Raw genomic sequence first — 112,636 nt, forward strand, 5'->3', positions numbered from 1 at the left:
GGTCTGTCTAGTGGGACTTTAGACTTTTCTCACATCTTACAGAAAGAACAAAAAGGTGAACCTAAGTCAACTACACTGAGACAAAGAAAAGCATTGAACATATATTTCAAATGATAATACTGCTAAACACAACAAACTATATGATTTCTTCAGATATGATTGACGAATCAGATCAATCACCCATTTAAGATCCATGAATGATGAAATTGTAAAACCTTTGAAACCGAGACCGCCGCCCGCAGCCAAACATAATTATTGTTCTTAAATGTTAATAACTTTTGAACCTCTAATCCAAATTTGTGTTTTAAAAAGTCCCGTAAAGAGGAGATTCTCTGCTTTTCAGTGGTATAGTTTGTCTCAGTTGGACATTCAGAGGCTCCGTTGTGAACGTGATTGTCATGTTTTGATCAGCATTGATTCGTCAAAGAAACCCATGCGGTTTGTCCCTCTGAGTCGAACAGGAACAATTGTTGATGCTTGTTGATTCGTTACTGTCACGGATAGATGAGGCAGACAGAGAATCCACATGCACGCACAACTTTAATAGAGAAAAGACAAAACACTGATAATCCAAACTAGAACACCATGGAGATAGTCCACACAGGAAAACAGGAACTTCCTGGAAACAAACAGGAACACATACAATAATCCATTCAACGACTAACAAAACACAACTGAAAAACCCAGCTAAATACACAGAGAAATAAGGGATAATTAACTGAAGGTGTGTTCAATGACGGCATTTATGGCATTAAAAAACAACACAGAGAAAAGGAAATCAAACCATACAGGAAGTGAGGCTAGAAGCACTGGTAACTGAAAACACATTTTTATTTTTACCATTTTGGTTTTCTAGATAACCCCCTTGTTTGAGTTAAAAGATAAAATGTATTTTCTTTTTTGTGTGAAATGGCTCTTGAACTAGAAATGGGTTTGAATATTTTTTTATTGGTTATGTGTGCAATATTACTTTATTCAGTGTGATGTTTGACAATGTTCAGTTTATGTTTTGAAAATTAGTTGTTTTAATTAAATGAGTTTAATAGTCAAAATCTCTCAGTTTGTTTCAGTTTTAAGGTGCTTTATTCTCTCTCTCTCTCTCTCTCTCTCTCTCTCTCTCTGATCTACCACAGTCTCTAAATGACTAAGCTACTCTCACAAAACGTTCATGTCTGAAGAGACTTTTTTTGACACTCTCACGGGAGGATATCATGCACCCTCTTAAAATGGATGGAATAACTGGACTTTTTCATTCTGTGATTTTGTTAATTGCTTTTGGTAAGTTGACTTGTTTAAGACAATCTTGTTACCTTTATTTTTTTTAAATGGATGCTTGGTTTAACCTGTTATTTGTATTTCATTAGACATATTGTTTTCTGTCCTATTATAAACTCTTATTTTGTGGTATATTAGTGTGATTAAAAATAGCTTGTGTTTTAGATTGCACTTAAATCTAATCAAATTCTATCGTCCAGTAAAGAACAGGTGTTTGTTCCTTATCAGTTTATAACATTTCCCATCTAAAAGTAGGCGCGTTATTTAATTTTTTCCAACATTTCTTATTTCCAAATTCAGAGTTTTTAAAAAAAACAAACATTAATCTTATAACATTATTAATGCAACTGTAATTGCAGTGCAAATGCATAAATAAATACTACATCTAAATGTCACTTCATACAGCTTCTGTGCAGTGCTAAGATTAATTTTGTTTACACTTATTTTATTTGCTTGGTAACTAGAGCCAGTTATATATTCTCATTAATGAAGTATTCAGAGGAAAATCTGGTCTGTTTTCATTTACATCTATGTATTTATAAAAGTTTGGTTCATTTTGTAGATTTGAATTATAAATGAACACAATATTGCATGGTATCTTGGTATCATGATACTTCAGCTGGTATAGTATCGTAAGACATTTTTATGGCATAACTTAGTATACAATACTGTATTACTGCCAGAGGGGAACCAGGGCCCTCCAGGTGTCACGGTTGCAGTCCAACACGAATGACAAATTCCCTGTGCAGTGCCAGCAGTTTGGGGGGCCAGGGTGAAGCCGGCAGTTTGGGGGGCCAGGGTGAAGCCGGCAGTTCAGGGGGCCAGGGTGGAGCCGGCAGTTCGGGGGGCCAGGGTGGAGCCGGCAGTTCGGGGGGCCAGGGTGGAGCCAGCAGTTCAGGTTGTCCAGAGTTTTATGTCATCAATCAATGTCACGTTTGTTCACAGTGAGCTGCATTACACGCGGGATTGACATGGTGGTTACAACGAAAACTCTAACGCTAAGTTTAGTCATGGCTTGTCTTGAAAAGTGCAGGACTGTGAGTCAAATCTTCAAATCTTCCAGCTTTAGATGTTGATTTGATTTCAGATGCTTTCTTAAAGCACCCTTCAGACTGCTAACAGCAACATTAAAGTATCTGAATGTTGAGCCGCAGCTCATTGGCCACTGATGCAACAGCAACCAATCAGCTGTCAATGTAGATAATGATGTGATCGCCACCAAATGAGTTAAGGACCTATCAGCCTGTTCCAGCTAGAGTTTCATACCAGAACTACATATTTATTCCCATTTTCCTGTTTCTAATGTAGCCTAGAGGTTCCATAAGGAAATTCTTACATAAAGATCCAAATATCCTTTTTAATAGTATACATGCATGCACAGCCACATGAATGATTATTCTTATTTCATTTTTATATAAAGTACCTATTGAGACAGCATGACATTTTCATGTATAGTGTTCATACCTAGTAAGCAGTTCTTGAAAGTTTCATGGCAGTTTCTGCAGGTTTCCAGTTTATGTAAGCTCATTTCCACAACAGATAAAAGAAATAAAAAAAGGTATATTTCAAAAACAGAGATATATACAGAGGTATTGCTGTATTTCCTTTCTACATGCTCTATATGTGAGAAATCTTGTCTTTTTCTCTCAGTGGCGTTCAGCGAGGGCCGTGTGGTGAAGGTGCCGCTCAGTCCTCTGGTGCATGTCGAGGGACAGGCCGTCTCCATCCGCTGCAGTGTGTCCGACTACCATGGGCCCCGGGACCAGGATTTCGAGTGGTCCATGATCCATTCCGGTGATAAATTGCTCCCTCTCGTCTCCACCTTTGACAGTACCTTCATGGACCCCACAGTGAGGGACCGGGTCAACAGCAGGGACATCAGCTATAAGAAGCTGGGCGATAATTCAGTGGAGCTCAGGTTCAAGAAGGTGCGAGCGACAGACAGCGGTGTGTATCGCTGCAGCACCCCGAGCACAGACTCCGTCATCAGCGGGAACTACCACGCCGATGTGGAGCTCAAAGGTGAGTCAAGATTTAATTACAGTTAAATACAATAATTTAATTAATTGAAATAAATAAACAATAAATAAAATAATCACACTTTTATTTAAAGTAACACAAAAATTGGACAGAAAATAGGCCTATATTAAAATAATATTAAATATCAATATATTAACATCAATATATCAATATATATTCTTCATTCAGTTCTATGAAACATAAACAGATTCAACAGCTTTATTTTTTGGCCAATTATCAAAATAAAGTAGTCCTACAAAGCTATTATTATCAGAGCATGTGAGCAGATAGCAGGGAGTGGATCAGTGAACGATTTATGCTATCTGCTCACATGCTCTGATAATAATAGCTTTGTAGGACTACTTTATTTTGATAATTGGTCAAAAAATAAACACTTGTTGCACGTTAATGTTTTTCTTTTTTGGGGAAATGTACAGAGAAAAAAAATGTTTGTAACCCTCGCACACCTTTTTATTTTATTCCTTTGATTTGTCATCTCATTCGTTTCTTTGCTAGATTTTCTCATGTCTGCTCATGCTAGTTAACATTAGTCACTCCCTGTTTTATATAATGTTTTTTTTTCTCACAAATGTATGACTTTTAGAAGTGCAATTTGATTACCATATGCAGTTTTATTAAAGTTGAATTAGCTAACCTTCTATGCAATTTTTACTCTTCAAAGTGTACACTTGCAGGTGTTGATTATAATTAATTGACTGATAGCCCCATAAATAACAAAGAAGATAAACAATATTTAATAAGTATATAATTATCTAACATAAGACTAATTAAAAAATAACCACAAAACAAAACATGCTAAATGGGGGATATCTATATCTAGCATAAAAAAAATAATTGTCAGAATGTCATCTCTCAGTTGCTGAATGTCGCGCAACAACATTGTTACAGCCCTGTTGCGCAATTGTACGTTGTTACAACATTGCGAGCACTTGCCATAGTAGAAATGCAACGTTCCACAACGTAAATGTGTTTGCTGGGTACTCACCAAGGTTATTTTCGTGAACGAAAACTGAAACTAAGACTAAAACTATTGGTCAAAAAACATTTTCATAAACTGAAATAAAATAGAAATTTCAACATAAATGAAAAACTGAAACACTTACTGAGAAACTAACTGAAACAAAACAATAATTAGCAAAAATATATAATCGTTTTCGTAATTAATAAGCTGTCATCCTCTACCAGAAAATCACTTTTTTCCATTCCACTGCACTTTATTTTTCAGTGTATGTTTCACTGGAGTCTCGCGTCTTCTGCAGCATCAAGTGCATGACATGATGCTCTAAAAATGCAGCACTCAAAGGGTAACTAAACCCTAAAACAATTTTTTTAGTTAATGATCTGTAAGACTGGGGCTTTATTAATGCTGTTCATTGATTCAAGTAATGATGTGACATTTTTTCACACTTTTGACATTTGTGTTTAAAGTGTTTTAATTCTAGTGCTGCCCTCTTCAGGTTGAACGGTGGCTACTGCAGTTGAATTTTTTTTTATTGAAAGTTGTGGTAGGGGCTCTGCCTACTTTTCCCTATATGGGGAGGCTGCAGACCTGGGGCCTCATGTATCAATCTTGCGTACGTACAAAAACTTTGCGTACGCCAGCTTTCACGTTCACGGTCGTATGTACTAACAGTGAAATTAACGCGAGAATGTGCGTTCCTCCACGCCAATTTCATGTCTGGCGTACGTACATTTCTCATTGTTTTTGTCCGTTGGCGACTCTTACAGGCAATGAAGTGAAGTTGCAAACATTACACAACGAATTGTTCTACAAGTCTATCGCACCACCAACCGTGGGAAGCATTGCTATTAATTTGCAATTTATAAAATAATTGACATATATTGTCACACGAGCCTTATGGGAATATTCTATCAATTATGCAATTAAATAAGAACATATAAAAGCATATGCAAATTGATACAACCCTTAGTCTATGGAAATGACAGCTTTGGTTTAATGTCCACCTTTATATCAGACCATTTCTTTTTAAGGTTAATTGGGGTAGGCTGTGTACAGTTGAGACACCTTAAATAACTTGCGTTCGCAGCAAGCACAAGTTGTGATTTTTGCTGTGCACGTGCGTATTAGTGTCCTCTTTGATCGTGGGAAATTTGAACAACGGACGTGTCCCCGATCCGAAGATATCGGGAAAAGATATGACGTCCACTTCAAAATGCACTCTCCACAATGAATAGCTTATTATCCTTATGTGACTGTTAAACGTAACTGGTATCACCACAAACGTTATTCTGTGCCCTAAAAACTGGCATATTTCATGGTATTGTGTCATGCAAGGTAATTGCAAAATCTAGAGAAATGTGCGAGGTGGCCAGCGGGGGATAGTTGAGACACATATCTACTGTACCCCCGATAGAGCTCTATTAGGAAACACATTGTTTAGTTGTTCAGTGTTATGATAACAGGTTAAACGTCGTAATAAGCCAGCATAGGACGCAAATGAAAATAAAATTTGATATTTGTGATATTTAAACTGTATTATTATTAAATATTGTTACATATCTTGTTCCTGCTTTATACATTTTAATCAGTGCTAATTTAAATAAAATGAATGAATATAAATGGATGAATAAACAAAAATGTTGCCCAATTGTTATTTTCTTTATTTGTCTTTATTTTTTATATTTTACAATGAATGGTTGGTTACCTTCACATCATTAGAAATGGGTGTCTCAACTGTACCATGCACTGTCTCAACTGTACCACATATTGGCAAAGTTGAGACAAAAAGCACCTTATTTTTATGAGCTGATTGTGGAAAATATAAACTACTTGTGGGTATTATTGATAGATAATATCTTAGTCTACAAGCTAATGTAATGTCATGTGACGTGCCATGTGGAAATTCACTTCTTTTCAATGTCTATTTTTGTGTGAAAAATCAAAACGCAAAAAGTGTCTCAACTGTACTCAGTCTACTCTACAGTGCGACTTTCAGATCCCACCGCATTGACAGCATCAGCCAAACTCTCCCACTCATATTTTTTCCTTTTGTTATTAATTGCGGAGGACAAAGTTCCAAAAAAAAAAAAAATTGTTTTCCGTTTCTACCTCCGATAGTAACACCTCCAATTCACTTTCTGTAAAGTTTCGTTTCTTGCCGCTATTTTCTTACTGCTTTCTTTTGCCAAAGTGGACTCATTACCATATTTAAATTAGTTTAATTAAGGGAGGAGACTGGGTGGGGCGTTGTGCTCGTGCATGTGCGCTCAATTTTACGTTAACTGGGATGTACAAAGAGAATATGCGTGGGATCCTTCGTACGCAGAGATTCATACATCTGGGTTTTTTTGTGCGTACGCACATTTACAGCTTTGTCTGTACGCAATGTTTTAGTATGAATTCAACGCAAGTCTTTATACATGAGGCCCCTGGGGCCTCATTTATAACCGTTGCGTACGCACAAAACAGGCCCTGAAAGAGGCGTACGCCACTTCCGACGCATAAGTTGTGATTTATAAAAACAAACTTGACGGGAAAAGTTGCGCACCTGCACGCAAACTCTGACCCATGCGTACGAACGTTTTGGAGATGGAGCAATTTGGCGACACCGATGGTGAGCTGGAGTTAAGCGTCTTTTTGTTCACTTTTAGACTGAAAATCTAAATAAAAAATACAAGATAATACAAATATAATTTCACTCACCAAGCCTGTAACTTGAAGCAAATATCCATCCGTTCTTAAATGTCCGCGCCAGCGAGCGGGTTGGGCCGTTTAGTGAAACTGACGCAAATAACAGTTTAAATAAATAAAAAAATGATTTAAACTATGTTTTACTTCTGATATAAACATTTAGATTAAATATGCCATTCAAATTAATGGAGAACACTTAAACATGAAATCATTACTGAGAAGTTACAACATTTTTTATATTCGAATTCAATCAGTAGAAATATTTGTTGTGGATGCGATGCTTTTGAACACTTTTCCTGTGGCGTGCTGTGTTTTAATGTTTTAACCACAGAGATAATTGCTTATCAAGATAATACAAGATTGTCTGAGAAAATAGTTTAGTGCAAATAATGCCCAAGGCCTATCTGTTTCCAAAAATATAAATCAATTAAAAATACTATTCGGCCAGTGGAAAAGATGAAATGTATTTTACACTATTTGATTTATGTATTCAAAAACAAGACAAGGATAGGCAAGTACATGATTTTTATTAATGTAATGTGTCTTGTACCATTAAACGTTATCACGTGGATGAATGATCATATGCAAATGATATGCAGATGAGGATATGCATAGTAAAACTAGGCGTTGTAAGCTCCATATATGGTTATTTCGGGGTGGAGACGCATGTGCACACAATCTTCCGCTGACTGGGATTTATAAAGTGAATTCTGCGCAGGTTCTGGCGTATGAACGGTTTTATAAGTCTGAATATTTTTTTGCGTACGTCATTTTTGGCTTTCGGGCGCACGTACACTTTTAGTAAGGTTCCTACGCACAGTTTTATAAATGAGACCCCTGGAGCCGATAGATCTACGCCCCAAGCAGTTTTACGCCCCTGCTGTTCCTGATGCGTCCAGTAGGGGGATATACTGCGAAATAACACCATTAAATCGACGCTCAAAACTTACACATTAATAACTGTCCCGTTCATAGACTTTGCCCGGTTTTGTGTTTTTTGTCCATTTTAATATAAACGTTTTAGTATAAATCTGCACTATGGATTAAAATATCTAGAGATATTAAGTTGGGCTTCACTCTCTTCACTCAGCCTACAGATGACTGTTTGTTTTATTCAGCCTACAGAAGACTATTTGTTTTTGTGAATTAAAAAAAATAACACACATAGTTGGATCAGATGACAAGTAATGATATATGACCTACTGTAAAATAGTTAATTGAATATTGAATATTCACTGTATGTTTTTATACAGGAGACTGAATGAAATATGTTGTTGTGAATTTATATAAAGTTACAATTAGATATTAACCATATTTAGCCCATTAGACATACAGCACCGTGTAATCATATGGATTCTCGATTAAATATCTGCTGTACTATTTACTATTAGTCATCATACAACTACAAAACAGTGTCCTACATAGCATTTTATGAAGACAAACACAATTTATCCCTTTTCTAAAATTCCAAGGGCCATTTATAAGAAAGAGACAATATTGCTGTTCACAAAAACATTATTTATCAACACCATTTATGAATTATGATGACTCCCCTATGGCTTGCCACTCTTCTTTAACTGTTTTTCTATCCTCCTGTCAAAGTGCTTCTGCTCACTGATAAAATAAATAAATAATAAACATTAAAAAAAATGTAAAAAGGACATCCATGGTAAATTTGATCTTGTCAAATTCACAAGCAGCAGGACTCACTGTTACATTTTGTATAAAATTCCTGAATCCTTAATTTTTTATCACAGTTGCTTTGGTACATTTCATCATTATTCATTATATCAATTAATTTTTTCCTTCATTAGTGAAATTCTAAATACACCTCCGCAATTCATCAATTCAGGACACATTTACAAAATAAAGTGTAATAGAAATGTATTGAAAACATGCTTAACAGTTTATGACAACTAGTCAACCATTTTGCATTTAATGACTTATGCAAGGAACTAATGCCTAGATGTTTTGAGGAGTATGACAATTCAACAGAGAAATAGTATAATAGGCCTATATTTTGATCAACATGACATAAAGAGTTGATAATGTAGGAAACAGCAGACAGTTGTACATTATCAATTGCATGAATGTACCGAAGCATTTGCAATTTGTATAAAATGAGAAATTGCTTTTATGATGTGCACAAGTGCAAGATGATGTGATTTCAGGTGTGATCTGAGAAATGCACCAAAGCAACTGAGATAAACTATAAGACTTATTGGAGACCCTGCAGAATCACTGTAGACCCCCTATAAGAGTCACAGGCCACATAAAAGAAAGTGTTACGAGAACACAAACTGCCTTTTTAATTTGAGTTTCATATCTGTGGGTATTTCATAAAAAATAAAAAATTAAACATTTAAAAAATGTAAAAAGGACATCCATGGTGAATTTGATCTTGTCACAGTGTGTGTGGGTGTGCTGCCCAGAATTTATGTCAGGTGAGTGTGGATTGCATCGATTTGCTCCTGATCTTCAAAGTACAACGGCACAGGCACTTTTGGAAAAAGTGTCAAGACACTTTGATTTCTTTTGGCCACTGATGATGAACTGTGCAGAGAAAATTTAAAATGACATTAAAACATGTCCTTGTATGTCTCTGTAAGTCATTTATTTACTAGAGAAGCTATTGGTTTGGAATGCAGTTAAAAAAAGAGATGGGAGTTTATAGTTTATACAAGTTTCGAGAGAGAGAGAGAGAGAGAGAGAGAGAGAGAGAGAGATTTTCATTTCCTTAAGTTATAGCTAAAGCAAACACACACCTTTATGGGATCATGCAAGTTACTTGGTAAAGACAGAGTATGATAAATCCCACATTAAGTGCACACAGCCTACATTTTAGTCCAGATCAGTAGCCTAAGCTATTTTAAGAAAAATGTATATTTAGATATAAATTAGATAGTTAGATCATCTCATAAGAAACAACTCAAACCAGAAAGGAGTAAACAGAGTCTTACCAGAAGAGGCCATCTCACGCAAGATAAAGACAAGCAACAAAAGAAAATTCAAAAGAAAATTAATTTTGAAAGTGAGTAGATAAGACTAGGGGCAGCTAAACTTACACGTGGTTAGCTATAACGTATAAGTTTAAACCAGACAGAACATCAACCTGACCGTCCAGAACTTTTTGTCTCTCGAAATAAATTATAGACTCATTATAGAATTATATAGAAATGAATTGATATCTACCTAGCTCTATCAAGCTAATCGTTTATAAATAATAAATGTTGCATCATTGCTAAACAACAATAACTTTAGCGGATTATTTAAAGGTATTGTAGGTAGGATTTTTATAAAAAACTTATTTTCCAAATTTGTTTAAACTTTATTTATATATCAAAACATAATTAAAATGTAAGTACTCTGAAAAAGAAAGTATAAAAATCGAGTGTCTGTAGACCTCTCACGACTGTTTTAAAGACAGCTCATTATTTCCATTCACTCCACCCCCTCCCTTCTGGGCTCCTTCCAAAGCCACGCCCCCAAAACACATGAACGCGCGACGCCGACCGCTCAGCTGAAGACGCATTATTTACCTGAGACGAGCGGAGAGGAAGGAGCGCAGTGCATGAGCTGTGTCCCAATGTGAAGACTGCATCCTTCGAAGGCTGCGGACTTCAAACGATGCAGCCTATGCGTCCTCCGAACGACACACCATGTAGCCTTCGTAGGATTTCCTAATTGCGCAGCCAGGTGTTCCCGATCACCGCTCCAGGCGCCAAGCAACGGTGCGAGAGTATGCTGCCATCCTGACAATTCATTTGATATAATTGAGTAAACAGCTATGGAGCCAGAATTGGCTATTGTAATTTTTATGTTTTATATTTTACTGGAGGACATGATAAGGATGTTTCAGGTCATGCACTTTGATTCAAATGTTCATTTATATCTTACCTTGATGCGATTTTGTAGGCTAGTGTATTCTTTTTATTATGCACATAAATGGACCATGGTAAATATATTTACACAGGTTTTTAACCCCATTTGAATATAAAACCCAGTTGAATATAAAAAGTCCAGTGCGAATGTTACTCCCGCTCGTCATCGGCAGCTGTCAGTCACTGTTGCTAGGCGACAAGAACAATCCTCTGTAGGCTAGACCGGTCCGAGCGCTTCAGATGCGCCCTTTGAAATGGGACGGAGCTGTAGTTAGCAACAGTTTGTTAATATTGTGACAATAGGCCTACATTTTGTTACTTTAATTTTCAAAATAACCAGTGGTGGTATGTAAGGAACTACATCGTTAATACTCGAAGTGATTTCCCCACACAGGACAGCAACACTACAAAATTATGTTATTTTACAATATGATGCATTGTTTTACATTAAACTACACAAAAGTATATAGTTTAAAAATGTATCAACCTTGAAAATATTCAGAAGTAAAATGCAACATATGCAGTAATATAAAAGCAGAACCATCATAAAAACCCTGACAAGGTTTTTTTCCTCCAGAATTCCTTTACTTTTACTCTTGATACCTTAAGTACATTAGAGTATACAAGATAATTTTGCTTAACTAAGGTTTAAAATATATGACTAGTAGTTTTTCGCCAATGCGGTATTAGTGGTTATTAAAAGTACTTTAGTGTAATAAAGTATCTCAATATTTATTCCATGAGTCAGCCCTGCAAACCTGTTGGTAGACAACTTAGTGGATAGTGAAAATATGCAGTCAAACACTCTGGAGAGCATCCCAGATGATGTCCCACCAGCAGGAGGCCTTACCAGGGTCTCTATTGTGGAGATCCATCCCAGTCCAGCAGCACACCAGGGTCTCCCACTCAGCTGAATAAAAGTCTACATCATTTTTTCTTATTTTATGTACTTTAAATTTAAATGTTTATGTTGATTTTGATATGTTTAACGTATGTTGTAAATAGTTGGGGGAAAAACGTTATAGAAGAATTTGTTTCATGTAGAAATTATGACTGTCATTACCAAAATAATCAATGTCCAGAGCAATGAATTATCTTTTATTTACACATTTAAAGTTGCATACATTTTTTTTTTTCCTTTTAAAAAATAAGTGAAAAAAAAGTTAAACAAGAATACATATATATATATATATACATACATACATATTTCTCAATCATTCTTTCAAGAAGAGAAAACAGCCTGTCCATTCTCTCCTGTGCTCTCCTCGCCTCTGCAGTCCCATGTCTTCTCTAATCAAGTCCAAAAACTCGTCCTCTCTGTCTCGCCTTCATCGTGGTGCTGGTGCGGGTGCTGCTGCCCCTGGCTCCTCCTCTTCTATGTCACACACTGCTGAACTCGGCCCTGGTGTGTCCTCAGGGATTGAGGCAATGAGGGTGCAATGCCTCTGTCCCAACATCTCATCCTTGAGGACAAACCAGGGCCAAGTTTCAGCAGTGAGTTTCCCACTCACACACTCACCCGTCCCAGGACACGTGCAATCCTAAGGCAGAGCAAATTAACCATGGCTTGTTAACAACAACAGCACATACATTCCAGCAAAGATGTGATCTCAACTTTCTTACTTTGTATTTGTAAAATCATATTTATATTCAGAAATCATATTCATGAATTCTCAAATTTGGTTAAAACCTTTGTAGACATAGCTTGCATGACAGCACTACAAAAACACATAAAAGTGAAACCCCATTGCCTTATCTACTGCTTTTCCTATTGTTGTGGGCTTTATAGGGTGAGTGATATTTCTTATTTACACAAGTTAGACAGACTAGTGCAAATATTACAATAAAATGTAATTTATTTATTTTTTTAATTGCAGTTTAATAAATTGAGCTGTCTGCTCCTTGCTCCCTGAAACAATTATTAAACTAATATTAGCACAAGTTTTGCCTCAGACCACCTGACAAATGAAGCCACGCAATGGTGAAGAAGGAGTTAAGGTGAAGTTTATAAGAAAGAAAAACTTGTGGCTTTTAACTCTGGTTTCGCTAGCTATTTGAGTAAATGAAAACATAATACTTACATTTAAATGTGAATTTGCCGTCCACCAGCGAACTCTCGGCCGTCATTTTTTTTTTTTTTTTAAATAAAAATGCTGTCGTCATCGCCGCGCGATGAATTATGGGGTAGGATAGTCCGCTAAGTGTCCATTTATGTATCCTTCCTTTCACGGGGAAACGAAGGGTGCATTTGGCGTCGCTTTAGCCTTCGTCGCGCCGCGATGACGCAACCGGCCTTCGAATACGGCCTTTGGAGGATGCAGAATTGAATTGGGACAGCCTTCATCGCGCCGCGGTGACGCAATCGGCCTTCAAATGCGACCTCCGAAGTGTGCAGCCTTTGAATTGGGACATCCTTCGTCGCGCCGCTGAGACGCATTCCCAGCAAACACATTTACGTTGTGGCAACGTCTCTGGCACGTTGCATTTCTGCTATGGCAACGTTGCTGTCTACGTGCTTGCAACATTGTAACAACGTAGAATTGTAAGACGCGACAGGGCTGTAGCAACGTTGTTGCGTGACATTCAGCAACTGAGAGACGACGTTCTGACAATATTTTTATAAGCTGCTATATCCCCCCATTTAGCATTTTGTTAGATAATGATATACTTTTTATTGTTTATTGTTTATCTATATTATTATTTAATGGTGCTATCAACACCTGCAAGTGTACACTTTGAAGAGTAAAAATGACAGAAGGTTTCGTTAATTCAACTTTATTAAAACTCCATCAAATTGCACTTCCAAAAGTAGGCTAATACATTTGTGAAAAAAAAAACGAAATAAACGAATATACAAATTTATTTTAAGTATAATAAATAAAACATAAAAAGCAAAGGCAGATCAGAACATTTAATGAACAAAACCGGGTCTGTATGGCAGACAGTAGCCGAAAGCCGGACGATATAGAGGAGCAAAGAAACGAATGAGACTAAATAGCGGAAAAATCTAATGAAAAACTAAACAGTGCAAGCGATGCTACATTAATCGCATTAAAAATTAAAGTTGTAGGCTGAGTTTGATAGCTGAGGTAGGCTAAATTAAACGCAATACTCACGTATCCTTGCTCGATGAAGAACAAGACAACGAGCCCAACAGCCAACAGGTGGTTGGGATTCAAAAGTCTGATTTTCCCGCTTCAGGGCAGTGACGAGTACATTATGTAGTCCAGTGGTTGTCCAGACACCCTAGGCACAACCTTAAGCAATGGCCCTGAACGGTGGTTTAATGTCAACATTGTGACAACGCTGTAACAACCTTCACCACACAACGTAGTTATAGCAACCTTTTGGCCATGTTGTTAAAACGTTGTTAGAAGGTCGGGTACGTTGCGCCAACGTTCTGTGTTTGCTGGGTTCGGCCTTCGGAGGATGCAGACTTGACATTAGGCTTGTTTGAGATGCGCCTCGCCTCGCCTGAAATGTATGCGAGAGTAGGCGGCTGCAGTGAGAGGAGGAGTGAAAAAAGCGCAGGCAAGCCGGACAGTTCTCTCTTCTCGCAGTGGATCTGACACCTGTGAGATCAAAGATGGATATCGCGGGATTCACCGGATTCACGCTCGTGCACAGTGTTGCTAATAAACTGAATGGAATTTAAGTTCTGTTGCTTTTATATGAAAATGAATATAATGAACAAGACACCCAAAGTAGCATACTTATTTAATTCCATTCCAAATACATATTTATCAGTCTTTTTTCTTGTGTTTTTTTTCTTTTCTTTTTTTTAAATAAAAATTACATTGCATAACCCATAGAGATCGCACTGAGGTAGTTTGGGAATATTACCACATAAGGTACACATAAATCATGATATCAGAGTTTTAAAATCAAACATTTTAAATAAGAGCAATACATCACGGTTGTTTAAACCAATGAACATCAAGCTGTGTCGTCATACTTTTGATCAGCGCAGTCAGTGGAGAGCAACTGCGCTCGACTGCAGAATCCGACACGTGCGCCTTGCGCTCGCGAGAGATTTTTGACATATGTCAGCATGACATCAGAGCAAGGCGGACCGCACTCGGACACATTTCTAACCGGCATGCATCTCGCGCTGATCACCGGTGATCGGTTCTGCGCAGATTTTGCTCATCTCAAACAAGCCTATTGGGACACAGCTATGGAGTGACATCATGTCAGAATCACAAAAAAATCTAACTTTATCATTATGAATATAAACAAATAAGATGTATTTTAGTACTCACTATCAAGCTAGCATATTGATATTGGTAAAGTTTAAAATATATATTTTTTGATTCGCTAACGAGCTAGTTATCTATAAGGCAAAGCTAAAAACAGGTTGCATGATACACGTTTTTCCATTACCATCAGTTACACTGTGATGAAGATGAATTTCGTGTAAGATTCATAACATATATGGTGTTCTGCATGTAAGAGTTTCCATGATGAAAGCATTGTTGACTCTGATGAGGACTAACGTTACACTCCAGAGACAAGTACCGCATCGTCAGCTCGAGGACAGGTCCGGGGTCGAGGGCGAAGCAGAGGAGGTCGTGCAAGAGGCCGTGCAACTAGAGTCCGAGGATATTGACATGCGTTTTATTCAAAGACTTTTTGTTCATTACCTTTTCTAGTACTGTCTTCCTTTTTTGCCTTGTTTGCCTTCGCTAACTGCATATGCCGGTAATGTGAATTTTTGATTGCTCTTTCTCTGCCATTGTTTTGCTATTCCTAGGTTCCGTGCCTCTTGAATTTCTCAAATCAAACGGGTGCGCGCGCATATGGGCAGATCCTGTGTGGCAAAAGGGTGGTTGCCATGGTTGCGAGAAAGTGACAGTCGCCTAAGCCAATCCTTTGTTTCGTCCTGAATGGAAATAATGAGCTGTGTTTAATACAGATTAAACGGTCTAGAGTCACTCGATTTTTATACTCTTTTTATCAGAGTACTTACATTTTAATCATGCATTGATATATATAAAAAGTTTAAACGAATTTGGAAAAACATTTTTTATAACAATCCTACCTACACTACCTTTAATATACCTCAATTCGTGTCGCTGTACAGTCTCCCCCTACTGGACGCATCAGGAACAGCAGGGGCGTAAAACTGCCAGGGGAGTAGATCTACCGGCTCCAGGGGCCTCATTTATAAATGTTGCTTACGCACAAAACCAGGGGGGCATGGATTTCTATTATTTTGAAGGTACCCCCGGGCGCCGCCATTGGCTAGCGGACCCCCACCTGCTGTTAGCATCCCATTGACTCCCATTCATTTTGGCGTCACTTTGACAGTGAATAACTTCACATCTGAGGCGTTTAAAGACTCCATTCGTCCATTATTTATTTCTAAAGAAACACGAAAATGTATAAAAGGCTTCATTACCTTGTAGCTTATGTTATGGCCCCGTAGAAGCAATTTTTGTAAAAATAGGCTAACAATTGCGTCATAACCACGCGACTCTCTGTCGCACAGTAGGAAATTACCGTATGGACAGGAGGAGACGCTCGCAGGCAATCGGGAGGACATGGAGGCAAAATGACAAAGTAATTAATCAGAATACCTACTAAAAGTTTCTCCTGCTCCTAGCTCATAGACAGCTCCTACTCACACTCTCCATCTCTGCAAGTCTCGGATAGGAATGATTCAGATTTCTCTTGGCACAGCTACTAGAAGACAGACGGTTTGCTCACGTCACATCTACGGCGTCAAGCTCAGTTTGAGTCTGCGCAGTACGCTGGACCCCCAGGAAGTAAGAGTTTCTAATTGGCTTCACTTTGTCTCCGTTGAATCCAATGGGGTCGCTGTGTCCATTTCTTTTACTGTCTATGCACAAAACAGGCCCTGAAAGAGGCGTACGCCACTTCCGACGCATAAGTCGTGATTTATAAAAACAAACTTGACGGGATTGTTGCGCACCTGCACGCAAACTCTGACCCATGCGTACGAACGTTTTGTAGATGGAGCAGTTTGGCGACACCGATGGTGAGCTGGAGTTAAGCGTCTTTTTGTTCACTTTTAGACTGAAAATCTAAAGAAAATTAAACATATACAGAAAGATAATACAAATATAATTTCACTCACCAAGCCCATCACTTGAAGCAAATATCCATCCCTTCTTAAATGTCCGCGCCAGCGAGCGCGTTGGGCCGTTTAGTGAAACTGACGCAAATAACAGTTTAAATAAATAAAATAATGATTTAAACTATGTTTTACTTCTGATATAAACATTTAGATTAAATATGCCATTCAGATTAATGGAGTTAAACACTTAAACATGAAATCATTACTGAGAAGTTACAACATTTGTTGGTAACACTTTATATTACGACCCGCAAACAACTGCGTAAGTAAACCGAAATTACGGAGTACGTTTCTGTAATTATAGTGTACCTCCGTGTAGGTATAAGGGAACAATATGTTAAGTTTTGGGTAATAAAGGGGTACAACCAGATATACAAGCAAATTATTTATAATGTAATTATTTTAAAATTAACAGGCACCTATTCTGTTAATATATTCCAGGCAAAAATTGTAGGTCTGTTGTATATAAAAGTTTTTATCACATTTCTGGCAAAATATGTTCTTGTGCAATGTAGTTACAGGGTAATTTTGACATCTGTGGGTTGTAAATTAAACTTATATATATATATGGCTGCGTGTAAGCACAGTATGATAAAAATTGAATTTATTGGCTTTTCTTACTAAACTACTTATAACGTTAAGCCAAAAAAAATAGTTTCTGCTATGATTTTAATTTAGAACGTACCATGTAGTACTTAGTACTTACCTTATCACATTGTATTGCAATGACACTTAAATGTCAGGGCAAATATACTGTGTAATTAAAACGTTTTGTTTTTTCTTTTTTTTCTTTTTTTCTTAATAAGAGTAGGCTACCTTCGTAATATAAAGTGTTACCCATTTTTTTTATATTCAATCAAATATTTGTTATGGATGCAATTGTTTTTGAACACTTTTCCTGTGGCGTGCTGTGTTTTAATGTTTTAACCCATTTAATCCCACCGGTCACAATAGTGACCGTAAAAAAATGTTTCATTTCTAAGGCTATAAAAATGTTACTGAATGATCTATCAATGCATTTCCAGCAGATATTGAAATAATAAAGGGTCTCAATGAAATATGTGCAGTGTCGCATGTTTACTGTAAATTGTCACATGACCAGAGCTGTTTATTTCCTGTTTGCGCCAAGAGAAAAGGATGGCAGCAAGAAAGCTCCCAAAGAAAAGGGTGGTAAAGTATGTTAACATAAAGATAGGACATAGATTTTTGGTACATATCATGTTTAAGGTGTCTAGTATTGATATATGCATTTGCAATTACTCAACTTTGTTTAATGTGGTCATAGCACTCACAAACATGTCAATGGCAACAATAGTGACCGGTGGGATAACCCATTGTATCTACATACTAATACACATAGGCTAACTGTTCTACCTTACTTTCTACCTAATTTTACACACACACACACACACACACACACACACACACACACACAGACACACAGACACACACACACACACACACGGTCACGTCTGATCTCCACACACACACACACACACACACACACACACACACACACACACACACACACACACAGAAACACACACACCCACCCACACACACACACACACACACAAACACAAACACACACACAAACACACACACACACACACACACATGGTCACGTCTTCTCTGATGTCTGATCTCCACACACACACAGACACACACAGAGAAACACACACAGAAACACACACACACACAAACACACATACACAAACACACACAGACACACACTCAGACATGGTCACGTCTCCTCTGATGTCTGATCTCCCCCCACACACACACTCACACACACACAGACACAAAAAAACACACAAAAAAAACCACACACACACACACGCACAAAAACACACACAAACACACTGCATAGGTCAAATAGACCTATATTAAATCAATACAATGGTTGATACAACACAGTATCCCACCGGTCACAATTGTGACCGATCATAAAACACACTTTTTCACACACTTTTCCATGAAAATTTCAAAAAATTATGACTGATTGTTTCAAAGGGATACTAATGACACATGATTTGGATATTTTTGTGTCTGGGAAAAATTTGGGATTAAATGGGTTAACCACAGAGATAACTGCTTATCATGATAATACCAGATTGTCTGAGAAAATAGTTTCATGCAAATAATGCCCAAGGCCTATCTATTTCCATTAAAAACAGAAATCAATTAAAAATACAATTCGGCCAGTGGAAAAGATTGAGAAAAACTTTCTCTGAAATGTATTTTACACTATTTGATTTATGTGGGCTATTCAAAAACAAGGCAAGGATAGGCAACTACTTGATTTGTATTAATGTAATGTGTCTTGTACCATTAAACGTTATCACGTGGATGAATAATCATATGCAAATGATATGCAGATGAGGATCTGCATAGTAAAACTAGGCGTTGTAAGCTCCATATATGGTTATTTCGGGGAGGAGACGCATGTGCACACAATCTTCCGCTGACTGGATTTATAAAGTGAATTCTGCGCACGTTCTGGCGTATGAACGGTTTTATAAGTAAGGAATAATTTACGACAGGCCGTTGAATTATTAGAAAAATAATGCACATGTGCATTATTTTTCTAATAATTCAACGGCCTGAAGTCAATTATTCCGCTTATACTACAGTTACCACACCTCGAAACATTGTTCAGATTATGTATTTCAAGACGTTTGTAAAGTTTTTGTCATTAAAACGCCTTGTATGTAGGACTAATTTCTTACGCATCTAATCCCATGCCTCCGTTGCTAATTCCAAAACGTCATTTTAGAGTTAGTAACGGAGGTTTGAGCCACTGATAGCAGACTAATGCTGGGACACACGACTAGCTGACACACTCTCTGACTGTTTTCATCGACTGCAGCAGATTTTAAACACAGACTTTGAACACAGACTGAACGCGCTGAACGCGCATTTGGGCATGATCAGTCATAAGTATCAAATTACATTCATAACCGGCCTTAAAGTGTGTCCCCGGCTTTATGCAGTTATTAATGCAGTTATTAGAGAGAGATGTGCAATAATGAGACAGAAAAGCATGTGCGTCAATATTATTATTTATTTATTAATTCAATTCGTTTTAATTAATTCGTTCATTCTTTTTTTTCTTTCATTATTGACAGATGACAGTAGACTAGCCAAATAAATGAAACACAAAGCCCTTTTAACAAGTAGGCCTATCAATAATTATGTATTTGTTATATTATCTGCAATAAAAATCCGTGCTGCAGGACTATCCATTTATTTAGCCTATATTCAGTTTAATTTTCTATTGATTATAGATAGGATAGGACTATATACTTTATATATTAAAATTAAACTGCATGTTTCTATTGATTGTGAAGCTAGACATTGAAAATTGCAGATAAAGCGCATGGGGCTAAATGTTTTTTATCCTATTTTCCGTTATTACGGTTGACTACGCGAAGTGGAACTGTAATGCGGTCAAGACCTGCCTATCGAGACCTAGTGGTTTTCCCCCACTGTGCCCGCATCTTTTTTCCGTTTTTCAGAGAAAAACCGCTTTCTGTGTGAACCAGCCCTAAGAAGCAGAAATGGTCAAATAGGCTTAATATTTCCATCATGTTTCCACCTTATGCAAATACAGCTGTACCTTAATTTCAGTATCACCATCTCTGGTGAAACTAGCCTAAACAAGATAGGCCTACCACACATATTAGACAGGATACCACACTGAGCAGAAGACGGAAAAAACAGATAGCATGTCTATAGCCCAGAAATAGAGTATATTTGAGTAGAAGTATACTAAATGTCTGTTCTGAATAGAACATTTGAAGATGAGTATAACTATGAGTATATGATTTTAAACGATGTAATACAAAAAGCATAAATTAATCTATAGCCTACAAGAATAATATTTGAAAGGATGTTTGAAAGGATTTAAGTAAAAAAATATTCATTCATAGGCTAACCATTGAGATATATATATATATATATATATATATATATATATATATATATATATATATATATCTGTGGTTAGCCTATGAATGAATATTTTTTACTTGCATTTGTTTGGTTCTTTGATCATCCTCAAACAATTATTTTATTTTTATTATTAATTGGTTTTCACAAGAGTTAACTGTAAACTGCAAACATTAAACTTTGCTGAAATTAAATGTCTTTAACTAGAAGTGTTCTGTTCACTCTGCTAATATAATTACTAAAACTAAAACTGAAAATAAATATATAAAAACTAAATAGAAAAGTGTTCACAAACTAAACTAACAAAACCATTAATGAAACCAAATAAAACTAAACTGAAATTTATAGGAAATTTGAAAATTATATTAAAATAAAAACGAATTTAAAAATGCAAAACTATAATAACATTGGTACTCACCATGTTATAGCCCAGTAGGGCTATTGCAATCAGAAACTAGAAGAATGCATTTCCGGAGGAACTGCAAAGTGTGCTTGCTCGGGTGCAGTGCACTAACGTTAGCAGGTAGTGGATGCGAGATGCGAGAAAAAATGCGAGAATGCGAGAAAAAATATGTCAAACTGTCTTTTATTTTTGAATTTAATTCCTCAATCAGCGCTGGACCGGCATTTTCTGTCTTCCGCTGAGCCCTGGCCATAGACAGATCATATGTTTTACGCTGTCAATGCAGTGGTCTGCGTTGCGCTGATCTTATTCACACTATCGAGTGTAGGTGCAACATTCTAACATTGAGTCATAATGAGCTGTTTGTGAAGAAATTATCCGCTTCCAAATTATGTCATTTTAATAACGAAATTGAAACATTTAAAAACAATTAGCTCTTTATGGTGTGCGAGTGATAGAGCGCGGCAGCAACGAACCAACTCAGCTTACAGCGTAACAACATTGAATGTTCAGCCGAACAGCTGTACAGGGCGCCTTATTTTTCATCTCCATAAATATATCTAGTAGTAAAGCTAATGCAAGGGCTAGAAATCTATTAATCTTTTGCTGATACTTCCTTAGCTGTGTCTGAAACCGCTCACTCGTTCACTCATTCACTAATCCCTACATAGTGAATGGCAGTTGAGTGCACTACATCAGCAAAGAATTCGGACGCTGACATAATTATCACGCGCCAGAGAGCTCGGACAATTTGTCATAAACATTACCTACCCATCTTTAATATTTCCTTTTTTTTGGCTGTATGAATTGTATGTAACAATTGTATGTATGTATTTTTCACGTTTATTGCGTTATTTGATTAAAAAAAAAGATAATAAAAACACTTGCTTGTCATATTTATTTACTTTTTACATTTATATGTGAAAATAAAAGAGAACAAAACACTACACAACACGTTTATTCAAATATAGATATAACGGTATATATAAATAAATAACCAGGCGTCTGGTCTTATAAATGATTGTTTTCTAACTCGCGTGCACCGTTGCCATGGTGACATTTTTGTTTATTTTTCATTCGCGCTCTATCGCCTTATGTTGGATTGTGGGAAATAGTGTCTCAGCAAGTGTACATCGTATGTACACTCGAATTCAGAGAGGATTGTGGGTAAAAGTAGTGAAGAATGTAGGGAATGATGTCGTTCACTCAGAATTCGGACACCACTACAAATTGGCCGACACCCTAAATAGTGCACTATATAGTGGATAGGGAGCGATTTCAGACACAGCTCTTGTCACCATGGAGAGCGCAGTTCATGGTTGCATAGCAACGACAGACGCCACAGGAGAACAAGCGCTTGTGGAAAGGAGACAGCGGCGCGCTCGCGCTTTCCACTTGTTTTTACCAAGCGGCAACCTCCCCGTCTCTCTCTTGAAACCAACACGGAAGTGAGTTAAACTGCAATTCATTAACTGGCCGCTTGGCCTGGCTGCAGAAGTGAGTCAAATCTGTATCTCCCCCATGTTAAAATTACCAAATTTACAGCAGAAAAAAACATGTTTACAGCCTGGTTCTCTCTGTGGCTTTGGTCTATACAGCTAATTTTGCCCTTCATAACAACTGTGAGGGGGGTGATTTTTTTTATAACTCATCCGTTTAGTTGATTAATATTTAAATTTAAGGGTGTGGCCACTTGAGTGACAGGTGACACTTCAAAGGCAATATATCTATGGTTTAACGGTTTAACCCATTTGAGAGGCGGCCTAAATCAGACTTTAACCCTTTCATGCATGAATTATGATATCCTCAGTCAGGATTTTTTTCCTATGTGTTTTTATTGCTCTTAGGGCATGAAAAACAAGAATTAATTTTTATTTTATTTTTTTACAAATTTTTCAAAGAGATCTTCAGATGTCCACTTGAGTGGACAGCATGCATTTGGTTTAAACTTAAGATATACTAGATTTAATATAAGACAATAATCAAACACATAAAGTATGTGAATTTAACGAACTAATCAATACAATTATATCAAATCATGTGAAAACTATAAAATATATACAAAAAATATAAATGCAAAATATTGCAAAGGCTTCATACAGCTTCATACAAGTTGCACTTCACGTATCTTTGATATCAGAACATGAGGACGTGATTCCATCAGATTTTTCTACAGTCTGTCAAGGTACAACTGTGGAAACCACTCAGATGCTCCCTCCAGTGCACCAGAGTATGGAGATTTACCCTTATTAGCTGATAATTCTGATTATGTTCAAGATGGACATGCACATTTCTATCATAGCCCTCCTCTGAGAAAACCTAGCGATACGTTTTTTCAATCTCATCTGAAATGATCAGTGTTGAGGGTAACGCATTACAAGTAACATGCATAACGCATTCAGATAACTTTTTTGATGTTTCAAGTAAAGTAATGTGTTACAAGTAACATGCATTACCTAATCAGATTACTTTTTGATCTAACAAGTAATTAACTACAAGTAATGTGCATTACCTAATCAGATTACTTTTTTATGTAACGAGTAAAGAAACGCATTACAAGTAACATGCATTACGTAATCAGATTACTTTGTGATATTATGAGTAAAGAAACGCATTACAATAACGCATATTACATAATCAGATTACTTTTTGATGTTATGAGTAAGGAAACGCATTACAAGTAACATGCATTATGTAATCAGATTACTTTTTGATGTTATGAGCAAAGAAACACATTACAAGTAACATGCATTACGTAATCAGATTACTTTTTGATGTTATGAGTAAAAAAACAAATACAATAACATGCATTATGAAATCAGATTACTTTTTGATCTAACAAATAAAGTAATGCATTACAAGTGTCATACATATGTAATCACATGACTTTTTTCGATGTCAATGAAAATTACTTTCTAATAATACAAGTACATTTATTTACATTAAAAAAGTCACTGCAGATTAAGTTTTTAAGTTTTAAATTTCAAAAACAATATTCACATTATAATTATGAATTGTAGCTGAAATATAGCAGTTGATGCATGACGTCCACTACAGTGGACATGTGATTAATCAGAGTTTTCTCTCAATCTAAAATCAAAACTTGGAAAATTTTACTGTGATATGACTCATTAGATATTGCTTGATGCTGCAATATTTTTTTTACCTACAAGAGTCTCCTAGATTAGAAGGAATGGGTGGATATTCCGGAGCAACTTGGCATGTCTGACTGACCCTTGGCCATCTTGGTTTGGAGGGGGAAAAAATCGAAACACAAAGGCTTGCCACTTGATTGCAATTTATAGGATGATGCACAAGGGTCCAATGAAGAGGCTGATGTGCAACTTTGCCATAAAAACCCGTGCAAATTCAAGAAAATGCATTTTTAATAGCTGTCCACTGTAGTGACCACTATGCGTGAAAGGGTTAAAATGGACTGAATAAGCTCTCTACGAACTTGAGCGATGCCGCGCTGACGGACCATGAAAGAGTGACTGACATGTATGCACATAAATCACTGTCACACACAAACACTCTCGAAGTACATTTACATTTAGTCATTTAGCAGACGCTTTTATCCAAAGCGACTTACAAAGTAGGACTAGATTAAGCGAGTCATCATGAAGAGGCAAAAACAAAAAGCAGCGCAAGAAGTGCTCAAGATACAAAGTTCAGGCATTATTCAGAGTAGCATAAGCCCGATAAGTGAGGTTAAGAGGGAAAGGGGAGGGTTTTTTTGTTGTTTTTTTTTTGGTTTTTTTTATGTGGATAAGTGCTCACGGAAGAGATGGGTTTTCAGATGTTTTTTGAAGGTTGTCAGGGATTCTGCATTCCGGATGAGGGTGGGGAGAGCGTTCCACCAGCATGGAACTGTGAATGAGAATGTTCTGGAAAGTGATTTTGTGGCTTTCTGGGATGAATTAATAGTAATACACAGTCTCACTTGTAGCCATGTATTTTAACTATTATAATATTTCGAAGGGCAAAAACAGGAACTTTTAATTGGCTTTACATCATCAGCTAACTCGATCACGTCGAGCTAGGTGATTTCAGATAGCCAGGCTCATATCTATGGCCAGGCTCCTCAGCTCCACTCACGCACTGTTTGCCTATTTTCTGTTATCCGGGAGTGACGCAAGGCCAAGATGGCGACGGACGGCTCCGCCCACTTTAGGCTTCAAAAATGCTCTTCAGAAACCTACAGGTGACGTCACGGACACTACGTCCATATTTTTTTACAGTCTATGGTTTTTACACATCTAATGTGCGTTCCATTCGACAGGGTCCATACGCAGTGTTCACTGCTCCCCTACTCCCTGAGCACGGTATATCAGTTGAAGTGGACTTCACTGACAATAACTGCTCATTTGAAACGCCCTGCAAATGTCATCAAAGAAAGTCAATGATGGAGTCGCGCAGATTATGATATAACATAAATATATATAGGACTACATTCATATTTTAATTTTTATTATATGATATATTTACAATTATATTGCACTATTTTACAACTACCTAAAATAAAATCACTTTACTTCACAAACTAGCTAAGCTGGCTGCATTCACTGAGGTAAATTATAATCATCAATCATCATGTAATATTCACAACAATAACCGTTAAAAATACTGTCATTTGTATAACAATGGCGAAATGTATGAATACTTACACACATACGTAAACTCCTCCATCGTTAGTTATGACCGTTCTGACTGGTGATGATGACGTGGTGCGCGAAATGACAGTTGGGTGATCATCGCTCTCCACTTCCTGTGAAGTGATGTATCGATGTTCCCTTATTCCCTATGCCGTGCGCAGTGCCCTTCGAACTGAACATGTTCGCTCCCTTCAGATTAGAATCTAACTTAAGATGGCGGAAAACCCTGTGAAGTCCACTTACGGTCAAATGGAACGCACCTCTAGAGCGACGTTGTTGATTGTTTGAGCATGTGACTGCGCGTTTCTCCTTGTTTTCTATTGTTATGCGCAGCATATTTCCCGTGCGCACAAACACAACCACAGACAATGAATTGTTTGTTCGGTTAGCGAAGAAGAGCATGATGTATTTTGTATAAAGTTTTTTTTTTTTTTTTTTTTTTTTTAACTGCTTTGAGAACTGGAAATGCACAATTCATGCATACAAATCTGTATTAATAAATGAAGATGATTAAATTAGACCAATGCAAAAAACGAAATTCATGCCTGCATTTATTAAGACAAACCTAGTAAAAACGAATGCAGTATATGGGTAGTTGACAAATGGGCAAGAAAAAGTACTTTTTTTGGAAAACATAACTTTTTAAGAAAAAATACATATATTTATGGAGTATGAAAACTGCAGTTTCAGAAAATAGTAGTGGTCACTCATTTTGTCAATGACTTCACATATTTCTTTCACGTTTTCACTCAACAGTACTGTAAATGTGTCCTATGGTGTGACATTTAAAAAGTACTAAGAAATTATATTAAATAACATAAAAAAATACTTGAGACAGAATTGTTCACCTTATTAAAACATTATTTTCTTAAAGTGATATTTATTTTACATGAAAGTACTAATTAGAATCATTTTCACCATGGATAGATGAACCTGATAAACTTTTCCCTACGAATGTCAATAAAACTTTTTCGCCAACCTTACAAAACTGTTTGAAATTGTACCTATCTAAGAGGAGATATTATTGTAACTCCCCTAATGCCAAACTTGACTTTTTTTTAAAGATATTTTAAAATAAGTATATTTTTCTGTTGTTTTATGTTTGTCACACCATAGGACAAAACGTCACACTAAAGGACAAAGATAGTCATTGCATAAAAAGAGTCAGAATATATAGTGTTTATTGTAACAATAATAAAGGAGGACATTTGTTTTTTTGTTGAAACTTTATATATTCGTTTTAAAAGCTTCTTAAGGAGGTCTTGTCCTATGGTGTGACATCTATGTCCTATGGTGTGACAGGCCAAAGTGTCACACCAAAGGACATTTCCTGTGACATTTCCTGTCACACCAAAGGACATTTGAGCTTTTGTGGCAGTTAATAACCATGCTAATACTAGCTGAACTGTTATTAGCAATTGGCATGATACATTTGCATAATATTACATAGTCCTGCTGTTAAAAATACAAATTTTAATTAAAAAATTAAATTTAGGAGTGTCACACCAAAGGACAAAAAAAACTTAACAACTTCAGTGGTCTGAAAACATAGTTAAATATTTGAACAATTCTGAGAGAAATACTTGCCATGTGCACTGCTCATGGGCTTCATAGGGGTCTTCAGTCACATGACCTTGAATGGGGTCTTTCAACTAAATTTAGTTGTCCATGATATTGCCCAACTTAATATCAGGTTATTGCATAACACCAAAGGACATTTTTTTCTGTGACAAACTTTATTAAATTCCTACACTTTTAGAAATGTATGTATAGGAAAAGTGATGGCCACTTAGTGAAATAGACACTTGCACAATTATGCCAGGAGTGTTCATTAAGATGTTTAAACATTATTTTCTTTATTTATAAAAGTTAATATTTATGAAATAATGTTGTCTACCGTCACACCATAGGACGATTTTGAGATTTGGCTCAAAGTTGTAAAAAAATGAAAAATAACTCAGGTATTTAAACAACAAATTCATGTAAAACAAGAAAATGTTTAACCATTTATAGTATTCTAAATGATGAACATGTGAAATAAATTATTTTTTATCTTCTGTGACGGTGAAAAAGCCACGTCACGTCAACTACCCATATACACTGACTTGGCAGTTCTGTGAAATGTAATACAACAGTGCCACCTACTGTCTAAATGCATTAACATTAAAAGTGTGAGGTGAAACTCTTGCATAGACATAGGTAAATGGGTTTGTCTATTAGCCTGAAATAATAATAAAAAATAAAAAAATCAGATCTTGTGCTTCCTCACATTGGAGTCCCGAGTTCATGTACAAAGTTTGGTTTCGATACGTGACAGCGTTCCTGAAATATGAACTGCTGATTTCGTTTGGCTGTGACAGGCAAACGCTTCCGAAAATCAATAATCCTTCTAGTAACTTTTGTGAGGCTTGGTCCAAGGATCATGTACGTCCAGTTTCGTGAAGTTCGGACCAAATTTGTGACCTGTGAAACTTTAGTTTCGCTCCCTGTTCAATCCACAATGGCGGACAAACGACATGGACTCGTGATGTCATCTTCGCGAGCAACTTACACCGGTACTGACCGTACGTTTTAAAGTTGGAATGGTGTCTCTGTCTCAAAGGGCCTAGGCGCGAGCTGGCCAAAAATTTTCTCCCGGGAATAATAATAATAATAATAAGAAAACTTAAGAAGAACAATAAGTGTGCTGCTTTCAGCAAGCACACTTAACTAGTCCAGATAAATTTCATGTCGGCATGTTTTTTAAATGGAAGTTGTTGTTCCGGACTTAGGTAAAGTTGGTTTTATATTCGCACATGCGCACTTTTTTGCTTAAAAACTCTCAATAACAAGCGCAATAAAGCACATTTTTGCAAAATAAAAGCAGCTACATGATCTTTAGGACAAAGATGGTGAACTACAACACTCTCCACAATCGATCAAAATGGGCAAATATTGTTTTAATGGCATACAAAATTACGAATGTTCAGTGAATGTCCAATGTGTGTGTTTTTTTTTTCATTGTGTGCAAACAGACAACTACATTTTTGCAAAGTACATATGTACCAGCAAATCTCTCTCACAGCGGCCCTCATTTATCAAAAGTGCGTACACCAAATTTCCAACGTACACCTGGCGTACACCCAAAACCACGGTGACTTTGAGATTTATCAATATGGACGTTGGCGTACGGCACGCTCAAATCCTACGCCAGCTCAGGAGGTGGTGTACGCACGTTTTGAGTTAGTGCGGAAATGCGCAGAAAAACAATTCCTAACACCACAAAACGCACTGACAAACTAAAAGATATGATATATTATGACACACTGTAAAAAAAACAACAGCAGTAATTATAAACTTCAGTGTTTATTTTTGTGCAACATGGACTTAAGTGTTTAATTTGTGTGACTTTACCAAAGCATTTGATTAGTAGGCATATGTATTCCTTCAGTTGCGAGCCTGTGCGCTTTACCTGACGTTTCAAGCCTTGTTTATACTTTCGCCTGGCTCCGCAGCGCGAGTCTCCGCAGACTGCGCGCGCACCTCCCCAAACGACGAGGCGTTTATACTCGACGCGCTCGCCGTTGTAGGCTACTATTCTTTGAAACGATGGTTACACCATCGTTTGCGCACGGACTGGGTTCAGTAATTAAAGGCTTTCAATGACCAAAAAATAATTCAGACTGACAAAATAATAAAAATGACATTCTTCTTCTTTTAAATAATAATAATAATAATACAAATAATAATAATAACGACATTCTTCTTCTAAATAACAATAAGCGTCATTAATAATAAAAATCATAATAATAATAAGAAGAAGAATATTACAAATTGTCATGCAATTATTAATGTGAATGAATGGTACTCCACATCACTATCATCACTATTGTACACCCCAATACATGTGACGTGATACGAAATGAAATGCTAATTGTTTCAAAACACGTGCTGTAAAATAATGCATTGTGTCATTTGCTCATCCACGTTTCTCTTCTTTGCCGTCTTCCGTGTGTCCATGGCGTAAAATGAGGGCGTGGGGGAAGCGGAGACTTGAATATATAGGGGCGTGTTATTCTAATGACGATCGTTTTCAGCCGCGGCATTTATCAAGGGCAGGTATTGCATACACCTGGATTTCAAAGGTACGCACAGCTTCATAAATCAGACGGTGAGAGGAGTGTAAGCATAATCTTACGCCAACATGTACGCCCGTTTCTACACAAGAATGATAAATGAGGGCCATTATGTGTTCTAATGCTATTGATTGTACTTTAGCAACAATAAAAAGTGCATTATAATGATTGTATTTAGGAAACCTGCCTCATTGTACATAATGTACATAAATATATTTCGAATAAAATTACATTAATTCACCAAAGGGATTTTTTACTATCCGAAGGTTGTAGCATGTTCCTAGTGACCAGTCTGACTTACTACAGGTGAGATTTTGATAAAAAGTCCCTTACTGTACGTACAGTTGACAAATATGTTTTTTTTTTAAATTACTGTAATTCACCCTAAGTATTTTTTCATGTTCCAAAGGCTGTAGTGCTTTCCTACGGACCAGACTCACTTACTGCACGTGAAATTTTGACTATAACTCCCTTACTGTACAATAATCAAATATGTTTATGAAAAAATTACTGTAATTCCCCTAAATAATTTTTTCGGGTTCCAAAGGATGTGGTGCTTTCCTAGTGACCAGACTGACTTACTACAGGTGAAATTTTGACAATACCTAATAATACTGTTTTACATAATAATATATACTGTAATTCACTAAAAGGGGTTTTGTTTGTTTAAGGTTGTAGTACATTAATAGGGGCTACATTATTATTAACAGTGACTGAACCTGTACGCATTGGTGCAGCAAATCTGACAGATAATGAACAGCAAGATCATGGAGGCATTCAAGATACTGTACAGTGCACTCTTTTATTTCTATTATCTTTCTAATTGTTCAAGGAATACCACTGGGATTATACATAAAAGTTGTAATTAATTCCTTGTGGTTAGAGTAATATTTCAATTTCACCTCTTCAAAATTTTGCTGTTGTTCTTATATTATCATAAACCCTTTAACTGATTGTTTTGTCAAGTATACTTTTTACTTTACTATATTTTCTTTTAGTGAAGTGACGTAAAAGTTTAAGTGAAACAAACGTGTGTTTGATTAAAAAAAATTCAAATGTTTTCAGTCAGGACTACTGTGGGTAAACAAAAATATTTAAGCAATTGAACATGTTATTTAATATTAATTCACTGCATTATGTAATTGGTTAACACACAACTATAACTGTTAGTGGTTTGTTACATAATTAATCCTTGTCATGTTTACCAATGTGAACAGTGCCAAGATGGTACCCAATGTATGCTGCATTGGACTATCACCAGACAAGCTACCTGAAAAAGATGCCCAATGGTTGTGCTCACTGTGTACCTTAAACAGTGGAACATCATTAAAGAATATCTGATGAAACTTCTGCTTTATTGTCCTTGTTGCAATATGGATTACCACTGTATATCTGTATTTTGGGACTTACAGATAAAGACCCAAGGACCAGATAGGATTTATTAAGACCAGGCGTTAGAAGTGCAGTCAATTTAAAACAAGAGTCAGAATTATAATAAATTAAAGGAAATTTTACTGAAGATAGTTTGCAGTTTCATCAGGCAGAAGTCAGCTTCAAGAATCACAAGGAGTGATTACTCCATCAAAAGTAGGCTGCTTCCCCATACATTTACAAAAATCACAGCAATTATACCCTTCACCAAGGTCTAAGCTTTGTCATTGCTTCAGGTTGAATGATTCTGATTGGCTAATAAATAATCACATTTTATAATCACAACTTAGCTTGCTAACTTAACTAATCTTTTGTGTGCTCATTCTTACACTTAAAGGAGAAGTTCACTTTCAAAAAAACTTTTGCTGATAATTTACTCACCCCCATGTCATCCAAGATGTCCATGTCTTTCTTTCTTCAGTCGCAAAGAAATTAAGGTTTTTGATGAAAACATTCCAGGATTTCCCCCCATGTAATGGATTCTATTGGGACCCAAACGGTAGAAGGTCCAAATGACAGTTTAAGTGCAGCTTCAAAGGGCTTTAAACGATACCAGACGATGAATAAGGGTCTTATCTAGCGAAACGATCGGTCATTTCCAAAATAAATAAAAAAGTTTAAGTTTTATAAGCACAAACGCTCGCCTTGCTCTGTTCTGTGATGCGCGTTGAAGACGTCACGTAATACGCAATTACGTTGAAAAGGTCACGCTTGACGTGTTTACAAATGTGCGGAAGGAGGACCATATACACATTTTCAAATGTATTTGTGTCAGTTTATCGTTTAAAATGCCCATTTCGTGTGCGTATCCTGGGTGTTTTAATATTAAAAAGCCAAAAAGAACATTTTCTTCAGGACAGAAATTTTTCAAGCGTGACCTTTTCAACGTAATTGCGTATTACGTGACGTCACGAACGCGCATCACAGAACAGAGCAAGGCGAACATTTGTGCTTATAAAACTTAAACTTTTTTATTTATTTTGGAAATGACCGATCGTTTCGCTAGATAAGACCCTTATTCATCGTCTGGTATCGTTTAAAGCCCTTTGAAGCTGCACTTAAACTGTCATTTGGACCTTCTACCGTTTGGGTCCCAATAGAATCCATTACATGGGGGGAAATCCTGGAATGTTTTCATCAAAAACCTTAATTTCTTTGCGACTGAAGAAAGAAAGACATGGACATCTTGGATGACATGGGGGTGAGTAAATTATCAGCAAAAGTTTTTTTGAAAGTGAACTTCTCCTTTAAGCCTCTCCTCAGCAGCTTGGTAAGACAGCATCAACTGTGTGGTGCAAGCTGCTAAACCACGTGCCATGAGCCCTGAACCATTCTGGTTGTGGGTTTGAATCCTTTGTGGCACATTCCCAGACCGCAAGAGGTATTGTGGCCTTAAGTGGTGGAAAAGATGCTTCTGTTCCAGACATGGTGTCTATATGTGAATGAACTTGATAAATAACTTGCCAAAATCGCAACTTCCCAGTGGTGCAATGATATGAGTGACAGGTATCTGACCCAGAGATAATGGGTTTGAGCCCCGCGTGGGATGATTTAAAAAAATTGTGTGTAATGTTGTCATGTCGATTCCTTTATTATTCAAAGTTGTACTAATCTTTCTTCCTCTTGGATTAATGTATGTCTTGTTCATTCTATGTTCATTCTCATCTGAACTTCTGTTCATTTTGAGTTCATTTTCACCTATACTTCTGAACCAGCTATTTTTTCTTCAATTTCTGCTGTTTTTACTATTCCTGCTCTTGCTGCTGCTTCAGGGGCTTGGCCCCGTATCGCTGCTTGCAGCTATATTTCCACTTGTTCCTTAACCTGTAACCAAGAATACTAACACACACAGACATTTTCTTCAAGATTGGATTTGGTGAGGAGGAGAGTCTTCTCAAAACATCAAGATAACATGTTTTTTCTCTCAAGGAGAGGATACTTTAAATCTAACTGTAAAGACTTTAACTAATAAATGGTCTCTCAACTATAGGTTTCAATGACTCCTGAGACCATTGCTATCAAGGTAGCCTAGAAAAGCAGATGGATGTAGTGACACCTGTTAAAGAAGTCCATATTTCATCTCTGGAAGCCGGGCTAAATGAGCAAGCACTGTTACTGCATTCCTGGCATGGGCCAGACCCTTCAGTTACACCTCAGATATCAAATACAGACATTTAAAGGATACATGAAATAACATTTTCGATAATCACACTGGTAATTTCCATAACAAAGTAAAATCTCATAAGCCTAGAGAAGTCATTCAACTCATTTGATATTTAGAAGGAAAACTATTGATTAATACCTTGATTATAATCACTCATTAGATATACATTGAAGCAGCAGTGTGTTCCAGAATCCACTTCTTCAGGACTTCATAACAAAAACTTAACTTGAATCATTACAATAAGGGTTTTGCTAATTTATAACGTTGAAAATATGATTAACCTAAAATATATTAATTTTTTAATCAATGAAAGAAATGTGTTGTACAAGGAACAGCAGTTCTAATACCTACTTTTACCTAATACATTTATCAAAGTTAATTGCGTAGAGTGATCACTAGGAACATACTATAACCTCTGGAACATGAAAAAAGGTGAAATTACAATAATTTGTTCATAATAATATGTTTGTACTATACTTACAGTAAGGTAGGTATTGGCAATATTTAACATGTAGTAAGTCAGTCTGATCACTAGGAGAGTACTACAACCATTGGAATATACACTCACCTAAAAGATTATTAGGAACACCATACTAATACTGTGTTTGACCCCCTTTCGCCTTCAGAACTGCCTTAATTCTACGTGGCATTGATTCAACAAGGTGCTGAAAGCATTCTTTAAAAATGTTGGCCCATATTGATAGGATAGCATCTTGCAGTTGATGGAGATTTGTGGGATGCACATCCAGGGCACGAAGCTCCCGTTCCACCACATCCCAAAGATGCTCTATTGGGTTGAGATCTGGTGACTGTGGGGGCCATTTTAGTACAGTGAACTCATTGTCATGTTCAAGAAACCAATTTGAAATGATTTGAGCTTTGTGACATGGTGCATTATCCTGCTGGAAGTAGCCATCAGAGGATGGGTACATGGTGGTCATAAAGGGATGGACATGGTCAGAAACAATGCTCAGGTAGGCCGTGGCATTTAAACGATGCCCAATTGGCACTAAGGGGCCTAAAGTGTGCCAAGAAAACATCCCCCACACCATTACACCACCACCACCAGCCTGCACAGTGGTAACAAGGCATGATGGATCCATGTTCTCATTCTGTTTACGCCAAATTCTCACTCTACCATCTGAATGTCTCAACAGAAATCGAGACTCATCAGACCAGGCAACATTTTTCCAGTCTTCAACTGTCCAATTTTGGTGAGCTCGTGCAAATTGTAGCCTCTTTTTCCTATTTGTAGTGGAGATGAGTGGTACCCGGTGGGGTCTTCTGCTGTTGTAGCCCATCCGCCTCACGGTTGTGCGTGTTGTGGCTTCACAAATGCTTTGCTGCATACCTCGGTTGTAACGAGTGGTTATTTCAGTCAAAGTTGCTCTTCTATCAGCTTGAATCACTCGGCCCATTCTCCTCTGACCTCTAGCATCAACAAGGCATTTTCGCCCACAGGACTGCTGCATACTGGATGTTTTTCCCTTTTCACACCATTCTTTGTAAACCCTAGAAATGGTTGTGCGTGAAAATCCCAGTAACTGAGCAGATTGTGAAATACTCAGACCGGCCCGTCTGGCGCCAACAACCATGCCACGCTCAAAATTGCTTAAATCACCTTTCTTTCCCATTCTGACATTCAGTTTGGAGTTCAGGAGATTGTCTTGACCAGGACCACACCCCTAAATGCATTGAAGCAACTGCCATGTGATTGGTTGATTAGATAATTGCATTAATGAGAAATTGAACAGGTGTTCCTAATAATCCTTTAGGTGAGTGTGTGTGTATATATATATATATATATATATATATATATATATATATATATATATATATATATATATATATATATGGAATATATATTATATAAACACAATATACGTGAATTACAGTTTATTACATAAACATATGTAATAGGCAAGGCAAGGCAAGGCAGGCAAGGCAAGTTTATTTATATAGCACATTTCATACACAGTGGCAATTCAAAGTGCTTTACATAGAAGAAATTAAAATAATAAAAAGAATTAAGATTAATTAAAACAGTTTAGAAAAATAAAAATAAAATACAGTACAGTACAAACAGTCGGACGAACATTGGCACAGTGCTCATTCATTAAATGCATAGCTAAACAGATGTGTTTTGAGTCTGGATTTGAAAGTGACTACTGTAGGAGCACATCTGATCTCCTCTGGAAGCTGGTTCCAGCTGCGGCTGGCATAATAGCTAAAAGCGGACTCGCCATGCTTTGAGTGAACCCTTGGTATTTCTAGCTGATATGATCCTAGTGATCTGAGTGATCTGTTGGGTTTATATTCAGTGAGCATATCTGCAATGTATTGAGGTCCTAGGCCATTGAATGATTTATATACCAGTAATAATACTTTAAAATCAATCCTAAATTTAACTGGGAGCCAGTGTAAAGACCTGAGGACTGGTGTGATGTGCTCATATTTTCTGGTTTTGCTCAGAATCCTGGCGGCAGCGTTCTGTATGAGCTGCAACTGTCTTATGGTCTTTTTGGGAAGGCCAGTGAGGAGTCCATTACAATAATCCACCCTGCTGGTGATGAAAGCATGAACAAGTTTCTCTAAGTCTTGTCTGGAAACAAAGCATCTAATTCTTGCAATATTTTTCAGATGATAGTATGCTGATTTACTTATTGCTTTGACATGACTACTGAAACTAAGGCCTGACTCTAGTGTCACACCAAGATTCCTGACTTGATTTTTAGTTGTTTGACCCCTAGAGTGAAGGTATGCGTTCACCTTGAGAACTTCATCTTTGTTTCCAAATGCAATGACTTCAGTTTTGTCTTTGTTTAACTGAAGAAAGTTTTGACACATCCAACTGTTGACTTCATCGATGCATTGGCACAGGGAGTCAATGGGGCTGTAATCGTTGGGCGATAGGGCTAAGTAGAGCTGTGTGTCGTCTGCATAGCTGTGTTAAGCAATTTGGTTCTTTCTCATTATTTGGCTCATTGGGAGCATATACAGGTTGAACAGGAGTGGCGCAAGAATTGAGCCTTGAGGGACTCCGCATGTCATGGATGTCCACTCAGACTTATGGTCTCCTATACTCACATAATAACCTCTCCCATCTAAGTATGACCTGAACCATTTTAGGACTATCCCAGAAAGCCCCACCCAGTTTTCCAGCCTGTCAATAAGTATGTTATGATCGACAGTGTCGAATGCAGCACTGAGGTCGAGTAGTACCAGCACTGATAATTTGCCTGAATCAGTATTTAAGCGAATATCGTTTATTATCTTTATGAGCGCTGTCTCTGTGCTGTGGTGCAGTCGGAAACCAGATTGAAAATTGTCAAAGTATCCATTCGAGCATAAGAATTTGTTCAGCTGATTGAAGACAACTTTTTCAATGATCTTGCCTATGAAAGGAAGATTTGAGATCGGCCTATAGTTGCTTAATATGGTCTTATCCAGATTGTTCTTTTTCAGGAGGGGCTTGACAACTGCAGTTTTCAGGGAGTTTGGAAAACTCCCAGAGAGAAGTGAGGCATTTACCACTTCTAGAAGATCTGCTTCTAAACTGTTTAACACACTTTTGAAAAACGATGTGGGAAGTGTGTCAAGAGCACAGGTTGATGTTTTAAGGTGCTGTACGGTTTCTTCTAAAATTTTGCCATCAATTTCTTTGAAGTCAGACATAGTAACTACTTTCTCAGGTGGTCTGATCTGTCTGACCCCAGGGCAACTCAAGGATGTGCTGATCACCTTTCTGATATTATTGATTTTCTCAGAGAAGAAAGAAGCAAACTCACTGCACTTGTTGTCTGAGAGCATTTCACTGGGAATCTGGCTGGGGGGGTTTGTCAGTCTCTCTACAGTAGCAAAAAGAGTGCGTGTGTTGTTTAAATTGCTGTTTATAATATTTGAAAAGAAAGTCTGTCTAGCTTTGCCTAGTTCCATATTGAAAGCATGGATGCAGTCTTTGCAGATGTTATAATGGACTACAAGTTTTGTCTTCCGCCACATGCGCTCTGCTTTTCTGCATTGTCTTTTCATATTTTGCACTGCTGTTGAGTTTCTCCAAGGTGCTTTTTGTCTGCCACTCTTCTTCTTCCTGACTTTAACAGGAGCAATATCATCAATTACACTTTTAACTTTTGAGTTAAAAGAATCAAGGAGAAAATCAACAGAGTCTGCAGATATGCTTGGTGTTAAGGATATAGCCTTCATAAATAGTACACTAGTGTTCTCATTTAAGCATCTCTTCTTGACAGACACAGATCTAGCTGCAGTGGCAGGAGAGATCAATATATCAAAGAAAATACAGAAATTATCAGACAGTGCTACATCCTTAATAACAATCGATGAAATGTTTAGACCCTTACTGATAAGTAAATCTAGAGTGTGTCCACGATTGTGTGTGGGTCCATGTATATGCTGAGTCAGATCAAAAGTTTTTAAAACAGTATTGATTTCTTTTGTCATATTGGTTTCTGCATTATCTATGTGGATGTTTAAATCTCCAGCAATGGCAAAACAGTCAAACTCTGATGTAATTGTTGATAACAGTTCTGTAAAGTCCTCAGCAAAGGCTGGAGAGTATTTTGGAGGCCTGTAAATAATGATAAGTAAAATGCGTGGAGCACCTTTTAACACAATACCCAGATATTCGAAAGACAAGTAATTCCCAAATGATATTTGCTTACATTTATAGATATCTTTAAAAAGAGCAGCTAGACCCCCACCTCTCTTAACAGCTCTGCAGACACTCATAAAAGTAAAGTTAGGAGGGGCTGCTTCATTGAGGACTGTTGCACTGCAGCTGTCTTCTAGCCAGGTTTCATTTAGAAGCATAAAATCCAGATTGTTTGTGGTTATTAAGTCGTTGACTAGAAGTGATTTATTTTTAAGTGAGCGGATGTTAAGGAGTGCTAACTTAACAGACTTACTTTTCCCCACATCAATCTTAGTTTGACGTGTAAGAGGCACCAGATTAGTTAGGTTTGCTGTACGGCTATTGAAGGCCTTAGACTTTCTATCTTGTAATAGAACAGAAATAGAGGAAGATACAGGCACACTGGGTTCCCGCTTGTTCTGTAAACATTTGAGAAAGTTACTGTTATCAAAACGGGGACCCGACACATATCACTGAGAGCTGGTATCAGTTGTTTTCGGTTCACCTCGAGCAGATGGAGGAGGGTGTGGGCCCTGGCGTTGTGGCAGAGGCCGAAGAGCTCTCACAGGAGGGGGAGGGCGAGCTGGACCCGCAGGCTTGGGTGGTAGTGGTGCCTGTCTTTTTTTGGTTGGTATCTGGGGACTCGCAGCAAAAGAGTGGGATAGTCTGGTTCCAGCATACACCAGTTCTTCCATTTTCTGAGAGAAGCACAGAAGTGGAGTTGCTGGAGAGAGGGAGAGAGTGTCTGGTGAAAGGGGCTGTTGCTCTGGTGTTATCGGAGGCTGTGATATGGTGTCCTGGCTTCCCTGGCTGTTTTCCAGGAAGTCGTCCTTGGGTGCTGAATCTTCGAGCAGTTCTAATATGTCACAGTCTGTCTGTGGTGAGCTCTGTGGGCAGGGCTCAGCTGAGATTGTGTCCGTGAGCAGAGGTTGTTGTGGCGGAGTGGTGTTATCATGTCCATTTTGCTGTTGTGAAGTGAAGTCCCGTCGTCATTCATACTGTGTCCAGGTGTGTGTGTGCCGTTAAGATAAAGATGTGTAAGATAATAAACACATGTAATAATGTTTATTACATAAATATATTTGATAATTGTACAGTAAGGGAGGTATTGTCAAAATTTCACCTGTAGTAAGTCAGTCTGGTCACTAGGAAAGCACTACAGCCTTTGGAACTTGAAAAAAATACTGTAGGTGAATTACAGTAATTTTTTCAAATTAATATGTGTACTGAACGTACAGTAAGGGATGTATTGGCAAAATCTCACCTGTACTTAGTCAGTCTGGTCACTATAAACATACTAAAAACATTTGGAAGAAGGAAAACCCCTTTTGGTAAATTCTTTCAATTTTTCATAAAAAATATTTGTATACTGTAAATACAGTAAAGGTGATGATACACAGGGCAACTTTTTGTGCAATGTTGACGTCAACGGGCAACCAGATGAGACACAGGGCCCACAACCCATCTAAATTATCCAGATATAAATGTATTGCCCATTTTCAATGTGAAAGTGCCCAAGGAACAATCGCTCGGCAAGATTGCCCATCAACATTGCTCAAAAAGTTGCCCTGTGTATCATCACCTTAAGGGAGGTATTGTCAAAATCTCACCTGTAGTAAGTCAGTCAGGTCACTAGGAACATTCTGCAACCTTTGGAATATCCCTTCTGGAATTATTGTAAGTTTTACATAAAAAATAGGTGTGTACTGTACGGTCCCTAAAGCAGCCTCTGTGAATATGCAGCAAATATCAAACCTAAAATTAATTTTACCCCGCTTGGCAACTTTACTTTTTAGGAAAACTCGACTATGTTCGTGTGACGTAGCGCAGTCCATGTATGTGGTACTGACGGTCCTACATGATCCTACCTGCACCTCACAGTTTCAATAACTTTTCAGTGCAGTGGTTACCCAAGTTAAACACTTGAATGTTATTAAGCACTCTCCAAAGAACACACCACACCATGGAGATTGGCATATTTATTGCATTTAGTTGACTGTAAAATGCAGCAATATATAAACCTCAAAAATCTTATATGGTGGAACAAACAGCTCCAAAACTTGTTAAAAGTGCACTGTTGCTGCAGGACATGAAGTCCGGTGAGTGCGAATGGTACAATAGTCAATGATTAGTGGAGCGTTTCGGCCGTGAGCGACTGAGCAGAGCATGCACACAAAAGCTGAGACAGCGCACACACACAGCGGAACACTGACCAGTCGCTTTGAAGTTGTGCATATTCGGAAGCGGAGCTGGTCGCAAAGTTACAAAACTTGCCACATCGCTGAACATGGAGGGGTGGGGCGGCATATTTACGGCTTATTTTCAGCCTTTGTTCTCTACGGAAGAGGATTAGGGCCAAGCAATAATAAAATAATAAAACCATCTCGAGATTAAAGTCATTATAAAGCGAGATTAAACTCGTTAAATTTCGAGAAAAAAAATAGAAATACAATCTTTAGAATAAACTTCGAGAATAAATTTAACAAGTTTTTTCTTGAAACACAACGACTTTATTCTCGAAATGTAATGAGTTTATTCTCAAGATTGTATTTTGGCTTTTTTCTCGAAATTTAACGAGTTTTTTCTCGAAACACAACTTTATTCTCGATATTTAATGAGTTTATTCTCAAGATTGTATTTCGACTTTTTTTTCTCGAAATTTAACGAGTTTAATTTCGCATTATAATGACTTTAATCTCAAGATGGTTTTATTTTTTTATTATTGCTTGGCCCTAATCCTCTTCCGCAGTTCTCTTTCGGCCAAAAACCTAAAATATTTTTTTTCGGCGGCCGAAATTTTGATGAATCCCTAGAAAAAAATAAACGTAAAAAATATCTATAAACGTTTAAATAAACTTGTTAACTCTTTATTTTGATGGTCCTTTTTGAACATTCTGTTTAAAAATAATTAACTTTTCAACTACATGTCAACTATCTCTCATTAGAGTATTAGTAGATTGTCTGCTTAATCTCTGCTAACTCTTTATTGTGATGCTCCCCAACAGACATTCTACTGACTATAAGTAACTTTGCAACTACATGTCAACTTATTCTAAACCTACCAGTCCACTAATCTACTAGTCCACAGTCTACTAACACTCTAATGAAGGTGCAATGTTACTTATAGTCAACAGAATGTGTTAAAGGGACCATCAAAATAAAGTGAAACCATAAAAACCATAAAACCATTTTTCTTTTCTTTTAAAACCTATTAAAAAATTGTCATGTATAAATTAGGAGGTACATTCACTGTCATGGCGCCAACACTGTTGATTGGTTGAGAAGTGTAGAAGGCAGAAAGGATAAATATATAAAAATAGAAATCTATAATTATATGAAATACAAACACTATTTTATATGTGTGTGTAAAACATTATAAAGTGTTGTGTAGCCTATAATGTACATTATGTATTATGTTTAACATAATCAAATATTACATCTATGGCTAATTCTATTAATTTTCCCCTAATCAATGAAACCATTTAGTATATATATATTTGAACATTTAAAGGGGTGGTATAATGCCCTTTTTACAAGATGTAAAATAAGTCTTTGATGTCCCCACAGTGTGTATGTGAAGTTTTAGCTCAAAATAACCCACAGATATTTTTATATAGCATGTTAAAGTTGTCACGTTTAGAGGGTGAGCAAAAACGCACCGTTCTGTGTCTGTCCCTTTAAATGCAAATTAGTTGCTGCTCCCAGCACAGGGGGCGGGGCTTCAACAGCTCATTCTTAAAGGTCCCATGACATGAAATTTTCACTTTCTGAGGTTTTTTAACATTAATATGAGTTCCCCTAGCCTGTATATAGCCTTTTAATTGGTGTAAATCAAGCTTTTGCTATCTTTCTCTGCCTTTGAGAAAATGGAAGCTCAACCGGGCTGATCTTGAATCTCCTCCTTATGACGTTATAAGGAGAAATGTTACCTCCCCTTTCTCTGCTTTGCCCGCCCAAAGAATATTTTCCGCCCATGAGAAAATGAGCTAGGAAGTAGGAACGCGCGCACGATTTTAGCTTGTCCACGAGAGATATCATGGCTTTTGAGCGCGCAAAGCATAATAATTGCTCAATAATCGGATGTACAAATGAACACCGAAGTGTCAATACAGAGCTTGGCTTGCTGAACGTCTGAAACTAAAGTCTGGATCAGAACCAACTCTCTTTGGTTCAGCTACACACCTCGGACAAGTAAGTCAACTAATGATATAGTGTGTTGCTTTATTTTTATGGTTATCTAGCTTGTTACACGTAGAATGTGGCTGTAACATTAGCTATGCAGTTACTTGCGCTAATGTAAAGGTAGACAGCATCAAGTATGTGTGTGAATACACACACTGTAAGGCGAGTGTTGTACACTTCTTTGTTATTTGGATAACTGTTTTCCTGTTGGTTATATGGCGCGCGCGATATCCGCAATCCGCATTTCAAGATCACAGAGCTTGATGTAATTGTAATAAGATAAATTACAGACGTTACAGATCTCTCATGAAAAGGCAACAGTAGGTTAGCGTTAGCTACATGATAATAACTGTAAACCATCTGAATAAAGTACCGTATCCAGACATAATATTTTAAACTAACCATTCGGAAATGTCCTGCTGGAGCCGCTGAGTTGCAACTTTTTCATCCGTTACTTCTCCATCTGGATCAGATTCTGGGTCAAACTGAAATGCTTGAATGACTGCGTGTCTTCGTGCCATTGCAATATATCCAATGTAAACATGCATGGTACCGTTGCCGCAAGATGGTCATGGGCACACCCACCCTCCACCTTGCGCTGCCTTTCTCCTCCTCATTATCATTTAAGGCTACAGACACCGAAACGGCCTGTGTGAAGGAAGCTCATTCTGGGACTGGCTTGTAGTGGCTACAATTCTGCACCGAGGCTGAATTTTTGGAAAGAGATTTCAGATAAAGTACTAGGGACCACTAAGGCCTATATTAAAGCCTACAAAAAGTAGCATGTCATGGGACCTTTAACAGCTTCAATTACCTCACACAGACATGCACTGAAAATTTTATGTTCAAACCGGAGTCAGACAAAGATGGAGAGACTCAAGAAGATATGACAACATGTATAATGCAACAGGACATTTCTGAATGGTTAGTTGATGAATTTATGTGTCTTATGTGTAGTTATCTTCTAGTCATTGATTAGCATATTCTGTCATGATAATCTATGGGGACAAGTTTATGTAAATTTTAGGGTTAGTGATGTCACTATCCCGGGAAGAATGTTGTGTAGTCTCTACCAGCCGTTTGCTGTAGTCCTTAAAAAGCTTTACATGTTTGCATGTTTCCCCCACACAGTCCATAGTTATGTTAGGTGGATAGTACATGCCAAATTGGCCATAGGTGTGTGTGAGAGTTTGCCCTAGTACTCTGTGTCAGGTTGCTTCTATGAAGGGCATCAGGTGTAACACTAGAAAAATATATATTTAAACATTTCAAAAATACTGTATGCATATATAGATGGATAATACAGAACCACCAGATATGATAAGACAAGACAAAGAAAGGCAAACTGGACTATGTTTAAAACGCCTCGGTTACGACTGTAAATTTGGTTCCCTGAAGAGGAACGAGACGTTGCGATTGACACTGTGGGAACGCACTTTTGCACACGCACACGTGGGATTGCAATTCAGTCCAATGGCATATATGCTGGTGACGTCATTGCAGGAAGCTACAAAGTGCACCCAGACTAAACATTGTCAGCTTCTGATAGGTCGAAGCAAGTCAATCACAGGCACGCCAGAAGTAAGTTCAGTGAACCGAGGTTACAGTCGTAACCGAGGCGTTCCCTTTCAAGGGAACTTGCGTTGCATCAAGATTGACGCTGTGGGAACGTCCATACCAACACCACCATAGTACCAGTGCATGTCTTGTGTGAAATCAGGTGAGCACAACAAAGACAGAATCACCTGGGACCCAGGGGTGTAGCCCCAAAACTAGATTGTAATCCCGACGTTTGTGTGCGTAAAGGAACATCCCACCGCATCACACACCTGCTGTAGGTCCCCTCAGAGGCCGAACCTACACTTCCATAACTCATTTCTCCAGAACTCCCGGAAGTAGAACAATAGGGGAAATCATGTACATATGCAGCACAGCCACGTCTGCAACTCCATATGAGCTCCACCACCTCGGGAAGGAGTATCCCTTCCCAGGGCCTCAGCCCTTGCCTCAACAGGATGTCTGCTCCCTGAATCTGGTGCCCAGGGATGTAGAGTCTGAGCCATCATCACCAGGTGATTAAGTGCCAGGTGAGATGATGACCACTCCACGGAGACCGAGCGACCATCCATGATTGCTCCCCAGTCCGCGAGGGAAGCACCCGTCATAAGCGTTACATGACAACAAGGAGCTCCTAGGGACCCTGGGGAAAAGAACCAAGGCTTCTTCCACATAACTAAGGCACGTAAGCATCGCCAAGTGACCCTGATCATGCGAAAGGGGTTGCTCCTCGGGAAAAACCCTTTGGTCCTGAGCCACCACTGCAAGGGTCTCATGTACAACAGGCCAAAAGGTATCATGTTGGATGCTGCTGCCATTAGATCCAACAGTCTCTGAAACTGTTTCACAGTAAGTGACTGGCCTTTATTCTTTTCATAGCCGACAGGATGCACTATGCATGCTGGTGAGAGGCATGCCTGCATCGACACTGAGTCCCAAACCATGCCTAGAAAAGTGGTCCTCTGTAAAGGAGAAAGCACACTATTTTTGCCGTTTAGATGTAACCCCAACTCTTTCATGTGTGTGAGAATGACATCTCGATGCCGAACCGCCAACTGATGCAACTGAGCCAGAATCAACCAATTGTCAATGTAGTTCATGACACAAATACCCTACACAGCAAATAACACAAAAATACTTGTTACAACTAACATTAAACAAATATATACAGACCTTTTCAGGGGGTGTTTAATAAACTGGTAAACTTTATATCTGAAAAACGACTCAGATGAACTGTAATAAAATGCGTACTCTCCCTTTAATTACTGCCATGACCAATAATGTTAGGCCTATCGCTCCGGAGACTGTAAGCTTGATCACAAACAGTTGGTATAGATCTATCCTCCAGTAACAGTGAGAGTAATGAAGACTGCTATGTTCATTCTTACATCCAACAACAAAACAGCTAAATCGCTTAGGAGACTTTCTTGTCTACACCTGCTCCGGCGCTGAAACAATGGCGGACCGTGTACAGCTCACTCAGGGCGGGTCTATGTGTGGCCTTGTAGTGTAAATATACCTAGTTTCTATTTTGCATTAAAAATGTTCGTGGCCCCTTTAAGAAATCCCCCTCTCTTCTCGCGATACTATTCGCTGGTGCTGGATGCGTGCGCGCGACCAGATGAGTCATTTTTCACTGTTCAAAAGAGCTCCATGTGGTTGTGCGTGCATTGATTGGATTTACTGTGTTATATGATCTTCTTTCTTGGTAAATATTACTCTGACATCTTTAATATGCACAAATAAGTTGTGAAGCGGAGTTGACACAACATTTGATGTGTACATTTGTTTATAGATTTATTTGATGTGCATGTGTGACGAGTGAACCTCGTGGTGATCGGTAAAGGATTGGGTAAGGTTATGTACGTTTCATGATTTATGGGGTAAAAATACTGATGCCATGTTTATTTGATAAATCTGTTAATGAGTTTAAGGTATATTCTGTGATTATACAGTAATACTGTATGGTTTAATGCATATTTTTGATTCTGCATGATTAATATGTGAAACGCGGGTTGTGGCTTTGTTAATGTGCTTTTATTTCTCTTGTACCTCAGCCACTGCTGTATTCCAGTTTGTATTATCGTATTTAAAGGTGAACTAAGTAACTTTTTTTACCTTAACTGAACAGCTTCGGAGTCTTTGGAATGGTTATATTACTTATTTCGGGTTGAATGGTGGTCGTTTCGCACCCCCCTGGTGCCCGTGAGCGGAAAATACGCACTTGCAACTTTGAGCCGGCGGGCCGCCGGCCGCAGCGTCAGGAAGTCTCGCGTGATATCAGGTCTCGCGATGTAAACAATTGCTTTACGGCCAAAAGAAATCTGCTAAAATGCTGTCATTATTGCGCTCCCTCACGCTGTCCGAACCCGAATGAAGAAGACGTTTTAAAGAATGTCCCATCTGCTTTGATGTCGTTGATCTATAGCCTCTGGTGTCTGAGAATCGCCAACGAGTTTTTACAACAGTGTTGTCAAATATCTATTCCGAAGCTGTGGGGGGAGCTCTAGAGAGAAACCTGCGAGCAAAAAGCGAGAATACAGCGAAGAAATCCCGAAGCTACTGAGTGCTGCTTTAAAGGCACACTAGGCAGCTTTCCGTTTTTGTCAAACAGCGACCCCTAGAGTCGCTGTGGAGTACTTGTATTTAACGTTACTGTCGTAAATAGCACTCGCGCAGAGCCGTCTCTGCACTCACGGCCTGATCCCTTCCGCCCTCTATACCGGTACCTGTTCAATAGGATGGAAGCTGTAACGAGTGGAAATAAGGTGTGGCCCCTTTAAGAGCTGCGCGCGCCCTGTTGAACTGTCGTCGGCAGTCTGTGTTGTATCATGTGCACCTCGAACACCCGTATGCGGGTTATTTCAGTTTGATGCTCATTCTTATCCTACTTTTGATTATCAAGTAAAGATGTGGACGTTAGAACGGGTGACAGACAGTTAACGTTACACGAGTTCGACTGGGGAATAAAGTGCAAGTTGTGAGATGCCAATCGCCTCCGTGAGTCTGTCTGGCTCTCGGTAATAACTTCATCTGTGAGCTATCCCTATTTCTCCTCCTGACAGAACGCGTTACAAAGCGTTGGACATCGAACAGGCACAGATAACCTCTGAAGATGTCTACTAGTCCATCAACAAGAACGATATTTACTCGAGTCTGACTCCTTGCTCGGTCAGTCTGCCGTTTCCTTTCTTTCGTCCTCCGACAAAGCTTTCCTAGCTTTGTGTGCAGTGCCATAAAGCAATTTGTTACATCGCGAGACCTGATATCACGCGATACTTCCTGACGCGACCCGCCGGCCCAAAGTTGCAAGGGTGGTTTTTCCGCTCACAGGCGCTCGGGGGATGCGCGACGACCACCATTCAACCCGAAACAAGTCATATAACTATTCCAATGACTCCGAAGCTGTTCGGTTAAGGTAAAAAAGTTACTTAGTGCACCTTTAATTGTAACATATTTTGGTTTGGAGAAATCGATTTAAATCTGACCTGTTGCAGTGCATTACACTGTATCTGAGTTTGATTTGAGTTAAGTATTCTGTGGATTTGGGCATTGATCCACTGGTTAAACTTGAGTTTGTTTGACATTTGATTATATGTCATCTTCAAATTTACTGTAAACTGTTTCCAAAATTTCTTTTTTTTTCTTCATTTTTTTTTAACTACTGAAATCTAATTTTTCCTTGTGAAATCTCAGACTTTTATCTGCCTAATTGTGCTCCCATTGACCGCTGTCACTTATTTTAAACAGCAGTCAGAATAAAACCCCAATTTCAAAAAGCATATGCTTCCGGTGTGTTTCTTCAATTTCACCCAGTTACATATGCTAAAACGGCAGTGTCCGTCAGCTGTGGGAAGGGTCTGTGCAAATTAATGTCACGTTGCCCTGAGTCTGCAAAAAAAAGCACTTGGAATTTTATCATTATAGGGTGGTTGTGTACACACACTGGCAACACACATTTATGTTCAAACACCATGTAAAAGTGAATTTTGCATAATAGGTGCCCTTTAAAAGGTTAATATCATTGTAATATTCCAACATACTTATTTCTGTCAGGACCACTATCGTCAAATACGATTGATAATTAGCATACAGTTTGTTCTGTCAGGACCACTATCGTCAAATACGATTGGCGGTATGGTTCCGTTCTGGGAGAGCAGCAATAACCCCCCTTGGGGTAAACAGAACAGAACCAACAGGAATGTACTGCAGATATCATTAATTCAAGATTTTAAAGTACAACATGATTCGAGAATTTATTCTGATTCAAGGGGAATCAGAATGCCAAATCCTGACTGACGAGAGGTGGAGCTGGGGATGGAGGAGGGTAATTCGCTTCTGAGAAACGCGATAGCTGCTGATAATACTGAAGGAGCTATGTGTATATCAGTAGCTACGTTTACATGGACACAATCGGAATGAAATCAATCCGATTGATGAATCCGAAAAAGGTGTTTACATGAATGATAAATAAAGTAATAGGGTTTATGTGCGCATTTATATGTCACAAATCGGATCTGATGTTTTGACATGCGCACACTGCACGAATATAGAGTTTCCCACTTTTCTCGCATAAATATTCTCCTCTATTGGTTCTTTATTTGTTTTAAAAAGCAGACGTAATATTAATTCGTCTCTGGTCATAATTTAGAGCATATTAACCGTTTTGCTGTGCTGCTTATTGATCATGCAGTAAAAATGCCCCTCCCCGCGGCCAAAACCTACGGTGGCCGAGAGAGCTCAACGCTGCAACTGAAGAAAACACATGCAAATAGAAAAACACCCGCAAATTAAGAAAACATCTTCATCAGTTTCACAACACGTGTGCTCCAAATACTCACAACACAACCAAATACAGAAACGCGCTGCAAATAGAACAGAACACAACGGAAATGTTTCCGGGGAACCCAATAAGTGACGGACCCAGCTGGGACGTGCTTACAGCTGTCTACTTTTATTATTATTTAATTTTTTTTGCAAAACATACAGAGATGACACGTTTATGACATACAACTTTGTATACAATATACAAAATGTATTTACAATATGTTCAATGTCATAAGAATACTAAAAAGAACAATGAGCTGAAGATCATTGATTTATTTTTTAAATAAATAAAAAAAGAGAGAAAAAACATGAGGGAAAGACATTAATCTATACATCAGTTACATTGTACACATTTTGTCATGTTATGTTAAAATAAGTTTCATAAGAAATGTTAGAATGCAGCTAGGGTCCAAATATGAGACGGCAAGTTTTAAAGTTGAGACACTCACACACAGATTTTACTCAAACGCATATTTTACTCAAACGCATATTTTACTCAAACACATATTTTAAAAACTTTGTTGTATAAAATGTATATTTATTTGCAACAGTTATGTTAACAGCAATAATATTATATTTCTGGTAAGAACAGCTATTCAGCTGATGGACACGCGCTGCGTTGTCATGGGAACATCCCAGGTGAAAATAATGAGGAAATTACGTTGTCTTTCGTTGCTCCCTTCATCAACATAATGGCACACAAGTGCCCCGCTCCCTCCAAAGTGCCCAATTCAAGGGCTCTGCCGTCTGCCCTTTTAAGAGAGTCAAGGGCGTAGATTTGGTTTGAACATTGGGGGGGTTGAAGTTTGGATATGCCTCCTGATATTGTGATCATGATATAAATATTGGGGGGGTTGTAATGCATAGATTTAAATATTGGGGGGGGGTTATCTCCCCCCCCATCCCATCCCCATCCCCATCCCCATCCCCCCCTCCATCCCCCCCACAAACTACGCCCCTGAAGAGAGTAGGGCATAGGTAAAGCTCAAGAGCAATAGAGTGCCGAAGTTATGACGTCATTTTGTAGGACAACCCGGAAGTTAGCGGCGCATGGGTTCCCTCGATCGAAAAGCAATGCATTTTCCCTATAGACTTTTGGAAAATCGCAAAAAATAAGATCTGTGTTCAACAAAGAGTTGTGACCCTAACACGTTTTGTCTATCAAGATAATCTTTACAAGCTAATCCAAAATTTATACATTTTGAAGCCTAAATAAAGCCGTCAGATATAAAATGCTAACAGTAGGCTATAAACGGACTAGCCTACAGCACACCAGCACACCATGGTCGCGGATCAACGTCATCATCAAGCTTCCTCAAACTTTATTTAAAAAACACGCTCGCTCATTATGATCTGCGCTGTGTATGAACCTATTTTTACAGTCTATGGTATGAACCTATTTTTACAGTCTATGGTATGAACACTTATCCACTTTTTCATGAGAAATATTGCCCATTCGTTTTTTCAAAAAATGTTAGAAACTAATTTTGTTTAAATGCGTGCCTCTCTGAGATTTTTTTTTATCTTTTGTTAATGTTTTATTTATTCGTTTATTATTTTGTTAGTTTATATAAACCTTAATATTATTTTCTTTGTGATTAAGATTATTATGCCTGATCATTGTGCCCCAAATAAACTTTAAAGATTATCTTTCACTGTATTATGTTTGATTGTATGTTTGCATACCATTTGCTAATTCGCCAGGAAAAAACGCGCTTTCTCAGAAGCACTAACGTTAGCTATGGCCGTATCAATTTCCAGTCCTTTTTCTTAGACGATAGAAAAACCATAGATCGAGGAGAGAACCACTATAAATCTGGACATGAACAGTGCAGCTTAGATTCTGGTTTACTTGCCGGTATTGTAAGGGCCAGCATGAGGGACAAGGTTAATCGAGTCTCGGTAAGTAAAACTAGGGAGAGATAGAGGAGTTATAATAGTGTTCTATGTATTTAAGATAACTATACAAATAATCTCTGAACAAGCATAACACAGTTAAATTCCAAACATTTAATATAATAGTTGTATATAATTATATATGTTGAATTTAAAGAGAATTGTCCAATAGCAAATGCTTATTATAATATATTATAATTAAACCATATATGTTCCCTAAATAAACCACATATACTAATTTTGTTAACATTTTCTATATATTTTTACCTGGTAATCCACAAGCCCCAATGTGAGAGCCAGTGTAGTAAATTTTATCTCACATTCACATTACTGTGAGCTGACTGGAGTGTAGTTACAATAGTATACAAGTAGTATACAATAGTTTAACATTTAATTTGTGTGTCAGACAGGCAACTTACAGTGCATTAAGGCTATACATATCAGCGTGTTCTCTGGGAATTGTCCACGTTTATATAGCGAATTAAATATAGTTAACATTTACTACTAAAATAACAAAGATTAATATCATTGTTACCTAATGCCTTAACTACCGGTAATGCTGTTTACAAATACAATCATATTATTATAAGTGGGTAAAAGCCAAGTTCACAAATATCAGGGTGCAGGACCCACCCTTTCTATAATTATATCCAAACAAGTTACAATAAAAGTCAATAAACCAGGTATTATTTTGAATATTTTAATTAAACACATTTCTCAACGTAACGTTAGCCTTTAATAAAACTGCAGCGGATCTAATCTATTAAACAGTGGCAAAGTAAACAAGCTTTTAGATATTTTAAGAGAAAGACAAAAGGTATTTTAGCTGTTGATTTGGTTATGAAAAACGCTTATTCTTGCTACTGCTAGCCTTTTTTACTCCATCTGGCACGAACCCAGAGTCTCCGATGGGTAACATCTGACGGAAAATGGTCAAACGAGATTTCATTCGATGACTTGTGGTTGCATCTCGGGACAAAACAAAAATAACGTTATGTATATTAACTGAAAGGTAAACTTCTAAGACCGTGAAGCTGAAACGCGGGCTCGTGAGAGATTTCATGTTTGTCATGATGACGTCTAAAGTCCCCGCCAAAGGATGTAGTCCCTTTTAGCAACTTGTTAGCAACCACCGTTTTTAAGACACAATAAAGTTTTAAAAAATCACAAGCAGGTTATAACTGGTGTGTTTTATGTCATAGATCAAAACGTGAAAATATTTAGAGGCTTTGTTTTAACCACAGACCTTATTTCAGGCGATTTAGCAAAAACCCATTCAAAAAACCCATAGACTTTAGGGCGAGGGAACCGGTAGTGCTAAAATGCTAACTCACTTCCGCGTTTTGGCCTACAAAGTGACGTCATAACTTCGGCACTCTATAAGCCAAGCGGGAAGGAAGTCAACCGGAAGTTGAAGCCGGCCGCGTGCCACCATCTTGTAGCAGAACTTCACCTGCTGTTAGCATTCCATTGACTCCCATTCATTTTGGCGTCACTTTGACAGCGAATAACTTTACATCTGAGGCGTTTAAAGACTCCATTTGTCCATTATTTATTTCTAAAGAAACACGACAATGTATAAAATGCTCCATTACCTTGTATCTTACGTTACGGCCCCGTAGAAGCAGTTTTTGTAAAAGTAGGCTAACGATTGTGTCATAACCACGCGTCTCTCTGTCGCACAGTAGAGAGATTACCGTATGGACAGGAGGAGAAGCTCGCGGGCAATCGGGGGGACGTGGAGGCAAAATGACAATATAATTAATCAGAATACCTAGCAAAAGTTTCTCCTGCTCCTAGCTCATAGACAGCTCCTACTCACGCTCTCCGTCTCTGCAAGTTTCGGAAGGGAATGATTCAGATTTCTCTTGGCACAGCTACTAGAAGACAGATGGTTTGCTCACGTGACATCTGCGTCGTCAAGCTCTGTTTGAGTCTGCGCGTCAGGAACGTTTTTCTTTTTTTTTTTTTTTTTTTTTTAACAAAGCAAATACAAACAAATCAGGTACAATGTAAAAGTCTTACTACAACCTGTGCACGTCTTAGAAAACAAATACATAAAAGAACAGGGAGCATATTATAAATGGCAAAAATGGCATTTACATATTCAAAAGAAAATGAATCAAAAGGGCAATTATTCAATAAGATTGTTTATAAAAGAACCCAGTTTCACTGCATTCTTGTTATTAATCAATAATAAAGAGTTATAAAAAAGTTTCAACTCATTCCTCCACTGCGTAAAGTTAGGATTTATCTTGAAAAATCAACATTTATGTATGAAATGTTTACTTAACAAAATGACATTGTTAATACCAAAATCATTGTGATCATTGCGAAAAATACCAAATTTTATATCATTAATTGTTAGATTCATCATCTGAATTCCTTTGGAGATGAACAATTGTTGAAGGTCCTGCCAAAACCTTTGTACAACTTTACACAAACAAAAAAGGTGATCCAAATCTTCGGGTTCATCTTCACAAAAGCTACAGTTTCCTACATCCATTTTAAATCTCTGTTTTAAGAAATCATTAGTTGGATAAATCCTGTTTATAATTTTAAATTGCATTTCTTTTGTTTTTGGTGGGACTGGGAATTTTAAGTATTTACATCTAATCTTTTTTATTATCTCCTTTCCAAAGTCTTTGAGAATATAATCTCTTTTGAGAGAACTTGTTTGGCAGTTAAGTAAACTGTTTCTTATAAATTTGTTGTTACATTTGTAATTCTGAAAATTAATACCATTAATGTAAAGTTGTCTTAAGGTAGGAGTGACTTTTGAATACATTATATCCTGCTTAATCATAGCTACAAGTGATACTGGGAGAGCTTTCACGATCTGTTTAAACTTCTTTTGGGTACAACTAATTTGGAATTTGTCACAGAATTCAACATGTTGTAAAACATTTCCTTCCCCATTCATGAAGTGGGAAATAGCCCAGACACCTTTAGAGAACCATTCTGAAATAAAAAGAGATTTTCTATTTACCAATATATACCTATTATTCCAAATTGGTGTATTGTGTGGTGTGAAGTTATGCTTGAATATTAGTTTCCAATACAGAAGGACCTGTTGGTGGAAGTCTGAAAGTTTTATAGGAAGCTTCTTAAAATCAAAATCACATTTTAAAAGAAAACTAATGCCGCCTACTTTCTCAAAAATCCAATTGGGAATATAAGACCACAATGAATTTTGATTTTGAATATCGTTTTTTAACCATCTAATTTTCAACATACCATTCATACAATCAAAATCTATTGCATTCCCACCTCCATCCTCGTAAGTTCTAATTAAATCCTGCTTGGCTATATAATGACATTTATTCTGCCATATGAAATCAAAATTTATTTTGTTGATAGTTTTAACTATTTGGGGTGTTATTGGAAGGGAGTAAGCTGGATATATTAATCTAGATAAACTGTCCATTTTAGTTAACAATATTCTACCAGAAATGGAAAGATCTCTTTGAAGCCATCTATTTAGAAATGATTTGCAGTTATCAACATTATCTTTTATGTTTCGTTTTTCAGAGATCGTTTTGTCTTAAGTCACCACAATACCCAAGTATTTGACTTCTTTTTTTACCTTTATGTTATATAATGATTGCCTAAATTGGTCTTTTAATGGCAATAATTCACATTTATTTAAATTTAACTGAAGTCCGGAGGCTTTTGAGAAAATATTAATAGCTTGTAATGCTATGGGAATTTGGAACTCATTTTTAAGGAACAAAGTTGTATCGTCAGCCAACTGACTTATAATTATTTGTTTGCCCATCAAATTCAGACCTTCTATCACACTGTTCTTAATTAAAATAGACAGAATTTCTGCCACCATTATAAACAACAGGGGAGAGCTTCCACATCCTTGCCTTATTCCTCTACCAATATTAAATCTTTTACAAGTCCCGTGTCCCAAAGACACACAACTATTTATATCAGAATAGAGCATATGTATAATATCTTTGAATTTGTCACCAAAACCAAAATAATGAAGTGTTTTTAAAATAAACTCATGCTCAACAGAGTCAAAGGCCTTATAAAAATCAAGGAAGAGTATAAAACCATCATCATCAATTAAATCACTATAGTCTAATAAATCCATAACAAGTCTGATGTTATTATGAATGACTCTTCCTTTTATAAAGCCTGACTGTGTCTCACTTATTATGTCTGCTATCCCTTTTTTAAGTCTAGATGCAATGGATCCTGAAAATACTTTATAATCTGCATTTAATAGCGTAATCGGTCTTAAATTGTCTAATTGCCGTTTGTCTTTCCCCGGCTTTGGAATCAGAGTAATTACACCCTGTTTCATGCTAGTCATCAATTCTTTCTTAACTATACATTCTTTTAGCGCTTCAAATAATATAATTCTCAAATCATCCCAAAAATATTTATAAAAATTAACTGTGAGGCCATCTGATCCCGGGGATTTATTTGAAGCCATATTCTTAAGAACTGCGTCTAGTTCATCAATTCTAAGTTCAGAGTCACAGATCTTTTTAAAAGATAAATCAATCTGGGGGATTAGTGGACAAAGATTTTGAAAGAGATTATTACAGTCTACTTCCGAGAACTGAGAAGAATATAATTTAGAATAAAACATGTAGATTTCATTTTCTATGATTTTAGAATCTTTCCTTACCTCACCATTTACTAAGAGACTAGAGATGCAATTTTTTTGTTGTCGGCTTTTTTCTAGATAATAAAAAATAAGAGGAATTCTTTTCACCTGATTCAATCCACCTTGCTCGCGATCTCACGAAGGCTCCCTGTGCTTTGTCAAGATAATGTTGATCTAACTTGTTCTGCAATTCGACTAGTCTGCTTTTTTCTTCCGAGGTTAAATTGGTGTTGCTACAACATGTCTTTATTTCTTGTAATAATTTGCTTTCCAACTCTTTTTTTTGGCTAGTACTTTACTAAACTGAATACTGACTTCTCTAATTCTGAATTTGATGAATTCCCATTTGTTACTATAACCAATAATTGCGTCATCATTTTGGATTTCAGTAATTAATTCTCGGATTTTACTGCAATATTCTTCATTTTGTAATAATTTGGCATTCAATTTCCAAAAGCCTTTCCTATATGTTGATTTATTTGTAGGTTCTAATACTAGTTCTATGAAACAGTGATCTGATAAAGGTGCATTTGACATAGTTGTCTTTGTAACATGACTCATTATATTGTCAGTACCCAACCAATAATCAATCCTAGATTTACAACTTCCATTTGGTCTAAACCATGAAAAACCTGTTATTCCTGGGTATATTTTTCTCCAAATGTCACTAAAATTATTATTAGCCATAAAGTTATTAATTAGGATATTATATTGGGGTTTTCCAACTCTAGCTGGCCACCTATCAAGCCACTCATTTGGAGTCATGTTCCAATCCCCTCCACATAAAATATAATCTGTAGGATATCGACCTTTAAGCTCAGAAATCACCTTTGTTATATCATCTAGCATTGACTTATTTTGTTTATCATTATTATACCCATATACGTTAAACAATATTATAAAAGAACGTACTCGGTTACCTAATGTAACCTCGGTTCTCTCTAGAAGAGGGAACGAGTATTGCGTAAGTTGCTTACGCTACGGGAAAGTCTTCTTTCTTCGAGATCTGAAGCCAAAAATTATCCTTAATTTTGTATTCATTGTCAACGCAGTGCGGCAGTCGGCAGACCAAGGCAGGCTGTATAAGCGTGCTCATTGGCTGCTCGGCGGCAACTGCTTAAGCCTATCAGTGAGCCTCGTGAAACGTGGCCTCCAATGAGGGCGCTTCGCGCCCTCCACACCCTTCTAACCGTCAAGATGGGTGTGGCCAGAGTGTATATAACGAAGGCTCACAGGCTGAATATCTGGTTTTCGTAGTCTGAAGCGCAAAAGCTCGTGGCGCGACACGGCAGGTTACGCAATACTCGTTCCCTCTTCTAGAGAGAACCGAGGTTACATTAGGTAACCGAGTACGTTCTCTTACGAGAGGTTCTCTCGTATTGCGTAAGTTGCTTACGCTACGGGATCCCATTGTCAACGCCGTGCGCGCCGAGCATCCAGCACTTGAAACCCAGGGAGACCGGGGAAAACATTCTGCTGGAACAGGTGGCCGGTCGGAGAGACGGGCCAGCACAGTACAAAGCACTTCACTCAGTGTATAAAATAGAGCGGCGCCGCCGGTCTATAAGTATATATCAGTGCAAAACAGTGGGGCTGGCAGCGCGAGCCCACACAGTACATAAGCACACATTAGGGGAAGAAAAGAGCGACATCATCGGTCTTTTACGAAGAGAATAACCCCCCGCGCAGCAGAGTGGAAGACGGGCGGCCAGCAGCGCGGGCCAGCACCGGTAAACAGCGCGTAACGGGGAATGATAAACAGAGCGGACCAGCCGGTCTGAGTATAAAACACTTCACCCTAAGTAACATGCCAGAAATATCTGATACCCAGAGGGCACTGCAGGTGTTTGGAGGCATAAGCTGCTGCAATGGCGTCCACTATCCACCTGGACAGGCCCTGTTTCGAGGCGGCGAGACCCTTGGTGCGCCCGCCGAAGGAAACAAAGAGCTGCTCGGAACGCCTGAAAGCGGCGGAGCGCGTGATGTAAACTCTCAGCGCCCTGACAGGGCATAGGAGGTTATCACTGTCCCCATTATCGGATGCTGGCAGAGCCGAAAGGGAAATAATTTGTGCCCTAAAAGGGGTTCCAATCGCTTTGGGGATGTAACCATGTCTCGGTCTGAGAATGACTTTCGAGTCGTTCGGTCCGAACTCAAGACATGCAGGGCTAACAGATAGCGCGTGCAAATCCCCCACGCGTTTTACTGAAGACAGAGCTATCAGAAAAACGGTTTTGAGCGAAAGGTACTTTAAATCCACAGATTCAAGCGGTTCAAAGGGAAAAGCCTTCAGGGCCTCCAGGACCAAGGACAGATCCCAAATAGGAACCGAGGGGGGCCGCGGGGGATTCATCCGTCTGGCTCCTCTGAGGAAGCGGATAATAAGCTCGTTCCTTCCTAATGTCTGGCCGCGCGTCGTCTCAGCGAACGCTGCAATAAGCACATACACTTTGAGCGTGGAAGGGGACCTGCCCTTGTCCAACAGCTCTTGTAGGAAGGAGAGCACACGTGGGACCCCACATGCACGTGGATCTAAGCTCTTAGTAGCGCACCATTTAGAAAACACCGACCACTTAGACGCGTAGAGCCGTCTCGTGGAGGGGGCTCTAGACTGCGTGATCGTGTTCACGACCCCTTCTGGCAGGTCAACGGGTATCCGTTGATTACCCATGCATGCAGAGACCATCGTTCTGGATGGGGATGCCAGATCGATCCACCGGCTTGAGAGAGGAGATCCTTTCTCACGGGGATCGGCCATGGGGATGAGTGCGACAGCCTCACCAGCTCTGGGTACCAGGTTTGGTTCTCCCCACGCGGGGCTATAAGAAGCACTGGGTGGTGCGTTTCCCTGATCCTCGCAATGACCTGTGGTAACAGGGAGACCGGGGGAAAAGCGTACAGCGGGAGGCTGGGCCATGTCTGGGACAGCGCATCCTTGCTTTTCGAGAAAAATTTCGGGCAGTGAGCGTTGTCTCTTGACGCAAAGAGATCGACCTCCGCTCTGCCGAATAGGCGCCAGAGAAACTGGACTGATCGGGGGAAAAGCGTACAGCGGGAGGCTGGGCCATGTCTGGGACAGCGCATCCTCGCTTTTCGAGAAAAATTTCGGGCAGTGAGCGTTGTCTCTTGACGCAAAGAGATCGACCTCCGCTCTGCCGAATAGGCGCCAGAGAAACTGGACTGTCTGGGGGTGCAGGGACCATTCTCCCGGGGGAATGATGTCTCTGGACAGTCTGTCTGGACCGACATTCAGGTGGCCCGGCACGTGCACGGCTCTCAGCGAGCGCAACGAGCGGTGAGCCCACACGAGAAGGCGTTCTGTCAGCTTGCACAGGTTTCTGGATCTGACGCCGCCCTGTCGGTTCACATAGGATACCACTGACATGTTGTCCGAGCGGACTAGCACATGGTGATCCTGTATAAATGGGAGGAAGCGCTTGAGCGCGTTCTCGACCGCTATCATCTCCAGTTTATGTGGAGGCATTTCTCCTGGTCTGACCACAGGCCAAAGACCGGTTTGCCCTCGAAAAGAGCGCCCCAACCTGAGGTGGAAGCGTCCGTCGAGATAACTTTGCGGTGTGAGATGGCTCCCATTGTCACTCCCCGCTGGTACCAGTCGGCCGCTAACCAGGGCTTCAGTGCTGAAACGCAGCTCTGAGTCACTCTGATTCGAATGCCGCCGGAAGCCCAGGCTCTGTGAGGCACTCGGGCATTCAGCCAGCGTTGTAGCGGGCGCATACGTAACAGACCCAGCTGAAGCACTGCTGCAGCTGAAGCCATACAACCCAGCATCCTCTGAAATGTCTTGAGAGGTGCGGTGCTGCCCGGCTGGAAAGACGCGGCTAGGCGTCGAATGCAGCGTGCACGCTGTGTCGACAGGCGGGCCGTCATTGCCACAGTGTCCAGATCCAAACCCAGAAAAAGAGGTTGATTGACTGGGCACTAATGAGTTCTTGGTCCAGTTGACCGTGAGCCCCAGGCTGTCCAGGTGGCTTAGAAGCACTGTTCTGTGGGCGATGAGTTCGGCCTCTGACTGTGCTAGAATTAGCCAATCGTCCAAGTAGTTCAGAATTCGCATTCCCCGACCCCTCAGGGGAGCGAGAGCCGTGTCCATGCACTTCGTAAATGTACGGGGTGCCAGCGACAGGCCGAAAGGCAGGACGGTGTACTGATATACCTGACCGTCGAAGGCGAATCTCAAGACTGGCCTGTGACGGGGTATTATCTGGATCTGAAAGTACGCGTCTTTTAGATCGAGAGATATAAACCAGTCCCTCGGGCGAATTTGCGCGAGAATTTGCCTGGTTGTGAGCATTTTGAACGGTCTTCTCATAAGAGTTTTGTTCAAACGTCTCAGATCCAAAATTGGTCTGAGAGCTCCGTCCTTCTTGGGAACGAGGAAATAACGGCTGTAAAAGCCCGACACGCTCATAGAAGGGGAAAACCGGTTCTATAGCCCCTTTGCACAGAAGTGTAGCTATTTCTGCTCGAAGTAGATGTGCTACTTCCCCATTCACTCTGGTCTCGGTACGCGCTTGAAAGCGCGGAGGGCGGCGAGCGAACTGCAGAGTATAGCCCTGTTTTACTGTGCTTAGCACCCATTCTGACGCGCCTGGAATAGCTTCCCACGCTTTCGCGTGTGCAGCCAGGGGCAGAATGGCCTCCGAGCTCTGATTGCCGCGCGTCGCGGGCTCGAGAGCTCGAAACGGAGGCGCGGGCGCAGCGCGCGCGCTCTTGGTGCTTAGATACGGCGGCTCGCATGCAGCGATAGCTGGCCGTTTTACACACAGTATCCCAGTGGCTTTGGACGGGGAACATACAGTGTGAGGCGCGACGCGCGAGGGCGGCGTCAGGGCGAAATGTTTGTTAGTATGTGTGAGCGCTCGAGGGCGGGCACAGGACTTACATTTAAAACGCACAGGACTTACATTTAAAACATGACCGGTCGTGAGAGGCCGTGTGACAGAGCGGGCAGTGAGTAGGTGTGGGCACGGGGAGGTGGACACGTGACCTACTTTTAACACTCGAGCGGCTTCTGCCTGCTTTATGAGAGTGGGCTCTGTGAGAGACACGGGATTTATAGTGCTTGTGTGCAGGGGTGAACACGGAAACGTGGGCACATTCACTGCATTTGAAACACATACGGCGTGAGCCGTGCAACCAGACATTATGCTCATTTGAGATTTCTCTGGGTCGCCGTGAGAACGGTGGTTGCGCGGAAGGCGAGCGGGTAGATATACCGGCTCGTTGGCTGCGAGGTAAACATCTGCAGTAGCCATGGCAATGGGGACTGACAGAGCGTGAAGCTTTGACGGTGGTCCAACCGCAGCGGGACTTAACCGTCTTTTCTTCCCTCGTGTATAGAGGCTCAATAATAATCGAGCACCATGAGTAGGAGGGGTGCGAGAGGCGGGTTCGCTTTCTGTATGTAAGAAAAGCTGGCCGCGAGCTCGGAGAAGCGAACAGCATAAATTTGATCTGTTGCGAGAGCCGGGATCGAACACGGGTCTCTGGTACGAAAGCCTATAATTCTGCCACTGTACCACAGGGGAGAACACAATAGCTTTCGGTTAGCGCGAGCATATAAATGAGCGACCTCAAGTTTGTTTGCAGGCGTGCGTGTAATAAAAACAGGCTCGTTTACTGCAATAGTAATATTTCCAGCCGCCTGAACTTAAGAGCGGACTGAGAAATGTGTGAGAATTGGCGGTTTGTCCGGCCACAGCGGGACGAAAACACTCTCTCTCCTCTTTTCGCCGGTGAGTGAGGCGCGCGCGCTGAACGTTGCTCGTGACCGTCCGCTCTGTCATCCCTTGTGAACGGCGCAATCTGCGCGGCCCAACAAGGGGGAGAGCGGGTTCGCTTTCTGTAAATAAGAAAAGCTTGCCGCGAGCTTGGAGAAGCGAACAGCATACATTTTTATCTGCCGCGAGAGCCGGGATCGAACCCGAATCCCTGCCGCAAAAGCCTGAGATTCTGCCACTGAGCCACAGGGGAGAATACATTAGCTTTCGGTTAGAGCGAGCATATAAGAGCGTCATGTCTTGCGACGGCGTTTGCTTGCAGGCGTGCGTGTATTTATAACAGGCTCGTATACTGCAATATGAACAATTCCAGTCGCCTGAACTCAAGAGGGGACTGAGAAATGTGTGAGGAATGGAGGTAGGTCCGGCCAGGGCGGGACGAAAACACTCTGTTCTCCTTTCGCCGGTGAGTGACGTGCGAGGACGGAGTAGCTTTCTTGTAACGTAAAGAGAGCTCCAGGACCGTCCGCTTCTGCCATCCCTTGTGAGCGGCGCAGTAGCGCGGCTCGAACAAAGGGAAAGGAAGCTCGCTCCGAGACGTCCACTTCTGCCATCCCTTGTGAGCGGCGCAGTAGCGCGGCTCGAACAGAGGGAGTGTATCTATCTCATTCGCCTCATCCCCTGACGCGGCGGCGGCGCGGGCGAGAGCCGGCGGTTGAACGGCCGGGAGGGGGGGCGGAGAGAGCGAGCGAGAGAGAAGCTCGAGGGAGAAGTTCCGGCGAGCTCCTCAGTCACATCAGTGTCCGGTGGTCTCTGCGAGCGGCGCTTCTTCTTGCGCGGCCCGGCAGGGACAGGCAGAACGACAGCTTGGTCGAAAACTTCAAGTCGAGCCCGCAGGGTCGACATTGAAAGTTCTTCGCACTCGGGGCAGCCGCCCGTAGAGAGTGCGGTGGCGGCGTGCTCGCGGCACAAGCCGCAGGAAAAAACGAGGCATTTTAAGAAAAACGCCTCGTGCTCTTTTAGAATGAGAGAAAGTATGTGTCGCAGTAGGCGAACACACACAGCAGTAAAAGGATATGTCGCCGGATAGCGTAGCAGGCACGGATGGCTGAAGGCGGCCGGCTTCTTCAGGCGCTGTCCTAGGCTTGCTGGTCGCTGGTTTCAACGGCGGCGGCTCTCAAGATCCAGCGATGCGAAGAGCTTCGCTGAAGACAAGAAAATCAGATATTCAGCCTGTGAGCCTTCGTTATATACACTCTGGCCACACCCATCTTGACGGTTAGAAGGGTGTGGAGGGCGCGAAGCGCCCTCATTGGAGGCCACGTTTCACGAGGCTCACTGATAGGCTTAAGCAGTTGCCGCCGAGCAGCCAATGAGCACGCTTATACAGCCTGCCTTGGTCTGCCGGCTGCCGCACTGCGTTGACAATGAATACAAAATTAAGGATAATTTTTGGCTTCAGATCTCGAAGAAAGAAGACTTTCCCGTAGCGTAAGCAACTTACGCAATACGAGAGAACCTCTCGTAAGAGAACCTTCAATTTTCACCACAGCTGTCAACCAATGTCCTTCTGTATCAGTCCGATGTGTGATAACATCTCCAGGAAAGTTATTGAAACAAATCGCTACTCCTCCGGATCTTGAAGAACCATGGCTGAACAGGATTTTTCCGCCCCATTGATTCGACCAGAACGATGCATCAGCTTCTGAGGAATGAGTTTCTTGCAAAAAAAAACAATGAGATTTTTGCCCTTTACAAAATAAAAACAATGCCTTTCGTTTAACGAGTTCTTTCAAGCCCCTAACATTTAATGAACCAAACGAAATTTTAACATTAAACATGAACTATCAAGAAAGAAAAAAATATAATAAAATAAAAAATAATAATAATTTAAGATACTTTTGACTGTGCTACTAAATAAAATAAAAATGCTCCATGTTAGAGCTCTCAAACCGCTCATGAAATCTCCACCTTTATAGTCTTATCCTGAAGAAGTCTGTAATCCGTTGTCCTCAACACGACGTCCATCGAAGTGCACGCACGACCCCCGAAAAAGAGTCCACTTTTCAGCCCAGAAGAGTTATATCATCCTGAAGAAGTCTTTAGCCCGTTGTCCTCAACACGACGTCCATCAATGTACGCGTAGGGCCCCCGGAAAAAGGCTCGCTTCCCCGCTTTTCTTGCTTGGTCAACCAACGGCCACAAACGCTCTCATGCCTCCAAATCCTCTTTGGGTAACATCTCCGCAAAGCTGATACCTTCCATTCTGCATATTGGCGAGTCTTTGGTTTTCAGCCAAACTTCATCCTTCACATGTCTCAATGCAAACAGGATAATGACTTGCCTGGTGCGGTTATCCTCTTGTTTGCCAAGTCTATGAACAACATCCACCGCGCGCTCCATGTCTGCTGCATATTCTGGGGCAATTTTCTTCAGTATGGGAATGACGGTCGCTCTGAGGTTTTCATCTTTCTTCTCCTTTAGCCCCCTCACTCGGAGACACGGACTCATGCTATATCGTTTCTGTTCCATCACTTGTTTCTTCAATTCTTTGTTTTCCTCCAGTAAATGGCTATTAGCCCTCTCCAATTCCAACACTTTCTTCTTAATCTTATTTAACTCTTCCGAGTTGAACTGCACGGTCTTGGTTAAACTAGCAATCATGGCGGTGTTCTGTCGGTTTTGTTCTTTGATGTCTCCTAACTGCGACTCGATTCCAGTAACACGTTTTCCCAGCTCCAATATTGCTTCCAAAATATAATTATTTGAAGCTTGAGGATGACCGCTCTCAATGTTTGGCTTAGCTTTCTTTTCTTTTAAAGTCTTACTTGGGGTTGGCGGCGTCGAGTCTGGTCCGCGTTCCCGCTTTGACTGCAAAGTTACATCCATTGCACAATACTTATGCTCATCTTCCTTTGGCTTTTCTGATATTATAGGATTTGAAGAGGTCGGCGGCTGCAGAATTGCTGGTTTAAGTATCATATATTCATCGTTTCAATTCGGGTGGAGTAAATTAGTTTAAATCATGAAAATCTGCGGTCTTGAAGAGAGCTCTCAAAAACGCGACTTGGTACCCCCACGCGTCAGGAACGTAAGTACTAAAAAATCGCTAAAAATGGGCTCTGTCCACTTCTTATACTGTCTATGCAATAAGCACATCCCAGCCGTCCGTCCGTCACTTATTGGGTTCCCCGGAAACATTTCCGTTGTGTTCTGTCCTATTTGCAGCGCGTTTCTGTATTTGGTTGTGTTGTGAGTATTTGGAGCACACGTGTTGTGAAACTGATGAAGATGTTTTCTTAATTTGCGGGTGTTTTTTCTATTTGCATGTGTTTTCTTCAGTTGCAGCGCGTTGAGCTCTCTCAGCCACCGTAAAAACCAGTCGTCTGTGGATGAGAATCCAAAACAAGGACTGGTGGGACGTTGTCCTGCTTCCCTTCACAGACGTGCGAGTGAAATGAGAATTTAGAATGACGGGAAACTTATTAATATGACACTTTATTCAACAGGAAGAACAGCTTGTTCCGCGCGTCATACGTCATTACGCTAGTTAACGTCATTGCACATGCGTAGTCCTTTCAGTTTCGGTTTTCAATCCGATCAAGTGTTTACATGTTCTCTCGATCATATTACAAAAGGAATAAACCACCCCTTTCAATCCGATCGAAATTTCATTCGGATTGAGCTCAATCGGATAGATTACGGTGTTTACATGAAGGGTTTTTAGTCCGAATGAGCCGTCAATCCGATTATAAGTGTCCATGTAAACGCAGCTAGTGATAGGTGTGGTATTTCCTATAGGTAGATGTGGATCAGCTGAGAGTCAGCTGATGCGAGCTTGACTAACGTGACCTGCCAGAACTGACGCCACGCTTGATTATTTTGCGACGCGGATTGACAACTGCAGACATGCTTAGAATCCTTTCTGATTTTGTCTTAGGGATTTAGAAGTCATCAGGGGCTGTCCTAGGTTTAGGAGCTATATTTACCATGACAATGCTTTGTGAATTACTCTTTTACGAGTCCTATAATTAGGCGTGACACACCCCTAATTTTTAAGAGATGCTCCTAAATTTCGGCATTAGGAACAACTTTCAGCTTTAACATTTTTGTGAATATAGCCCCAGATGTCTGTGCATCTCTCTCTCTCTCTCTCTCTCTCTCTCTCTCTCTCTCTCTCTCTCTCTCTCTCTCTCTCTACTGTCATCACTTCTCCTTATCCTTAACTCCTCCATGGGACTCAAGACTAGTGTGCTACTCAGGTGTCATTCATTAGCAATCTTTCCCGGCCTCGCTCTGTTTCCACGGCTCTCATCCTCATCCAGCTTGCCACACCCTGTATGAGGCAAGAAGATCTTGAAGTGCATTAGTAACCATTCTCTCTTTGTTTTAGGCATTTTGGGATAGATTTTGCACTTCAGAGTCATGACAGTCTTCTTTCTGTAGCACTCACATGTTGATTATAGGATAAAGTTCAATATAGGGACTTATGAAAAATACTTTGGAACTGACTATGATTTTAATGTTCATTTGAAAAAGATTCAGGGTCAGTGTAAGATAAAAAACACTGCTTAAAATAGTCAATTCATATAAAATGTGTAATTAACTATATTTTTTATATATTTAAATTAATATATGAAAAAATGCTCTTCAATAAATTCTTCATATCCCATTCATGTTGTATTTATACCAAACTGAAGTTAAATTGGTTTGTTCGAACACATTAAACCCTTTGACACACTTTGACACCATTTAAACCCTTTTGACACACCTTCCCCTGCCTGCTTTAAAGTGTACTCTGTTGTGTCCAGTGATCGTGGACAGTCTGAAGGTTTCTCCAGCCATTCCCAAGTCAGCGGTGTCTGAGGGAGAATCCGTGGAGCTTCAGTGCAAGACGATACGGGGCTTCACAGAGCACACCTTCCTCTCTGTGTCCTGGGCCCTCAGGAGAACCGGCTCCGGCCCGTTGGAGGACATCATGACATTCGGGCCGGATGATAAGATCAAAGTAGGAAGCAACTACATTCAGCGTTACACAGACTGGGGGCTTCGCTTGGACCTTCGAGGAGGGGGATTTTACGGACTAGTCCTGAAGAGAGCGAAGCCGTCAGACCAAGGGGAGTATGTGTGTTCGGTCCAGGAGTGGGTGAGGCAGGGAGAAGGAGGAAGAAACTGGAGGAAGATTCAGGAGAAGTCTGAGGAGATGGGGAAGGTCGTGGTTACGCCCACAGGTGAGTCAAAATATTATATAATTCATTATTTGTTACATAGAGCATTTTAATTTATTTCAATATGTAAAATGTTGCCATATACATGTCTTAACAGACTAAAAAAAAAACATTATAATATTTATAGCAGTGTCCGCCAGCTGTGGGAGGGGTCTGTGCAAATTAATGTCACGTTGCCCTGAATCTGCAAAAAAAAGCACTTGGAATTTTATCATAATAGGGTGGTTGTGTACACACACTGGCAACACACATTTATGTTCAAACACCATGTAAAAGTGAATTTTGCATAATAGGTGCCCTTTAAAAGGTTAAAGTTCAATATAGGGACTTATGAAAAATACTTTGGAACTGACTATGATTTTAATGTTCATTTGAAAAAGATTCAGGGTCAGTGTAAGATAAAAAACACTGCTTAAAATAGTCCATTCATATAAAATGTGTAATTAACTATATTTTTTATATATTTTTTAAAATTAATATATGAAAAAATGCTCTTCAATAAATTCTTCATATCCCATTCATGTTGTATTTATACCAAACTGAAGTTAAATTGGTTTGTTCGAACACATTAAACCCTTTGACACACTTTGACACCATTTAAACCCTTTTATACCGTGGTCTGGGTGAATACTCGATTCTGATTGGCTGCAGGGTGTCCATTAAAAAGTGATAGAGGACACCTAGTAAATAAACCGTCAGGCGTAACCAGGGAAACCAGGTTATTGTTTGTAAAAACTTTAGATTTAGATTGTAAAACTAATTAAAATATGAACTAATGTTTTAAAAATGTGTTATTTGGCAAGTGACCATGGTATAAGCGGGTTAATGCCCTTCGAGGTGTCCATTGTCAGGTATTAATGACTTCGCTGCGCGTCGGACGGTTCACGCCTCGCCGTCGTCCATTAATACCTGACAATGGACACCTCGTCGGGCATTAACCCTTACATATCGCAGTGTTTTTCATTCTTTTAATATATTTTTGATGTCAAATGGGTGATTTATTTTTTCAAACATTCATGTCTCTTCTCCTCATTTATGCATTTATTTGATTAAAAATACAGTAAAAACAGTGAAATATTATTACAATGTAAATCAGCTGTTTTCTATGTGAATATATAGTACAGTGTAATTTATTCCTGTGATCAAAGCTGAATTTTCAGCATCATTACTCCAGTCTTCAGTGTCACATGATCCTTCAGAAATCACTCTAATATGATGATTTGATGCTCGAGAAACAGTTATGATTATTATCAGTGTTGAAAACAGTCGTGCTGATCCATATTTCTGAGGAAACGGTCATATTTTTTTCAGGATTCTTTAGTGAATAGAAAGTTCAAAAGAACAGTTTTTATTGGAAATAGAAATCTTTAGTGACATCATAAATGTCTTTACTGACACTTTTGATCAATTTAATGCATGCATGATGAATAAAAGTATTAATTTCTTTAATAAAAATGCAGTGTGGGGACTTTAGTAATGATTTTGAGTGAAGGCTTAAATGAACCACTTGCTCCTTTCACACAATACAGTCTCTACCGTGTGAACAGGACTTTCCAAAACATACTGGTAAATAATTCTCCGGCATTAAAACATCATTATTGTTTTAAATTCATGTGCTCAAAATCATCAAAATAACCTCTCCTCCATCTTGCATCGACGTCTGGGGACTATTTCTTGAATGAGAAGCGTTTCACTCAGATATACGTCACAATAGGGAAGAAAAGACGATCACTACTGTCGTTTCATGCCCTCTTTAAAACTTTGCTTTGATTGTTTGAACAGTGGTTTGAGGTGGGACTATCTGACCAACGGCACATTTGAAGGGAGGGAAATATATCTGAAAATGTATAGCTGTAGATGTGGGAGAATGCCTTTTTTGTGGCTGATTCTGTGTGACTGATTGTGTTTATTTCCCTTCCCTCTCCCGCAGATCTGCAGTTCAAGGTGACCCTCACGGCCTCTGTGAACCCCCAGGCCTCCAGTGACCCCACTGAACTGCTCTGTCAGGTGGCCGACCTCCTCCACCTTCAAGATGGCCGCCTGGCCGTGACCTGGTCGTACTCCACAAACACACCAGGAGACGTATCCCAGAAGATCACAATAGCCTCCCTGAATGAGCAAGGAGTCCTAACCTCCGGGGACGAGTACCGGCCGAGACTGGACAGCGGGGACATAGCGGTGACCAGGAAAGAGTCTAACGTCTTCGTTCTGCGAATGCTTCAGACTCGAGACGCAGACATGGGCTCCTATTCCTGCGCGGTGAGTGCATGGATGCCCACCCGGCAAGCTGGATGGGAAAAAGCCAAGGAGATCCAGTCCACTCCTGTTTCTGTTCAGTGGGCACCACAGAGTAAGCACTAAATCCCTTCCTTTTATTGTCTGTTACAATATAGCGCAATACAAACATGCAAGTTCACCCAAAATAAAATATTTTGTGTGAGGAAAAAATTCAAGTTTTCAGAGTTTTAGTGTCAGTACTACATTAAACTACTATTGAATATCATGTATAATAATGCAGTGGGGAATATTTGTGGGTCCTGATAATGCCAAATATCTTATGTTACCAGTAAAAATTTGCCTACATTATTTAAATATATCTAGTCAGTGACAGAGTGTAAGCTTATTCATCTACAATAATTTCAGCTTCAGAATCATGAATATTGTTATTCTGGTGTCTCCATTGGGTTATCAGCTCTAAGTCTATTCATTTACACCCCCAATGTAATACCAAATTTAGCACTTTAATCAACAGTTCAATTTTTGTTAACCTTTTATCATATGTCTTGGTGTATCGCAATAATATCGTATCGTGAGTTCAGTATCGTGGTATCGAATCGTGACATGAGGGTACCGTTACACCGCTAGGATTACATCTAATTTGATAAAGTTAGCCATGAAGCATGTCTTTGGCCAGAAATATACTCTGAGCAAGTATGTTTGAATGTGTTCAGCCCAGCCTGTCCTTTCAGGGTTTTCAGTCGCTCTCCCGATCTTTCATTTTTACCCCATGAGCTAAGAGCTCCCAGCATCTGTGACCGCTGCACCACTTATAGCGCTGTTTTAAAAAGCATCAAAGCTCGGTGTTTGAAAGTCTCCACTGTCTCTCATTTTTCAGCGCTCAATAAGGGATTAGAGTTTAATTGTGTCTGTGATGGCGTCTTCTCTGTGAAGACAGATTTAGCTCACAATGGCCGCTCTGTCTGGGACTGGGCGCTTTCCACTGCATTTTCACTGATGCTGTGCTCTGAAACTGTATCTAATGCCAACGAAATGTACGTTTCTGATACTTGGTAGGTGACGAGCACCTGTAAGGTGTGATGGCGTCTGTTAGTATTCTTTGTTTACCATTTATGGAAGAATCGAATGGCAAAAAGTGGAGAAATTTGGCACACTAATTGAGAAACGTCTAAACATGGCGATTTTGAGATCTCTTTCTTAAATCCACTAGCACCACCAACAGCTCATTAGCTATGAACGGTGTTATCTAGACATGGAATTTTGTAAAAATTCCCAAACTACAAAAGTTTGTCAAGTCTTTACCAAAATATGCTCAGATTATCTTCAGAATCGTCAAACATTTTTAAAGGATTTCCAATCAATCTCTGTCAAATTTGACTGGAGAGCCTCTAAATAGAGGTCTGCGCTCCTTCTTGACTACTATAGGATCAGAACATTTATTAAAAGTTAATTAAATAATTAACTAAATTAATTAGTTTTTAAAGTGCAGAATGTTATATGATTTATTCATCTGTTGCACACAAAAAATAAGCAGTTTACATGATTGATATTTTCAATGTTTTTCGATTGCAAGCAACAGTGAGGCAGAGTACCTTTCTGTTGACTGCTGTGACATAACATGCAACAATGTGAGGTCTGTGTGTTGGGGAATAAGAAAGAGTAGCCTATGACACCACAGGAGACTAAAGCTCAGGACACACCAAGCCCACATCAGAGAACGAGCGGTGATGAAAGCTGACTGTGTCTCAGCCAAAAAGCTGTGCTTGAACACACCGAAAGAACAAAAGGTGACTGACAACTAGCACATGCGTTCTGCGCCTGCGTGGAAGTAAATATCTGTCTATATCAGCAGCAGGTATCACTCAGAAAGGGGAACCGAAACTAGGACTGTAGATATGCAGTCTGTAAACAAAGCAGTGCTTGCTCACTATTTTGAACACCAATCACACTGATCACAGTCTTCATTCAGTCTTGACTTCTTTGCTCGCCTTCATCACTTTTGTTCTTATTCTCGTGCACTGACTCGTTCGTTAAGCTGAACAGCCAATCAGAGTTATCTCGCTCATCGACGCAGATTCAACATGAATTGGCCCCCCAAAAAACCCACGGCATCCGACTTGAGTCAGGAACACACAGAGAGAACCAAGCCTACCGACGCTCAAAAACGCCCCAAGCCGTCAGCTTGGTGTGATCTTTACAGGATTGGGACTGAAAAATCTACATTAGAAGGGATCGGGAAAAAACATAAAAGTTGCAAGCACATATTTTGTGCGAAATCTTGCAGGAAAATCCATTCCACACAGACCTCTACCTCCAAACAAGCTTTGTGTCATTGCCACCATGTTGTGAGAGTTTGCTGACAGCGGAAAAACAATGAGTATAACGTAACGCACTGAAGTCTATTCATATTGCTTGAGTTAAACAGAATTCATTGGTACCCCAATTTATTACATTTTCTGTCCACCAGCTATTAGATAAAGTTGTTCTTCAGATCTGTTTAGTGAGTACCTCACCTACTGGTCAAAGTTGTAAAATTATTTATATCTGCTCTCAACTTTTGAATGTCTTGGTCTAAAATTGGTTCTGGCTATCTGGTTCAAGCCCGCTATTCTTGCTTTCAGATATACGTACAAAAATACATGCCTGTCTTTTTTAGATGAGTAAACACTCTTCGAGGGAAGTTTAAGGACTGTATTTTTACAACTGCTTGATGTATTTTTGTGTGGTCTTTCCAGTTCCAGTTGTGCGAGTCGTAGCCCATCGTGTGAGAGAAGCTTCGACTGGTGGATCCACGTTTGAGATGACCTGTCAGGTGACGGGGCAGAACCTGAGGAGCCCCGGCTACACTGTCCTCATCCGCTTCGAGGAGACCTCGGGAAGCAAGTCCCGGAAAGTGCTGTCGCTCAGCCAGGACTCGGTTCTGCAGTCGGAGGAGTGGGGCGAGCCGAGCCGGGTCGACAGCGTGGTTCTGGAGAAGACCGGGCAGCTCGAGTACCGCTTCCGCCTGTATGGGGTCCAGGTCACGGATCGCGGCTTCTATTACTGCGACGTCACGGCCTGGACTCGGGATCAGAAACAAGAGTGGGTCAAAGCCATCAGCGCCGAGTCCAACAAGATCGAGATTGCCTTTGTACACACAGGTATTACACTGCTAACCAGACTAGCCTCAGAATACAGTGAGCTTGAACTCAGAGGAGTGATGCCGAACTGCCTGTAGGTGTGTTTACAGCTGAGCTCATGTTTCACACACACTAATGCTGTAGTTCCCTCTTTATGTCTGATTCTGGATGACTAGAGCTCTATAGTGTTGTGAACTTAGAATCGAAAGACCAGGAGACTTGGTTGTTTCTTCAGCAGGTTTCTTTATTGAGGACACGTGCTGTCGGCAGCTGCAGTCACCAAGCCTGACGTGAATGTTCTCTTACAGTTTATATACATTTAGGGGCAGGAACCGAAAAAAACAGGTTTAGGAACCGCTTTTAGACTGAGAGCATTGCCCACCCTAATCCACTCAGCATATCTATTCAAACACTGAGACCCGAGTACAGGACTGGCTGGACTTTCTTGCTAAAACACAAACTCCAAGAGTTTCAGTAAAACAGGACTGACCAGAGTCTTTTGCTTATAAAACTCTGATAATCATAATTTATACCTAACCTTAACATGCTAAATTCAATGTAAACCTAAATTAAACACTTTAACAAATTTGCATTCCCACAATAGTCTCTCCCTCAGGGCAGATTCTTCTCTCTCTCTCTTAATCACTCACTCTCTCTCTCTCATAGGCAGCTTTTAAAAACACCATAGACACTCCTGATGTGAAAGCTTGTTCCAAAAGCTAAACTAAAGCCAAATACTAAGGCAAAAGTGCATGTATCCTTCACAATGACGGCTGTCTCTTAATGAAAAATAATAAATCCAACATGGCAGAACAAATGAATGAAATGTTGATTATAGAGCGCTGCAGTGATAACATATTTCTGTAGAACATCCCAAAAGTTAGAATTACCCTTTTTGTTTTTCGGAACAAACCCCAGTATGGTCTGTGACCAAACATATGTTTATGATTGTTACACGTTTTGTTAACCTGATAACCTTCACAAATTAACTCAACTTTCATGAATTTTGAAGCCTAAATACGAGGCCAGACGTAAAAAGCTAAATGTAGGCTATAACCTCTGTAGTCACATTTAGACACTTGATGGCAACCGTCTTTTTCAAGACAAGTAAAAGCTTTAAAAATTAAAAGGAGGCTTTAATGATGTATATTGTATGTCACAGAATAAAATGTGAGGCGTGGATCTATGGGTGGGTCTTGACAGCTTGCCCACCCTTTCATATCCAGGGAAATATATAATTCTTTTAAATAAAATTTTCTTAATGTTTAACAATTTTTCAATAATTATTTTAAATGTGATTTTGTTTTGTCATGAGAATATATGGATTACAACTAGCAACACCTTTTTGTGTTATGACACATTTAAGAAGGAAACACATCTAGACAGAAATGTCAGGACGCCGTATAGTGGTTGACCGATATATCGGCCGATATTTGGCATTTTTTTAAATATCGGCATTGGCCGATTAGTTTTTCTGATTGGCCGATGTGTTGGAAGCGGGACTTTTATTTTGGCGGCGCTCCAGACTTTTATTTTGACGGGCGGCGCTGAGAACACCAGCGCCTGAGAAGAGAACAGCAGCGCCTTATCACCATAGACAGTATATAAAATGGACACAGCGACCCCATTGGATTCAACGGAGACAAGTGAAGTCATTTAGAAGCACTCACTTCCTGATGGCTGAGCGACTGCGCAGACTCAAACTGAGCTTGACGACGTAGATGTGACGTGAGCAACCCGTCTGTCTTCTAGTAGCTGTGCCAAGAGAAATCTGAATCATTCCCTTCCGAAACTTGCAGAGACGGAGAGCGTGAGTAGGAGCTGTCCATGAGCTAGGAGCAGGAGAAACTTTTAGTAGGTATTCTGATTAATTACTTTGTCATTTTGCCTCCATGTCTCCCGATTGCCTGCGAGCGTCTCCTCCTGTCCATACGGTAATTTCCTACTCTGCGACAGAGAGTCGCGTGGTTATGACGCAATCGTTAGCCTATTTTTACAAAAATTGCTTCTACGGGGCCATAACGTAATCTACAAGGTAATGGAGCCTTTTATAAATTGTCGTGTTTCTTTAGAAATAAATAATGGACAAATGGAGTCTTTAAACGCCTCAGATGTGAAGTTATTCGCTGTCAAAGTGACGCCAAAATGAATGGGAGTCAATGGGATGCTAACAGCAGGTGGGGGTCCGCTAGCCAATGGCGGCGCCCGGGGGTGGTACGGAAATCGAGCGCTCAATTACGCCCCTGCTTATCACACAACGCTCACTCACATTCTCCGTCTTCATTAGTTTACGATCTCTGTCAGTGATATCTAATACTTTGTTAGACAGAACTGGTAAACAAAGAAAGTAAATGGTATGCGAAAAAGTAAAGTGTTGCTTTTATATTATTTGTTACAGAAAAGGCAAACAATCAGGCTAAAACAATTTACTGTCAACATTCAGCAAATGCGCATCTACATCATTTAAACAAATCTCTTCACAAACCTTGCAGATTTAATCGAATCCAGCTGTGATATCTTGTGAAGTGTGCATTTGTAGCTTGATAAACGTGTGACTGCGAGTGATGGTCGGTCCGTGCGTGAATGCGAACAGAAGATCAGCTTCAGGAGATGCGATCGAAAAACTTTAAATCCTTCATTTTAAAATATGCTGTGCTATATCCAGCTGCCCACTAGAGGTGTGCTCAAAATATCGATTCTTAGATACATACCGATATAATAAAAAAAGATACAGTATCGACATTCTAGCCCTTAGTATCGATACTCCGCCCAGCCATTAGGGAGTGCAGCGGCGCCCGCGAGTTTCAAAAAACTCATGGAAAATGTCGAAGATTTTAGAAGCGCCGTTGTCCCTAAAGGCAGATGTTTGGACACATTTTGGTTTTAAAGCAAAGGAAGGAAACCAAGGGATCGATAAAACAAATGCAATCTGCAAGCATTGCCAGGCTTCTATACGCTACACCGGTAATACAACTAACCTGCGCGCCCACCTGCAAAGACACCATGCAGACAAGCTAGCTTCGCCGCAGCCCAAAAAAACACGGGACCCCACGCAAACTACTTTGGACAACACAACATCCAAGCTTCCATCTAACTCAGTCCGTGCACAGAAGATTACGGAGTCTGTGGTGCATTATATTTGCAAAGGTTTATGTCCCTACAGTGTTGTCGAGAACACAGGCTTTCGCTTTATGATCAACACGTTAGATCCCCGTTATGTGATCCCTACCCGCAGCTACATGACCGACAAAGCAGTACCGAGGACCATTACGTTAATGAGGAGTGGGAACTGATGTCGCACGTTTTACAAACGCGAGCCATGCACGAGAGCCATACGGGGTCAAACATTGCAGAGTTACTGAAAGCGGCGCTGGAGGAGTGGGACCTCGTATCCAAAGACCCAGCTATTGTGACTGACAACGCCGCAAATATGAGCGTCGCAGCGGAGCTTGCCGGTATGTTGCATTTCAAGTGCTTCGCTCACACTTTAAACCTTGCCTCGCAGCGTGCACTGAAGCTTCCTGCTGTCGCTCGTTTATTGGGACGTGTTAGACGGATATCCACCTTTTTTAAGCGCAGTACCACAGCCAGCCACGTACTTCGACAGAAGCAGAAGTTGCTCGAGTTGCCTGAACATAAACTGATCACTGATGTTGTGACGCGCTGGAATAGCGCGCATGATATGCTCGAGCGCTTTCTTGAGCAGCAATCCGCTGTCTCCGCTGCTCTTCTGTCCAACGAGCTTAGGAAAACCAAGAAAGAAGTTTGCACCCTATGTGAGTCGGACATTACATCTGCGGAGGAGATAGTGGATGCAATGAAGCCCATGAAGATTGCTACTCTTGTAATGTCAAAAGAAAGCTCTCCAACACTGTCAGTTGTGGCCCCTCTTCATGCTCAGCTCATCCAGGATTTCCAAGAGAGCAGAGCAGATAGTGAGATAGTGAAAGAAATCAAAGCGGCTATTTGCCAAGATTTGAGCAAGAGGTACATCGATCAGCAGAAAGAGACCATGTATGTATGTTCAGCACTCGATCCAAGATTCAAAGCTTTGCCCTTCCTTCCTGATGATGAACGAGAGGAAATATACTTGAGAATCACTGCAGAAGCTCGAAGAATTCAAGAACTATTTCAGGTAAGCCCTTTCACTGTGTCATTAACATTAGCATTACATGGTTAAAAAACATAAAAAACAAACAAACACACACACACATATATATATATACACCAAGTGTAATAAAACGAAATATTCAGTTCATAATTTCAAATTCATAATACAGGGTGGGCCATTTATATGGATACACCGTAATAACATGGGAATGGTTGGTGATATTAAAGTCCTGTTTGTGGCACATTAGTATATGTGAGGGGGCAAACTCCTCAAGATGGGTGGTGTGTACTAATATATACTAATGTGCCACAAACAGGACTTTAATATCACCAACCATTCCCATGTTATTACGGTGTATCCATATAAATGGCCCACCCTGTAGTATGTTAGAGCTTAAAAAACTAAATGGTTTCAAACATATACTTCATGTAAAGCACTATACTAGCAAAACAATATATTGTAAAGGTTTGTCAGTTCATCGCATTAAATAAAAGGCAAACTAACTATTATATGTCTTTGAATATGCTCTTTATAGAATTAACTATGGGTTTATTGATAAAAAATCTGTATTTTGCATAATAGGAAGAGGCTGAAGTGATACCAGGAGAGGAGGACAATCATGTGGAAGACAAGGATGACATTCCTGCCAGCCCACCACCCAAGAAGAAAAAGGACTTGTGCTGTTTGGCTGATCTGCTTGGTTCAACTTACAGTGCAGGTCCTGCGGTGAGACACAGAACCACACAGGCCCAGGCAGAAGAGGAGATGTCAAGGTACAAGGAGGCACCACACCCCTGTCTCTTGCTGAGGGAAGTCCACTCAGTTGGTGGAAAGAGCACCAGAATGAATATCCACTAATGTCACGCCTTGCCAAAGTGTACCTGTGCATTCCAGGGACTAGTGTCTCCTCGGAGCGCGTTTTCTCTACGGCAGGCAATAAATTGAAGAAAAATGCAGAGTTCTGTTTGTTGAGTAAATGTGTTCAGCATTAACTAATTGGCTCTGGCCCATGTATTTTTATTGAATCGTATCGAATCGTGTCACATTGTATCAAATCGTATCGAGACAGCTCTGTATCGAGGTATGTATCGTATCGCCAGGTTCTCCAAGGTATACAGCCCTACTGCCCACAGTGTCATATTCATATCGTTTTCACTGTGTGCTGTATGTAATATTAGCGTTACCTTGTCTTTATTTGATTTAAATATGATTACCAGTGCGCACAATATTACCAGATTACTGAGTGCCCTGTTACAGTGTTTACTTCCTTTTTATTCACATATTCATATATTTTTAAACAATTACTTTATTTGTGAAAAGTACTATAATGGGATTGCAGATTCAAGAAGTTGCCATCTAAAGTATAAGCATGTTTATTTTAAAGATTTGTTTTCTAATTTATTTAAAATGTATAAAATATTGATTAAAATAAATATAAAATATATAAAAACAATATCCGTTGACCACTAACGCCGTAACAACTTGACACTTTTGTCTTTTGAAAAAGCCCTGCATCAATATTTCATTCACTGATAAAGTATCTGTAATAATAGTTCAGACTGATTAAAATGGAGACCATTATACCCAACATTTGTGTGTGTTATGCACTTTAATATGCAGTGTATTGCATCATTGCAACTTTTGCAATCTATTGAGAGGTGAAGCTCTCATGCAAAGTGCTATTATGAGTTCCACTATGAGGAATTTTACAATTCAATCACTTTTGAGATTCAAATTCAGCTTTGGAACCTTGGAACTCTCTCTTTTACTCAATTTTTTATTTTTTTATGAATTAGAACAAAAGTATGAAGAAACTGATTTTTGAAATGTTTTCAACATCCACTTAAAGACTATGAAATCTAGGTAGACTTTAATGACAGTGAATGTGTGTGTTTCCCCGTCTGCAGGTCCAGTGTTCAACATATCCATTCATTCAGAAGCAAACAATGTGTTACCATTCTCTTTGTTTTAGGCATTTTGGGATAGATTTTGCACTTCAGAGTTTTCATGACAGTCTTCTTTCTGTAGCATTTACATGTTGATTATAGGATAAAGTTCAATATAGGGACTTCAATTGAAAAAGATTCAGGGTCAGTGTAAGATAAAAAAACACTGCTTAAAATAGTCCATTCATATATAAAATGTGTAATAAACTATATTCTTTATATTTTTCTTGAAATTAATATATGAAAAAATGCTCTTCAATAAATTCTTCATATCCCATTCATGTTGTATTTATACCAAACTGAAGTTAAATTGGTTTGTTCGAACACATTAAACCCTTTGACACACTTTGACACCATTTAAACCCTTTTGACACACCTTCTCCTGCCTGCTTTAAAGTGTCCTCTGTTGTGTCCAGTGATCGTGGACAGTCTGAAGGTTTCTACAGCCATTCCCAAGTCAGCGGTGTCTGAGGGAGAATCCGTGGAGCTTCAGTGCAAGACGATACGGGGCTTCACAGAGCACACCTTCCTCTCTGTGTCCTGGGGCCTCAGGAGAACCGGCTCCGGCCCGTTGGAGGACATCATGACATTCGGGCCGGATGATAAGATCAAAGTAGGAAGCAACTACATTCAGCGTTACACAGACTGTGGGCTTCGCTTGGACCTTCGAGGAGGGGGATTTTACGGACTAGTCCTGAAGAGAGCGAAGCCGTCAGACCAAGGGGAGTATGTGTGTTCGGCCCAGGAGTGGGTGAGGCAGGGAGAAGGAGGAAGAAACTGGAGGAAGATTCAGGAGAAGTCTGAGGAGATGGGGAAGGTTGTGGTTACGCCCACAGGTGAGTCAAATTCATTTTCCAAAATATTAAATAATTAATTATTTGTTATGTAGAGCATTTTGATTTATTTCAAAATGTAAAATGTTGCCATATACATTTCTTAACAGACTAAAACAACATTATAACCTATTTAAGGTTTGCATGCAACACATGACGAAAAGACAAAGAGAATGATGGAAGACAAAGAAAAAGAAGTGAACAGCAACAATGAAAATATATTTTGTATAAAAATATAAACATGTTTTGTATATGTAATTATTTCGATTAGTCTAATTCTTTGTTACCTATGAACATTTTAATTTATCAAATGTAAAATTATCCAATTGTTGATAAATTTGCAATTACCCTGCCTTTTGTTTGTCTATTTTTGCTTTTTACTAAACTTACTTAGCCAAAGTATTTACTTATATTTACCTGAAAATACCTTATATGCAGTACAACAATGGAAATAGTGAACTGTTGTGTGATGTACCCATGGTACATGGATGTGAGTATGTGTGTGTGTTCTAGGACATAAGAAAATGTAAGGGTCACAGGAAGATCCTGAAAAGGACATTGGACATCTTGGCCAAGTCCAGTTGACGTCATTAATGAGATAACTGGTAACACTTTACAATAAGGTCTCATTTGTTAACGTTAGATAATGCATTAACTAACATTTACAATGAGCAATATATTTTTTGCAGCATTTCTTAACCTTTGTTAATGTTACTTAATAAAAATGTTCATGTTAGTTCAGAGTGCATATCAGTCAGTCACGTCCGACGTTATGTCAGAACTGACTGACGCAAGGGGATTGTTAAAGTCGTTTTTTTTTTTTTTTTAATCTAGAGTAATACAGAGATCATCATGTTTGGCCAAAACATTTCTCATTTAAATTCCGGTGTCTTATCTTCTTCAGTTAAATCGTGTGTAAAAAACTTTAACTTTAACCGGTGTTCGCAAGCGTAAACATATTAACTCCTGTTTTAATGTCTTTACATTGGCTCCCAGTCCGCTCTAGAATTGACTTTAAAGTGCTGTTGCTTGTTTTTAAATGTTTATGTGGCAGAGCGAGAGTTATAGGGCGGGGCGGAGCACTAATTATACACGTGCTTAGCAAACAGACTACTACAATAACCAAGTTGATATCACTTTCCGACTACGCCTTGTTGGGAATTTCACCCAAATAATTAAATGCGCCCTATAAAGGCACGCACAGGTTCTAGTCACCATTAGAGCCAGAGACATAGGTAGTCGTACAAAAACTCTTTATTAGCAGTTAACCCCCTGAGGTCGGCTATCGCACCGGCGTGATAGGCTCGTTTTTTCCTTATCAATGCAAAAAAGAATCAAAATACTAATATTAATTTTTATCTTATATGCTTGTGTTAAACATCAATCGATCCTGTTAAGTGTGTATTATTTTTGTGTATACTCATAATAAAAACAAAGTGTTGTGCTTTTCGCCAAATAAAGAAAAATAAACATGATGCGAGTTCTGCCTCCTCTCTGTCAGTGAAGTCCATTCTGAAACGCGTCCGAAAATGAACTGTAACTCAGCGAATACTCAGTCAAACAGATATACAGACACACAGGCATGAAACTTGAATTCTCTTCTTTTAAATGAAGTAATTTATATAAAAAAACAAATATTCTCAGTTCATGTACTATGTATGAAAAGAGAGAGATGTCAGTCGTTCTCATCTCAGCTCATTAAGTTGTAATGTGACTCCGCCCATGGAGATCGCGCGCTATTCAAACGCAAATGTGAGGCGATCCAGGCAAACCTGTGAACGCCCACAATCAGCTGGATAACACACTACGCGAGTTCACTTTCAGTCTCATGTAGGGTTGTGCCGATAGACGATAGTATCGTGTATCGACGATAGTCAGAGATATCGCTGCTGGCAGATGCCTTTGACGATATCAATACGATAATTAGCTCGTTTTCCCATTAATGTATTCATTATTATTATTATTATTATGAAGCTAGTATTGTTATTAAATTAATTAGGAACTACAATTAATTTGCCTTGCCTAAATTCATAACGACATCACCACATAACCACAATTGCCACATCACCGACGCGCGTATGAGATCCATTCACAAATTGTCAAGAGTGCTTGAATTTACAGACGCATCATTCTTAGAGCCAAGATGAAGACGGCATCGTTGTTCGTCAGTATTTTGTTTCCATAGCACATTTACAAAACATTTAATGACACTAATAACAGTAAAAACAATACAATTACAAAATATTAATGATAATAATATCACTAAAATATAGTAACAGTCTTTAGTTCACGAACGCAGCACAACTGCCATCTGTGAAAATCAAAAGCAACTTCAAACACTTGTTTAACAACAAGTAATATTCTTCTAATTGTTTCACTGTCAATAATGTAAGTCCACAAGAGAAATATTAAGCCAGTAAATTAAGATAGTTGCTATACCGTTAAAATCCATCGTCGTCTCTGAGAGAACGCGCCGTTAATGCAGCGAAAGCTCAGTCCGTTTCTGCTTTCACTTTCAGGGAATGAGCGCGTTTACATGCACGTTATTAACTTGATTATGCTGAATAAATTGACAATGCATGTCATGTAAACACATTAACCCGTTTTCCTTTATCGGAGTCAAGTCATAAGTTTAAGTATACCGATCAACTTTTAGATTTTTGCCTTTGATTTCTCCCGGCATTTAAAACACAACCCGCGTTCTCTGGGCTTAATATGTGAAGTGCATCCAGACAGAGAGAGCACTGGTAGGAGGACATATATCACAAACTCCGACTCTTTCTTGAACTAAGAAATTATTAAAACGTGTTCCCATCTCGTGCAGAAGTACAGTCAAAATGCTGCATCTGTAACTGCATGAGAGGATAATGTGTGTCCGTAAATTTCCCGCTGACATGTTGAAATACTCCGAGTCAGATACAAGAATGATTAGATCTTTTTTTACCTCACTATACCGGGAAATAAACTGATTTTTATGATTAATAAACACTCCACCTTTGCTAGCAAAATAGAAAACAATTTTCATATATAAAACGAACTAATAAAACAAGCAAATTAACGAGTAAATAAGCAAGTTAATAATCAAATAAGTAAGCCCCGCCCCGCTCACGATAATATCGCGTATCGCCGATCTCACAGGCTGACGATAGGACGATATGAAAATGGAGCATATCGCCCAACCCTAGTCTCATGTACTTTACAACGCTGTGAGGAATAATACTATCTTGATAATAATCCTGGAAAATTTACCTCAGAAGTGCTAGAAGTTTCATTTCGAGGAGCAACAGATCCAGCTGAGGAATAGGTCAGTTCAGTTCCCTTTGTTCTAATCGCAATAGTGTCTGTCTATACACGCAAAAAGACTGTTGAAATATGAATCGCGTTTCTGTGCGTGAATGAATGAATATATGCGCGCTGTTGTGTAGCTACTACAGCTGGCAAAAATACTGTTTAAAAATGAATTGCGTTTTTTTTTTTGTGAATGAATGAAGAGCTTTTAGCAAACTCTATTGCTATACTGAGATGAGGAATATATACTGTATATATGTGTTTTGTCAAAAATAAAGTCATCAACTAACTAATGAATCCTTTACTTTTAAAAATGTATGATAAAATGTATACTTTAGTTTTGAAAGACGTTGACTAGTTTTGAATAGATTATAAAGTTTTTACTGTACAATAGACTGCCACATCAAATAAGCTTTTGTTTAATAAAGTAATCAAATAATACGTTTTGTATACTTTAGTTTTTACAAAGAAAGATTACACTTGAATTGTTGTTGCAATTGTAACCTTTTTAATAAAAAATATATATATTTACAAGGTAGATGTAAACAAACTATTAAAAGGTAAATATAAGCCTTTTCTTTAAATAATTTGTATTGTGTTTTATTAGTGACAAATTTGGGGAGAGGATAAATATTCCAAAACTGAAAATACAGAATGAGAATTAACTGCACAATTACTAGACATGTTTACCTTGGATATTATACAATTTGCAAGCACAATTTGTGGAAAAATAAAAAAAATTGCGATGCTTCCAACTGTGAACCAATTTGGTAGTGTGTATATATGAAGAGTTCAGATGCAAAAGCCTCTAAATGCCATCTGAAATTTTCTTCTAGAATGATCATTTTTATGAAGCTTGTATATTTAAGTTCAATAATTTCTCTCTCTATATATATTGCTCTTGTATTCTTTCTTGTGGCTATAGGTGACACACCTGAATGAATGGCTCATTAAGTATGCAGGGGCATCGTCTCATCAGGTGTGAACTACTAAATATTCATGATGGTGTTGGATCGTTTACGCCCCATCCGCATATTGCCTTTCCAAACTATAAGTGTTTCACAAAATTTAAATCAATGTATCGTTTTATGTGAATGATTAGGTAGGATGATTTTCACATCATTTTGAAGAAAAAACTGTAGGCGACGAGGCAACTCAATAAAGTCTTATTGACACATATTTAGTATGTGTTTTGTGGCCTTATTTCAGAAACTTTAGTTTTTAGTTTTTTCAATAACCATGCATAAACATTATTCTCTCAAAAATGAAAACATGTACATGTTGCTCACATATTATGGTAGCCCTGTTTGTGCTAAATAGAGTGTAATTACACCTTTGCCATTAATATGTTTATAAGCAACTGAAAAAAGCACAAATGTCAGGGCATGTCAGAACATCTCAAGGACCCCAAAAACACTTCAGATCCCAGAGGGTTAAAATAGGCATTAGCATGCAGTCTCACTCCTCTCATTGAAAGGTTCAATTATCACTGGCAAAGGAACCAGGACTTACCCATGGGGGCAGTCTCAGGTAGAATAATCACCCTTAGATAAGGAAATCACTACAATCACAGTGCACACACAAGCACACACACAGACTGACTAATGTCAGTGAAGAGCACGACACATGGTGAAGGACCCCACCACCCAGAGAAGGTCACCCGTCTGCCCCCGGTGCCCAGATCCTGCTGACAACAAGAGAGAGACACATTAAAATGGAGCAGAGATATGCATGAGCAAAACACAATAATTAAACAATATAAAGTTTAACTTAAATGTAGCTCGGGAAAGGGACCAAATACTGTCCTAACCGAGCCTACATAAAGCAATCCCAAATAACAAAAATCAAAACAAGCAAATTCAAATTAAACAAACATTATAAACAAATAAGCAAATTCAAATTAAAGAAACATTATAAACAAATGACCAAATATCTTCGCGTATAGCTCAACCGTAATAATGGTTAAATTAAATAAATGAATATTCAATAATCACAATAAATGAAGTGAAACCAAAATACAAATTCAGAAATACAAAGCCATTAATTAAAGAAAACAAATTAAAGAAAGAAACTAGAAAAGGAAAACAAAAAGAAACTTAAAGCATAACACTGAGACACACTTCTGCAACCAAAGTTAAGAAAGCACAGAGAATCTCAATTAAAAGCAACATGGGAACTCATTGGAACCATAACAATCCCGTGCCTGACACGGAACAATTCCGTGCTAGAAACAGTTCCCGAACTGGAAACAGTTCCCGCATTGGAAACAGAACAGCAACTTTACGATGAGGCACGGAGCATACAGCACTTGATTAGAACGCAGCCATTGTCCTCATCAACACTGCATTGGCTGCCTATTAAACCGGATAAATTTTAAAATATTGCTGATTACTTACAAATCACTAAATGGTTTAGCTCCGCAGTACTTAAGTACTAGCTCCGAGCTCTTAACGCATTATAGTCCTTCACGTCTATTGCGATCTCAAAATTCCGGCCAGTTAATAATACCTAGAATATCAAAATCGACTGCTGGCGGTAGATCCTTTTCCTATTTAGCACCAAAACTTTGGAACAGTCTTCCTAACATTGTCCGGGAAGCAGACACACTGTCAGTTCAAAGCCAGATTACAGACACATCTCTTTGACCTAGCATTCACATAATACATTATATACTTCTATAATTCAGTGTTAGGCTGCATAGATTAGGTCAGCCGGAACCGGAAACACTTCCCATAAATCCTGATGTACTCGTTACATCATGAGAAGAATGGCATCTACGCTAATTTTAGTGTCTGTGTTTATCCCAAGGTTTTCCCGCAGCCTGCCGGATCCAGGCCGTATCCAGATCTGACGAAGGACCTTCGCCTGGACCCGATGACAACGCAGTGCTGAAGTGCCAACTAGTCTCTCCCTATGGAGGATCCCTTTACCACTCTACAGATAAGGCGTTGTCGAGAAAATTAGTTTCGCGTTCCTACCCCGAAGCGACAAAATAAAATAAAATTCTTTATCAAAATTTATAAGGAAAGACAAGTACTTTGTTTAGGCTTGGCTTGTAGGGAATTCCAAACCTGCACACATATATTCAAACGCACATAACTATAGAACCAATTCTTAATGCGCATGTGAGCACCATCAGCGTTTCTCACAGGTTCGCGTTTAAAGTCTGTGTAGAGAGAATGGTGTCGTCTTAGCGGCCCCTAATTTAATAACAAATGATCGTTGCGACGGAAGCAAATCAATCAAAACTAACTTTAGCTGGAAAATAACTTTATTAAAGAACTGTTATAAAGCTAAAACAATCTCTGTTACCTTAAATTATACGCTTATCTCTGTAAAGCTGCTTTGAAACAATCTCCATTGTTAAAAGCGCTATATAAATGAAGATGACTTGACTTGACTCATCACACGCCTACAAACAAAACAAAATGTTACGCTGCCATTCACTCTCCCTTGACTTCATGCTCGAGCAAATATACTCACAATAGGGAACGCTGCACCAGGGTTAATATCCCAAATTCTGAGTAAAACGTGGAGCCAGATATCCCCGATAAGCTCGTCGGCAGAGAATGCAGATTGACTTTTGACTATGTAAAACATACAGATTAGTACCCACTCCGTTGAAGCAACCCATATTAACCTCATTACACAACGTCATCACACACAACGTGCTGTCCTTACCGTCTCAAATGTCCACATTTGATTCCCCAACTAGCAACACACCAGCTAACAACAAAGGCAGTGGCTTAGCAGTTTCAGTGGTCTTTATGAATGAATAAAAGATTATGAATATCAACTCTCCAACGCAAACCGCAGCGGCGCATCAAAACGTAATGGCCACTGAAAGTGACACACACCTACAACTGGCACCCTACGCTCTTATACACCCACGGTCACAGCCCATTGGCCAAACCTCAAATTACAATAGTAGGAGGGGAAAATATCCCATCCTGCCACATTTACATGGCCTCACCCCCTCTTACCTTTCAGACTTGTGTATACCATCATCCATTGAGAACTCTTAGGTCTGCCAACCAGAGTTTGTTAACTGTTCCAAAGTCAAAGTTAAAATCTAGGGGGGACAGAGCTTTTTCCATAGCCGCACCTAAACTTTGGAACAGTTTACTGATTCATATTAGAACTGCACCAACATTACATTTTTTTAAATTTAAATTAAAAACGTATCTCTTCACTGTTGCCTATAACTTGTGGTGTCCCTTGTTGTCTGCTATTGTTTTTTGTTTTATTCATTGTTTTTGGTTTTAGAACATTGTACAGCACATTGGTCAACTGTGATTGTTTTTAATTGTGCTTTATAAATAAATTGAGATTGAGATCACAATCATATGTCTAGGCCATAAACATACTGAGGCAATGTTCTTTGATGATTCCACTGCATGAACATGACCATATCGATGTTTAGATCGAGACTCCAGTACCTTGAAAAAGGTGGAGTCCCCTCTGCTATTTCCCAATCTGGTTTCTCTACACCACTAAGGACCACTTCAGTTAATACTTAGGGTAACAGTGGGAGCTCTCCCGCCGGGCCAGTCCCAGCGGACCTCCCACTCCTCTGCCACATCGCAGGCTGTGGAGCTTCCGGGTAAGGCTGCTGGTCCTTCCTATGGGGGACCTAGCATCTCATTCAGGGATCAAGTCTAGCAAGTCCTCTGGGGATCAAGACTTGGCTGTGCAGCCCCCTTTGGGTAGAGTAGCACTGTTCCAGTCTGGTCCAGAGTTGACTGCCATACTTTCCCGGGCTGTTGGAGCATCGGATTCTAGTGGAACCCTCCACCTTGTCCCGAAAGCTCGTGGCTGGATGACTGGTATCTCTGCATGGGGCATGCTGCACAGCACCACCCTGCCCCGGTTCCTTTCTTCCTAGAAGTGCATGAGGAGGTCACAAAGTCGTGGAAGGCACCTTTTTCTTCCTAAAGCCGCTCTGCTGCCTCCTTCGCTCTTACTACTCTTAACGGTGGGGCAGCCAAGGGTTATGCGTAGATTCCTCAGGTGGAGTGTGCAATTGTGGTGCATTTATACCTGCAAAGTTATGCGACCTGATGTAATCGCTTGCACCTACAAGCCAAGGCCTGTACATTCTCGGCAGCGCTTGCTGCCAAGGCTTAGAATGCCGCTGTAAAGAGTGCACACCATGGCCCTCCTGCAGGTCCACCAGGCCAAAGCACTCAAAAAGCTGCATGAGGGTAGTTCTCAACCGGGGTGGATGCAGGAACTTCGTAAAGCAACGGACCTCGCCCTCCAGGTGACGGAAGACACTGTGTGGTCCCTTGGTCAGATGATGTCCACACTAGTGGTCTAGAGATGGAGGCCGACAAAGTTTGCTTTCTTGACTCCCCTATTTCCCAAGCCAGCGACACTGTTGAGGAATTGGCCCAGCAGTTCTCAGCAGTACAGAAGCAGAAATTGCGGTCCGCCTGGCAAAGGACACTATAGAGCCTGTCCCTTCCTCAGGTGGAGTGTGCAATTGTGGTGCATTTATACCTGCAAAGTTATGCGACCAGCTGATCTGGAGTCCTTTTGGAGATGCACAGATAGACTTGTTTGCCTCTCCGGAGTCTTCCCACTGCCAGTTGTTTTAATCCATGACTAGGGGGACTCTCGGCACGGATGCATTGGCACACAGCTGACCCCCGGGAGCTACGCAAATATGCATTTCACCAAGTGAGCCTGCTCGCACAGACACTGTGCAAGGTCAGGGAGGAAGGGGAGCAAATATTGATGGTTGTGCCTAACTGGCCCACCTGGACATGGTTCACCGACCTGATGCTCCTTGTGACAGACCCTCCCTGGTGGATTCCCCTGTGGAAGGACCTGCTTTCTCAGGGAGGGGTAACCCTATGACACCCATATCCAGACCTCTGGAAGCCCCACGTGTGGTCTCTGGTCTGGATGCAGAGGACTTAAGTGGCCTACTGGTAGACACGATCACTCAAGCCAGAGCCCCATCTACAAGGTAAGCTTATGCCATGAAGTGGAGGCTGCTCGTTGATTTGTGTACTTTCTGCCGGGAAGACCCCCGTAAATGCCCGATCACAGCGTGCTTTCTTTCCTGCAAGAAGGGTTGGAGCGAAGGCTGTCTCTCTCCACCTTAAAAGTGTATGCTGCTACTACCGAAGCACATCAAAACGCAGTAGACGGTAAGTCCGCAGGAAAGCACGACCTGGCCATCAGGTCAGGATCCTCTTCGACCACGCCTTATCCCCTCTTGGGAATTATGTTGTTTTAACAGTCCTACAGAGAGTGCCCTTTGAGCTATTGCAATGCAGTCTTTTAAGACAGCGCTCCTGACTTTGGCAGACATCTGCAGAGTTATGATCTGGGCGACAACTGACACATTCGCGAGATTCTACAATCTCAGAGTGTAGTTGGTTTCTTCTAGTGTTGTCACGATACCAAAATTATTGTTTCGATACCGATACCAAGTCAAGTATTGCGATTTCGATACTTTTTCGATACTTTTCCTGAAAAGGGAGAAACACTCTCAAATATCATTGCTGTGCTTTATTATAAAACCGGGACAACATTCTAATCATATAACACACTAATAAATGAACATATGAATAGCAGATATATTAAACATTTGAACAAAATATGAAATATCAAAATATAAAAAATAAATTAGAGCAATGACATTCAAGGTAATTTTTTTTTATAAATTTAGCAGCATTATGTCATTTATCATAAGAAACATAAGAGCTTTATCTTGATTCTGAACTTTGAATAAAAATATGAACAGCGATTATATTAAACAATGTTTAATATTGGTAACATATGATAAGCCTCATTGGTGATATATTTGACATATGGGGAGAGAGTTGTGGAAGGCCTATACTTCATGTTAAACATAAATATATAGCAGCAAAGACAACGTCGGCAGTGTTGACAGCAAAATAGGCTACAGAATAATTCGTTCTGTATTGAGAGGTGCAATATTTGAAAATCGATAATATTTTTTACAAATAAATTACATTTATATTGTATTTATGTCAAAACTTTCAAACATCGTGTCAAAATGACAGAAACATCTTTTCCTATTCTATTTTGCCTGGAAACGCTTCCAACACGCTTGCGTGTCGCGTGAAAAATAGGCGTCGGTTCTATTTCTAGCATGCACGCGTTTTCTGCGCGTCTCGAGCTGCGCCCAGACGCGTGTGTCACGCAGGCAGTTAACATGGGAGCTGAAATAAAAACGGACACGACACGCAGCCAGTGTGTCGCCGGCCTTACAAATCTGGAACGCGGTCATTCTTAGAAGTATCGATACTAATAAATTAAGGAATCGTGACGTTTTTAATTTCCGATTTACTTTTGAAGTATCGGTGCACCATGCAACAGAGCAAGGTAGGCAGCGTACTTCCATATGTCACTCCTCGCGTCATCTTTTTCTACGAGTCGTGGACCACTTGTCCTCGCCATAGACTGGTCCTCGCACATGCAGCCATCTCGCTGTAGTGTTTTGTCACATGACGCTGACAGCGGCAGGTTCTTTGCTGCGTGCGTCAGGAAAAAAACACAGACGTCCATAGGGAGGCGTTTTTTTTTTTTTTTTTTTAAGTATCGATACTGATAAATTTAGGTATCGTGACGTTTTTAATTTCCGAGTATCGCGATACTTTTTAAGTATCGGTACACCGTGCAACACTAGTTTCTCCCCATGTGTTGAGTGGAAACAGGTAAAATGCGGGAAGTCTGGCTTGGTGTCTCTCTCGCAGTGCCATTCCCCTCTCATTGGGGGGATATTACTGCCTTATTTGCTCTCCAGGTAAGTTCTCTTCTTGGCAGTGCTCCCTGAATGGAGTTCCTCCAAGCATCCTTCATCAGTCAGACATGTGGAGGTGTCCGATGCCAGGTCTAATATTTGTGTGCATGCCCGGTTGGTCAGCCCCTCCATTTTAGTAATCCCATGTGTGTATTCTTCAACAGTACGGTTTCCCTGTTGGTAAACCTGTGTCTTTCCATGGGCAGATGCCATGTAAAGTTCACTCGCCAATGTGCATCTCAGGCAAGATCCCATTGCATCAGTCAGTTCTGAGGTAATGTCTCCATTCCCTTTATCAGGGAATGGGGGTTATATTAATAACCGAAACGTTGACAGATACAACTTTTGATCTTGAAAAGATATTCGCAAATGTTGAGATTAAAATTAACGAAGAATAATAGTATAATAAAAGAAGTATTGTTCATTGCTAGTTCATTACCTAATGTAGCTAACTAATGTTAACAAACAGATATTATCAGATATCTTAACATCCTGAACATAAAAGACCATTGAGTTGATTGTTGACTCGGATACTGATTAGCAGTATTTCTGATGTTAGAAGCACATAGCTGATTACACGTTTAACTTTCATTTATGTATCTGATACATTAACCATTAGGTTTTATTTTCTTAAATGTTTTTGGTTAATTTAAAAAGGATTGTATCCAATAAAAACATTTTGTAAGATATTATTGTCAGGTTCTGTTGGTGTTTTGTTTTCATGGACTTTTAGTCACGAAAGTCCCTTCTACAATGCTGTTAGTGCAGGGTACATGGCATCTGATAGTCACTTCAAGGAAGCAATTTTATGTGAAGAGTGTTAGAACATAGAGTTTAGAGTGATTCGATTTTATCATGTACCCGAGGGTAGCGAGTCCTTGAAATTAATTTTAAAGCTAAAAGATGTGAGATTTCGAGATTTCTAGATGGTGTGACTTCCTTCTTTCAGCCAAACACAATCTGAGTGATTTTGAAGCTCTAAAAAAGTGCATCCATCCATCCTTCATAAAAGTAATCCATATGGCTCCAGGGAGTTCATAAAGGCCTTCTGAAGTGAAGCGATGCATTTTGGGAAGAAAAACATCCATATTTATAACTTAATGGTAATGGCTGTATGTGAGTCTAATTCTGGTGGAAGAGTGACCTCTGACCCGACGTATGGTGTAGGATGAAGGAGTAGCGTAAGCTTATGTGAGAGTAGACACCTCTTGCAGTTCAAACAAATAGGGCAGGGCAATAAACTCAAGCTCCTCTTCTATTATATTGAAATCCTCTGACATTTCTTTTTAAAAATTCTAGTTTTAGACTTCTAATTCGTGATTGGTATTTTGTTTTGTTCTATCCTCTATCTGAGATAGTCAATACCGGAACTAGACTGGCATACGGCCGTTACCAGAAGCCAGTGATATACAGTTATAAATATGGATCTTTTTCTTACAAAAATGCATCACTTCGCTTCAGAGAACACTTAGGGCTCTTAAACACAGGGTAGTGACAAACTCAACAAGAAAAAGGTGCACAGCTTAACTAGTGATCGGAAGATAGGGAAAAGAAAGAAAACACATGAAAACAAGTCGATTGTCCATGAAAACAAAACTTTAAATGTGACTGTTACAATGTCTAGAACTTCTAGTTTAATAAATACTTTGTATACATGTATATATATATATATTCCACTGACTCTAAATCATTTCTGTCAAGTTCATGAGGTTCTGCATGAAGTTGGTTACACTTTATTTTAACGTGTCCCTGTTACAGTGTAATTACACATTTAAGTACTGAGTAGTATTATTTATCTATATGTACTTACTATAGGGTTAGGGTAGGATTAGGGTTTTGTTTAGAGTAGGGATGTCAATTTGAACAAATTCCCATGATCGATTGTCGTTTAAATTAACGATCAATTAATCGTTAGCCGTAACACTGCATTATGAGTCTGCTGCAGTGGCATATGGCCAACAGCATGACAGGGTGTGCAAATACTGCACAAAACGCTATGTTCCTCACCAAATGAATTAGGGATGTCTCGCTCCGATCCACGTCATCGCTATCGTGCCGATACTGGCCCAGAACGCTTTTCGATACCTATTAGGGGTGGAACAGTACATGTATTCGTATTGAACGTACGTTCGGTACGGGCGTCACAGTTGGATTTTTGCATGGATTTACACGAAGAATACACGGTATAAAAATAAATAAAACTCGCGTGCACATTAATTAATGTAATGCGGAACTACCGTTAGATACGTGCATAGACATATGCGGGTTCTTTAGGGACACCTAATCTGTAGCCCCACCTTAGCTCTGAGCGCATCTATTTCGCTTCAAATGCTCACTTTATCATTACACACGCGCGGCGCGTCCTATTTGCTTTGGACGCGCGAATGGATTCAAAGTGTTCAAACATCGAACTAGACGCGAATTTGATGCTCTATTCGCGAATGGTGTGAACGCAGCATAATGAACAGGCTGCGATGTCAAGATTGCAATGCTGGAATGTGTGTGTGTCAGAGAGAGAGAGAGGCACGGGCGCGATCGAACAGTGGAAACATAAAAACATACTCCGTCATTTTGTTCATACAGGACATCATTAAAACTGCAAAGTGTTTAGCCTACTTATATTTGTGTAAAACACAACATTGTGCTTTTGTCAAACTGTAAACTCTTTTCAAACTGTAACCTACAACTGTTACCCAACCAAAATCACACACACACACGCTGTTTAAGTTGTTCCACAGTTTTACCCCTTGTATGGAAACACAAAAACTTTTCTTCCTACCGTGTACCATTGGTAATATGAAATTTAGTTTTCCTCTCAACACATACCCTCCTTCTCTCCGAGTAAATAGCTTTTGTACATTTTGAGGTAAATCATTACGCTTTGCCCTATATGGAATTTGCACAGCCTGTAAATCCACCAAATCTTAAAATTTTAGTAATTTGGACTCCATAAAAAATATATTGGTATGTTCCCTATAACCCGCCCCATGAATGATCCTTAAAGCTCTCTTCTGTAAAATGACAAGTGGCTGAACTGTTGTTGTGTAATTGTTTCCCAACATTTTTTTTCTTATATCTGAGAGATAAATAATGTAATATTTAGCACAAGCATTTCAAATTTATTAAACCTGTATCCTGTTTTCTGAGTAATATAAAAAATATCTCTATACATAGTTCCCACAGGCCAATTAATGTCACGTGACCTCCCCGGAGACGCCATCTTTGAGGGCATAAGCTGCTGTGTTTACAAAGTTTTACAAGCAAATTTCGAAGATTTCTTCCTATTTATAATGTTACGAAAATCATGAAGAGACAAAGTGACAGAGATTATAAAGACACTCTATTAACACAAGACAGAGAGAGGTACAATGCGAAAATTTCAGTCAGAAATGGTGTGGATCCGTATGCGCTAAACTGAGCACTGATTTTGCAGCTTTGGCTCAGATACTGTATTATCCATGTGTACCATTATCTGGTATTGGCTAGGAGTTTTAACACATGTAAGCAATTCCGAGCCTGGAAATATGTGCATGAATATGAATATACACGGTATGAAAATAAATAAAACTCGCGTGCAAATTAATGTAACAGTTAATGCGGAACTACTTTATACGCGGGTTCTTTAGGGACATAATCTGAGATTGCAAGGCTGGAATGTGTGTGTGTGCGTCAGTCTGTGTCTGTGTGGGAGTGAGAGAGAGAGTCGCGGGCGCGATCGAACAGTGGAAACAATGTTGTTTTTGTATGTTTTTAATACCTCGTCATTTTGTACATACAGGACATCATTCAAACTGCAAAGTGTTAACTTATATTTGTGTACACTCGCAATAAAACACAACAAATTCTTGCGTGTTTTGAGGGAGTTTCTTTCCTGTTTATCCTCGCCAGCCATAACCTCCATCGTTGTTCTGACAAAAGCTTCGTCTTGTCACATTCATGAAGTCTAATGACGGGTATACTGTAAAATCCAAATTTAACTGAACCTCCGGCACGATTTGAACATCCACTGACCCAGCAGGAGATGACCATTTTCACTTTTTATCACGAAATTAACTCGTTTCAGCTTCTTCGTCTAATGTTCTGCCCACAGCATGCCCACAGAAATGGCGCCGGGTCGGCAAATGCCCGTATGTTGTGACGTCATGTGGGAACTATGTATAGATTGTTGCAAAACCGCCACCACAACCAATCAGACAGGGCTCGTGCTTATAACAGTATCCTGGTGGAGTAGACTCGTTAAGACCGAAATAATCAATAGGTTTAAGCCAGGTTTCAGTAAGACAGAATATATCAAAACTATTTTGTGATCATTTAATTTACAATAACCGCCTTAGGTGTGAGCAATTTAATGTTTAGGAGCCCTAGCTTTAGAAATTGTTTTTGTTGACTAATTTTGTGATTTTCTGGTGTGACAAGCTCCCCAAGCACTCATCAGCGTTGTCATGGAAATGGAGTGGATCCAATTTGCTTGGAGGCGGAATCAGGGAATGAGAGCCACCTGAGAGCCATCGGGAGAAGAGGAAATAAGCACAACAAAAAGAAGCTTAGGGGAGACTAGATCTCCCAAGACCAGACCAACAGTTTCTCTGGTTCTTTTCTCCTGTAGGCTCCAGTGATTGCTAAGGAACTCATGCTGCAGTTCACCAGCAAGTTGCCACCGCTTCACTTCTGTACTGAAGCACCAGATTTCCTGCACCTTGGAACACCTGCACTAATTACAATCGTTGTCACTTAATAAAGGTAGTGATGGTGAAATGAAGCTTTGTGAAGCACTGGGGCTTTCCCCCTCGACTGTTTCGTAAAATGGTTCATTACTCGAAGCTTTTCAACACGTTGCACATTAACGACATCTTGTGGTCAAAAGGTGGAAAAGCTGCCTTTCTGTCCCAGAAGACCGTTTTTTTTTTCTCTAAATTTAACAAATCACGTTGTAAACTCTGTAAACCACAAAGCAATACAATTAATCCTCATAATTCATGTGTTAGTGTTGATGTAGTTTGCATACAATGTATGAACAAACAACTTGTATGAATTAATTTGAAATGAAAAAAATAATAAATGGGACTAATTCACTTGTACAGAAACAATTCTTATGAATCTGCTTTGATCTACAAATGCAGCCTTATTCACATAAACTTTAGCCTCAGTCCTAATCCTATGAGTTCATAGGCAAGGCTCATGTAGGCATATATATTCAAAATAAAAGAAAATTGTGTGGAATGGTGAAGTGCTTGTGAACTGGGGAGCTGACATTTTATTTTGTGGGTAATTTAATAAATTAAAGTTTTTTTTTATTTTTTATTAAGGAACTTGTTCAACAGTGTGAGGGCTAAGTCTATTTCTTTTTTTATTTTCTACTACCGAAGGGCATGACACTCCGATACACTGCTTCAATGTATGATGTTTTGTTTTTTTGATACAAGCTTCGAAGCCTCGGTGCCGAACGTCACATCATTAAATAAAGGCACCTCCGGGTAATTTCACCACGTAAAGCCTTCTCTTCTCTGGCCACAACTGGTGGAGAATGCAGGCAAGTGAGAATTGAGGACAGATTCTGACCTACACTTTTATATTTTTTCACCTCTCTCTCTCTCTCAGCATCCTACAGATCCGGCTCTCTCTCATTCTCTGGTACCACATGGAGGACATCTTGCGCTGGCTGGCCGAAGTTTCACTCCGCCGTGTCAGGAAAGGTCGGGAAATGCATTTGAATGGCTCTGCCTATAGGCCACCCTATGAGCTTCACTCCCCAGTGCCCGAGCCACAGCTAGACAACTGCTCACCAAAATTAACAGATCTTGATGATGTAGAGTCCTATCTCCACACATTCAAAATCGTGGCTGAGCAGGAGGGATGGGACAAGACGGAGTGGGCTGGCATTATTGCACCCTTTCTAACAGGGGAAGCGCAGCGTGCCAACTATTCAATATCCCCCGCTTTAGCCACTGATTATGCAGTGCTAAAGCAGGAGATATTGGCTCGGGTGGGGCTTTCACCCGTGTGCACAGGACAGCGTTTCTTCGAGTGGGCGTACGATCCTCATGCCCCAGTTCGAGTATGGGCAACCCAACTCTCCAGTTTAGCCCATCTATGGCTTCTCACTGGTCAACCCACTACATTGCAAGTCACAGAGAAAGTGGTGGTGCTTCCTTCTCTTTCCTGAGTACACCTGAAGGCTGTGGGGATGTGAAATCCAGAGTCATTGAGTGAGTTGGTGCAAGTGCTAGAATTAGCGGAGGCGGTTCTAGAACGAGGAATCTGAGAGAGAGCCGGAGGGTATCCCCGGAGGGTTTCTAATGACAGATCTAGGCCAGTAGGCAGACCAGTAATGACAGGGCCCCATGGTGAGCCCATGCCCAGCCATCCCAACCCACCAGAGGTGCGGGCGAGGCTGGCAGGTTGTATTGTGCACTGTGGTATACCCTTTGGGGCGTCAGAAAGGAGAGTGAGGATTGATGGGTGCCTAGTGAAGGCGTTATTGGATTCTGGCAGTTCAGTGAGCCTGGCCAATCCAAATGTTATACCAACGAAAGATGGAGGTAGAATGGTGATGCCCATCACCTATTTTCATGGGGACATCCGGTATGTGCCAGCCCGTATGGTTACCATTGCTGCAGAACCCAGAAGCTGGAGGATGGATGTGGGGGTAGTACCCCTCCTGCTTGGTTGCGACTGGTCTGGATCCGACTGCCTTCTGTCAACCACAAAGCAGTCTGCCAGACAGCGCCAGTGAAGAGGGATGCCCCATGACAGCCAGTGATGCTCACCACCAACACTGAACGAGAGTCACATGCCTCCCAGTTAAATGTGTACCCTGATCTGTTTCAACATGTAAAAGCAGGGGGTTCATTTGGCAGAGAACAGAGAGAAGATGAGCATTTTAAAAACTATTGGGATCAGGTCATAGTTATTAATGGAGACGAGTGCCTACCCCAGCCTCATCCAACACCACACTTCATTGTGGAAAATGGTCTGCTCTACTGCCTGCCCCATACCAAGACGGAAATGGTTCTGACCCTGACCCACTCTTATATATTGGCAGGGTATCTGAGCCCCGAGAACACTCTCCAGCAGGTCAGGGATCGGTTCCACTGGCCAGAAATAAATGCAGAGGTGAGACGTTTCTGTAGAAGACGCACTTCCCCACAGAAACCAGCCCCCTGATCCCACTGCCCATCATGGAGGTACCCTTTGAACGCATCAGGATGGACCTTGTGGTGCCACTGCCAAAATCAGCTCAGTGTCACGAACACATCTTGGCCATAATGGATTATGCCTCCCGGTATCCTTAGGCAGATCCATCCCGGAAAGCCACCCTCAAGAACATTGCCAAGGAGTTGTTCCTTCTGTTTAGCCTGGTGGGCATAACCAAGGAAATATTGACCAACCAGGGTACTCCATTTGTCTCCCGGCTTATGGTGGACTTGGGCAAGTTGTTAAAGGTAAAACAACTCCATATCTCAGTCTACCAGCCCCAGAAAGATGGATTGGTTGAGCGTTTCAATCAGACTCTTAAGATAATGCTGAAGAGGGTGGTAGCCGACGATAGGCGCTATTGGGATCTCATGATTCTGTATGTGCTGTTTGGGGTCCAGGAGGTGCCCCAGACCTCTACTGAATTCACCCCCTTTGAGTTACTGTTCAGGCAGCAACCACAAGGGCTCTTAGATGTAACCAAATTCTGGGAGGGCAAAGCATCCCCATATCGAACTCTGATTGAGCATGTACAGGAGATGAAGGAGAGAATAAACAGAGTGATGCCCCTAGTAAAAGAGCATCACACTCTCATCACAGTCCCAACGCGCCCAACAGCTAGTGTACAACCACCCCACTCAAGTACGTGAGTTCTATCCAGGTGACAAAGTATCGGTGTTAATCCCAAATGCTGTGTGTAAATTTGTTACATCCTGGCAGGGGCCGTATACTGTGTCCGAAAGAGTGGGGCCGGTAAATTATTGAGTCCGCCAGCCGGAACGGTGACGTGGTGAACAGATCTACCACATTAACTTGCTGAAGAGGTGGGTCTAGCCAGCCAACCAAGTGCCGTAAAGGAACCAGCTGTGGTGGATCTGGTGACACAACTAGCAGCAGTCCAGAAGAAAGAACTGGATGGGGTGGTAAGTAGCTATTCAGATGTGTTTTCAGAGACCCCTGGCCGGACCGACATCCTATCCCATGAGATTCGCACCCCACCTAGAACCATCATTAGGCAGTGCCCCTACCGGGTACCAGAAGCTCGCTGACAGGCTATAGAGGATGAAGGATGCTTCATATGGGGGTAATTTAGGAATCTAGTCCTAAAATCCAGTCCGTGGTCCAGCCCTATAGTTATGGTGCCCAAGAAAAATGGAAGTCACTGGTTCTGTAACATCTTTTGGAAGCTGAACAAGGTGTCCCAATTCGATAGCTACCCCATGTCCGAAGTGGACGAGTTGGTCAAATGCCTCGGCAGGGCCCGCTATATCTCAACACTCTACCTCACTAAGGGTTATTGGCAAGTGCCATTGTCTACGCACACTAAAGAAAATCCTGCCTTTCACCCCCCCAACCAACGTTCTGAGTGAAGTCAACCAGAATACTCAACCAAAATAATTGATCATTTCTGATAAAAACAGAATTATCCTGTCTTTTGTCTGTCATGTGATCCCCTGGTTTTAGTCTTGTGATCCTGCCATGTGTTCTCTTGTCTGTTGTGTCATGTTGTAATTGGTTTATTGTTAATTGTTCACAGGTGTCCCATGTCTTGTCATTAGTCTTGTGTGTATTTAAGCCCTCTTGTTAGTCCTGTGTCTTTGTTGAGTATTGATTGTTCCATGTCCTGTAGTCTTGTTTTCTAGTCCGTGAACGTGTTCCTGCTTTAGTTCTGAGTTTTCATGCCTTGTCATGTTTTAGTTTTATGCTTGATTTTGTTCTTTTTGTAAATAAATTGTGTTTGGGCTCTCACCTCAACTTGCCTTCAGTGGACCATTCATTACAGTTATGTGTCTTGTACTTATTTTATTTTAATTTGTTAGTAGATTTATTAACTGAAACATAACAGTGAAATAAATTAAACTATCCATCCATCCATCCATCTTCTTCCGCTTATCCGGGGCCGGGTCGCGGGGGCAGCAGTCTAAGCAGGGATGCCCAGACTTCCCTCTCCCTAGAGACTTCCTCCAGCTCTTCCGGGGGGACACAGAGGCGTTCCCAGGCCAGCTGGGAGACATAGTCCCTCCAGCGTGTCCTAGGTCTTCCCCGGGGTCTCCTCCCGGTGGGACATGCCCGGAACACCTTCCCGGGAAGGCGTCCAGGAGGCATCCGGAAAAGATGCCCAAGCCACCTCAGCTGGCCCCTCTCGATGTGGAGGAGCAGCGGCTCTACTCTGAGCTCCTCCCGAGTGACCGAGCTTCTCACCCTATCTCTAAGGGATCGCCCAGCCACCCTGCGGAGAAAGCTCATTACGGCCGCCTGTATCCGGGATCTTGTCCTTTCGGTCATGACCCACAGCTCATGACCATAGGTGAGAGTAGGAACGTAGATTGACCGGTAAATCGAGAGCTTCGCCTTGCGGCTCAGCTCCTTCTTCACTATGACAGACCGGTACAGCGACCGCATTACTGCAGAAGCTGCACCGATCCGTCTGTCAATCTCCCGTTCCATCCTTCCCTCACTCGTGAACAAGACCCCAAGATACTTGAACTCCTCCACTTGGGGCAGGAACTCTCCACCTACCTGAAGCAAGCCACCCTTTTCCGACTGAGAACCATGGCCTCGGATTTGGAAGTGCTGATTCTCATCCCAGCCGCTTCACACTCGGCTGCAAACCGTCCCAGTGCATGCTGAAGGTCCTGGTCTGATGGGGCCAGCACGACAACATCATTCACAAAGAGCAGAGATGAAATCGTGTGGTCCCCAAACCTGACCCCCTCCGGCCCCTGGCTGCGCCTAGAAATTCTGTCCATAAAAATTATGAACAGAACCGGCGACAAAGGGCAGCCCTGCCGGAGTCCAACATGCACCGGAAACAAGTCTGACTTACTGCCGGCAATGCAAACCAAGCTCCTGCTCCGGTCGTACAGGGACTGGATAGCCCTTAGCAAAGGGCCCCGAACCCCATACTCCCAGAGCACCCTCCACAAGATGCCGCGAGGCACACAGTCGAATGCCTTCTCCAAATCCTAAAAGCACATGTGGATTGGTTGGGCAAACTCCCATGAACCCTCCAGCACCCTGTAGAGGGTATAAAGCTGGTCCAGTGTTCCACGACCGGGACAAAAACCACACTGTTCCTCCTGAATCCGAGGTTCTACTATCGGCCGGATTCTCCTCTCCGGTACCCTGAAATAGACTTTCCCGGGGAGGCTGAGAAGTGTGATCCCCCTATAGGTGGAGCACACCCTCCGGTCCCCCTTCTTAAAAAGAGGGACCACCACCCCGGTTTGCCAGTCCAAAGGTACTGTCCCCGACCGCCACACGATGCTGCAGAGGCATGTCAGCCAAGACAGCCCCACAACATCCAGAGACTTGAGGTACTCAGGGCGGATCTCATCCACCCCCGGTGCCTTGCCACCGAGAAGTTTCTTGACTACCTCTGTGACTTCAGCTTGGGTGATGGACGAGTCCGCCTCCGAGCCCTCAGCCTATGCTTCCTCAATGGAAGACGTGACGGTGGGATTGAGGAGATCCTCGAAGTATTCCTTCCACCGTCCGGTGATATCCCCAGTCGAGGTCAACAGCTGCCCACCTCCACTGTAAACAGCGTTGGTAGGGCACTGCTTCGGCATCCCGGAGTCGGCACTGCTTGACTGCATCCCGGAGTCCACCACCGGGTTCGGGGATTGCCACCTCGACAGGCACCGGAGACCTTACGGCCACAGCTCCGAGTGGCTGCGTTGACAATGGAGGTGGAGAACATGGTCCACTCGGACTCAATATCTCCAGACTCCCTCGGGATCTGGTCGAAGCTCTGTCGGAGGTGGGAGTTGAAAATCTCTCTGACAGGGGATTTGGCCAAACGTTCCCAACAGACCCTCACAGTACGTTTGGGTCTGCCGAGTTGGTCCGGCTTCCTCCCCCGCCATCGGATCCAACTCACCACCAGGTGGTGATCAGTTGACAGCTCCGCCCCTCTCTTCACCCGAGTGTCCAAGACATACGGCCGGAGGTCAGATGAAACAACCACAAAGTTGTGGCTCCGGGCTAGGGTGTCCTGGTGCCATGTGCACTGATGGACACCCTTATGCTTGAACATGGTGTTTGTTATGGACAAGCTGTACCTAGCACAGAAGTCCAATAACAGAACACCACTCAGGTTCAGATCAGGGGGGCCGTTCATCCCAATCACGCCCCTCCAGGTGTCACTGTCACTGCCCACGTGGGTGTTGAAGTCCCCCAGTAGAACGACGGAGTCCCCAGTCGGAGCACTTTCCAGCACCCCTCCCAGAGACTCCAAGAAGGCCAGGTACTCTGCACTGCCGTTTGGCCCGTAGGCACAAATGACAGTGAGAGACCTATCCCCGACCCGAAGGCGCAGGGAAGTGACCCTCTCGTTCACCGGGGTGAACTCCAACACATGGCGGCTGAGCTGGGGGGCTATAAGCAAACCCACACCAGCCCGCCGCCTCTCACCATGGGCAACTCCAGAGTTGTGAAGAGTCCATCTTCTCTCGAGGAGTGTGGTTCCAAAGCCCAAGCCGTGCGTAGAGGTGATCCCAACTATCTCTAGTCGGAATCTTTGAACCTCACGCACAATCTCAGGCTACTTCCCCGCCAGAGAGGTTACGTTCCATGTCCCTAGAGCTAGATTCCGCGTCCAGGGATCGGGTTGTCTAGGCCCCCGCCTTCGACTGCCGCCCGATCCACTAAGCACCGGCCCCTTACGGTCCCTCCTGCAGGTGGTGGGTCCACGGGAGGGTGGCCCCACGTCGCTCCTTCGGGCTGAGCCCGGCCGGACCCCATGGGGGGAGGCCCGACCACCAGGCGCTCGCATACGAGCCCCAACCCCGGGCCTGGCTCCAGGGTGGGGCCCCGGCTGCCCCATGCCGGGCGACGTCACGGTCCTCGAATTTGTAGGCATCATAAGGGTTTTTGAACCGCTCTTAGTCTGACCCGTCACCTAGGACCCCTTGGGAGACCCTACCAGGGGCATATAGCCCCAGACAACATAGCTCCTAGGTTCGTTCGGGTACTCAAACCCCTCCACCACGGTAAGGTGGCAGTTCAAGGAGGAGTAAATTAAACTAAATGATCATAAAATTAAAGGGCACCTATTATGACTCTTTTCACAAGATGTAAAATAAGTCTCTGATGTCCCCAGAGTATGTATGTGAAGTTTTAGCTCAAAATACCCAACAGATAATTTTTTACAGCATGTTTAAATTGTCATTTTTTGTCATCACGAACTCGCGCTCAGAGCCAGGACAATCTCATCTGATTATATCAGAACAGAAACTCTCAGTTGCGGTGTTCATTTCGACTCTGAGTCGAACAATAATGCCCACAGAGCCAGAGAATATATGCTGTATGGAGATAGAACAGGTATAGTTTAGTTTAATTATGGTTATAACTTATTTGTCATCTGCTTTTATCCACTATTAATACAAGCCTGCTGTAGCAAAACCCGTCCGAATGATGACCAAAATATACTGAGTTCAGTGAAGTTTATTGTACATCACACAAAAGATGAAGCGTTAGTTTTACTCCAGAGAATCACTGTAAGAGCTGAATAAACACAGTATAAGAAGTGAGCATTAAAGTCTTATCCATAAACTCTCTCTCTCTCTCCCTTTCATTATCATCAACATACACAGCGAAGTACACAAAACACTCGTTACTAACAGTAAACAAATATATACACCTTTTCAGTGGGCGCTTAATAAACTGGTAAACCTTATATCCGTAAAATGACTCGATGAGCTGTCATAAAGTGCGCGCTCTCACTTTCATTTCTGCCGTGGTCAGTAACGTTAGGACTGTCTCTCTGAAGACCGTAAGCTGGATCACGAACAGTACAGATCCATCCTCGAGTAACAACGAGAGTAAATGAAGACTGCTATGTTCATTCTTACATCCAACAACAACAACACACCTCAATCACTTAGGAGACATTCTTGTCTACAGCTGCTCAAGCGTCGAACAATGGCGGACTCTGTGTCCAGCTCACTCAGGGCGGGTCTAGGCTTAAACTGCAGTGTCAATCAACAGTCGTGGGAGGGGCCTGTGCAATTCTACGTCACATTGCATAGAATCTTAGAACAGCTCATTCTGAGACCGTGCTTATGATTTATTGAGATTGTAAAAAAAACACTGGGTGGATTTTTATCATTCTAGGGTGGTTTTGCTTACACACTGCCAACACACATTTATGTTCAAACACCATGTAAAAGTGAATTTTGCATAATAGGTGCCCTTTAAAACATTGTCAGGACTTGCTAACCGATGTTAGTCGGCAGAATTTGTGTTTTAGCATTAATTAAGAATGAAATAGGCTTACAGTAGGTTGTTATGATTAGCATAACTTTATTTAATAAATAATGAAAACACTTTAACATAAATCTCTAGTTTAATATTTGTCAAAAATAAAAACTTCTGAAATGTTAATTTATTGATTCGAAACACTTTTCAGAGCTTTGTTATTCATTGTCTGTCATTTTTATTAATAGGCTTTCAGACAATAACATTGTAGCCTACATGCTGTTAACCGATGTTAGCTGAAAGCGTTTGTTTTACCGTTCTTGATGCTTAAATAGGTAACAGATTATTAAAGTCAAGAGTTTTGTCTAATTAATAATTGCATGTTACAACTTAAATTTGCTACATTCCAGTAGAGCTTCTATTGCGCTGCACAGACGACAAAACCCGAAGGTGCTGTTGAAGGAGATTATCAGCCGATCAAACCAGAAAATCACAATGGCCTCGTCTTTAACCTGCTATTATTGTTTTGTGAATCACTCACAAAATTGAGTTGACTGACAGTGATACCCGGCCATAGCAACAAAATAACATTTTCAGAATACATTGAACATATCAGAAAAAGACTGATTTTGTTGACTTGGCTACAAAAAAACCCAACAGACTAATTAAATAGTATTGCTTTCAATAAAAAAAAAAACAATGAAAATATAAAAGAACACTCTAATTCATTTTAAAACCCCATCGCACATTTCAAAGTTTAAATAAAGTGTTGGGACAGTTTATTTATTTAAAACAGGGTTGCACTGAGTTTATCATTTATTCCCTTTGCAATGCAAAATGAAAAATACAGAATATTATTTTTGCAACATTTTAAATTTGTATTGCCAAAGAAATTGCAGCTTTGCTGTGTACAATTAAGGCCCTGTTTACACGAGAACGCTCGCGGGTGAAAACGTAAAAATATTTTATCAGATGTGCCTTTCGTTTAGACGGCGACGGCATTTTCGGGGCTTAAAAACGCAAAAAAGTGAAACCACCCTCCAGAGTGGAAATCTTAAAAACGCTCCACCGTCGCGTTTACGTCTAAACGGTAAAAATGCAGACGAAGACAAAGCAGGAGACATGAGGAGCCGAAGAAACAGGAACACAACAGGCAACATCCACAAAACAACGATCTGACAAACACAAGACGCATGAGGTGAGTATAAATAGGCAGTGGTAATGCACAACACCTGTCGCTGATTTCCCTGAGGACAATCAGCGACCACGCCCACACACACACACATTCATTCACAAAACACACACACACAGTGCAAGGAAGCGTCAATGAATTCCTCAACCGTGACAGTACCCCCCCTCCTAGGAACGCCTCCTGGCGTTCCCAGACTCCCTTACCTGGCGATTGTAATCATCGATAAGGGAGTGATCCAGGATGTCCCCAGCAGGTACCCAACTTCTCTCCTCCGGACCGTAACCCTCCCAGTCCACCAGATACTGGAATCCGCGTCCCCTCCGTCTCGAGTCCAGAATTCGATTTACCGAATAAGTGGGTTCCCCATCTACGAGTCGCGGCGGTGGGGGAACCGGGGCTGGCGGATTAATGGGTGAAAAAAATACGGGTTTCAATTTGGAAACATGGAACACGGGATGAATTCTTCTGTACGCAGGATGGAGTTTGAGGCGAACTGTCACCGGACTAATGATCTTGGTGACAGGAAATGGGCCAATGAATTTGGGAGCTAGCTTATTAGAAACGGAGCGGAGTGGAATGTTCTTAGTAGAAAGCCACACTTTGGAACCGACGACATACACGGGAGGTCTTGACCGGTGGCGATCGGCCTTAACCTTGGTGCGCGCCCTTACTTGGAGCAGAGTCTCACGGGCTCTGGTCCATGTACGGTGACACCTCTGGACAAAAGCGTGAGCGGAGGGGACCGCGACTTCGGATTCCAGACTAGGAAAAATAGGTGGCTGGTACCCTAAGCTACCCTCAAACGGAGATAGGCCCGTGGATGACACAGGTAACGAGTTGTGTGCGTACTCCACCATTGAGAGTTGTTGACACCAAGAGGAAGGATTCTTGGCGGCAACACATCGCAACATTCTCTCCAAATCTTGGTTGGCTCTCTCGGTCTGCCCGTTGCTCTGGGGGTGGTAACCCGAAGATAGACTGACAGTGGCCCCCAGTAATTTACAAAATTCTTGCCAAAATTTGGAGACAAATTGGGATCCCCTGTCAGAGACCACGTCCGTCGGGAGGCCATGTAACCGAAAGACGTGATCGATGACAGCCACCGCTCTTTCCTTGGCTGAAGGCAATTTGGGCAAGGGAATAAAATGAGTCGCCTTCGAGAACCGGTCCACTACGGTTAAAACTACCGTATTGCCTTGGGAGGGCGGGAGGGCGGTAACAAAATCTAGCGCTATGTGGGACCAGGGTCTCGAAGGGACAGACAGCGGTTGAAGAAGCCCATCTGGGGGTCGATTGGAAGTCTTACCAATCGCACAGATCGAGCAGGCCAAAACAAAATCTCGAATGTCGCAAGCCATAGATGGCCACCAGAACCGTTGCTTAACTAGAAATCTAGTACGGTTTACTCCTGGGTGACAGGCTACATTGGAACAATGACCCCACTGAATAACGTCGGACCGTAATCCCTCCGGCACAAACAAACGTTTCGGTGGGCACCGGGACGGAGGCGTTACCCCTTCTAAGGCCGTCTTGACCTTCGATTCGACCTCCCATCGGAGTGTGGAGATGAATAGAGTCTCCGGTAAAATGCACTCGGGAGTAGACGGGCGTTCGGATGGATCAAAAATACGAGATAAAGAATCGGGTTTGATGTTTTTAGAACCCGGGCGGTACGAAAGAGTAAAATCAAAACGACCGAAAAAAAGAGCCCACCGAGCCTGCCTGGAGTTGAGTCTTTTGGCAGATTGAATATATTCTAAGTTCTTGTGATCAGTCCAGACGATAAAAGGTACCCCCGACCCTTCTAACCAATGTCGCCATTCTTCCAATGCTAACTTGACTGCCAACAACTCCCTGTTACCAATGTCATAGTTACGTTCGGTAGGCGACAAACGATGAGAAAAGAACGCGCAAGGATGCATCTTGTCGTCTGAAGAAGAGCGCTGAGAGAGCACTGCGCCTACCCCCACCTCTGACGCATCGACCTCCACCACGAACTGACGTGACAGATCAGGGGTCGTAAGAATGGGAGCCGAAACGAAGCGGCTCTTCAGGTTGGCGAATACAGCTTCGGCTGTTTCGGACCACCGGAACGTCGTTCTGGGGGAGGTCAAGGCAGTCAGAGGTGCGGCTAGTTGGCTGTAATTACGAATGAAACGTAGGTAAAAATTGGCGAACCCCAGAAACCTCTGTAGGGCCTTACGGGAATCTGGACTTGGCCAATCCACCACAGCCTTAACTTTGTCAGGATCCATACGCACTCCCTCAGACGAAATGACGTAACCTAGGAAAGGGACAGACTGTGCATGAAAAGCGCATTTCTCCGCCTTGACAAAAAGCCCATTCTCTAGCAACCTCTGAAGCACTCGTCTGACGTGCTGAACGTGTTCCTGGAGAGACGAAGAAAAAATCAATATGTCATCCAGGTAGACATAAATGAACTGATCGACCATGTCTCTCAGCACATCATTGACGAGTGCCTGGAAGACCGCTGGGCTATTGGAAAGCCCGAAAGGCATAACCAAGTATTCAAAGTGCCCTCTGGGGGTGTTAAAAGCGGTCTTCCATTCATCCCCCTTCCTAATGCGGACCAAATGATAAGCATTTCGTAAATCCAGTTTTGTGTAGACCGACGCTCCCTGCAACCTCTCGAAGGCTGAAGACATCAACGGCAAAGGATAAGTATTCTTTACCGTGATGTTGTTCAGCCCTCGGTAATCAATGCAAGGTCGCAGAGAACCGTCCTTCTTCCCCACAAAAAAGAACCCCGCCCCCGCTGGAGAAGAGGAAGGTCGGATGAATTTGGATGCCAGAGAATCAGAAATATATTTCTCCATGGCCTCCCTCTCGGGAACAGACAGAGAGTATAGCTTGCCCTTAGGCGGAGACGTACCTGGCAGTAGATCTATCGCACAGTCATAGGGACGATGCGGAGGAAGAGAAGCAGCTCTGGACTTACTGAACACTTCCTTCAGGTCGAGGTACTCAGCGGGCACGTTTGACAAATTCACCGACTCTTCCTGCAAGACAGAACAAGACAGAGACGAACCAGCAGACACTAAACAAGACGCATAACACTCAGTGCTCCAGGCAGAAATTATGTCCCCAGTTCACCCTGGGGTTATGCTGCACCAGCCAGGGGTGACCGAGGACAATGGGAACTTGAGGGGAGTCCATGAGGAGAAATGACAGTTCTTCAGAATGATTGCCGGATGTGATGAGTGTTATCTGACTGGTGGTGTGAGATACTGTGGGTAACTGTTGACCATTGAGTGCGTTGACTGAGATCTTGTTAGTGAGTGGTATGGTGGGTATCTGAAGCTGTTGTGCAAGTGAACAGTCCATAAAGTTACCTTCTGCCCCGGAGTCGAGAAGAGCTTGACAGTGATGTGACCGAGTTGCCCACTGCAATCTCACCGGGAGGAGGGTGGAAGAGGTTTTCTGGATGGAGACCCCGCCCGACAGGATCCTCTTCTTCACTGCCGGGCACGCTCTTTTACTGGGCAATTATTGAGAAAATGTCCAGCTCCGCCACAGTAGAGACACAAACCTCGGGACCTCCTTCTCTCTCTCTCCTCCCGGGAGAGCCGGGCTCGACCCACCTGCATGGGCTTGTGATCGTCGACGGGGCTGACCGCATCACGAGCGTTGAGTGGGGAGATCCCAAAACTCCTCTGTGTAGGTGTTGTACGAGTGTGTAGTTCCAACCGATGCAGGCGTGCATCCACTCTTAAGGCCAGTTCGATCAGGTCGTCGAGCTTCTCTGGCAGATCCAGGGAATAAATCTCGCGTTGGATGCGGTCAGCCAGCCCATGCAGGAAGATGTCCCATTGCGCCTCCTCGTTCGAGCCGCACTCTGCGGAGAGGGTGCGAAACTCAATGGAATAGTCGGCGACGGATCTTTCCCCCTGGCGGATGTCTGCGAGCTGGCGAGCCGCCTCTCTGCCTGCGACTGCCCGATCAAACACCCTCTTCATCTCCTCCGAGAGTGCCGCGAATGAGTCACAACAGGATCGATGGTTCTCCCACACCGCCGTCCCCCATAGCGCCGCACGCCCGGACAGCAGTGTAAGCACGAAGGCCACCTTCGAATCTTCAGTGCAAAATGTCTGGGGTTGGAGAGCAAAAAACATAGAGCACTTGGTCAAGAAAGCTCTACAATAACTTGGCTCACCAGAATAACTCTCCGGCGTCGGCAGATGCGGCTCATGTTGACGGGCGGGTGCGGACGGTGCGGACGGTGCGGGGGGATCGGCGGTGGGTTGGGCGCAATGGGCTGTGTCAGTTGTTGAATCTGTTGGGTGAGCCCGGACACCTGCGCTACCAATGCCTGCACCGCTCTTCCAGTTGCGGCGAGATTCTCCTCCTGCCGCTCCATACGGGCTGTGTTGTGTGCGAAGTAATCTGTGACTTCAGATCCGCTTGCTGCCCCCTGCATGGTCAGATCGTTCTGTTACGAAAGGATAGAGGGGACAATAGCAAGTAAAACAGATCTTTATTAGAATATAAAGCTCCAGTCTCAGAGTGAAAAGGGAAGCTGACAAAGTTCTCAGTAGTGTAGGAAGATCGCCGATGCAGTACTCAAGAGAGGTGTGTAGATCACAAGATCCTTCTCAGTACGATGGTAATCTCTGATGATGATGAAGGCAAGGCAGCGCAGGCTTGCGTGGACAACTCGATCCGATGGTCAGACGTGAAGTGATGAACCCAGTGTTGGTGAAGAGTGAAGACATAAACTGCAACGACGAACTTCCAGACGAAGACAAAGCAGGAGACACGAGGAGCCGAAGAAACAGGAACACAACAGGCAACATCCACAAAACAACGATCTGACAAACACAAGACGCATGAGGTGAGTATAAATAGGCAGTGGTAATGCACAACACCTGTCGCTGATTTCCCTGAGGACAATCAGCGACCACGCCCACACACACACATTCATTCACAAAACACACACACACAGTGCAAGGGAGCGTCAATTAATTCCTCAACCGTGACAAGGCGCCACTGATTGGGACAGCCTATCAACAATCACCTTCAGCTTTCCGCCAAAGTCAACTCCATGGTCAGATTTAGATAAGAGACGAAACCATGGACGAAACAATGGATGAAGACGCTGCAGGTCCATCCCGGGAGCGAAAATTTTTTTTTCCCAGGATGGTAGGGGAAGACTCATGAATATTCATTAGGGAAGTCATCCCTGATTGGTCTTAACCCCAATGACGGGTAGGTTTAGGGGCGGGGTTAGGGAGGTCATAAGACCCCCAGTGACGGGTAGGTTTAGGGGTAGGTCATCAGACCAATCAGGGATGACTTCCCTAATGAATATTCATGAGTCTTCCCCTACCATCCTGGGAAAAAAAATATTGCATCCCGGGAATGTGCCAACCCGTGGCCCCACCTCGCCAGACTATTTAAATTTTCTGAACAAGTTAATGATAGTTTTCGCTTCAAGTGTTTGCTGTGTTTACCAATGTAAGCACTGTGGCAGTAGTAATGCAATATTTAGAAAATGTACTCTTGTACTCTTGATACTCAAGTACTTTTAAAAACAAGTACTTTAGTACTTTTATTTAAGTAGACATCTGACTGTAGTACTTTTACTTGTACTTGAGTAAAATTTAGCAAGGGGTATCTGTACTTTTACTCAAGTAATGTAGTTGTGTACTCTCTCCGCCTCTGGTCACCTGATCCAACTACGAATATTATACATTTTTTAATTCACAAAAACAAATAGTCTTCTGTAGGCTGAGTGAAGAGAGTGAAGCCCAACTGAATCTACAGATATTTTAATCCATAGTGCAGATCTACACTGTAACGTTTATATTTAAATGAACAAAAAACACACAATTGCTCAAAGTCTATGGACAGGACGGTTATTAATGTGTAAGTTTCAGGGTCGATTTAATTATGTTATTTTGCGGTATATCCTTCTAATACAGCTATAATACTATATATGATGCTGCGTGTCATCCACACCAATTACAAAAAAACAACTGTAACAAATTATTTAGCCTCTGTTGCGTCATAGAAACAGAATACCTTGTTGAATTCACCTTACAATAAAACGAGGTTGATCGCGAATAAAAGAGCTTTTTTCAAGCAAAACTAAAAACTCAATATTACATTCCACAGGGATCTTTGGATCCTTACATCCAGGGATAGGTCTATGTGAATAAAGCAGAGGGCAGTTATTTATTATTTATTATTTTTATTATTATTTTTTATTCAAATAAATCTCGAACCACAGTGGGTATTTCGTGCTGCTGTTAAACTAAATATAATTTATAGAATAATTATGAACTTAAATTAAACAATATCGCAACATTTCAACAAAGAAATTCAGGGCAATTTACATTTAATTAGAGTGAGATTTTCACTCTTGCCTTGTCCTCTCCTCATTGGGAAGCGCTCATAAACATGATTAAACATGTTTGAGTAGATCCTCTGAACCTCTCAGTTTCATATGGATTACATAATCAGATAACATTTATTAAATATTTAGACATTTAAAGCTTTAGATATATTTCTTATTGTGAATGAGCTGAGGTAAATGGCTTTCGGTTCATTTTTGTGACGCGCGGTTCCCGAAGACAGAGACGACAGACAAACCTCGTTAGCCTATTGTGAGTGTACATGAATAAAAGTTTACAGTTTTGAGCAATGTACTCTTATCTGTATGACCAAAAAATTACAGAGTATATTAAGTTCTTTTAGCTGTTATGAGAAAAATAAATCCAAATGAACGCGCTGCCTCGTTTGTCGAACTCTAAATTCAACAGGCCAGAATAAAACCCGACTTTAGAGCAATGCGCAGCGCCACTCGGCGTGGTGTGCCAAAACACTTCATCATAAACTTCACTATTTCATTCAAAACAATCTCAAAACGCTTTGTGACTATAATGTAGTTCATTGTTATGGGAAGGAGGCGGGAACCAGCGAACATTCACAACTTTAATAATAAAATAAACAAATACAAAAACGAAAATAAAAGACAGCAGCCCCTCACGGACGACTGCTGTCACACATAATACAGCACAACACAACACAACACAACACAACATAAATCCAGGCCTGTACTTCTCTCTCTCTTCACTGTCGTCACTCCTCCTCTTATGCTTCTGCTCCTCCGTGAGAGATGCGAGACCGGTTCTCCACGACCCCTGACCTCGTCCTGCTCGCCACAGTGACAGTGTGAAAAGCCCTGCATGCATTAGGGCCGCTGGAACCAGGATCGTAACTGAAATGCGCTGCATGTTATCTCTCATTACAGAGGCGAAGTGCTGGTTTTTCTGCACAAAAAGCATTCTCTTCGCTTCATAACATTAAGGTGGAACCACTGTAGTCGCATGGACTATTTTAACGATGTCTTTACTACCTTTCTGGGCCATGGAAGTGGTCGTTAAATTGCTGTGGTCAGAGAGCTCTCAGATTTCATCAAAAATATCTTCATTTGTGTTCCTAAGATGAATGAAAGTCATGGAATGGCATGAGGGTGAGTAATTAATTACAGGATTTTCATTTTTGGGCGAACTAACCCTTTAATTTTCTTCCATAATCATGACTCTGTACTGAAGCTCTGTGTCGGTTGCTTGCAATCACCACTAGAGGGAGCTTTTGATCGATCTATGTTGGATGCTGGACTTAGGATTTCATTTAACAGACACCGTGGACAGTTTCTCTACTTTCTCTATCTCTGTTCTTTACAAAGGTGTTATATTTTATTTTGCAAACGTCTTCTACATCTGTGTGACGCTTGCATTGAGAAATCACAGCAGGTCATAACAACAGATCAAATATTTCCCCTGCAGATGTGAGCAAGCTTATCCAAGGACACATTCGATCAGATTCCTACAAGATGACGCGGAAGAACATACTTCTACTCTTGCTGGATTCTGTTATGTTATGACAGGACATTAATAATGGCACAACTGAATGCAGGGAGAAGTTGATCAGTATGTTTGAATGAGTCAATTTTCCAAATGCATAAGATAGAATAGATGTGTTTGATTGACAGCCCACAGTCATCAGTTACTGTCACTGTCTTTGTTTGCGTATGGTGATCGGGGCTGTGCTGGTGCTCAGAGTCGGCCAGCTCTCTTTGTCACAGAGGCACGTCTGAAGGGTGTGTCGGGTCTGTTCTCAAAGCACTAATACTGGGAGGAGCCGTTCACAATGGAGGAACTGTGAAACATAGTTTGATTGTGCCTTAACTAATTCTGGCTTTATGATCATACTGTGTGTGTGTGTGTGTGTGTGTGTGTGTGTGTGTTTGTGTGTGTGCATGTGAGAGAGTGTGTGTGTGTGTGTGTGTGTGTGTGTGCATGTGAGAGAGTGTAAGTCTGTGTGTGTGTG

General features: G+C 40.9%; 2 protein-coding genes across 2 annotated transcripts; both read left to right on the top strand.

The window, feature by feature from the left end:
* Positions 1 to 1,133: 1,133 nt before the first annotated feature.
* Positions 1,134 to 77,819, top strand: LOC311087811 (prostaglandin F2 receptor negative regulator-like; the record flags this gene model as incomplete). Its single annotated transcript, XM_084121282.1, has 6 exons — positions 1,134 to 1,278; positions 2,926 to 3,297; positions 65,963 to 66,382; positions 68,310 to 68,729; positions 71,353 to 71,757; positions 77,755 to 77,819. Exons 1-6 carry the CDS (start codon positions 1,212 to 1,214, stop codon positions 77,817 to 77,819), a joined length of 1,749 nt encoding a protein of 582 aa, XP_083977408.1. The 5' UTR covers positions 1,134 to 1,211.
* A 222-nt stretch (positions 77,820 to 78,041) lies between these two features.
* LOC311087812 (prostaglandin F2 receptor negative regulator-like) lies at positions 78,042 to 80,201 on the top strand (the record flags this gene model as incomplete). The annotated part of the gene is made up of 3 exons (XM_084121283.1): positions 78,042 to 78,078; positions 78,210 to 78,629; positions 78,737 to 80,201. 3 exons carry the CDS (start codon positions 78,042 to 78,044, stop codon positions 78,739 to 78,741), a joined length of 462 nt encoding a protein of 153 aa, XP_083977409.1. The 3' UTR covers positions 78,742 to 80,201.
* Between the last annotated feature and the right edge of the window lie 32,435 nt (positions 80,202 to 112,636).

This window comes from Abramis brama (genome assembly GCF_963993115.1).
Source record: "Abramis brama genome assembly, chromosome: 8".
NCBI classification, from domain to species: Eukaryota; Metazoa; Chordata; class Actinopteri; order Cypriniformes; family Leuciscidae; genus Abramis; species Abramis brama.